Source organism: Bicyclus anynana, chromosome 18, assembly GCF_947172395.1.
Source record: "Bicyclus anynana chromosome 18, ilBicAnyn1.1, whole genome shotgun sequence".
Classification (NCBI taxonomy): domain Eukaryota; kingdom Metazoa; phylum Arthropoda; class Insecta; order Lepidoptera; family Nymphalidae; genus Bicyclus; species Bicyclus anynana.
The window spans coordinates 14407026-14513973 of NC_069100.1; the positions used below are offsets into that span (position 1 = coordinate 14407026).

The 106948-nt window shown below is 36.2% G+C and overlaps 5 protein-coding genes and 1 long non-coding RNA gene across 7 annotated transcripts; 3 read left to right on the forward strand and 3 right to left on the reverse strand.

Moving 5' to 3' along the window:
- The first annotated feature begins 8936 nt into the window (after positions 1 to 8936).
- On the forward strand, positions 8937 to 34317 carry LOC112052329 (uncharacterized). Its single transcript, XM_052887031.1, has 18 exons — positions 8937 to 9092; positions 14558 to 14647; positions 15974 to 16156; positions 16785 to 16901; positions 17750 to 17917; positions 18912 to 19109; positions 20331 to 20557; positions 25626 to 25719; positions 26459 to 26560; positions 27422 to 27492; positions 28469 to 28568; positions 29787 to 29897; positions 30776 to 30949; positions 31842 to 32039; positions 32575 to 32683; positions 32819 to 32982; positions 33276 to 33367; positions 33553 to 34317. The coding sequence occupies exons 1-16, from the start codon at positions 9084 to 9086 to the stop codon at positions 32941 to 32943; spliced, it is 2076 nt and encodes a 691-aa protein (XP_052742991.1). The 5' UTR covers positions 8937 to 9083; the 3' UTR covers positions 32944 to 32982; positions 33276 to 33367; positions 33553 to 34317.
- A 108-nt stretch (positions 34318 to 34425) lies between these two features.
- Positions 34426 to 36775, reverse strand: LOC112052330 (probable chitinase 10). The gene is made up of 4 exons (XM_024091350.2): positions 36379 to 36775; positions 35791 to 35905; positions 35150 to 35291; positions 34426 to 34618 (listed from the first exon to the last, which is right to left on the reverse strand). Exons 1-4 carry the CDS (start codon positions 36445 to 36447, stop codon positions 34441 to 34443), a joined length of 504 nt encoding a protein of 167 aa, XP_023947118.2. The 5' UTR covers positions 36448 to 36775; the 3' UTR covers positions 34426 to 34440.
- A 5205-nt stretch (positions 36776 to 41980) lies between these two features.
- Positions 41981 to 45593, forward strand: LOC112052328 (uncharacterized). Its single transcript, XM_024091346.2, has 2 exons — positions 41981 to 43460; positions 44184 to 45593. Exons 1-2 carry the CDS (start codon positions 42239 to 42241, stop codon positions 44249 to 44251), a joined length of 1290 nt encoding a protein of 429 aa, XP_023947114.2. The 5' UTR covers positions 41981 to 42238; the 3' UTR covers positions 44252 to 45593.
- A 7415-nt stretch (positions 45594 to 53008) lies between these two features.
- On the reverse strand, positions 53009 to 79935 carry LOC112052338 (CTD small phosphatase-like protein 2). Of its 2 annotated transcripts, none has more exons than XM_052886944.1 (13): positions 79330 to 79935; positions 77557 to 78226; positions 76513 to 76689; positions 75394 to 75659; positions 72302 to 72484; positions 68319 to 68387; positions 67191 to 67295; positions 66223 to 66315; positions 64840 to 64938; positions 62800 to 62948; positions 62419 to 62524; positions 61117 to 61224; positions 53009 to 60465 (listed from the first exon to the last, which is right to left on the reverse strand). In XM_052886944.1, exons 2-13 carry the CDS (start codon positions 78200 to 78202, stop codon positions 60400 to 60402), a joined length of 2067 nt encoding a protein of 688 aa, XP_052742904.1. In that variant the 5' UTR covers positions 78203 to 78226; positions 79330 to 79935; the 3' UTR covers positions 53009 to 60399. The 2 variants fall into 2 exon arrangements, with proteins under 2 accessions (XP_052742904.1, XP_052742903.1); XM_052886943.1 differs by having other exon boundaries at positions 67191 to 67298; positions 79330 to 79933.
- Positions 79936 to 80006: 71 nt separating this feature from the next.
- Positions 80007 to 81430, forward strand: LOC128198952 (uncharacterized). Its single transcript, XR_008251655.1, has 2 exons — positions 80007 to 80153; positions 80205 to 81430. It is a non-coding gene; the product is annotated as an uncharacterized LOC128198952 (long non-coding RNA).
- A 2047-nt stretch (positions 81431 to 83477) lies between these two features.
- LOC112052343 (macrophage mannose receptor 1) lies at positions 83478 to 101747 on the reverse strand. Its single transcript, XM_052886945.1, has 13 exons — positions 101642 to 101747; positions 99511 to 99616; positions 98191 to 98276; positions 97603 to 97745; positions 95858 to 95990; positions 95116 to 95242; positions 94344 to 94411; positions 93683 to 93806; positions 93443 to 93558; positions 88127 to 88318; positions 87244 to 87389; positions 84551 to 84680; positions 83478 to 83639 (listed from the first exon to the last, which is right to left on the reverse strand). The coding sequence occupies exons 1-13, from the start codon at positions 101718 to 101720 to the stop codon at positions 83584 to 83586; spliced, it is 1506 nt and encodes a 501-aa protein (XP_052742905.1). The 5' UTR covers positions 101721 to 101747; the 3' UTR covers positions 83478 to 83583.
- Between the last annotated feature and the right edge of the window lie 5201 nt (positions 101748 to 106948).

The window sequence follows — 106948 nt, forward strand, 5'->3', positions numbered from 1 at the left end:
ATGATGTGCGCTTGTCTTAATATGATTTTTTTATGTGATGTGTAATGTTGTCGAGGCTTTTTAGGTCTCAATTTTTTTTAATTGAGTCCCGTAGTAGACGCGTAATATTTTTTTTTTTAAATATTTATTATGCAGAAAAAAATCGACATTTATTTATTTGTTGTTTTATACTGTGTTCAAAGTTTTATTTATTTTCATACTTGTATATTTTTTACCTAATAGCTGCTAACTATTGCTATGGGTCATTTAGTTAAATTTATAGATGTAAGTGTCTACCTATAAGGATATATTACACTAGCAGACGCAACGCGGTTTCACCCGCATAGTTCCCGTTCCCGTAGGAATACGGGTATAAAATATAGCCTATAACACTCGGGTATAGTGTAGCTTCTCAACAGTGAAATAATTATTTAAATCGGTTCAGTAGTTCGAAAGCCTATTTAATGCAAACAAAAAATCAAATCTTTCCTCTTTATAATATTTGTGATTATCTACTTAAACATGTATGATGTATAAATGCCCTAAGAATTAATTATAAATTGTCCCTATCGGAGGAGGAATCTTGCATTTTGTACATTTTTCCGTATAATGCCTACCCTAGTTAACAATCCTGAGCACACCATGCTATTGCCTATATAGGTAGGTAGGTAACTACCTATTATTCGAATCAATACATACAGCTACTGAAATAAAATTGATGTGTTTGTCTGTGATTCCAAAATAAGTGTCTTAAATAGAGTTTTTACAAGACACCAAAACACAATCAAGTTTTTTTTTTAATTTTTTGTCTGTCTGCTTTGTCCGGGCTAATTAATCTTTGGAATGGCTGAACGGATTTAACTTTTACTGGAAAATAGAGGTGGTCATTGACCAACTTATTATAGGCTAAGTACTTTTTATGTAATAAAAGTTGATGAATATACCTACTTACTGCTCAAAAAAATCTATAAATCATCTTCTATCTTCAGTCTTTCCAAAGATTAACTTGACAGACAAATAGACAGACAAGATTATCAGACATCAAGGATTTTCTTCCTTCAGGGGAAAGTTGGCATAGGTATTTTATTTTGTTCCGTACTAGCTGCAAGTTAATATTTAAGGTTTATTGACCTTATACCATAGCCATGATAGCCCAGTGGACATGACCTCTGCCTCCGATTCCGTAGGGCATAGGTTCAAATCAGGTCCGTGGCATGCACCTCCAACTTTTCAGTTGTGTGCATTTTAAGAAATTAAATATCATGTGTCTCAAACGGTGAAGGAAAAACATCATGAGGAAACCTGAGAATTTTCTTGATTTTCTGTATGTGTGAAGTCAATTAGCATTGTACCAACGTGATGGACTATTTTTAGCCTAACCCCTCTCAGAATGAGAGGAGACTCGTGCTCAACAGCAAGCCGAATATGGGTTGATAATGATGATGGCTGAACGTGTTAAAAAAGTTTGTGGAATGGTGTAGTGTACCTATAATCAATGATATTAAATACTGTTAGATGTGTAACTGGCACATGAAAAATGAGACGCTCAAACAAGGAAATTTATAGTCATTTCAATGTTAGTTGTGGTCAACAACGAACGTTATTTAAACAAATAATACCTAAATATCGTCTACAATGTCGAATTGTGTGTTCAGGAAGTGTAAAAACTATATAGGTAGTATACATAAATATATAATGGAATAAAAGACAAAATTGTGCATGTATGCGCTCTGTATTGTAGCCTGTTATCCAAATCACTTTTTGCGGTAATTTTGTAACGACGTAACCGATCTATAGTATAAAATTATCATTGCCTATAGGTAGGTTATCGTCTTCTTTCACAAAATTTTAATACCAAAAAAACATTTACCTAATAGGTAAGTACAAGTCAAAGATATCCAGTGATGGGGTGCCGGTTGTTCATTAAATTCTTGCTCGCAATTATATCGTTGTCACCCCCTGGGGGTGCATGAGGGCGTTTTTTTAATTACTCAGCATTTTAAGGTGTCTTTTCCGCCGTGCTGCGTTTTGATGGGCGAGTCAACTTGCTAAATCATTTTAGACAGGTAAAGTAATAATTATTGAAAAAAGCAAGTGGTCTGGATGGAGTTTAAAGGTAATAGAGATTGAGAGAGATAGAGTTCGGTGAGAAACTATAGCACACTATAGTGAGTGCTGTGACAGAGCTCTACCAACTCTTTGATTCAGACTTTGCTAAATATTTATTTATTTATTTACTAGTGGACTCGGTCAAGCTTCGCTTTGACTTATGTGCACTTCTTCCCTATCCCTACTCTACACTACTCTACCCCTACCATACCCTACCCCTTGACTCTTAAACGTTTGTATGGGAAATAGAAAAGAGTTGTTTCTATGGTTTTCCCAGCAATTATTCTAATTTTTGTCACCTTTTAAACCTTCCCTATACGTCCACGAACATTTGAAAACCAAGATAAGATAAATCCGTTAAGCCGTTTTCGAGTTTTAGCGAGACTAACGAACAGCAATTCATTTATATATATATATTAGTACCTACGAACAAATCCAGTTAAACTAATTAAGTAGGTAGGTACACAAAAAAGAAAATGAAACAAAACCACCACAGTGAAAATTTAAAGAAAAATAAGAAAAATTAAAAAAAAAACGAAACATGCAAATATAATGTCCTAAAATAAGATAGAAATAAGAAAAACCGGCTAAGTGCGTGTCAGTTCACGTACCTACCTATCTTTCAAATATCTATCCAACGAGACCCCACAGTATGAAATAAACGAGTAAGAATAATTCATCCCCACTTTACTCTTATGGGAAGAACGTACCTACCCTAAAAAAAATATTTTTAAGATTTTATTTTGCGACTTTGTTCACATTTTTCTGTAAGTAAGTACATAATCATGCTAATTTACAGCTTTCTAGTAGTAATAGAGTCTGCGATAAATCGCGGACAGACGAACATGGCGAAACTATAAGGGTTACTTGTGGACTACGGAACCCTTAAAACCAGCAATGTGTACCGTAGCACCGTAGCATAAAGCCGTCGGCTCTACACTTGATCGCCGTCCTACAGAGCTGCCTACAGGTAAAAGTTGCACTTGCATATTCGCACACATCAGTATACTATTGAGTCATTGCACTATTACAGGTAGATACTCAAAATGTGTAGTCAGGACCGGACCGTCCATACAGCGAACGGAGCAGTCGCTCCAGGCGCCAAATCCTAGAGAGCGCCAAAATGATAATCCTAGTCAACCGTAGACGATACTGCGCCTGATTTTCAATTGTTCACCTTAGAGTATGGTCGAGATCTACTTTACACTCATAATTTGGTATAGGTATCTGTATAGTATTAGGAGCAAACAGGAGAGGCACCATAATTGGATCTCGCTCCATTTAAAAATTTATTTCGGGCCGACGCTATGTGTAGTTATGCGCATTCCGAGGCTAGACTTCATAAGAACTTCAATTCAACAGAATTTTAATATAATTTTACCTACTTATATCTCCTATAGATACTTACGTAGACAATTCCATCAAAATAAATAGCTAAGGTAGGTTTTGGCTGTTGGGAGGCTTGGGCCGTGGCTAGTTACCACCCTACCGGCAAAGACGTACCGCCAAGCGATTTAGCGTTCCGGCACGATGTCGTGTCGATTTTCATCCTCCTCCTAACAAGTTAGCCCGCTTCCATCTAAGACTACCATCAGGTGAGATTGTAGTCAAGGGCTAACTTGTAAAGAATAAAAAAAAGGTTTAATAACTGTTCACTAATATCGACGAACCTGAAAGATGGCACACCTGATGGTAAGTGTAGGTACATCTATCGCCCATAAACAGAGCAATACTTGGCAGGGCATGCCAGGAAACACATCATGTATAAAACAGGAAACATCGTCCATTAGATGATTAGATTAGATGAGTAGTTATTAAGTATAAAAGAATAATAAAAAATAAGAAATATTTACTGAAAAATACTTAATAGATTTTACAATTGAATGTTTATTGAAAAATCATCATCATCATCATCCTCAACGTCATCATCATATCAGACTGACATTCTCTCCGTGTGTGAAGTCTGCCAATCCACATTGGGACAGCGTGGAGGACTATTGGCCTAACTCCTCTCATTCTGAGAGGTGACTCGAGCTCAACTGTAAGCCAAATATGGGTTGATAAACTGTAAAATGCTCTTCATAAAGTATACCTACTTGCTCTAAATGACCAAGCCAGTATGTAAACGCAGCACAACCCACCTAGGCACGTAAAGAAAGAAAAGTAACATAAAGGAAAGATCAGTCGTAACTCTTAGCGCCGACACTCGGGGCGGGCTTTTTTTAATTAAACTTTTTTACAAGTCACTTCGCAGCTTTTTGAAAGTGACTACAGCAAATGTACCACTTCGTAGACAGCTTTTGCTTTCAATGAATTAGACACCTAAGTACCTACTACTTATAGACACAGTAAAACAGTAGGTAAGAATACCTACTTATTACTTCATCATCATCATCATATCAGCCGATGGACGTCCACTGCAGGACATAGGCCTTTTGTAGGTACTTCCAAACATCACGATACTGAGCCACCTGCATCCAGCGAATCCCTGCGACTCGCTTGATGTCGTCAGTCCACCTGGTGGGGGGTCGCCCAACACTGCGCTTACTAGTGCGGGGTCGCCATTCCAGCACTTTGGGACCCCAACGTCCATCGGCATCGGCAACTTATTACTTACCTACACAGATATTTTGACGGCCTCCGTGGCGCAGTGGTATGCGCGGTGGATTTACAAAACGGAGGTCCTGGGTTCGATCCCCGGCTGGGCAGATTGAGATTTTCTTGATTAGTCCAGGTCTGGCTGGTGGGTGGCTAGTTACCACCCTACCGGCAAAGATGTACCGCCAAGCGATTTAGCGTTCCGGTACGATGCCGTGTAGAAATCAAAGGGGTGTGGATTTCCATCCTCCTCCTAACAAGTTAGCCTGCTTCAATCTAAGACTGCATCATCACTTACCATCAGGTGAGATTGTAGTCAAGGGCTAACTTGTACCTAAAGATTAAAAAAAAGATTAAATAATAATAGGCAGATACAGCAGCAGGATGCAGGCATTCCAAATACAAATTAAAAAACGAATACGTGTGAACGTGTTTTAAAAAAAATTAAAAACATAAGACATTTTTCATAATATTGAAAAATGACGCTACGCTGATGCGACGCTTCGTGTCGTACTGACTCGAGAATGTATTCGTTTTTGAATTTCGTATTTGGAGCGGCTACGACACCGTCGTGTTCCGTGCGCTCTATCTGCTTATTATTCTTTAATCTGTGCTTATAAGATACAGACAAAGATTTATACCCATACAGCCTATTCAGTCCTATTTAAAGGCCAATTTCTTTTTAATCGTAAATGTAGACTGAGGTAGATAGGTATAGATTTAATCTGCAACAATTGCAAATTAGGGGAAGGTGAGGTAATACGATCCCTGGAGGTCAAATGATCCCCCTCCGTATATCAAAGATAACTAGTGCCATGTATCCAAATGTGCATGAAACATGTTTCCCGAGCCTCTGCCAGTTGTCTCCCTAAGTGTCATGGCGGTGCAAGCGCTTGGCGTGATTTTATCAAAAAATTATTAAAAAGTGTGGCTCTGATCTAAGGTAAGCCTGTTTTTGGACTTTCATTACTTTTTACATGTTCGTATTTATTGAAATGTTGTTTTATTTACGCGTATTAATAGCAGTTAGCTAATATTTAAAATATTTGATCGTCGTACGCGGCATTTGAAGGTTAATGTTTTGATCGATATTTTGGAATTCAATGTTTGGGGCTAAATGATCCCTTTCTGCGTGTTTAAAATGATCCCTGGAATCATTTTACCCCATTAGTATTTTTTGTTTTTACAGATCATGCCGAGAATTTATATCCGCAAAACTAATCGCCAAAATTGGCCTGAAGAACAAATGCAAAAGACATTGGATGCCGTCAGAGATGGTATGCCTTACAAAACCGCAAGTAGAGAGTTTAAGGTCCCTGTGATGGCATTAAAAAGATGAGCCAAAGGAAAAAATAAAATAGCTGTAGGCTCCGTTAAAAAGCAGCACACCCTATAAAAAACACCTTGAAGAGGAAGTCAAAAAGAAAACAGCTATAGAACAAAAAAAAAATTAAAAAAACAGTTACCAACAAACAGAACGATAAATTTAAATGTGTGAAAGGTGGGAAAGGAAAAGGAGTCGGGAAAGGAAAAAGAAGCGGAAAGGGAAAAGGCAAAAAAAAGCAAAATAGATCAGATTCTTCAGAAGAGGAGAGTGATACCGAATGCCTCTTCTGTACTGAAAGCTACTCCAAAGACAACAAAGGCGAAGGGTGGATTAGGTGTGTTGTGTGTCTTAAATGGGGACATGAAGCTTGTGCGGGAATAGATAGTGACGATGAAGGCGACTTTACTTGCGATATTTGCCTTTCTAGTAATCAATTTCATAATGTGAAAAAAAAATTAAAGCTATAGGTCTATTTCTAAATTCTTGACAAGAAACTAATTATTTTTTAATAAAGAGTTGATTTTTCTATTGATTTATGACATTGATAAAAAAAAATTTGATAGAAATAAGCCTATTTGTTTTTTTTTATTCAGAAGAAAAGTTTATTTGTTTACTTATTGCTTGACTAGGTTTATTTGTTAACTTATTGCTTGACTTTGTTGATTGTTTGACTAGGTTTATTTGTTAACTTATTGCTTGACTTTGTTGATTGTTTAAACCTTTTTAAAGTTTGTTGCAATGTTTAATGTTTAGTTTTGTTGATTGAGTAGTAGATAATTACAAAAAGAAGATCTCTAATGAAACTAGAAGACTGCAAAAGTCTAGTTTTGTGTAACTTGCTTACATACTGAAATTGTTATGCACAATACATAATTATGACTAAATTAAACAGCTGTTTTATTTCGTTCATATTTATCAACTTGAGGTATAAAATGATCCCTGGGATTATTTTACCCCTACCCCAGGGATCATTTTATACATAGGTGTGTATAAAATGATCCTTTACTTAACTTTTGCAAGAAACTCTAATACAAAAAAATACTAATTAAATAATAAAAAATAAATAAGCAGTTACAAAGTAAAGTAAATTCACTACCTTCAACAATAGAAATCTTGCGATTTTGCCTTACACTTTAGCCACAGTTGAGTTTTTCCCTTAAGGGGATCATTATACCTCACCTTCCCCTACACACGTTAAACAATAATGGTTCTACAAAGCTGTTTCGTGATGAAAAAACCATAATAATGCTCACATTAATGAGTTAATGGCGATGGGTGTATGATTTAATGGCGTAACTTGATTACCGCAAAACATAACTGACATTGTTATCGTTTGGTAATTATCTCTATAATCTAACTTCTTTTGATACTTGCAGCGACATCTATTGCCGAGTAGCAGAAAAAGTATACGATTTGAACTAAAGTAAAAAAATACATTTATTAGCAAATGTTTTTTTTATTTCCTTAATCAATTAATAAACTAAATTCCATTATTAAAAAACTGAAAACAGCAATAATTTTAATAAATAATTTTTGATATTATTAAATAGTGACATCTGTTGTCCAGTAGTATAAATATTTACCTATTCGCCATCGCCATCTATAAAAATATCTATGAACTAAAAGATGTAGTACACTCAGTGCCCTCTGTACCGAATTTAAATAACTAAGTACATTGTAAAGCGACATCTATTTTTGAGTTCTGAATACTGTAAAATTCCTTCCTTTTTCGCGGGAATTGTATTTGAATGGAATTTTAGAAAATACGTTCCGACATAGAGTACATTGAATATAAGGTAGGGTAGAGTTCCTACTTTTAAGTGACGAGATAACTAATTACAATATCTACCTACTAATATTCTTGTAATATAGATAACAATCATACATTCTTTTTAATAAAGTCCAGTCTTTCTAATCAAAATTGATTCCGTAGTTTCGGAGTTTGTAAAGTTATATTATTTTGTAATTATCGCTATTCCATGTAAGTTTCATGAGTAGGCACTGCAGCGGGTACATGGTAATTGATCCTTGCTATAATGATTTAATATGCCCACTTATGTCATGCAGTGCCATTTTCATGTCAGCAAGTTGTTGTGATGATTATGATTATGGGCTTGGTGGGCACGTATTGTGTAGGTTTCTGTATTCTGTAGTGTAGGGTGTAGGTGTACTTAGAGCTACATTTATAGGTATGTACAGCGATCAAAGAATAATATCGAAGAACCTCTCTGTCAACTGTCGTGCCAGTAGGTAGGTACCTACCTACTAACTGATATATTCGAAATTAGGAATCTCGGTTAGATACATTCCTACCCAGAACTGTTACCCAGAACATCAATTTATTTTCGATATTATTATTGAGGTACCTACAACTAATATTACCTGAGATCTATTCTAAGTACTTTGTAAAAACGGTCATGCAATGGTATACAAGTCATATGCAAAGAAGAGGAAGACCGAAACAGAGATGGGCGGACGAAAAAAGACAGGTGGCAGGTGTCAACTGGGTATCTGCAAGGAATCAAGAACTGTGGAAAAGCCAAACTTTTCCTAGGCTTTCCGCTTTTGTCCTAAAGGACAATCAGACAAATTCGGAATGAAGCTTCTTATTATTCTACTTCCTATATGTATAATTTGCGTACTTCCATCAAAATCGACCGAATAACAGCAGAAATTAGTTTAGGTATCTACCTAAAGTCTAAGTCATATTAGGTACCTATCTAGGTACCTAATATGACTTACTATGATATTTTTGGCATTGCTACTCAGACACATCATACGTTTATTGCGGATAATTAAAAAAAAATATTCATTGAACCAATATACAATGAGAGCTTAAAGTTTATTTTAAACATCCATACCTAATGTTACAACTGCGTGCTACTTAATCTTTGATGATACGAATCATGAATTGAAGAAGCAATTTATTTTTATCATTCTGATCACAACAGAGCGCTTGTTTGGTATTGCTAGTAGTGTACTGTTTTACCGGCTTAAATTCGATTTTATTCAAAATACTGCAGTGTCGGTAACAAGTGATACCTGTTGAAGATAAACGAAACACTTGATTATGGCAAAGGTGAGTCTTCGAAATTAGATAACAATGAATAGGTTTCAAATAAAACTAGTATAGATTTGAAGCTTAGATCCGCAACACTCCTCTAAGCCGAGGACCGAGTCTCAGAGGAGACTCCTTATAGAGTCGTTACTAACTATTACAAGGCCAGGCCTCCCTTCCAGGTAGAGGAGACACCTTTATAGAGTCGTTATTAACTATTACAAGGCCATTCCTCCCTCGGAGGAAGAGGAGACACCCTTATAGAGTCGTTACTAACTGTAACAAGACCAGGGGTCTCTCAGAGGAAGAGAAGACATCCTTATAGAGTCGTCACTAACTATTACAAAGCTAGGCCTCCCTCAGAGGAAGAGAAGACATCCTTATAGAGTCGTCACTAACTATTATATAGCGTCTAAAGATATAGGTGTATAGCCAGCTTGCCAACATCGGGCTAACAATTTAAACTGAAAATTGTTTAGAAGAAAGAAAAGCTCAGTATTTCATAGTAGACTCGAACCCAGAACCTCGTAATCCGAAGCCATAGTCTAACTACAGGACCAACGAGGCATAATCTATACTTCTACTCATATTCATCATCATCATTAACAACTCATATTGAGCTCACTGTTGAGCATGAGTCTCCTCTCCGAATGAGAGGGGTTAGGCCTTAGTCTACGCTGGCCCAATGGGGATTGGCAGACTTCACACTCGTACAGAATTAAGAGAATTCTCAGGTATGCAGGTTTCCTCACGATGTTTTCCTTCACCGTTTGAGACACGTGATATTAAATTTCTTAAAATGCACACAACTGAAAAGTAGGATGTGCATCTGCTGCATGCCCTGGACCGGATTCGAACCCACACCCTCTGGTATCGGAGGCAGAGGTCATATCCACTGGACTATCACGGTCTCTCTACTCGTATACAAATAATAAAAAGAGGTAAAGTAGGTATGTGGTATTTATAGGGGGTGGTATAATCTTTGAATCTAACTGAACTTTATAAATTCTTTTACCACTAGAAAGTCACGTTATTTGCGAGTGTCAATTTCATCTCCGTATCCTCACGGGAACGGCATCTATGTGGGCAGTGGCGTGCATAAAGTTGTCGATCAGGGTATGCACTATATAGTAAGATCAACCAAACTGTGCAAATCGACACTTAATAAGTATTAAGAAAAATATTTCTTTAGATGTACAGTACTTTAATGGATGTATGAAGTACCTACACGCCTCTGTATAAAATAGGACAAGTGTTTTCACTAGCTGATGCCGCACAGATTTACCCGCGTGGTTCCCGTTCCCGTAGGAATACGGGGATAATATATAGCCTATAGCCTTCCTCGATAAATAAGCTATCTAACACTGAAAGAATTTTTCAAATCGGACCAGTAGTTCCTGAGATTAGCGCGTTAAAGCAAACAAACAAACTCTTCAGCTTTATAATATTAGTATAGATAAGATTGTACATGTCATGTTGTATGTCTGTTAACGTATGGAGGTACTTTTATATAATGATACACCAGACGGCAGTTTAACGGTAATGGAGTTTCATTTATAACAACCACTAGTTTGTTATATTGTTACATAATGACAGTAAATAATAGGTACAATTGCTTCATCGCAAGGTTTTGTAGGTTAGGGTGCATTTACACAAGCCGCAACTGCTACCGACGACTGCAGTCGACGACGTCTCGGCGGCAACCGAAGGCAGTCGCCGACTGCAGTCCAAGGCAGTCGAGTTGACTGCAGTCAACGGCAGACGCCTGCATCACCGACGTCTCGGCAGTCGACTGCTGCAACCGACGTCAACTGTGACTGCCGTAGACTGCAGTCGTCGGTAGCAGTTGCCAGCTGTCGTTGGCAATATGCTGCTCGTGTAAATGAACCCTTAGACTGAAGTGATTATTAACACTAAAGTCAGCCATTGACGGTCAATTATTCTCACGTTTCTGCAGCGCAATCGGCAGCGAAGACGTTTCATAAGTCACGCAGGTACACGATCAGTTATAGTCGTGGGTGCTGCAGAAATGTGAGAATTAAGTATTGATCGTCAATGGCGTGCATAAGAAGTATAGTAATTTACATATAGTACAAGGAAAAACATCGCAAGGAATAATGCATACCTGAGAATTTTCTTAATTCTCTACGTATGCAGTCTGCCAATTCGTATTCGGCCAGCGTGCTGGAGCTAACCTAGCCTCTCTCATTCAGAGAGGAGACTCGTGCTCAGCAGTAAGCCGGATATGGGTTGTTATTGTTAATGTTGATGATAATGACATTTTAATAGGTTGAAAACTAGTAAGTAGGGCTTCCTTTATCACTCTGCGAAGCAGGTATTAATTATTTAAAATGTATTTGGAATTTCCAAGAGGTATTGTGTTTTTGCCTTGGATAGAGTTTGATAAACATTAGACATGCCCAGCGAACTGTTAGTTATATACGATATGTCACCACTTACCATCAGGTCGACCACCTGCTTATAATAAAACCAGGGATGATGACTAGGTTTGAATATATTGATCTTTATGATACATGTAAATAAGGTCAATGTTAACTAATTTATACATAAAAAGCAAAGATTGTCTGGATATTTGTAAAATAAATAAGATTATAAAATTTCAAAATCTATTAAAAATCTTTTATTGTAATTAAATGAAATTCATACAGTTTTAGCTTCCTTACATTAAATGTGACATTTTTAATATTTGAACTATAAACATAAACGCACAAATAACAAAGATATTAGATTGATAGGTTGACCGCCCCTACAAATCTAACGATCATTATGGACCGACGACGTCATTCAGACGCAAATCTGACCCTTTAAATCCCTGTAGCTCCGAAAGTAATGATCGCAGATACCCTGTTCCTTTTACAAAATTGCTTTACTATTTGCATACTCCTAATTTATATACAATTTAAAAAACAGTTATTATCCCTATTATGTACATTGAAGATATTTTTAACCGATTTCAAAAAAGGAGGAGGTTCTCAATTCTACACGTATGTTTTTTTAATGTTGTTTGTGAGTTATTAACCAATTTAGAATTTTTTTTTTTTTAAAAGTATATTTCCAGATTGGTCCCATTTAATTTTTATGAAAATCGTTTAGGTGTTTTTGTGTTAAAAACAAAAAACTGAAATACGTTTTTGAAATTGGTTCCATTTTGTATGTCAAAAAGATTATGTATATCTATAGAAAACTGTAACAGCTCTAGTCCTTGCATATACATTGAAGATATTTTGAAAACTTTTGTTGGAGGGCATTATAATATAATCGGTCCAATATAGTAGTCAACCATTGTATAATTATCATTGGCTATATATTAAAAATCTTTTATGTACAGTATAGTTTTTCTTTAAAACATGCTATCTACCTCCTACATACCAATGTTATCTAATATTATTTATTATTTTTGACATCACTGATATCACCTAATCCATAAAATACATAATTATATACCTACTTACTACTTACTCGATGATATCATACAATACTTTTAACAAACTCAGAAGTGGATTACAAAAATAAGAAAACCAATGTCAAACAAAGGATGATTCACAATATTCGTCAGGACAACTTAACTAACAAATCAAACTGTAACCAAAATAAGACCCTAGAAAGACAGATAATGACCTGGAGTTAAGTCACGCACTTGTGAACGTTGTGTGTAGGGTTAAAGGTGCCTTTGACAGTTAACAAACACTCCCCTTTTCCACTTAAGTCACTCTCCCCGCCTATCCCAAGTAACACAACAAGAAATGTGGATGGCTCGAACGCCACGAGGAAGCATACTGAAGCAGCCCGTACAACGAGCACCTTATATCGCAAGTCATTCCCGCCAACCGATCGCTACCCCTCTCTAACTCCCTACTCTTTACGGAAACAAGTTGCGCCACCTAGCGTTGTCACGAGCCAACAAGAGATCGTACTATTTCCTACAACACGTACTTACGAATTATATGTATCTACTAATCTAGACGAAATGTTGATGTAATGTATGTTTTAAGTCGCAATAGGCTAGCGGTTAAAAAGTCGGACTAAAAACTAAAAGGTCGTAGGTTCAGGTCCCGTCCATCGGATTATTAACATAATACATTATTTTCGGACTTTTATGTATATATTTTATGTATATTTTGACGGCCTCCGTGGAGCAGTGTTATGCGAGGTGAATTTATAAGACGGAGGTCCTGGGTTCGACAGAAGTGATAACTTCAATCTGCAGCCGTATGCGTGATGGAAAGCGAAGCCACAGTGGCGTCGTAACCCATTACGTTACGAAGTGGTTTACTCTCATAAGAAGTTATCACTTCAAAATAATCTCTGAAATAACACACCTCACGGCCTCTTCATTTGGCTTAGGATAGGGATGATGACAGTTTTTTAAATTGTATATAAATTAAGAGTATGCTAATAGTAAAGCAATTTTGTAAAAGTAACAGTTTTGTAAAAGTATCTGCGATCATTACTTTCGGAGCTACAGGGATTTAAAGGGTCAGATTTGCGGCGCTGCCGCGGATCCCTGAAAAACGCCCTTATACAAAATGGCACGAACTAATGACGTCGTAGGTAATGTAATGAACGTTAGATTTGTATGTGCGTTCAAACATAATTACTAATATCTTTGTTATTTGTACGTTTATTTTTATAGTTCATTTATTAAAAAATGTCACATTTAATATAAGGAAGCTAAAACTGTATGAATTTTCATCTAATTACGATAAAAGATTTTTAATAGATTTTGAAATTTTATAATCTCATTTATTTTGCAAATATCCAGACAATCTTTGCTTTTTATGTATAAATTAATTAACATTGTCCTTATTTACCCGAATGTATCATAAAAATCAATATATTCAAACCTAGTCATCATCCCCATTATGCAGGTTCTTGGCGTTTATTGTAATAGTAGGGGAGCCCGGGATGCTAAATTTGCAGTTACTCGAGCGTCATTGAGACCGATTACATTTGGTAGATTAAATTATAGGAAGAATAAATAGTTATTTACTTTTTCCGCTTTTAGCGGTGGAAAAAAAAAACTACAGATTTTAAAAACAATTTTTATTACTTTGGCTTACTGAAATTGTAAGAAAATTTTAGCGATTAATTAGGAGATTATTTCCTTAAAAATAAGTAAAAAATTAATCGCACTCGTACCTCGAGCACTAAAATATAAGGGTTTAATTTTGTAACTTTGAAACCCTCCCATTCCATTACGTTACGCTCAAATCGTCAGATTTTCGAAATGTGCAGTTTTTAGCTATCAACTCACCTACCTTATCTTAATCTGACGTGCTGGTTGAGTATTTATGAAGTTAGTTTTTTTTTTTGGTTGCCCTAAACCGGTACCCACCAATATTAAGGGCTCATACTCGGTGGAGGTACTCGACAAAGTGTAAGGTATAGTCACTTATGTTTATCTGCCGCGCTCGAGTAACTGCAAAAATCCCCTCTTCGGCTCCTCTACTATAAAATTGTTCCAGGTGAAGATACCAACGTTGAAACTCAACAACGGGCTGGAGTTCCCAGCGCTGGGGTACGGCACGTGGCTGGGGGACCTGAAGAGCGATAGTGTAAGAAATACGTAAACATGTTTGTGTAATAGTAGTTTTCACTACTCTTGCTCAAAAACACTGTCATATTACCACTCCACAGCGGGATTAAACAAGCATTTCAGCCTCTAGGGGCTAAAGTAATTTTATTTTTATATTTTTTGTCTGTTACGAGTATTAAACAAAAAAGGTTTAATTCGTAAATTGAATCATCATAAGGTGGGTACGAGTACATTTTGTTATAAGGCCCTGATTGTTTAATAAAAATTTGTAATTGGAACGAAATGCAGCGTTCTTGTCTGTGGAATGCATAATTTTTTTTTATTGAGTTGCAAAAATAAATTTAACATTGAATACTGTACTGAATCATTTTATTATCTCGCATTTGTAGTGAAAATTATAGTGTAACACGCGGGGAAAAATCCATAACAACTCGGTTTCTATTTAGCTTCCCTCGCCTTACGGCTCGTGCCCTAAAAATACGTCGTATATAATGGATCTTTTAGTCCCTTGTATAACAATCTACTACTTTATTACAAAGAGCTAAAAAGACCAATTAGGTATTTTTGGACACGAGCCGTAGGGTGAGGACGCTAAGTAGAAACCGAGTCATTATGGATTTTACATCTACCTAGCGTTCTTCGTGTTGCCAGTGATGATCCGAGACCTGGTTGCTAACTATGGGCCTGATTAGAAGGCTCAAAGACACTTTGCGGGCAATGGAACGAGTTATGCTTGGAGTTTCTCTGCATGATCGAATCAAAAATGAGGAGATCCGCAGAAGAACCAAAGTCACTGACATAGCTCAGCAAGTCGCGAAGCCCATATATTTCGAAGAGCCGATGGTTGGTGTGCCAAGGTGCTGGAATGGCGAGCCCGCACCGGAAAGCGCAGTTTATTCAACCCCCTACTAGGTGGACCGAGGACATCAAGCGGGTTGCAGGGAGCCGCTGGATGCTGGCGGCTCTAGACCGTTGTGTTTGGAGGTCCATGCAAGAGGCTTATGTCCAGCTGTGGACAGTCCATCGGCTGATAATGATATTGATCTACCTAGCTATTCATATTATGCATTTCGTTTCCAAACTTTTTTTTTTATTCTATACAAGTTAGCCCTTGACTTCAGTCTCACCTGATGGTAAATCTCAGTGATGATGTTATCTGAGATGGAAGCGGACTAACTTGTAAGGAGTAGGATGAAAATCCACATCCCTTTTGGTCTCTACACGATATTCTACCGGAGCACTAAATCACTTGGCGGTACCCTCTTTGCCGGTGGTAACTAGCCACGTTCGAAGCTTTTTATTTGCCATCTATTGGCTGATAAGGATCATATTTTCCGTTGAACAGTTCGATATACCAGCAGAAGACAGAGCGAAGCTGATGGATGCGCTGTGCTACGCGCTGGACGTGGGCTACCGACACGTCGACACCGCGCACGTGTATCGCGTCGAGGGGGACGTGGGGGAGGCGCTGAGGAGGAAGATACAGGAGGGGGTCGTGACGAGGGAGGAGGTCTTTGTTACTACCAAGGTAACCTATTTTACTGACTCACATAATACTAGCAGGCAAAAAGGGAAAAAGTTCGATTTTTTTTTCGAAAACTACTTACTTTTGGAGGTACCTAGTAGATAATAATCAAGAGGAACCCTTACATAATATAGAAGCTTAAGCCATTGAATGCTTAAAGCTAAAGATGGTGAAAACAACGGTAGGCTATTCATGTTGTTCGAACTGAATTGTTCTGTATCATCTCTCAGTTAGAGTCGCTATTTATTTAAATAGTAATTTGCGGAGTGAATCCTCTGTACGTTTACTATTAGTAATCTTTGTTTTTTTTTTATTTATTTATTATTTGATTTTACTGTCATCTATTTATTTGTCTTTATTTTTATTTATTAACATTGTTAATAAAATATATTACAAAAACACTATCGAAAAATTATAAAAAAAATCAACCCTCCCGCTGCGGGACATTTGAGTGCCCAAGCAACCGGTGGTCAGAGCTCCAGAGTGAGGAACCTCCTCACAATACGCGCCGTCTCAAGAATCACTGCCTTCTGTATCCGACTCTTGATCCAACAGTTAAGCGAAAGGTGTTGGTGGAAGCTCTTTGCTATAAGACTGAAATTAAAAATATTTATTATATATTTTTTTTCAGGTGTGGAATCATAACCACCGTCCGGCAGATGTGGAGGCGTCAGTGCGCGGCTCCCTGCAGCGCCTGGGCCTGGACTATATAGACTTGGTGCTCATGCACTGGCCCATGTCTATATCTGTAAGTTATCACTGGTTTCGCGCGTTTAGTTCCCGTCTCCGTGGAATACGGTGATAAAATATAGCCTATGACACTGACATTTCGTCTATTATGGTATGTTATATACCTACGTCAAAGGACAATGGGCAAAAGGTATCGGTGAACTGAGTAAATCGAATTTGTGTCACAAGTTTTTCATTCATGATTATAATTCATTTTTTAAATTATAAATGTTACTTTCATTTATAAGATATTACGAAAACACCGTCAATAAAAATGAATAAAAATAAAATACTATTTTGTCTTCAATACGACCGACATAATTTTTCTTGGAATGTTGTCATAGTATTTTTTACTTATTTAATTAATAATTTAATTTTAATTTATATCATTTTGTCGATTTAATACCGCTATTGTCCACGTTTATTCTTATCGTGAGAGAAATAAGATTTCATAACAATATTAGAAGACTCCATAAGAACATTATGGATTAGTGTAGGGTACTTCATATAGTTCAAGTTTTAAATACATCATTGACATCGGTAAGTAAAGTCAACATATTAAAATGCGTAACTCGACACTTGCCGATTACCGCGAAATGCGGTGAATTATCATTAGACGGTAAATTATATTGAAAAGTCTTCAAATCAAACATTCAATTAAGCTTTATTTCATTGTGACACACTAAAGTTGATACCGATACTAATCTTCATAGTCACTTGGTCAATTGCCCTTTATTGAATTGTCCTGCTGATTTCGAATTTTCTTTACAAAAACAAGAACTTGAAAAAAGAATATAATATGACTTAAGTATATTCTTACAACTATTAAGACTTATTAATGTTTTAATTCTAAAACTCAAATTACAGGCAGAAGGTGAGGACGAAAAGATCGACTACTTAGAAGCCTGGTCCGGGTTCGAATCCGTGCTGAGGCAGGGGCTGGTGAAGAGCATCGGCGTGTCTAATTTCAACATCGCGCAGCTCACGCGGTTGCTTGCTCATGCCAAGGTGGTGCCAGTGGTCAACCAGATTGAGGTATGATTGCCAGGTATTTTGCCAAAAGATCTGTTGAATATATTTTTTTTTTATTTATTTAATATCAAGCAATACCACACATTACATTATACAATATAATAATAATTATACAAGTTACATTTTATTACATAATGCAAGTTATGGATACCCAGTTTGGGCGTAGCCTTTTGTCGAGTGAGTGATAGGGAGACCGATTTTATTTTTTGTTTTATTTATCATTCATGTAGTCATTTACCGTGTAATAGCACTTTTCGACTAGAAAGTCCCTTAATTTATTTTTGAAAGCAATATCTTTCTCCTCCTTACGTATACGATCTGGAAGGTTATTGTAAATTTTTGACCCACATAGAAAGCACGACGTTCAAGAAATGTCTCTGTACATTATTTCAGTCAGGATTATTTGTTTGTACAAATTATTTGAAAGATTTCATCGGCCAACCGTATATGCCCAGTGGATATGACCTCTGCCTCCGATTCCGAAGGGTGTGGGTTCGAATCCGGTCCGAGGCATGCTCCTCCAACTTTTCAGCTGTGCATTTTAAGAAATTAAAATTTTACGTGTCTTAAACGGCATACCAAAGAATTTTCTTAATTCTCTACGTGTGTGAAGTCTGCCAATCCGCATTGGGCCAACATTTGACTATTGGCCTAACCCCTCGCATTCTGAGAGGGGACTCGAGCTCAGCAGTGAGCCGAATATGGATTAATGCCGACATCAGCCATTGTGATATGATTTTATTATAATGTCAAAACAGTCATTTTGTATTTAAATAAAATGTGCGCGAGATATATATGTAAGTCTATAGAGTGTGATATATTATAAGGGTTCCGTTTTTGTACTACGTATGTTCGGAACCCTAAAAAGAGGTTCTGTGTTTAGATGTGCATGCATATTTGTATGGTCGCAATATTCACAAAAACTACTAAACTGATGTTTGGGGTTTTAATTGTTAAAAATGTAAATATTAAGGAAACGAATTGGTGTTTTCCACAGATAAACCTGAACCTGGGTCAGAGAGAGCTGGTAGACTTTTGCAAGAAGAACAACATAGTTGTTGTAGCATACACACCGTTTGGCAGCCTCATGAGGGACGGCCCTGACTGTCCCGCCACCAAGGTCGATGACCCCGTGTTGACTGGCATCGCCAAGAAACATGGCAGAACTGTGACTCAGATCAACTTGAGATATCTGGTAAGTTACTATAAAGATGACATGACGTGAGCTGTGATAGCTAGATATAAACACTGCCTCTGGTTCTGGAGGGTGTGGGTTCGAATCCGGTCCACGGCATTCACCTCCAACTCTTCAGTTGTGTGCATTTAAAAAAAATTAATATCACGTGTCTCAAACGGTGAAGGAAAATATCGTAAGGAAACCTGCATATCAGAGAATTTCCCTAATTCTCTGCGTGTGTGAAGTCTTAAAATAAAATCAAATTAAATTAGTTTATTTTAAGTAATAATTAGCCCAGGATTTGTGGAGCATTTTTACAGTTGATTACTATCGAGGTAATTTTCCGTGATTTTCATCTTGATGAGACGCTCAACTTTTATATTTATGAAAGTTCTTGATTCTGGTAGCTAACTGGGTTACCAGGTAAATATTTGTACTGTACCACACAATTTGTAGGACATTGTGTATTTTAAGTTGTTTATCTATCAATTAAGCAACAATAAAAAAACATCTGGTTAGTTACAACTTTTGGTAAGCTCTCCACCTCTCAACTTGTATCTATAACGAAATTATTGTATACTAGCGGACGCCCGCGACTTCGTCCGCGTGGAATTTAGTTTTTCACAAATTCCTTCGGGAACCATGGATATTTCCGGGATAAAAAGAAGTCTATGTGTTAATCCAGGATATAATATATCTTAATACCAAATTTCAGCTAATTCGGTTCAGTAGTCGAGGCGTGAAAGAGTAACAAACATTAATATCATCAAAATCATCAGTTTTCGCAATGTGTTAATCCAGAGTAAAATCTATTTCCAATCCAAATTTCAGCTTCAGTAGTAGCGGCGTTATATAGTAACAAACATCCAAACATCCAAACAAACATACAAACTTTTGCGTTTATAATATTAGTAGGATAGTTATACTTAGTCCACAAGCTCTTTTATTTAAAACGTTAAGTTAAGTTTGTCTGTTGGTAAGGACTATTACTATTATCAAGCATAAATACTTATTATGTATATTTTATATTTATACATGTAGTACATATAAATATACCATTTTTTGTTGCACTATCCCGCATTTAATTACATTAATTCCTTTATCCAAAGGTTGTCTGGTAGATATTGCTATAAGCAATAAGACCGCCTTTGCACATACTTGTTTTCTACGTTTTCTTTGTGGTTTTTGTTTTATGCAATAAATAAATAAATAAATAAAGTAACTTCTTAATTTTTGCAGTACGAACGCGGTCTAGCCAGCATACCAAAATCGATAACCAAGTCGAGAGTGTTGGAAAACGCATCGATTTTCGACTTCAAGTTGGACGACCAAGACATCGCAGCGCTAGAGACACTCGACAACAACTATCGAACAGTGAAATGTCCATTCTGGCGCGATTTTGCGAATTATCCTTTCGAAAAATTTGAGGGAGACGTACCTCCTATACCCCCCACTTTGTTGAAATGGTAACAGATTGTGTACTATTGTATAATATTGTATAATCGTATAATTTGTAATCAATGTTTGTTTGTTTTTTTGTTCCTACTTAGAGACACAGTTATCCTCCTTAATATGACGTGAGTATATTAGAGTGGACGGATAATTTGAGCCTCTGAGTATATAATCTAATTACAGTATTAATAAAATGAAAAATTTTGTATTTTATTAACTGACTTCCAAAAGGAGGTAAAATATCTCAATTTGATTGGTATGTTTTTTTACTAATAGCGGTTGCATCGAAAATATAGCTTCATAGCACTTTCATTCCATTGCATCGAATGAGAAAGAGCGGTAATGACAAAAAGGTGATAGATATTCTATAATTCAGCAACCTGTAGCTATGGCCTTTAAGGCACATCGATTAAATCTTTCTACGATCAAAAACGCTTCGAAAATTAACAAATATATGGGTAAATATGACATTCGTTATCGACAAGACGTGATTAAGACGATCGATCGATCAAATCTGTCATTTCCATACATTTTTTTAGTATTTAAGAATGAGATTCGATGTGTCACATGACCTGCTGGGTGCTCGCCTATTTACTAATTCGGTTCGGTACTTTATTAACAACCTCTCAATTTCGTATAATTGTCAACTAACATTCGTCAAAGTTGGTGAATTAGCTGTCCTGTTAGTCTCTTCATTTTAGTGACGGAATCTTAAAACAAAGAGTTATTTAAAAGATAATTATAAAGGTTTAGCAAAAAACCGTAAAGAATCTAACTACATTAAATTGAATTGTGAAGTTTTTATGTCTTGCTACAATCTAAACAAATATGTATTTATTTATTAGTCTTTGTCCCTTATCCGTGCTACAGACCTGCAGTTTTAACTGAACAATCGAACTGACAGTTAAATCGTACCTGCATGTGTTGTGTTTTTTTTTTATTCTTTACAAGTTAGCCCTCGACTACAATCTCACTTGATGGTAAGTGATGCAATCTAAGAAAGAACTTAGCTAACTTGTTAAGAGGAGAATGAAAATTCTCATCCATTTCGGTTTCTACACGACATCGTACCGGAACGGTAAATCGCTTGGCGGTACGACTTTTGCCGGATAACTAGCCACGGCCAAAGCCTCCCAAAAACCAATTAAGAAAACTTCAATTAGCCCACACAGACCTTCATCTTGCAAATCCACTGCTTATACAATTTTGTCTCATCAAAAAGTTTGACCGTCAGTTTTAACTATAAGTACAGGTTTTTCTTTGTTTTTTCTCCCGATTTAGATTGAAGTTTCCATTAGATAAATCTGTGATTCCAACTGATAGTCGGTGCTGCATGATCTATTTTAAAAGGTCAATTTAATATCATTGCATGCACTAATATTACGAGTACCTATACTTACTAAGCTGCCACCTCAGACCAATTATTGTATAGGACCTGCCTCGTTACACGTTACTTTTCTGTCAAAGTATATGATCAACGATCTAATGCGATTATAAAAACTGTCTCTATAGAATCGATGTTACATAGTTGTAATCATGTTCGTCGGTTAAAGAGCTCCGTAAAAATACCTTTTTGTGTAATTGAATTGTGTAAAAAACCGGCATAAACTTCTAGTTTAGTATAAGACATATACAAAATCTAAGCTCGATTTCCTGAGAAAATGACAGACAATTTTGTTCTGTGACTATGAGTCAGGTCCTTCTATAATTGGTCTGAAACTGCCACACATCGCAGAGTATTGTCCTGGGTGTATTGGAGATATTGTGAAATATGGCATAATGTTGAAATAAAGTCTCGCTGAAGACTTGGTCGCTGACCATGGGCCTTATTAGAAGGCTCAAAGTCACTCGGCGGGCGATGGAGCGAGCTATGCTTGGAGTTTCTCTGCGTGATCGAATCAGGAATCCGCAGACGAGCCAAAGTCACTGACATAGCTCAGCGAGTCGCGAAGCTGAAGTGGCAATGGGCGGGCCACTTAGTTCGAAGAGCCGATAGACGCCCCACTAGGTGGACCGAGGATATCAAGCGGGTTGCAGGGAGCCGCTGGATGCTGGCGGCTCGAGATCTTTGTGCTTGGAGGTCCATGCAAGAGGCCTATGTCCAGCAGTCTATCGTCTGATAAGGTAAGGTAAGGTTGAAATAAATGCATTTTTCTTTACCTATATAGGTATTTCTTTAACTACACGCTACAGTTAAAACTGAACGTCTGTAGCTCAGATTATGGTTAAGTATATGGTGGCCTTGCTTCATAAATAGTTCGCAATTCGCATATCCTTTCAAATATACCAACTACTTATCCATTAACACATTCCTATTGACAATTGAATCTTAAAATAGATGTGATTAAATAAGAAACATTTTAAAATGTACCATAGAAACATTGTAAAACCTACTACACTAACTATTTGTAATACTGTCAATAAAAAATCAATTCCATTAATATTTTTAAAACACAATAATAAAAAGATAGGTTTCTGGTATTATTTGTTTAAATTACGTTCTTTGTGGACCACAACTAACATTGAGATATGGAAATTTCCTCTTTTGAGCGCCTCATTTTTCATGAGCTAGTAAAACATCTTACAGTATTTAACATCATTGATAATAGGCATATAGGCACGGAATACGACGATGTCTTTTAAAAAGAGCCTGAATTGGTTCAATTTATAAACTATATTAGATTTTAAAAAGCCTTCAAGCAACAGTTTCGTAATCTATTCCCTTAGAATACAGAAAAACACAGTGTTTTTCTGTATTCTGAGTCTATTCCTAAGTACACTTTGACAGATTTACCTACTCTTGACACTTGTTGTTAGCTTTGGTATTTGTTTTTTTTTAGTAAAGAAAATCGTAAAATTTTGTCGTCTACTATGTTGAGTTTGGTACTTTCTTATACTTTCTGTAATTTGCTACGGCATTGGAATTTTCGCATTTTGCGATTTTTCGCGGCCTTATAATTTACGCATTTTGCGAGATTTTTATATTATAGATATACAGCCGTCTTGGAGGAGTTAGGTGACACAAACACCTATAGAAAAAGTATATTTATCAAGAACAATGAGACAAAGCTGAAGTTTGTTTGGTTGACCAACTAATCTCAAGAACTATTTATACTTACTGGTTCAAATTGAAAAAAATATTTCAGTGATGAATGGCTCGGCTCATAAGTAAGGAAAACAATTACAGCTTCATTTACTTTGATAAGCAGCTGTGTTCTGGACTGAATAGACGAAGAAGGCTAAACTTCAGAGGCGTTATATATGTCAAAAGGGGCATTATAGTGCGTCGCGGATATAGCTTGCTTTGTCGGATTGAAACAAGGTATTAGTTTACAACTTAGCGCCCTGTTAATACAATCACTTGACCTACTGGATTCAATTATTCAATAATTATGGCTGCCAACCTGCATTGAAGCAGAGTGGTGGATTACACAGAGTGGACTCCACAATCTCTTTCCTATTTAGAAGGGAGGTCTGGCCCTGTAACCGTCAAAATATGCTGAAAGTGTCTAATAAAAAATTAAATTAAAACCTTTTTATTGCGTCGGAAACCCACATACAAGATATTAACTAATTGTACAGAAGTATATAAAAGCAGACCAAAAGTAGAACCAAAATTCAGAGTTAAATGTTAGAATGATTAGAGTTAAAATCAGAACTCAAAATTATTACCTAAGTATAATATGTGAAAACTTTATAATAAAGGTACTAATCATCATCATCATCATCATCAAATCAGCCGATGGACGTCCAGTGGAACATAGGCCTTTTGTAGGGACCTCCAAACATCACGATACTGAGCCACCTGCATCCAGCGAATCCCTGCGACTCGCTTGATGTCGTCAGTCCAACTGGTGGGGGGTCGGCCAACACTGCGCTTACTAGTGCGGGGTCGCCATTCCAGCACTTTGGGACCCCAACGTCCATCGGCTCTTCGAACTATGTGCCCCGCCCATTGCCACTTCAGCTTCGCAACTCGTTGAGCTATGTCGGTGACTTTGGTTCTTCTGCGGATCTCCTCATTTGACTGAAAGGTACTAGGTACTACACTATTCTACGTTCGAAACCAGCAAGCTAATTCACTAACTCTGACATAGATTAGTTGACATTACGAAATTGCCGGTGCCTACTGACAACCTTTAGTGGATATCACACAGTAGGTGGATGACATTTCTCAGTTGATTTGATCCGACACTCTCGGGAGTAGATGACCCCCTGAAGGTTACAAGGTAGATAGGTACGATTGATAAAAGCGAAGTGCGTATACCTACGATTGGAGTTAATCAGTTTTTGGAGCTGCTAAGTTCACAAGGCTATCTATCGTACCTACTTTTTATTTATACAATTTTGTATAAACAAGCAAAACTTGCCAGTAATGATTTATCTGTTTCAATGACAAAAGAAGGAGCTTTGTTTTCTAATTAATTTTTATATAAAATTCAAAATATTTATTTTGATTTTGTCTAAATACCGTTTGGCTACTTTTTATGGGACTTTCTTGCCACCAATCTCGATGACGGGGTCATCTTGACTGGTATCACCAAGAAACATGGAAACTGTGAGTAAAATCAACTTGAGATATCTGGTAACTATCAATTCAAAGTTTACTTTAAGAAAATATATTTAGTTTACAAGCAATTTTTAAACCTGAATCCATGCAATCTAATATCTATACTAATATTACAAAGCTGAAGAGTTTGTTTGCTTGAACGCACTAATCTTAGGAACCACTAGTTTGATTTGCTTGCTTCTCAGGAACTATTGGTCTGATTTGAAAAATTCTTTCAGTGTTAGATAGCCCATTTATCGAGGAAGGCTATAGGCTATATATTATCTCCGTATTCCTACGGGAACAGAAACTACACGGGTAAAACCACACGGCATCGGCGAATGCTAGACCCAGGTCCAAATTGGTCGATCTCTGCTGGCATATCCAGCATTCCATAGATTCAGGTATAAAAGATCGTCTTTCACGAGTGTCACAAATGTCAAAACGGGCATTATAGCGTGTCACGGATATAACTTGTACTTTGGCCTTAACTTCACCGGCTTTAAACAAGTTATTACTTAACAACAACTTATCTACATTAACCATATGAACAACAATCACTTTGTGCAAGTCGAGAGTGTCGCCATGTTGTGTCTATTTGTGCTATCAACTTTAATATTTCATTCTGTAAGTTAAACATCATATTAATTTAATACTTTCTAATTAGGTACCTAGTAGTTCAGTGGTATGATCATGTGACTTCAGAAACAAGGACCTGGGTTCGTGTCCTGCGTCGTTCTATGAAATTTTGAGCTTTTCTTTAATCCAAGAACTCCGCACCCCAAATTTGGTTTTCTCAATTCGTTGGATTTACGATAAAAAAATGTAGACATAGTATATTAAAATCTTCTATTTAATGCTCAGAACAATTATAAAAGGAACTATCGCACCCAAATTCACGAACTAAGTTGTTTGTTATTTTCTGAGGAAAACGAGCTAGGATGGATATATCTAACACTTAACTAAAAGTTTTAGCTCAGTGGTAGATAAGGGCGTTTGGACTCATCACCAAGGGATGGTGGTTCAATCCTAACCCCACAGTCTTACCCGACTAGTTGGAGGGGAATGGGAATATTGGTCATATTATGAAAAATATGGCAAATATTATTAAAAAAAAATATATACAAAAAGGTATTTTTACGGAACTTTAACTTTACGGAATTATAACTATGAAACATCGATTTTATAGAGACAGTTTTTATAATCGCATTAGATCGTTGATCATATATATTTTGACAGAAAAATAGCGAGGCAGGTCCAATACAATAATTGATCTGAGATTTAATATTATAATATTAGTTAATAGATAGAAATTTATTTTATTTAATAAATATTTTTTTATACGTAATGTTTTGTGTGTTGCCAGATGTGTGACGAAGGTGACGGGGGTAAAGCGCCGCGGGTCACCCTGAACGATGGCAACACCATGCCCGTTTTCGGCCTTGGCACTTTCCTGGGATTTGACGAGGTTTTTCACTTATTGATATATAACACTAGCGGATGCCCGCGACTTCGTCCGCGTGTAATTTAGTTTTTCAGAAATCACTCGGGAACCATGGATTTTTTCGATGAAAAATGTGTTAATCCAGGGTAAAATACACCTTGTTTAGTTTTCTAAGGAAATTGACATCATCGCTATAAATATTATTATAATTATTGTTATTTTTCTTAATTAATTGTATTATTGTTTATTTTTTTAACTTGAAGTGACATTTATTTTAAATTATTATAACTCTATCATGTTTATTAATTAATGAGATCCCTTTCTTAAACTCAATTAATGACGTACCTACTTGATTTTGACATTTTTATTAATATTGTAAACTTTCTTGATTTTGACATTTTAATTATTTATTAATTTATTATTTATTAATTTATTAATTATTTTATTATTATTGTAAATTTTGGGTAAATTTTCTTAGATTGAAGTGTAGGTTAATATTTTACTTTAAGTTTTCAACCGGACTCTGCTGTGCTGTGAATGTCTGTAAAAGATGGCTGCAGTAGTCCAAGAATTTTGTAACTGATTTATATGTGAGGTTTTCTGCTGTCATTGTTGGCATTACAAATAAATAAATAAAATATAAAATAAAATCAGCCCAATCGGTTCAATTGTAGCGGCGTTAAAGAATAACAAACATCCATACAAACTTTCGCGTTTATAATATTAATAGCATTGTACTCGTAACTCGTAAGATGTAGTCTTCCGCCGTGTCTGTCTGATCACCTATAAACTCAAAGTCTTAGCCGACAACACACACACACACCGATACTCAGATAATTTATTTTCAACCGCTAAGCTTCAGTAATCTAATATTGGCTATTACAGAAAGGTGTGAAGAAAGTTCAAGAAGGTGAAGTGGAACTGCCCGTGACCTGGGCTTTAAATGCTGGATACAGGTACATAAGATTCTAAGCCTGCGAGTATAAACACACTAGACTACGGCCCGCGGTTTTAACCGTGTAGTTCCCGTTTCAGTGAGAATATACGAGGTTAAAATATAGCCTATGACACTCACAATTTACGTGGCTCTCTAGTGATAGAAGAATTTTCAAAACCAGTTCAGTAAACCCAGAGATCCTCTACAACACCAAAAACCTCTTTAATTTTATTATTTTTTTTTTATTTAAAAAGCCATATTTTTTTAATAATATGACCAAAATTCCCGTTCCCCTCCAACTAGTCGGGAAAGACTGTGCTAGGAGTGGGTACGACAACAGTCCAACTGGGCGGGGATCGAACCTCCACCCCTCAGTGATGAGTCCGACCGCTCTTACCGTTGAGCTATAATTGAGGCTATATTAGCACAGACCACAAATGAAGCTATATTAGTATCGATTTATTACTGCGCCTGCGTTAATCGTGCCGCAAATTTTCACCACAACGTAATTGCCATCTTTGCTATTCCTTATTTTATTTCAATCTCGTAGTCCATCCCCGCGAAAATACAGGAATGAAATATAGCCTAAGACCACATAAGGTGGCTATTTATAGGTAAAAGAATTTTCAAAATTAGTTTAGTACATCCAGAGATTACCCCCTGCAATACCACAAACTTTACCTCTTTAATTGATTGATAATAAGAAATATACCTAGTATAGAAGTATAGATAAGAATCTAAACCTATTTTTGACATAGAAGCATTGATCTCTAAAGGAGATATTTGCATAGAAGGCAGTTCTTCTGTAGGCTTAGAAGTAGCAGGCGTCAGCGCTTCCATCTTTGATTGTGCATCATCACTTACCATCAGGTGAGATTGTAGTCAAGGGCTAACTTGTAAAGAAGAAAAAAAAACTATTCAATGCGTCACTCGGCCATCATGTTATCAATAAGTTATAGGTTTTAGGTTACCAAGATTTTTTTTAAATTTTCTAGAATGCTCGACACCGCTGCCGCGTACCATAACGAGGAGCAGGTCGGGGAGGGGGTGAGGAAGTCGGGAGTTCCCCGGGAAAACGTTTTCATTGTTACCAAGGTTCGAAAGTCTTACTTTTTTAACAGTTCTGTCTCATTAGTCCTTAGTATCTATAATGGGGATGATGACTAGGTTATATTGATTTTATGAGACATTCGAGTAAATAAGGTTAATGTTAACTAATTTATACATTAAAAGCAAAGATTGCCTAGATAAATTAGATAAACATTCATACAGTTTTAGCTTCCTTACATTAAATGTAATATATTTCACATAAACATTTTTAAACATAAACGCACAAATAACATAGATATTAGTAGTTTTGTTTGAACGCCCATACAAACGTAACGATCATTATGACCTACGACGTCATTAAATCGTACCATTTTGTGTGGGGCGTTTTTCAGGGATCCGCGGCAGCGCCGCAAATCTGACCCATTATAGATACTCTGTAGCTCCAAAAGTAATAATCGCAGATACCCTGTTATTTTTACAAAATTGCTTTACTATTAGCATACTTCTAATTTATACATACAATTTAAAAAACTGTCACTCATAAGGCCCTAGGGTCAAATTGATGCTTTATCCGATTTTTATCTCTGAAGTTAATAGTTAAGTTAGTTAAAAGTTAAGAAAAAGAAACTTTAATATCATTACTCATTTATTATCATACTAAAGTATTTAATAACATTGGGCACCATGATACATGATAGGGCCCCCTGGTCAGACCATGCTGTTTGCTAAGTGCTCCTGTTAATGCCAATTTTGATATCCGTAATGATTGATTATTTTCCCCGTTTTGGCCACATTTTTGATAGGTGCTTTTGCTCCTATTGGTCGTGGCTTGATGTTGTGTAGCTTGTGGCCTTCATCAATGAAGGCTTTTCAACACAAAAAGAAAATTTCAATTTTAACCATTAGTTCGTCAGTAGGTAAGTCAGAAGAACGAAATTGCTTATAACAGGTGAGCAAATGTTGTGTGATGACGTCACGTACATTATCACGACCGTTAACGGGAGTCGATATTTATGTGAACTTTGAATGCATGTAAAATCATAAAAAAAACAAAAACTAGTGTATCTGTATAAGTATATATAAAAGCTCTAATGTAACGAAGTTTCAAATGATTTTGCGTATCTAGAAACATTAACCAAATTGTGATTGATTAATTGTAACAATTCATACTACTTTAAGTTGAATTAATTGTGAAGTTTAGTGAAGAAGAGAAAATAAAAGGCTTTTTATTATTATTATTATTACTTATTATAATGATTGCAGCTAGGTATGTACGAGCAAAGAGATGTGCTGGGCGCCCTGCGCAGGTCTCTGGGTCGACTCAACTCCAGCTACGTGGATCTCTACTTGATACACTTCCCTATCGCTACTAAGGTATACTAGATTTTTTGACGGCCTCCGTGGCGCAGTGGTTTGCGCGGTGGATTTACTTGACGGAGGTCCTGAGTTTGATCCCCGGCTGAGCTGATTAAGGTTTTCTTAATTGGTCCAGGTCTGGCTGGTGGGAGACTTCGGCCGTGGCTAGTTACCCTACCGACAAAGACATACCGCCAAGCGATTTGGCGTTCCGGTACGATGTCGTGTAGAAACCGAAAGGGGTGTGGATTTTCATCCTCCTCCTAACAAGTTAGCACGCTTCCATCTTAGATTGCATAATCACTTACCATCAGGTGAGATTGTAGTCAAGGGCTAACTTGTAGAGAATAAAAAAAAAGAAAAACAAAAAAAAATAGTTTACAAGCACTTTTAAAAAAGTTCAACTATTCGTAAAGACTCTACCACCAGTTCGGAAGGCAGGTTCTGCTGAGAAGAGCCGGCAAGAAACTTACAAGATTTTTTTTTAAAACCACCCAACTGTCTCAGTTGACGAAACTAAGTGTTTCCATATAATTATGCTTATTCACTACTTTCGTGGCTCTTTTGGAAGAATAAGATCCATGAATTCACTATTCATACGGCAGCCGTACGAATAAATTAATTTTATTGTTTTATAACTATTAATATAATTGTATATTTTTATTAGTCCGACAAACAGTTAGACAAGTGGTGATATTCATACGGTTACCGGATGAATAGAACACTACCCCTATTATTTATTATTTATTCATCGACAATAATATTATAAAGTGGAAAGACTTGTATTTTTGACTACTGGACCGATTTGAAATATTTTTTTTATTTTACTAATAAAAGCTGCATTATCAAGTAACAAAGGCTATATTTTATCCCCGTACGTACGGTTTCAATTTCAGTCAGAACAGAGTCAAGAATACGACGTAATAGATTACTTGGACACATGGAAAGACATGGAGGAAGCCAAACGGCTGGGCTTGGCCAAGTCCATCGGTATATCTAACTTTAACATCAGCCAAATAGAACGGTTGATGGACAACTGCGAGATAAAGCCGGCTGTACTACAAGTTGAGGTAAGTTGATGTCAGCAAGCCTGGAAAAATGTTAGATAATAGTCGTTGAGATAGAAAAAGTTGAAGTTAGTTGATAAATACACTGTGCCTATACGATCACAGCAACTGTATTTTTAATAAATAACAGTTGCTGTGATCGTATAACATCGTTAACAGTTCTTAAACTAGTGGTAACTAGTTTGTCCGGGAAAGTACTACCACTATCATCGGCTATGAACTAGCCACTTTATAGATGCGAAAATTCACTGCCTACCCTGAAGTCATTGGAGAAACTCCTATTTGTAAAATTTATGCGCTTAGTACCTACTGCATACTCTAGTTAAATATCTTGTGCACGCCACCGCCATGCTAATTTCGAAACAGCTCGACCGATTTTAATATAGTTTATTTCATTTGTATATTTGGTAGGTCGTAAAGTATTTTTCAACCCTACCTCTCACTTTTTAAACGCGATTTTACTATTTTTAGCCGACTTCAAAAAAAGGAGGTTTCTCAATTCGACCGTATATATTTTTTTGTATGTTGATTATAGTATTTTTATAGATGGTAGAACAACATTAGAATTAGATGAAGTTCTATTTAAGCTTTCGAAATCTAATAAGCAGCTGTTAGTATGTGGAGACTTCAATGTGGATATCTTAGAAAGTAGTGTTTTATCCAGTAGGTTACTAAATCAATTTAAAACTTATAACTTATCAAATATGTTCTTGGAACCTATAAGGGTGACAGCTACTAGTAAAAAATGCTTAGATAATATTTTCACTTACGTAATTCCAATTGAGAAATAAATCATAAAAAATTTAGATTCTAATAATTTTGGGCAATATACACAGTTTATATCTAATTACTTTGAAAATACTTTTATTAAGTATCAAAGTGTATCTTCTTACAGGTCAATCTAAATCTAGCTCAAAACAAGCTCTTGGAGTTCACGAAAGCGCACAACATTTCTGTAATGGCGTACTCCCCATTCGGCACAATGTTCCTGAAGAACACAGACGCACCCCCGCCTAGAGTGGACAACCCCATACTGGTGGGGCTGGGGTTCAAATACAAGAAAACTGTGCCTCAAATCGCGTTGAGATATCTGGTAAGTGTGACAAAACTTTAAACTAATTTTATATACATAATAAAGTGTGTCTTTTTACCCGACTGCGTAAGAGGGAGGGTCATTGTAACACTAAACAGTAAAAAATACCATTGTTTTTCCTCTCCACTGATTGATTTGAAGGCTAAATTAGCGTTTGTGAGAGAACTGAATATATATATATATTTTAATAAATAAAAACAAAGAGTTTATTTAAGTAAATGTACACACTATATATTTTTAGCTGTGTATCACCTTCGACGATATTATTTTTCGCTTTTTAAGGCTCTTGCAGTCATTTAACTGTAACTTGGTCGACTCATGTAGCACATTTTTGTATTTTTAAAGCTGGTTGAATTTCGTTATTGTATTATACTGATATTGCTACTTTATTAAAACCTTCAGTTGTTCAAATAAATCTTTCAGATAAAATAAACGTAAGAGCGACTTTAATTATTATTCGTAATTATATGAGAAATATATTACAGATCATCAACCACTCTTCCAAAAACTATTTCTTTAAATAATTCCATTTCAGGTTCAAAGAGGTGTGACACCGATTCCAAAATCAGTTACGAAGGAGAGAATCGAGCAAAATATCGATATTTTCGATTTTGTACTGAGCGACGAAGATATGGATAGATTAAGTAAGTACGAATTGAACACTAACTGTGCCTAGGTAAAAGATTAGTAGAGTAGTCCCTGCTGTTGAAATAAAAAGAATTTAAATGAACAATAAAATAAAATGTATTAATCGGACCGTAATTTATTATGTATTTTAGGCGAGTTTAACCAAAACTACAGAAAAGTGTGGCCAAGCTTCTGGCAAGATCATCCCTATTACCCCTTCGAGAAGAAAGACGTTCCCAGTCCTAACATGTTTACAAAAGGTCTCCAGAAAACATAAGAACAACGTTATTTTACTTTTTACATTTAATTTTTCCACGTAAGTTTTATTTTTCATAAATCTCTAATATATAAATAAGATTTATATCTATTGTCATTGTTGTGTAAAATATTAAAGCACAGTTCCTACAAATGCTTTTTTATTTTCTTAATTATCCACCATCTATAAATATATCAAATATTTATGGATCAAATCATGAACTTTTAGTGTTTAAACTAATAGGTAGGTATACTAACTAACAGTAACTAACTAACTACTAGCTAAGTAACTAACTGAGTAAGTATTTGGATAAAATATAACCGTGCGAGTTATTTGAAGCCGTCTTTTCACAGATGTGTTTTCCAGGGAAGTTCACGATACCACACTTTATTCCTCATCTATTAAAATGTGTCAGCAGTTCAAGATATGACGGCTACATAATCAGGTAAAATATAAAAGAAAAATATTATATAATTTAGTTAAATTTTAAAAATAAATAGGGATAATAAAGGCGAAAGAAATTGCAAAGTATTAAAAATTTATTTTCATAAATAGTATGTACATAATACGGATTGGTAAACAAATTGCCATAATACAATAAATTTAAACTCTTTCTATATGATTTTCCAGCCCCCGATCTAAGAAGAACGTTCTAGGACCTGCGATGAGTGGCACTTTCAGGCAAAATATTAAAAAAAAACAACATTATCATAAAGATATAACGAAATACAATAATAAAGATTTCCACCCACTCTGTCTCCTACCCATTAATTCCACCCAGATTGTGTGAGTTACTAAATATTTAATCTAAAACATTGGAGAGCAGAGAGAACGCTACCATAAAGATTCAATAAATTGGTCATCCAGGACTGGGGTCTTTCATGTAACCTATACAATACATACAATAATAATTATTAAACTACAAGTATTGGAGATTGCTGATTTTATAGCTGGTCTATTTGTATACCCAGCTAATGCCGGCATCCCTTTATCAATAACAAGAACTGGTATAGCCCATCTATTTCGCAAAATCCCATTGCCTTTGGATGTGGTACATCAAGTGCATATTTGTGTTTAAACTCGTATTGTTAGACAACGTTCAGTTTTACATCAACGCGCTGTCTGTCAATTGTCAAACGCTTGTCTGTATCCTTTACCGCTACTACGCATATAAGTATAATTATATTCTGGACCACTATCCAATTCACTTCATTCAATTGACTTTTAAAAGTTTATACTTTTTTCTACAATTGCGTATTTGACGATTGTACATGTGTCATAAGCTTAAGATCTAAATTAGATATCGTTACTCGGTAATAAAAGATCAACTTGTTTTAAATACAATAAATATTTCACTCAAAAATTCCAAATAATCAATAAATATTTTGGTTTTCGCTTGTTTGTTTCTTTTATAAATATTTACATTTTAAACATCAGAAGCATTGTCATCTTCGGATACAAATTTTATAATGTCCTAATATTCAGAAGCATTTGGTCGTCGAATGTTTATATCATGTTCTATTTCTTCTTGGCTAGTAGAAATTCTCCATTCAGCTCGTCCTCTTGCAGCACTGCGCATTTCACGTTAGCTTCGAAGTCACACTGTTGAGTCCGTTCGTTGAAGTAAAGTCCATCTGTGCAATACGCTGACTGTGGGACTCCGCCAACGCAGTGCCAGTAGCGCTGGCAGTCACCTCTGGGAAAGATAAGTGGCTGATTATATACACTGACCTAAATGGCTATAAGTTAACACTTAGGGGATTTTGAATGGGTTATTAGCGGACTCTAGTATGCCTTCTGGGGTTAATGCTGAAGGTTCTATATTTCTCAACTTTGCTTACGCGCTACTTTACCTCTAGACGTATAACGCTAAACGATTTAACGACTCGATATCATCCGTAGAAACCTTCAGAGGTATGGGTATAACAAACTTCTATCTCTTCCAAGTTAGTCCGCTACCATCTTGAACTGCCAATTAACATCATATGAGACCACAAAGTGCAAACCTGTCATTATTTAAAACCTTTAAACAAGAACTACGCACGTTTTCAAATGCAGAGTGAATTGAATGAGAGCAAACTTATTGGCAAAAGTATACAAATATAAGATGCACCATTATCACTATCTGACGTATTATTATTTTTGGAAAACCACTATGCAATCCTAGTCCGATGACGGTGGGTAAAGCGTCACCAGCGTTTGTATAAAGTAGAGAACGATACGTCACTTGTAAGGCACGAGCCGCGCCGCGTCGTCCGCTCTCAGGCAGTTGAGCATGGTGTTGAAGCGCGGCGACTTGCCAGGCTGCTCGATGTTCAGCGGCCTCACTTTGTTCGCTGCAGCATCACCTGTTAAGCTGTTCAGAGAACCTGGAACAATACAAATTGACATTACGACATTTTAATAGGCATTACCTACGATAGTAGTACGATTAGTAGTAGACCAACCAGTAAAGTAGTAGTAGTGTTGGTAGACCAAATAAAGAGAAGAAAAAAAAGACGTAAAGTTTGTGGTGTTATACGGGGTAATCTCTGGTCAGGTCCCGGAGCCTACCAAAATGCCTACAAAAATGAGGGTGGCTACTGGCTACCGAGTGCGTTTTAATGGTAAGTCCCACAGGGTATCTCAGAAAGCATCTTGTTCCCCAGTAAGTCTCGTATTTCAGAAAGAGATTTCCCTTCCGTTACAAACAAAAGAGGGGTAATCTCTGCCTCTGGGTCTACTGAACCGCTATTTGAAAATTCTTCTATCACTAGATACTATTGATGAATATAGGGCAAATTATGTGATATTATTAAACTTTTCTTAATGACAGCCTTATACCTATGCACATGTGAAGCCCTAATGAAGAAAACAAAATGTGATTACCGTCAAAAGCCAAGTCGGCCTTATCGCTGAGGAACCTTTCCCCGGAGCCATCGTCAATCTCGTCGCTGTCGCGCGTGCGCAGGATACACTTGGTGGCTTGCGGCCAGTTGCATACCTGGAGACAGTGACAGAGGCCAACGAGGCCAATCAGTATCAATTAGCGCCGCTATTGGGGAGGGCGATTGTCGTTGGTCATATCGGTATTTAAAAAAGCACCATAAGATCTCAAACTCCATCGTCTCTTCGAATAACATGCCCTGCCCATTGCCAGTTCTGCTTGGTTACTCGTTGAGCTATTAATATTATGCGAATTAAAGGGAGCTGGTGGACACAAGTGGCTCATATCCGTGTTGTTTGGAAGAAGAATGATGAAAATTAGATATTACTAGTAGATGCCGCGCGGTTTCATCCACGTTCCCGCAGGAATACGGGGATAAAATATAGCCTATAGCCTTCCTCGACAAATGCGCTATCTAACACTGAAATAATTTTTCAAATCGGACCAGTAGTTCCTGAGATTAGCGCGTTCAATCAAACAAACAAACTCTTCAGATTTATAATATTAGTATACATTGTGATGAAAATTACCTGTATGACGAAGTCGAAGTAGAGTCCCGGGGGACAGGAGAAGAGGACCTCTTCCCCGTGCGCGCACATGAAGAACTTGGTGCAGTCGGTAAAATGCGGCAACAGGAGGAATATCTGGAGAACAAAATAATATTAGATAAATAACCTAATAAGTTAATAAATATATAAAAGAGGAACTTTACGATCTAATTCCTCCGTCCCCATTTTACCACAGACCAGCGAGACCCCGTGGAAAATGACATCCTTTTATTGTCAACGTCCAGTCAACCCGCACGAAACGTTTTGCGTCAACGTTCCTAATAAGAACTGCCAAAATATGGAATGCCCTTCCGGCGTCTGTGTTTGTTGATACGTACAATTTGTGCACATTCAAGGCAAAAGTAAATAGGCATCTTCTAGGCAAGCGTTCTACATCTTAGACCTCATCATTGCTTTCCATCAGGTTTGATTGTAGTCAGCGTAAGCCATAAAAAAAATATGGATAATTTAAAAAAACTATTTGTCCGGTAACCGGAAAAATAAATTAATTTTACAATTTTATCTAGTTACTGGACGAATAAAACTTATGTATATAAATTTTATTTAAATAAAGCCTCCTAGCGATTTACAAATAACACAAACAAACATTCAATGACTAGCAGAAGATAAAAAATATCTCTATCTAGATATTATCTAGGTAGTTACCTAATAAAGTACTTAATGAATTCCTGTTATTTCGCTAGCTCACTCGGTATTTATTTGACACTCAGATTGTGAACGATCCCCTGGGGGTGCCCCTACAACGTCTATGAATTTCACTGTAACTCTTTCAAAATCCTAATCATTTTTATTTTACTACTCACCTGTCCATTGGGATCACATGACAAAGTGTTGGGGTCAACGCCCTCGAAAGATCCTCTGACGTTGCGGACTACACAACTGATGAAGAAGAGAAGCGGCAGGATTTTTTTACCTGAAAAATAAATAAATGAAAGCAACTTGGTAAAATTAAATTATCTAAATGATAAAATTGTTTGAAACAACGTTACAATGTAAATTACCAACCATTATTGCCATTATCATTGATGTTGCTTCCTTTATTTTAGATATTTTCATAAAATACCTACAAATGTATGTGGATATGACCAGGTTTCAAATCAAATCAAATCAAAAATCATTTATTTCAAGTAGGCTCAGTTTACAAGCACTTTTGACACGTCAGTTGACTATTTGTAAAGATTCTACCACCGGTTCGGAAGGCAGGTTTTTAAAGAAAGGTGGTCAACCACGCTACTTCAGTGCAGTTTGGCGGAGTTAAGATGATAATGTTACGACTCTGAGGAGGTGGGGTGTAATTACTGTAAGTTTCTTGGAAAAAAGAGAGAGAGAGAATCGAACCTAGGGCATCTTGATCCGTAGCCGCTTAAGCTAACAACTGAACTGAGACAGATAAGTAAACAGTTACATAGATACTTTACGAAACTTAATTAAAAAAAAATACTCTTCTTATAACGAACTTATTTATTTATTTTTAAAAGCACGCCAACATTATAAATATTAAACGTTAAAAAATATAATAGAATTCTGTTATGTACAATTTATGCACATGAAGTGAAATCTCTACTGGGAATACGAATGTTGTTTAATTATAATTATTCTCGGAGGAATTTACGACACTAATCCTACGATAGAATCCACTTCCGGTTACTTTACGTAAGGGGCAGAGATAATATAGACTGAGTTTTTATGTCGTAGGTGAATAAACTTTGCACCAGTTTTTTGTATTTTAGTGAATAAGTAAACTTACTGTAGGCAATTTATCTACTTACCTTATCAAATTGTACGTAATATTATCGATTATTATTAGTAACAAATCAAAAATAATCTTTTTTATTGTTCATTTTATTATGCCACTCGAATTAAAAATTCCACATCAAAAAGTTTTTGTTTCCTTTATTGCGTATTAAAATGGATAATCCTAGATAATATTAATAATTATTATTGATTAGGTAGGTAGTTAATTTTTATTACCAAATGTTGCCGCCATACCTTTATGATTGCAGAGCCATAAATTTTCAAATTTTTGTGTCGATCTATTGTGACACGCTTATTATCTGATTGAGAGCTTTTGATAGCCTGCCCTGAGTAAACAATTTTTATGAAACATTGTAACGCAGAAAGGATTTTGTGACCTACACGACACGCAGACTAAATGACCATGTCGTGAAGAAGTGCCTTTCCATGAATGCTAAGAAGAGGGCGGAAAGTGAGACTAATAACAACATGTCTGACAAAGGTCCATTAGGACAGAAGGATGAGAGCCTCACGAAAATAACGCAAAGGAGCATACAAAGTGACGCCGCATTATTGGAAAAGCCGACCCCGAAATAAACGGGGCAAGACTAGGACGAAGAAGATTCAACGGCATGGCGTACGCTTGTAGCCCCCTTTCGTATGCCGCCCGATTCAATTGCCCCCACATTACTACCCACTGCACAGACAACATATGTACAAGTACCCACTGTCCTGTCCCTATGTTTTGATAGATGCTATGAGAGTGTACTGGAAGTAGATAAGTGGTGAACCGAATGCAGTTTTTGCTCACGAACGTCCAGACCTGTGTCATCGAGGCGTTGAGGTTTGTGTTGTTGCACTATAGGTCTTTGTATTCTGCACAATCACCACTCATCGCACTATCACCAATGACTCATAGCTACTTTCTTGTTTTCTGTGTTTTACACAAGGCTGTGGCCCTGCATTTTTAATACTTGGAATCTACAGGAAAATCTACCTATTATCATAAATACTTGCCAATCAATCATTAATAATCATAATATTTTATCATTATACTTATTCTACGAATAAATCGTGTGATTTGGCCAGATTTTATAACAAAATGTGAATGCAACATTTAAAAAATTAGTACTTATCGTCATTTTATCGCTTCGAGCCATGCCAAATCACAGGTTTCTAGTACTATGAGTACCTGAGCTAATTAGTGGACGTGATTAAGATACCTAAACATAGTTTCATGGATGATGCGAAGTAAACCAATAGAAGAACTCATCGGCCCCGGACCGGACGCCCTCTGGATCAAAGTCAGAGGTCATATCCACTGGACTATAACGTATGATCAGTGATCTATAGCAGTATAAAATTTTAAGTAGTAATAGCAAAACTTTTTGTGACTAAGCTTAAACCACTACCAATGCTTATTTCTGACATCAAGCAGCATTGTTGTGGTCTAATAATATAATATAGATCCTATGCCTCAGGTTGATGGATGTTTTTTTTTCCGATTGTGTAAGTGCCGTAGGCTCCTTATAGGGGCCTCCGCGGCGTCACCGGGGGCTTTTGGGCGAGCGCAGAAGCATCGCCTGAAGGGACCCGAACGACACAGGGCAGCACTTTAGGACACGTTTCTTGGATGCCCTGCGAAGTGTTCCTAGTGCACTGTTGTAGGCCTTTTTAACTGATTGTGTATTTGCTTAAAGGATTTATAGAACTACAACCACAGTATACACAACTAGCTGACGCAGCGCGGTTTCACCCGCGTTGTTTCCGTTCTTGTAGGAATACGGGGATAATATATAGCCTATAGCCTTTCTCAGTAAATGGGCTATCTAACACTGAAATATTTTTTTTAATCGGAATTTCAGGAACTACGTGTAGATTCCTGAGATTAGCGCGTTGAAACAAACAAACAAATTCTTCAGCTTTATAATATAGATAATATAAGGGGTTTCAGGAGCGCAGAAGCTTTGTTGAATCGAGTCCGAAGTTGGCCCGAAGAACGTAAAGGGACAAAACTGGGCCATTGATAGATATTGACCATAGACAAAACTGAACCAAATAATTCAGGGTGATTTTAAAGCAACATTTTATATTTCAATAATTAATACTACTGTCATCATGACAAAAAACATAAATTGTGAAGGGAAATGGAAAATTACAAAAGTAATAATGTCTGTTTGTATGTGTGTTTGAGTTACATTTAGTCTCTGAACTACTGAACCGATTTTGATTAAATTTTCTCAACTTCAAAGAAATTTATTAATTAAGGTAGGTATAGGCACATTTTACATTTAGGACATTTAGCGTGAATACATAAATAAATATTTAAATTGAATAACAGTACAAAAATAAACATTCTCTCTCTAAGCTGACTCTCAGTATGTAACATAATATTATTAGCCATCGGTTTATGATCAAGGTTTGAACCTTGCAAAAGTTCAAGATTTTATGGTCAAGATTAACATTTGATAAATTAGCTTTATCAATACGTTATCGCATTATTAATTTGGAAACATGAAAATCCACTTCAAATTTACATTAGCTACACTTGTTTAATTACGGGTTTAGATTTCTATCTCAATTTTTATCAAATCTAGTTGCACGTTGATAATGAAGTCATTGCTGTTACAAGATTATAATCGGCAAAAGATTCAACGTTTTGACGTTTACAAAAACGTGCGCAAATACTCAAAATGCCGAACGTTAACAATAGATTTTTACATTTACGCACCATTTACGTACCTATGTGCGCAACACAGATTGATTATAGACTACAAGCCCTTGAACAAAAATTACCTGTGAAATGACCCAACGTGAATAACGCTTAGAAGGCTGTTACTATATCAGAAAATAACTCTGAACACTATGCCGTCATTTCTGAGCGGTACAGTGGTGAGTACGTTATTCACGTTGGGTCATTTCACATGTAATTTATGTTCAAGGGCTTGTAGTCTGTTAGGAAATATTCGCAAACGTGAATTCTTGGTATTTGCGAAAGACGGTTTAATTAAACGTACCTACCTACGGAATCATGGGCCTATTATTACAGAACACCACTATGTGATGCAGAACGTAGACTTACGACATCAAACTCACAGGTCTGATATGATCAAAAAAACATTTTATCCAGATGTGGGAATCGAACCCTTAGAAGCAAATGACACGGTCAGTATCCACTGCTCCATTTTCACAGTTTATACCCACTAGTGCCGATTATTGCTTTTTTTATGAGTAAGTACATTCATAGTAGGTAATTTTATGGCAAAACCATTGTCAGAAGTGTCGTATACCTTCGATACGACCGTGACGAATACTTGTGTTTATTAATATTTATTATTCTGAATCCACTATAGATAAGATCGGAGATTTTCATATTCAGATAACATCGATTACTATTAGTAACTATTAGAATCTCATTGATAATGATTTTACAGTAGGTAATTTCAAACCTCACCGCTGATCAAATTGGTTAAAATTGCAATTGGAAATTAATAACTGAAATAAGTGAAAAAATAAAGTAAGATATTTAGAAATTAGAATAGTTTTAATAGAATAGTTTTAATAGAATTAAGAATAGTTTTAATTTGTAATTAGAAATCTTATATAACAATTCCTGTTTAATTAAAGCATAATTTACAATTAGATAAAATAATCTTTTATTTAATAACGAATGAAACCGGAAAGCGAAAAAGCCTACGAATTAGGATGTAAAAAACAAACTACTTTGCCTGTACAATGTACATTTAATTTATTATCTGTGGCATTTTATCTTCGAATATGATCTGTGCTTCGAATTGTCTATTACGCCGTCATTTGTCAATGTCACTATTTCTATTTGTGAATGTTTTTAACGTTTGTTATTTGTATTTGTACGATTTCCATTTTCCAATCTAAAATAACTAAAATCAACTAAAAATATTACTTCTAAAAAGTTGTTTTATAAGTATAAATACGTATACAAACTATAAAATTTCGTTAGGCTAATGCATCTGTGGCTAATACAATGAAGCGCTAAGTACACCAATTATTTATGTTTATGTTTCATGAAATATTTATGCAACAATCGTTACATTATTTGTTTTAAATAATGGCATCATCAGACTCGGAAGACGGTTACTACAGCAATGCTGCGAAGAAAATGAGACTGGCACGCGAGCAGCTGAAGAAATTGCAAAGCACTGATGTAGAAGAGATAAAATGTGGCGCCAAAACCAAAGAAGAAAATAGTAAGGTAAACGTTGTAAATAACTCAATAGCAACTCAATCTGTGATCGATCCAATTGATGACGATTTAATTATAGACGAAATAATTGCCAAGAACTCGAAACCCACTCCGAAACTTAGAAGAGGTAGAAAAACAAAAGAAATTTCACCAGAGACTGTAGAACCTGTCACTAAAATACGGGGGAGGGGTCGAGGCAGGGGCAGTAAAAGAGCTAGAGGATCGAAAAACAATGTAACAAATTCGAATCAAAATAGTACATTGTCCGAGTTGTTAAATACAGGACAAATCAATACTTTAAATACAATTCAAACATTAGCAAGCAGAAGAGGTAGGGGTAGGCGTGGAAGAAGGGGTAGGGGTAGATCAAGCTTCTCCCCCGACAGTTCTATTGAAGAGATTATGCAAGAACTGTTGCCTCATTTCATGGGAGGAGGTAGGGGCTGCCAAATACATAATGGAACACGCTCACATACTATTAACAATACACCGAGCCATGTTGTGTCCCAAATTAGTCAAATGTACCCTACATACAGCGTTGGTAACACAGATGAATACCCTGACAAATCTGACGACATACCTTTGTTCAGTAAACCCTCGAAAACCACACCCGATGAGGTTGTTCTGTTAGATGATGATGATGACACTGACAATTTGGACAACGAGCCTTTATCAGTTAAAGTAACATGGCGAAGTCAAGAAATATTCAAATTCACAATACGCAAATACCAAAAACTGACACAAATATTTGAAACATTCTCCAAAAAGGAAAATGTTGAACAGGACAAATTATTGTTCACATATAATAATAAAATATTAACCCAAAACGATACACCAGCGTCAATAGATTATAATATAGCCAAATTCATTGATGGCGGAGTGGTAAGCCATAGCGTTAAACCTATAAACAGAGTCAAGATAGTAAATGGAATTAAGATAAAATTCCAATGTCAGAATGTGAAGAAGCCAATAGAAGTCACAATAGGGAGTAATGACAAACTGTTGTCAGCAATGACTGAATGTGCTGAGCATCTGAAAGTCCCCGTGAATAAGCTGAAGTTTGAATTTGATGGTGATATTGTAGCAGGTAACATTTATTCATTATATTGTTGTTTTTAAACTAATTTCCAAAAGAAAGAGGACTCTGCCTGCATGACAAAACACTATCAAAACATCCATCACTATAATCATCATTAACTCACTGGAACTGCCCTATATTCTATATATTTTAATGGTCTCCGTGTAGCAGTGGTATGTGTGAGGGTCCCAGGCTGGGCCAAATAATGTTTTCTTAATTGCTCCAGGTCTGGCAGGGAGGCTTCGGCCGCAGCTAGTTACTTACTACTGGCAAAGATGGCCAAGCAATTTAGAGTTCCAATACAATGTAGTGTAGAAATCGAAAGGGGGTGTGGATTTTCATCCTCCTTACAAGTTAGCCCGCTTCCATCTTGGATTGCATCATCACTTACGATTATAAATGGTTGATACGCTTAACCTTAGTGAGTTAATTATATTTCTCATATAAGCGAATTTTATGTAATTCTTTTGAGGAAATAAAGATCTTAAACCATAACCCTGTACGAGGCTCTGCTCGGAGTTTTTCTCTACTACACAATGGACCTGACACCCGCACAGTGAATCCATGAAATGCTAATATATTTGTCTCAGTATGGATGGTAGAACAATGTCTGTCTGGTCAGCTACTAATAAGATTGTGCATTTTGTATATTTCCTATGTACTTTTTTAGTATGCAATGAAGTAAATGTATATTTTTCATATAATTTTTTCAAGATTTTCTTTATTTTCCAGGTACTCATACACCACAACAGTTGGATCTAGAAAATGGGGACTGCATTGATGTTAAGATAATAAATTGAAATAAATTATTACCTGGCATGGCAGCATGGCATGTGATATTTATTGTAAACGGACCCGGTCAAGCTTCGTTTTGACATATGGGTACTTTTTCCCTATCCCTACCCTACACTACCCTACTCCTACCCCTACCCTATCCCTACTCTAATTTTTATTCATCGAGTTTTCATTGCTTTTAAGATGTATTCTGCTATTCTTGGCGGAGACAAATACAACGAATCAAAATCCATGAAAATCGGTCCAGCAGATCTCGAGTTATAAGTGTTGTAACAAACCCAACTTTATTTTATATATATAGATAGCAATGTGTATGTAAAATTTTCATCTGTGATTTGGAATGTGTGATTTTAATTTTTACACTCATTAGTAGGTAATTCACAACGACTGTGATTTTTTTTTATTATTCACAAGTTAGCCCTTGACTACAATCTCACCTGATGTTAAGTGATGATGCAATCTAAGATGGATGCGGGCTAACTTGTTAGGAGGAAGATGAAAATCCACACCCCTTTTGGTTTCTACATGACATCGTACCGGAACGCTAAATCGCTTAGCGGTACGTCTTTGTCGGTAGGGTGGTAACTAGCCACGGCCGAAGCCTCCCACCAGCCAGACCTGGACCAATTAACTTGAATAAAATGAAACTTCAATCCGGGGATCAAACCAAGTACCTAGTCTTAGGTCTTGTAAATCCACCGCGCATACCATTGCGCCACAGAGGCCGTCAAAATGAATGAAGTCAAAGTCAAAAATCATCAATTTCAATTAGCTTTAGTTTACAAGGACTTTTGAATGTATTGATATTGTTTAGATGTATTGACATGGCTGAATTACAAAGATACAATTTTAGTTTATACATTTTTTAGTATCGATTTTAAGGTTTTTTTTTTGTGTAATTGTACTTGTTAAAAATAGGTATTTTTTAAATTAAATTTAATTTTATATCATATTATTTTTACCTCACATCAACACTTCTGGCACATACTGATATTTAAAGCAATAAGTATGCAGTTTCCTAATATCTTTGACTTTGATTTTGACTACGAAATTTTCACGAATCCGCGGCAACAATTTCCGATCCCGGAGGATTTTTGAGATAAAAATATCCCATGTATTGTTCAACTTAGTTCTTCAGCGAAAAATTCATTAAAATCGGTTTAGCCGAAATAAGCCCGAACAGATCTTTATGAATAGCTTACTGTACACATTTTACAGAGTCGCGTGCGTCTGTCAGTAGCTTTATATATATGTAAAGATGAGTTAAAAGCGTTGGCCGTATGGAGAAAATAATATGTAAATACATGTCTTATATAGAATTTGTTAATATTAAATAATTTATCTCATCGAGGAGTTTTTATTCATAAAAATATTTATACTTATTTATTTTATACTTACCTCGTAATTAATTAATTAATTAATTAGCTTTATGGTTCAGAGGTCATATCCAACACCTAAAGGTGATGGTTTCTATCCCCGCCCGTTGGGCTATTGTCGTACCCACTCCTTACAGTTAGAAAAAAAAATCTAAATTTCAAATGTGCGCGCCTCATAATGCTAGCCACCCACCGTCCGATAAGCTCGCATGCCTGCAGCGCTACCGGCTTGACAATGACATCCGATAAAAGTGTTCGTGTGTTGCTCGCAATGTGCATGACATGCAAATCGCGACCAACACACGATTAGTTTATTTTCATAGCTAGCGTTAGATTGATTAGACGAGTAACTGCTAAAATATTAGTGACTGATTAAACAGCTGCAAAATCCAGCACAAAATTTTTATTCTTATCAGATGTGTGCTTGTGCCGAAGCAGTGATAGTTAATCATGGTTCCTTCCGCTTTTTCACCCGTGTAGTCCCGTTTTCGTTGGATTACGGGGATGAAATATAGCCTATGTTACTCACTGATAATGTAGCTCTCTATTGGTGAAAGAATTTTTCAAATCGGTCCAGTATTAAAGCATATCATATTCAATGCAATTAAATCTTTCCTGATTCCTATATAAATATTATGTTTGTTTCATTGCGCGTCCCCTTGGGAATTCCGTTCCCTTGGGAATACGGAGATGAAATATAGCCTATGTTCATCAGGGATAATGGATGACAGTAAAAGAATTTTTCGAATCGGTCCAGTACTTTCAGCGCCTGTTCAATGCAAATAAACTAACAAACAATCAAATGTTTTTAGATCGATGATGTTTGTTCTATAAAATATTAGTATCCTCATCATCATTATCAACCCATATTCAGCTCACTGCTGAGCTCGAGTCTCCTCTTAGAATGAGAAGGGTTTGGCCAATAGTCCACCACGCTAGCCCAATGCGGATTGGCAGACTTCACACACGCAGAGAATTAAGAAAATTCTGTGGTTTGGTGGTCACCGTTTGAGAGACGTGATATTCAATTTCTTAAAATGCACACAAGTGAAAACCGGGTTTGAACCCACACCCTCCGAAATCGGAAGCAGAGGTCATATTACTGGGCTATCACAGTATTTTAGTATAGAATATAGATATTATAGATAAGTTTTACGATATTATTAGATTCGTTAATAAAATATTTTAACTATAAAGTTATAAGAAGGTGGCGACGCAAACTCAGGGTACTTATAATCTATTAGTTGCTAGTAAAAAAAAAAATAATTATCTACGTACCGATCATTTTTGTTTTTATATAAAAAATCACAGATTTTTTTTTAATCACTGCACTTCCCTGAATAGCACTTTAATTAGGACTATTGTATTTTCTCTCTTTTCCTAATCTTATATAGATTATCAATGTGGTAGTTCGCGCACCCGGTCTCGCTCGTCTAATAGCTAATTAAAGTTTTCAATTATTTATTAATTTTTTACTTAGGTAGGTATACTGTACTATATCAAAAGGAAAAAGGAGATGTTTTAAAAAACATTTTCATAAACAACATGATGGTGATTTTGAAAATAGCATACTTCGTGCATAAAAATAGGAAACCATAAAAAATAATAATGAGGATATGACCTCTGCCCCCGATTCCGGAGACTGTGGGTTCGAATTCGGGCCGGGGCATGCACCTCCAACTTTTCAGTTGTGTGCATTTTAAGAAATTACGGGTAAAAATCATGTGTCTCAAACGGTGAAGGAAAACATCTTGAGGAAACCTGCATACCTGAGAATTTTCTTAATTCTCTGCGTGTGTGAAGTCTGCCAATCCGCATTGGGCCAACGTGGTGGACTATTGGCCTAACCCCTCTCATTCTGAAAGGAGACTCGAGCTCAGCAGTGAGCCGTATATGGGTTGATAATGATGATAAAAAAAATATTTTTTATTCCTTGACAAATTATTAGGTACTCCTTGACTGCAATTTTACCTAAAATTATGTTACAATGCAGTCCAAGATGGAAGCGTGCTTACTAAAAAGAGGTCGATACAAGTTTATTCTAACGATACATCTGATGGTCTTTAAGCGGTATCGTACCAGAACGCTAAATCGCTTGGTGGTACGGTAGGTCTTTGCGGTAGGGTGGTAACTAACCGCGGCCGACGCCTACCACCAGACCAGAATATATAAATTGGCAAATTCGTTCGTAACACACCCGATGGTCCACGCAGGCCGGGGTGCGTGTAGCGATGAATGAAAAACCCACGACTGATACACCTCACTTCCGCGCACGCACGATTTCACACCCGCGCAGTCTTTCCCCCCGTCGCCCGCATATCATGGGAGTGTCGTCAACAAACTTGCCAAGCTATAACCAGCCAAAGTCAATTTAGAAAACATAAAATCTTAAACTGACAAGTGTTAGAAAAAGAGCACAGGCACCTCTCCGTTGAAAACCACATGAGAACCGCAACTGTACCGAAGAGATTTAAGAGGTCGTCAATAAATTAATTAAGTAGGGTTACAAACAAAAACTCTCATTCCTCTCAGATCTTTATTTTATTTATTTATTCACGTCTCGAATCCCGTACAAAAAAACACTCCCAGCAAATTTTCATATTAATATTCAATACATTAATTTTTAGTTATGATACGTACTTTTTGAACATACAATTTGTTATCACAATATAGTTTTTATCGTGTTGAAATAAAGCACAAAATCGTGCCAGCAAGTACTTGCGATTGGTGATTGTTATTATTAAGCACCGTTTACACGAGGCTAGTACATATTTCAGTCCCGGATCGACGATATTTTGGAATTGTGGCAGACACTTGATATTGCTGTCTCTTTTTTTCAGCAATTAGTTAACTGATTGTGTTCTAAGTCTTGTCCAGGGAAGAACCTACTATCGCTATGCTTATTTCTGCCGCCAAGCAGCATTGCTGTTATCTAGTCTACTGCTCACAGTATGGTAGCCGTAGTAATTACACAAGAAGATCATGAGGTTTTACACTTCGCTTCAGGTTTATGGTCAGGACGTGTTCCTTGCACGCCTTACGTAGTGTTACTCTGTTTATGGTGATGGCTACTTACTATCAGATAAGTCATCTGCTTGGCTCATCCTTCAGTTTTATCTTGGAAAAAATTATTTATTATTTAACAAATGTTTACATATCTCAATGTATACCTACTTAATAAATTGTATACGGCATTTAGGTATAACTGGCGTTGATGCAAAATTGGTGGTATTACACCCGTGCCTCAGGGAGCACGTTAAACAGTCGGCCTCAGTCATTATCCTACTTCCTACTAATATTATAAACGCAAAAGTTTGTATGGATGTTTGGATGATTGTTACTCTTTAACGCCGCAACTATTGAACCGATTTGGCTAACATTTGGAATGGAAATAGATTCTAGTCTGGGTTAACACATAGTCGCGGGCGTCCGCTAGTCATTTACATAAAGATAGTAATTGTTACAAAATCAACCTCTAAACGCGAGGCAAGTAACAAGTACTAAGCCTGTGTAAACGGAACTTTATTAAAACTTACAGGAACCATTTTCTTGTAAAGATAATTTCTTTATCTATATTGTTGTAGATCTATATATCATTTTATTATGATTTAGCAATAGATATAATACTACTAGGTACCAGGTACTACAATGTCAATGGCACTGGATTTTCACTTACGAAATTGATTTCGTAAAGAAATGATTCAGAAGGTACACTACCTTGGTAATTTAATTAAACGATGACAATTTAATCCTTGACTGCGAACACGCATAATGTTAAGTGTCGATTAGGCAATAGGTAATTGTTTTTTTTGCGATTTCCTGCAAAAACTGACTGCTTTATGACGCAGTTGTAGTTGATAATGTCCTGGGTTAAGACGCCTCTATTAGAAGTAAATCACGCACGTCGCGTTCATCTCGTCGCTTTTAAATATAGACGATCGAAAAGAAATAAATTTCTTTTCGATTTTGTCTTTACCATTTCGGCGCCCCCTAGGATTTGGCGCCTGGAGCGACCGCTCCGATCGCCGTATGGACGGTCCAGCCCTGACTGTAGACGGCATTTAGGTATAACTGGGGTTGATGCAAAATTGGTGGTATTACACCCGTGCCTCAGGGAGCATATTAAACAGTCGTCATTTAACATATTTACATAAAGATAGTAATTGTTACAAAGTCAACCGAGGCATGTAACAAGTACTAAGCCTGTGTAAATTTATATTTATTTTATTTATTATTATAGACCAAAATAGTGAATAGGCCAAGCACTATGAAGGGCTAACTCTCTAGTCACTGAGTAGAAATAAACCGAGGAATCCAAGTGACGTCACGCCGATTCGACAGAAAAATTTAAAATCCACTACTTAACCTACTCTACGAGTAAGCTTACATTTCTTTCCGAAACCGGAACATCCTAAAATTTTGACTCTACATTGTTCAAAAAACCGAAGTATACATTAAAAAAAAATTACTGTCTGTTTCTTAAGATCAATTCCGTTCCCCTCCAATTAGTCGGAAAAGTCTGTATTAGGAGTGGATTGAGTACGACAACAGTCCAGCGGGCAGGGATCGAAGCACCACCTCTCAGTAATAAGTCCCTTTATCACTAAGTTATTAAGACTTATCATTAGGTGTTAACCAGAAGTCGGTAGATAGATGTAGGTCGTCCTTATCAACTCATATTCGGCACACTGCTGAGCTCGAGTCAATAGTCCACCACGCTGGCTCGATGCGGATTGGCAGACTTCACACACGCAGAGAATTAAGAAAATTCTTTTGTATGCAAGTTTCCTCACAATGTTTTCCTTCACCGATTGAGACACGTGATATTTAATTTCTTAAAATGCACACAACTGAAAAGTTGGAAGTGCATGCCCCGAAACGGATTTGAATCAACAACCTCCGGAATTGGAGGCAGAGGTCATATCCACTGGGCTATCACGGCTCTCATGATGTAGGTACCTACATCAAAAACCTTATGGTAAAAAAATACCATAATATCTACAAATAAAAAAGGTACTTACCTATCTAATTGGTTACCTAGGCCATTTTTGATACGCACACGCAATTTGCACGTGCAGAAAAATGCCTACATATCTATAGAGAAAACATGAGTAACTTATTAAAAAAATTACATGTTCGACACTTTCCTATTAGTTTTGATTTAATTACTTACTTAATTCTCATATGAGATAAGATAATTAACCTGTCTGTAAAAAAACATGTTAAGGAAAATTTTTATTTGAAAACGTGTATCTACCTATGACGTGATGTCTAAATCTAAATAGTAGGTAGTAAATTGAAAGTGGTGTAAGTAACACCACCAACTTATAACAGTTTTGATTTTTAAAAATGGCATTGGCTACTATAAAGGTTTCAAATTCAGGCTTCTTTATATGAGACGAAATCTAGGCGGTCACGCCGATACAAAATCGAGGAGGCTATGCCCAATGACAATCTATACTTTTAATAAATCTGTAAAGAGGTCCATTATGTACATGAAATATAATATTTCCAAAATAACTATCAGGGGGTGATTAGTGATCGATACTGATGCCAAAAATGCAATCAGTAACATTTTTTGTCTATCTGTCTGTTGGTATGTATGTTCGTTATAGAAACAAACTACTCGACGGATTTTAACGAGACTTGGTACAATTATTCTACATACTCCTGGGCAGGTTATAGTATACGTTTCATCACGCTACGGTCAATAGAAGCAGAGCAGTGAAGGGAAATGTTGGGAAAACGGGAGAAGTTACTCCATTTTTACAGCGATACTACTGTAAGGGCTGGATTAAAGAGTTCGAAGAGCGGACGAAGTCACAGGCGTCCGCTAGTTACATAATATTTTTTGTTAATTCTTTATCATGGTCGTAGAAAAAGTACTGTATGCCACTGCATGTAGTTAGCCATTATCTATTATGCAATTTGGCTTCGTTGCACAAAAATCACTTACAATGGCCCTCCTACATAACAGGGGCATAAATAACTAGGTATTGTTTAATTCGCAAGTGCGAGTTTCGAACTTCCATCTATCTTTCTCATTTTTTAGTATGGCGTTAGACAGAGAGACATATAGGTGAATTTGAATAAAACATCTATCTTTCTCATTTTTTAGTATGGCGTTAGACAGAGAGACATATAGGTGAATTTGAATAAAACATCGTTACAGAATAGTAACTACTAATCTCTCGCAAAGATTCAGGAGTTCTCTTAACTACTTTACGTATGCACTCAAATGCGCTTGCGTTATACTATTTGTACCTACTGTATTATCTACGTATTATCGTAATTAGTAATCGATGTATACTGTCGTCAAACAACACAATATACATATAGATATCTTTTGAGAAATGTAACAAATTAAAAAAACATATATAAATGCATTTATCGATGCTAAACGATCTCAGATTTTATCTGTTCTTTGTCGTTTGCCGGAGTAGGTATATAGGTGAATAACAACAAATAATCTTAATAGTTTTACTAGCGGACACACGATCCTTTGTGTAAAATACAGTTTTTCAAAAATCCTCGGGAACCATATATTTTCCGGGATAAAAGTAGACTAAAGCTATAAAAGTAGATTATAAGTGGTGTTAATATTCATCATTTATATTATTGTAGAGGGAAGGTGTCAGTGTTGGTATAAATAAGAGGGTAGGTATTTGATGACTTGAGCTCAGTTGTTTGTGAGGCAGCGTGTACACCGTCACGCTGCCAGTCGCGATTTTGTGCAATAACGTTTTATGTTGTTAATTATAGATAATGTTTTGTGTTGTAACTATTGTTTATCGTGGGTATGGAGAACATATTGTGTTGATGCATTCTAAAGGGATCTTACTCTCAAGGTCACAAGCCCTGGGACCTCTGTCACAAAATTATGGTACAATCACAATCGCTGCTACCCGTCACAATATGTTGATGTTGATCAACAATCTCCTCTATTTTCCAGTGAAACTCCTAATAAAATCGGTTCAGTAGTTCAACAGATCCTCCAATAAAAGCCACGACATACTTGCGAGTGTCATATGCTATATTTCATCCCTGTATTCCCACAGGAATAAGAGCTACGCGGTTCTGCGTCTACTATTTAAGTGCCTACAAGATCACCGCAAAAAGTGATTTAAAATTTACTCCACTGAGCACACATGCACAGATTTGTGTTCAATTTAATGATATGTATAATTATGAATTTATGTATACAGTTTTTACAGTTCCTGAACACACAACTCGACTGTATTTAGGTATTATTTATATAAGCGACTCAATGAAATTATGACAATTAGCCACTTTTGTTCGCCTCAGTTTTCGCGCTAGTGACATATCCCTAGTAAAATCTTTGAGATAAAGATAATTAAAGTTACGAGGTATAAAATAAAACAGCAGTTAGGTATATCGCTATCCATATTTAATAGGTTACACATTTGATTACGTTCAAAGTAAACTTCACCTCTCTACTTACGGACTACTATAAAAACATTTCAATTCGCTTAACTACATTTATGCTACACGACGGGGAGTTCAATACTATTGCTATAGTTGTAAGATTTCTATCTATTCTGTACCTCAAAGGTATACATTATGCGAAAACACAAGCGATTTTTTTTTGCTTCTCTTTCGTTCACACGTTCTTTTTTTTTGTTTGTCATAGTTATTTAACTTCCTTTTGATTTATTATTCGTGAGTGGTTAAGCTCTTAAATCCGTAGCGATTCCATGATGTTTACACATTTCGTACCATTCTGGTAAGACCCCAGATTGTGTCAAGCCAGTGCAAGGGACGTCCGCTCGCGACGATGGTTGGTACAAAACTGAAGACTCAATCGTCGAACGATATAAGAGTATTAGGTGTGGGTAGTTTAACTTTCACTACTGTTATGTAAAATTGCATGACTTGGTACAATATGAGCGTAAAATCAGCCGCTGACTTAGAATCATTTTCATGAAAGAAGTCCCGTAAACAAATGACATTATGACCGCCATTAGCAAATGACAATCAGCGCCATTATGACATAAGCACCGCGTCTGGGGGACTTCTTTCATGAAAAGGACTTTACATGGGCTGGGTTTTCTCTCGCGATTCTAAGTGTTTAACAGCGAGTAGAGTAATAATTCATTTTTTAACCGACTTCAAAAAGGAGGAGGTTCTCAATTCGGTCGGTATTTTTTTTTTTTTTTATGTATGTACACCGATTATTGTATTTACAAATTTTTGTATGTTTGAAATAACAATAAATCGAAATAATTCACGAAAACTGTAGCCAAGACAGTCTTTCTAAGTGTTCTAGAATATACCAAACGTATACGCGACTAATATATAACTCTGAGGTATTTAGCTTAATTTACGTTATTTCAAACGAGAGGATTTTCCTCGTAAGGAATATAGGGATTCCATAGAGTTACTAGAGTAACACATTTTAGAAAATTCCTTTCGTTAGAAGTTTGAAAACTTTATGCGACCTTTTGATATGAAAATGTAGCGAATCTTATAATTTACCTATGTTTAGTGGAAAATATATTGTGTACATAACAAAACATTTTAAACTGAAAAAAAAGCTTTTTAACAATAAACCATAAATTATTGTAATAAACTTAAAGTCGTTGTAGCATAAACACTCATCACATACGTTCGGCATGCAAAGGAAATCAGCGAATACGACACGACACTTTTGTCGCGTTGTCGCCGCGACTGTCGTACCCTCTAATTCAGCGATTTTATAAAGAAAAATCTAACACTGAGATTGTATGAAATAAAGGTGGCATAGAGTTCCCTTTCTACATCTATCTTAAACTTAACCAATACAAACACAAATAGGCGGTCACAACAAATAAGCTACATATCTTTTATTAACCGAATTAAAAAAATATAATTTCCAAAAAATTTATATTTATATAAATAAAAAAAAAACATTTCGACGAATATGTCTTGCTAACAAAATACAACCACTAAAAATATAATTGTTTTTTTTTTTTTAATTCCGATTAGCAGCTTGGTATTAGGAATTCGTTTTACAAAATAGTCCAGTCATTTTAGGCATTTTAAACTCCCAATCTGGGGAAAATTTCCTACTGAGCTGAATTTTTGTATACACCTTTATAACGGTGTAAAAATCGACATCGATATCGATATAGCCGGCTCGATATCGATGTCGATTTTTCACATCTTTATAATAACACCGTCATAAAGGTATACAAAAATTTAGCTCAGTAGGATTTTTTCCCCAGATAAAACCTAATATTACTGGACTGTAATCCCATTTTAATTTAATTTAAGTGTAAATAATAAACATTATTTTGAAATATTATACATATACGAAATTTTAAAAAAAAGTCAATTATTTACTCGTATAATAAACGAAATTTAAAAAAAAAATGTCAATTATTTACTCGTATATTAAATAAAAAATGGGATAGATTTACACGTATTTTGTAAAACAAAAATAAAGTTTAAGTACTTGGATTTTAATGTCCCTTTAATTTAACTAAATACATAATATTGCTATAAATATTTTAGAGAGATACTTTTTATAATTCTATAGACGTAAGGCTGAACACAGAAAAGTGACAAAAATATAAAAAAATAACTATAATAAGAACGAACCATTATAAGTATTTTAACAAGCAGTATTAATAAAAATAATAATCTGTTATATACTCAGCGGCACAATAATCCGCCCACTTTAATATACTCGCGTCATATTAAAGAGGGTTTTCAATGTTCTCAAGTTATGACTGAATGAGCCTGTGACTGTTAACTTAAGTTTTCGGCGCGCCCACACGGGCAATTTGTGGAACAACTTGGAGCAATCTGGAGCAATTTCAACCAATATAGGAAAAAAAATTCAAGTCAATTAATAAATTATATTTATTTTGCTACTTGTTGTAAATGGCCTTAGGACTTTAATGGGGATGATGACTAGGTTTGAATATATTGATTTTTATGATACATTCGGTTAAATAAGGCCAATATTAACTAATTTATACATAAAAAGCAAAGATTGACTGGATATTTGTAAAATAAATGAGATTATAAAATTTCAAAATATATTAGAAATCTTTTATCGTAATTAGATGAATATTCATACAGTTTTAGCTTCCTTACATTAGATGTGACATTTTTTAATACATGCACTATAAACATAAACGCACAAATAACAAAGATATTAGTAATTTTGTTTGAACGCACATACAAATCTTACGTTCATTACATTACCTACGACGTCATTAGTTCGTGCCATTTTGTATGGAGCGTTTTTCAGGGATCCGCGGCAGCGCCGCAAAAGTGACCCTTTAAATCCTTGTAGCTCCGAAAGTAATGACCGCAGATACCCTGTTACTTTTACAAAATTGCTTTACTATTAGCATACTCTTAATTTATATACAATTTAAAAACTGTCATCATCCCTATTGTGTGTGTGGTGTCTACATTACATTGAGAAAAAAAAATACAGTCCCTTTTTGGAACCCCATAATTCGCTTCTTAGCCCCAAAACCCCCCTGTTGAGCTATATTTTTATGGACCAACAACTAATTTGCCACGATTGTCGGATAACACTCACCAGTGCTCTAGGGGGTAGGGGCTAGCTACCCCACTCCTAGTTTCCAGGTATCGCAGTAAATTGTTTAGCTGGTGGGAGGCTTCGGCCGTGGCTAGTTACCACCCTACCGACAAAGACGTACTGCCAAGCGATTTAGCGTTCCGGTACGATGTCGTATAGAAACCGAAAGGAGTGTGGATTTTCATCCTCCTCCGAAGAATTTAGTCCGCTTCCATCTTAGATTACATAATCACTTACCATCGGGTGAGATTGTAGTCAGGGGCTAACTAGTAAAGAATAGAAAAAAAAATATAGCCGTGACGTCACAAGCTCCATTCTCGGAATGGAGCAATTATAATTGCCCGTATAGACGCACTTCAAACATGAACACGCAAAGTATAAAGCGCATACAGACGGACCAAACAAACTTACAAACAAATAGCACCTGCTACTTAATTATATATACGAATAGTTACTGAACTACGTAAAATGCTACACATAATATCAAAAAATCTGCAATAATATAACATGATTTTAATTTTTCACTTCATCGTTACCACATAATTATTATAAATTATGAAAATAATAATATTCAATTATAGTTCCACTTAACAAAAAGAAGATAAAAAAATATACTGTTATTTATATTGATGAGTATTTTGCGATTTGTCCGTTAAATTCGATGTAAGTCTTTATACAAAGCGATAAAGGTGTTTCAACGACTTCAAAATAGGAGATTTTGTAGTCGAGTTCCGTATATTTATTTACTTGCAACCAATTATTACAAAATTAGATTATTAATGAAATATACTCAGAAGCACAATTATTCGCCCACTTTAATATCACGCTAGTATATAAAGTGGGCGGATGATTGTGCCTCTGAGTATATAAACGGCAAAATCTCACGTGATATAACGGCCTCTCTGGGAGGCTGTTACTTTAGTTACTTTGAGGCCGTTTATTAATACACTGTTAATTCTTATTTGTATTACGAGTATATTTAATTTAATTATTAATATGTATTATGTCCGACGTCCTCCGTGGCGCTGTGGTATGTGCGGTGGATTTACATAACGGAGGTCCTGAGTTCGATCCCCGGCTAGCTAGTTACCACCCTACAAAGACATCGCCAAGCGATTTATCGTTCCGGTACGATGTCGTGTAGAAACCGAAAGGGGTGTGGATTTTCATCCTCCTAACAAGTTAGCCCGCTTCCATTTTAGATTGCATCATCACTTATCATCATGTGAGATTGTAGTCAAAAACTAACTTGTAAAGAATTAAAAAAAAACAAAAAAGTTTTACTTCAATAATAGTACGCAAATATATCGCTTTGTATATAGACTATATAATTATAAAACAATAGCAATAGCTAGACACTGGCTTGGCTAGACTTCGCGCCACGAAAGAAGTCCCGCGGCTAAAATCTGATCTAAAACTGACATTAATTGATTATAAAAAAATATATATATACGGTCGAATTGAGAAACCTCCTCCTTTTTTTGAAGTCGGTTAAAAACACGGCTAAAACTCACGTGATACTAGGTCGGAGTATGCCCAACTAGTTTCGAACCCATACGGGGCCCATAGTCATGAGCTGGTTCTTGCAACGCGGCACCATCCAAACTGCGAAGCGGCGACGCGACGCGTACAAATGACAATAAGACCGCCATTACCGAATGACAATGAGCCATTAAGGCATTAGCGCCGCGTCTACGGGACTTGTTTCGTGGCGCGGAGTATATTGCAGGCATTTAGCGGTTTATAAAGTGGAGATTACATTTGACATAGTACAGACATCATGTAAAAAAAATATATCGATCGCTTAAAAAAACCCATGCCTCGTAAATTCATAACCACGCTTTTACAATCTAACAAATACAAAAAAAAATACTTTTTAACAAATAGCTTAAATTAAACTTACAAGACCAATAAGAACACAAATTATTACGTAAAAAGAAATATAATCACAGATTAAATAAAGGACTATATTATATACAGGATGATGAAACTACTAAAATGGGTGAAGTCTCTATAAAAAAAAAAATATTTTCTTAAAACTAATTATAACTACACCGTGCGGTGTAACATACCCTTTATATTTGCATAAAAGCAATTCCGGGAAGTATATTTTGATTTGTAGATATTGAAAAAGCCGTCACCATTTTAAAAGTGCGAGATTGTAAATGGTGTCAAAAAAAAAGTGAACTGAAACTATCAATACATACCACGATGTTTCAAATAACGAAAAAAAACACGAAAGCTTTCGCTTGTAATAAAAGCTTTTCCTTAAATAATATGTCATATTTTTCTATGTCAAACTAAATGAAAGGTCACATTTGAATCATCCTGTATATTATATTATATATTCACATATGTATGTAGGTATATTTTGAATTTCACTTAACTATGTCACAATTATAATCTTACAGGTTTACTATCTAAGTGATTTTATAGGCTGCGTCAAGTAAAAAGCGCGCTGTCTAACTTTTTGTATTGAACACGTCAAACGATATGATATTTGAGAATTCGTAAGTTCAATCTCTTGCCTTTACAATCATTATTATGTATAAAAAAAATACTTGTGTTTAAAAAGGGTCGAGATAAAATAAACAATTTATTTTCCTTAGAAAAAATTACATTGATAATTATTTATACATATTTTTTCAAAAACTCTGTCTAATACACCCTTGCTACTATCTCGTAATGAAATCTATCGTATCTTGAAAGACAAATGTACAAGATGGCGTTGGATTACCATGCTCAATGACCTCAACAGTTTCTCCACAGATGGGCCTAGGTACATAATTAGTCAAAGTGGTGGGAATTGAACCTGGGACTTTTCAAATTTCATTTCATTATGTTATAAATAAATATCATACTGTTGATTGTAATTTCGTCCTCATTCTCATTTCAATTACCAACATCGCTCTTTACGGAGTTATATTTTTAGTCAGCGCTCTTTTTATGTGACACGACGTATATACATAATTACTTTTGACGTACACCCACTAACTAGAACGTGTTAAAATCATAACCACTGTAAAATCGACCTAAACACCTACTGTTATTGATTTTATAAATAGTAGTAGGAAAACCTTAGAATACAGAAATCAGAAAGAACTGAAACTTTGTGTATAGAGCTTTGTATACCTACTGTCAATAATTTAATGTAGTTTTTCCAAAATTTTGGACAATCAGTAGTTTAAAAAAAATACACAAGCAACAGAAATGTCAATATGACAGATAGTTTTGACAGAAACACGTTCCTACAGTGAGCGCTAATCTATAAACTGCCGAGTTTCAATAAATTAATCTATTACAATAGTAATAATAATAAATTTATCATTAATAATATTCTTTTTCACTCTAAATAATATAATAATAAACATTTTCATTTTTGAAAAAAAAAATCAATACCGATTCTAATTCTTACACAATTATATAATTAATTTATATAATATATACTTAATTAACAACAAAAAAAGGAAGTTTTTTTAAACTACCCACACGTGATTTTGAAAACGAATCTGATATAGGCCTCATTAAGTTATAAATGCAAAAATGCGTATGTGTGATCTATTTTCGTATTAAAACGTAAACATTGGAAACCGCGTATGTGAAATTTAATTACTTTATGTACCAAAAAGAAAATTGAAACTGAACTAATTGAAAAAAATCTAACCTAATTAGATTAAGTACGTTAGATCTTTTCATTTAGTTCATAATTAAAAATATCTAGTTATTTAGTTTCATTTAGAGTACTTTACTTCTTAAATTATTTAAGAATGAAAATGAACCGGTATATTATTATTATTTATACATCTGTGTCTACATCCGAAATTTTCAAATCCATAACATAGGGATGTTATGGATGTGCTTATTATAAAAAAAAAAAAACAAAATAACATACGCGGTTTTGTAATTCAAATGTAGATACGTAGAATTGCATATCACGGCTTATTCGAGAAATCTAAAAGTTTACGTACCGGTTTCACCACATTCATAGAAATGTTGTATTTAACCATAAGTTTAAATAATTTCTTACTTTATGTCAAATGAAAAAGACACAACTTGTAAATAAGCAATCAGACTTTTATAAGAATGTAGCGAAATCCCCAATTCATAGGTAGTTCTGAAAGAATTTGTTAATGGAAAAGCGATGTATCGATTTTGATGAAACTTTGAACACGTGTGGGCAGATTTTATAGGTACGCTCTCAATGCAAGTGTAAGCTCGTTTAGTCCGGCGGCAGGTAGCTGAACAGTTTGTATTTGTCCCGTATGTACGGCCGGACGTCGTCTTTCTGTAAATTAAAAAAAAAAATGTTTTATCTGTTTTAGAAGAGCCGTGATAGCCCAGTGGATATGACCTCTGCCTTCGATTCGGAGGGCGTGGGTTCAGGAATCTGGTCCGGGGCATGCACCTCCAACTTTTTAGTTATGTACATTTTAAGAAATTAAATACCAAATATCTCCAACGGTGAAGAAAAACCTGCAACGTGATAATTTTCTTAATTCTCTGTGTGTGCCAATCCGCATTGGGCCAGCGTGGTGGATCATAAGCCTACCTTTTTTTTTTATTCTTCACAAGTTAGCCCTTGACTACAATCTCACTTGATGGTAAATGATGATGCAGTCCAAGATGGAAGCGGGCTAACTTGTTAGGAGTAGGATGCACACACTCCTTTCGGTTTCTACACGATATGGTACCGGAACGTTTAATCACTTGGCGGTACGTCTTTGTCGGTAGGGTGGTAACCTCCCACAAGCCAGATCTGGACTAATTAAGAAAACCTCAACCGGCCCAGCCGGGGATCGAAGGAACTCCGTCTTGTAAATCCACCGCGTATACTGCGGAGGAGAGGAGAGGAGGACGAAAGTCGTCAAAGAAAAAAATTTAAAGGTAGCCCGGCGGGAATCAGCTCGCATGAACTCTTCGCCGCTGGTATACTCACAGTGGCCAGATGCTCGAGGAAGGGCAGCAGCTTGAGCAGCTCGTTGTCGCTGCGGTCCACGAACCAGCTGTCGATGGGGATGCCGTTCTCCAGCTGGTAGCCGAAGGCCTGCAATGGAACCGGGTCACAACTTAACAAGTTATAGTAATCGCATAATCGAGTTATCCACGCACAGTAAGAAAGAAAAGAAAGAAAAATATCTTTATTTTTAGGCAGTACCACACATTACAATATTAAATCTATACAAATATTATAAAGAGGAAAACTTTGTTTATATGTATGTTTGTTTGTTTGTTTGATTGTAATGAATAGGCTCAAAAATTACTGGACCGATTTTAAAAATTCTTTCACCATTCGAAAGCTACATTATCCACAAGTAACATAGGCTAAATTTTATTTTAGAAAAAATAGGGTTCCGTAAGATATTTAGGTTTTTCGGACACAAGGTGTCAAAAATCAACCAGAAAAGTAGGGTAGGGGTAGGTAGGAGTAGGGTAGGGGTAGGGGTAGGCTAGGGGTAGGGTAGAGGTAGGGGTAGGATAGTTGAAAGTTTACATCGAGTTTCACGCGGACGATGTCGCGGGCGTCGGCTAGTTCTAAATATATAGCTTATAGCAATAAAAAAAAGACCGCCCTGCAATATGTGGCATAACCTAGAAAAAGGCCCTAACTCAGCATTTTGCTACATACTTCCTATCCAAAAAAAAAGTATGCAGCACTGATTTTCAGTTATGACCCAGTACAGGACTTGTTAAATGAAAATTTATCGTTTATCGTTTACATATCTGATCGGGACTTTAATGGGCATATTCTAACGCCGTTCGTAACCTACTAACCGGGGAGAAAGAACCGACAAGTTTATGGAGCTCTTTACTGAATAGAGGGATAATGTACTAAATCCATACTAGATGTTTACCAAGAAACAAATTAAAAATTCGGTCATAAGCCGCTAGTCTAATCAACTAATTTTAAATTTAATGATAATAAATTCGATTCGATTAATAAGCTAAGAACGCTTAGTTAATATAAATAAAATATTTTAAAATAAATAAGTTATGAAATGACACTCCCATGATATGCGGGCGACAGGGGTAAAGACAGTGCGGGGAAGTGAGGTGTATCAGTCGTGTGTTTTTTATTTATCGCTACACACCCCCGGCCCGCGCGGACCATCGGGAGTATTACGAACGAAGTTGCCAAGCTATAGTACATATTCCTTTATTTTTATATCCATGATCGCAGCCATAACAATGTCGTATCGTTATCGTGTCGTCGTCGTGTCATCGTCGTGTCGTCACGTACCTGCGGACTGTTGTCCACGATGACAGTCTTGCGCAGGTCCCGCCCGAGAATGGACAGATCCTTCACATAGTTCCCGTTGACCAGCAGACAGTGCTCGCGGAACAATCTGGAAAACATCACACTGTTATCTATACTAATATTATAAAGAGGAAAACTTTGTTTGTTTGTTTGTAAGTTTGTATGTTTGTTAGTTTGTTTGTTTGTTTGTTTGTAATGAATAGGCTCAAAAACTACTGCATGGGGTAGGTAGGTATAGGGTAGGGGTTTCTACTTAGTACAGGGGCCCTCAACTTGTATGTAATACTTTAGTTATGTAATGAATCGAGTCGAGTGTCCAGTGGACCCTTGGGGTTCACCCGGGCATCTCTGCTGTAGAGTCACCTGTACTTGATCCAGCGGCGCGCGGGGTCCAGCAGGTTGAGCAGGCGGTCGGCGTAGACGCGCTTGCTGGCCGTGAACAGGATCACCTCGTACAGCCGCGACACGCGCGACAGGAACTCCGCGAAGTGCGGCCGCGTGCGCACGAATACCTGGATCACGACCACAAATGGATCAACGGGTGCCCTCGACGAGTTCTTACTGTGTAACGGTGGATCGATTCCGAGACTTCGTTGCTAACTATGGGCCTCATAAGAAGGCTCAGAGTCACACAGCGGGCGATGGAACGAGCTATGTTAGGAGTATCTCTGCGTGATCGAATCAGAAATGAGGAGATCCGCAGAATAAGCAAAGTCACCGACATAGCTCAACGAGTTGCGAAGCTGAAGTGGCAATGGGCGGGGCACATAGTTCGAAGAGCCGATGGACGTTGGGGTCCCAAAGTGTTGGGATGGCGATCCCGCACTAGTAAGCGCAGTGTTGGTCGACCCCCCACCAGGTGGACTGACGACATCAAGCGAGTCACAGGGATTCGCTGGATGCAGGCGGCTCAGTATCGTGATGTTTGGAAGTCCCTACAAAAGGCCTATGTCCTGCAGTGGACGTCCATCGGCTGATATGATGATGATGATGAACGATGGATCATCACACAAAATAGAAAGAACAATGGCGAGGTTGCATGAATTTTGGGACTAGCAGATAGAAGTAGCGTACATATTGGAAACCCATTAATAGTTGTCAATCGTGATTAAACTAAGAAAAAAACAAATGGTAACCAATCTTGAAAAGCAGGAAGGAAAAAGATATACCTTAAATTAGAAGGTACCCTATCTATGCATACAAATAAATGTGAATTTTATACTGAAAAACACCGCAGCTGAACAGAACAGTTTTACTATACTAAGTCTAAAATTAATCTCGATTCCCGTTCAGTAAAATCTCAATATTTCTTTTACAAGCATCTTATAAAAGAATAGTTTTAATTAATACAAATGTATGAGTGTGACTACCACTTTCGCCATCCTCCTTTGCAAAAATGTAGTTGACTCATACCAAATTTAATATAAACAATATTTAATATATTAATTTCGTGTAGTATATGGAATAAGGGTCCGAAATATATCGATATTATATATTTCGGACCCTTATTCCGAAATATATCGATATTATATATTACGGACCCTTATTCCAAAGCTATGGATTTCTTATAAAACTTAATTTAAAAATCAATTAAAATTTTCCAAACGTCATAAACGCTGTCGTCCATTTTGTGACGTCACATTGTTATTTGATTTAGGTACTAAACGTCAAACTAATTTGTTATAGTGACGTCATAAATAAATAAATAAAAAAAAAATAAAAATAAAAGAGTTGAATATAGACCATCATGGCCGACAGGCGTTTTGGCTCGTTATGTTAAAAACATATTTAAGAACAATAATTTTCATGTAATCAAGTCTCAAAAACTATGATTTTTTTTCTAGTAGAACGACAATGTACTAATTAAGACTATTAAAAAAGTATCAACTAGCCTATACTCAACAAAAAATGAGCCATTTTCCTCTAAAGGTGTGGAAAAATCTACAATAGGGGATCATCACAATCCGGAAGGAGGTATAAATAGACATAATGACCGTCAAATTATAGTAAGCGACACTTTTATAATATGTGTAAATTTTAATACAAGTAACATTTTCAAAGGGGAAAAAATTCTTGGCTCATTGGACCAGATAAAGTGTGACCGGATTGTGGTAAAGACGAGAGAGGCAACTTTGCTTACTCAAGACCTCGAGTTTTCACTGTGTAACGTTGGATAATAGAACAATGAATGGATGATAGAACTTTGCAAAAATGTAGGATAATTACACATAAAATAAATCACTCGAAGAGTGACAATTGTGATAAAATAACAATACTTAAAACTTTTCTTACCTTCAAGATTAGTGAGTTTTTCCTTGTGACGTTGGATTCATACAAAAATCTAGGATTTCTTTTTCCTTGGTTTAAATATTAGTATAGATAACAGATATACATAATACATACCGTATATCGGCAATCCTGGAACAACACCGGGAAGTGGAAGCTCGCGTCCGGAAGGTCTTGCAAGGAACAGTGCACAAGTGTCTCGTCGAGATCCAAAACCTGTCAATAAACAATCATAAATATCAGTTTTTTATTAATTATAATTATTAATAATTATCACCTTTGTCTAATAACATTGCCTCATGTTTCAAAAGTGTTCGTAAACTAAGCCTAATTAAAATAAATTAAAAAATAATCGTCGCCGTCGTTATCAACCCATATACGGCTCATTGCTGAACTCGAGTCTCTTCTCAGGGGTTAAGCCAATAGTCCACCACGCTGGCCCAATGCGGATGCAGGTTTTCTCACGATGTTTTCCTTCACCGTTTGAGACACGTGATATTTAATTTCTTAAAATGCACACAACTGAAAAGTTGGAGGTGCATGCCCCGGACCGGATTCGAACCCACACCCTCCGGAATCGGAGGCAGAGGTCATATCCACTGGGTTATCACGGCTCTCACGGATTTGATTTTTAACCATGTGAAATTCGTATACTTTTTCGAACTTTTTGCCTTCATATTGACACAAGAGCTTATATTGCTTCAGATTTAATTTAATTTACTGCGAAAATCATAACCAGCACCGACAGGATATAAATAAATAAAAAATATTCGCCAAAGGTAATTTATGTTAGATCATGATCATATAGTTTTGACAGAGGGGTAACCTTTAGCAAGGTAGGTCTTAATAGAAGGTAATAGGGATGATGGCAGTTTTTTAAATTGTATATAAATTAGGAGTATGTATGTAAAGCAACTTTTTAAAAGTAACAGGGTATCTGCGATCATTACTTTCGGAGCTACAGGGATTTATAGGGTCAGATTTGCGGCGCTGCCGCGGATTTCTGAAAAACGCCCCATACAAAATGGTACGAACTAATGACGTCGTAGGTCATAACGATCGTTATATTTGTATGGGCGTTCAAACAAAATTACTAATATGTTTGTTATTTGTGCGTTTACTTCATTTATCAAGATTTTTAATAGATTTTGAAATTTTATAATGTTATTTATTTTGCAAATATTCAAACAATCTTTGCTTTTTATGTATAAGCTATATTAGTTAACATTGACCTTATTTACCCGAAAGTATCATAAAAATCAATATAAATTTATTGATTTTTTCATGAATGATGACTAGGTTCATCATCATGAAACTAGTCATCATCCCCATTAGTCTTAGCACTGAACAGATGTAGGTGAAATTTGGTATAGAGATAAATTGGACCTTGAAGCGTAAGCAATTTTGCATACCGATTTTTATTTTACGTACGAATTCATGCATCCTGTGGAATTTGTAAAAAAAAACATCAATCGATCGTAGTCTTGCCAAATGACTCACCAGACTGAAGTCGGGACTAGTCCTCGTCTTGAGCGGCAGCGCGGGGTAGCGCGCGCGCAGGGCGCCTGTCGCCACCGTCTCCAGGGGCGGCAGCTGGGGACGTATCAACATTATCAGCCAATGTTAACAGTTATACAACCAGGCTCCTCACGTTGTAGAAGGGGGCGCTGGTTTACTTAATGGGTTAAGATAAAGGAGAATGGCGAGGTTGCATGTATTTTGGGACTAGCAGATAGAAGTAGCGTACATATTGGAAACGCATTAATAGTTGTCAATCGTGATTAAACTAAGAAAAAAGCAAATGGTAACCAATCTTGAAAAGCAGGGAGGAAAAAGATATACCTTAAAATTAGAAGGCACCCTATCTATGCATATGTGAATTTTATACTGAAAAACACCGCCGCTGACATACAACTGCGTGATTGCTTTATAAATACGACAAGGCGTTTCGGTCTCTGGTAACAAGTAGAACAATCTTACTAGTATAGAACTAGTCTTGATTCCCGTTTTGTAATCTTCTCATCTTATAAAATAATAGTTTTAATTAATACAAACGTATGAGTGTACCACACTTCTGAGTGTGACTCCCACTTTCGCCATCCTCCTTTGATAGCTACAATATAGCTCTTTTATTTTAGTAAGAGATCCGGCATAAGAAATACATACCCTCATGAGTTATTTATTTGGGATAAATATTAGTACATTTCTAATGCCGGATCTTAACACTTTCGCTGCGGTACGAGGCCAATTGACCTCGTACATCTAGTGTATTCAAGAGTTACGAGGTCGATAGACCTCGTGCCGCACCAAAGGAAAGTAAAGAAATTCAGTGCCGCAGCGAACGTGTTAAACTATTTGATGTGATGGGACGAGAGAGTGATATTTGATATTAAGTTACTGTTGACAAACATAGACAATTATCTCGAGCTGGTGACGTCATTCCGTGCTGATGAAGAAGTGTCCAGTACCTGCTTGATGAAGAGGTAGGGATCGAAGGCGTCGGCCCAGGAGGACATCTGCTCGCAGTCGGCGCGCGCGCACGACGAGATCACCGCCGCCGCCTCCTCCTCCTCCTCCTGAACACACAGAACAAGATGAGAAATAAATAACATCAAAAATATCTAATGTTGGCTCCTATGTGTCTAAAAAGCCAAGTTCTAGTACACGAGTTCGTTATCTACCCATTTTTGGTTCACTGCTGAGCTCGAGTCTCCTCTCAGAATGAGAGGGGTTAGGCCAATAGTCCACCACGCTGGCGAAATGCGGATTGTCAGACTTCACACACGCAGATAATTAAGGAAATTCTCTGGTATGCAGGTTTCCTCGCGATGTTTTCCTTCACCGTTTGAGACACGTGGTATTTAATTTCTTAAAATGCACACAACTGAAAAGTTGGAGGTGAATGCCGCGGACCGGATTCGAACGCATACCCTTCGGAATCGGAGGCAGAGGTCATATCCACTGGGCTATCACGGCTCTCTAACGACTAATTCTTACTTACGAGTATAAAGGCTGAACACAATAACACCATTCAAAAAATGTGTATTTTTTTAAATAGTTCAATAAGGTTTTACTAAATTGAAAAAAAATTATCATATTATTTTTTCGAGACGTAAATACCTAAAAATTTCAATTTTTAAATATTTTTTTGACAATACGAGTCAAAACACTGTCAGCCCTGATGGTCTATATTTTATCAGTTTCATGACGACGCATAAACAGTAAACCATATCCAAAGGGGTTTAGTGTTTGTCAAAATTAATAGTTATTTAGTGACATCAAGTAATATTAAGATGTCACAAAATGAACGAAAGCGTTTTTGACGTTTAGAAAAATTTATAAAATACATAATTTTTAAAATTAAATTTAATGTGAAATGCTTGATTTTTTATTAATGAAACTTCGTTCTCGTGAATAACGCTACCCCTAGCCTAAGTATCCTATAGCCTAAGTTACCTCTCCACACAAGTTTCAGCCAAATCGTTATCATTAATTTATATGTCCTTTTTTAATTTTTAAATACAAAACACTATTAAAAATTTAAAAAGAGAAAAAAATGTATTATTGAATATTTAAAATGACATAATATAATTTACCTCTATATCCTGAGTAGGCTCGTCGTGGCAAGTCAAAGAATTTTCATCCACAACTACATCGGATGCATTCTGTAAGAAAAGGTTATTTCAATATTTGACTAATGAAAATGAACTAGAATTTGTAAATAAATATTAAGATTTAAAAAATAGTGGTGTTGTTGTAACCATAATTTTTCAGAATATGTGATTAATTATGTGTTGTGTCATAATTCAGTTTACTACCAGTGGCGAAGAATCCATACAGGCTGATTCCAATCGCGTTACCTTTGGCACGAGTCAAAGGACCTCACCTTATTTGAATTCATTCAGTAGTTTTAGCGTGATGCCCGAATAACAAAAAAACACGGACAGACAAAAAATCGAAAATAAATATTTTTACTTTCAGTATCGATTGTATAACGCCCCCCTCCCCCCCAACAAAAAATTTCAAAATATCTTCAATGTACAGAATTTACAAAATGTACAGAAGGCGTATTATAAGTATAGATTGTAGATGGCGCTGGCTTCCTTTATGCCACGCTAACGTTTGTTGTTGTTGTTACAAATGGTATAAGTAAAATCTCAAATTGCAAAGAAACGTATAGAAATCGACCAGTTTTATTATATTTATAGATAATATAAATATAATATATTTATAGATAATATAAATATAATATATTTATAGATAATATAAATATAATATATTTATAGATAATATAAATATATATGACTGCAGTACCAATCCTAGTACTGTTACAATTAAAAATTCTTTAAACTAGAAAATATGACAACGGAGGTGCACTGTAACTTTAACATTGTACACCAAAATATACAGAGCATCAACGGCAAGGAATTAGAAGTTGAACTATTTGTAGAGAAATTCAATATACACATATTATGTATTACGGAACACTGGCTCACAAAGTCACAACTATCAGTACTTGATATTAAAAATTTTTCATTGTCAAGTGTATTCTCCAGACGGGCTGGACATGGTGGCTCTTTAATACTTTTACTTAATAACCTAAAATACAAGGATAGAAAAGACATAGTTAGTCTTTCTGTGGAATGCATTGTTGAACTATCTTGTGTGGAGTTGGAACGAATTGTTATAGTATGCGTGTACCGACCCCCTCCTGCTGACTTTGATCAATTTGAAGAGGTAATGGAGGATGTAATGAGACGTTTGTGCACATCTTCCAAACAAATACTGATTTGTGGCGATTTTAATGTTGATATTCTAACAGAAAACTCAAAGTCTGTTAGATTTCTTAACTTATTCAAATGTTTTGATTTGACTCATGCTTTTAATGAACCTACTAGGATAACGGCTACTTCAGGGACATGTCTGGATAATATATTTTACAATTGTGTGATTGAAAAAAAGATGATAATAAATAAATTAGACTCTGATCACAGTGGTCAAATAATAACTATTTTAAACAATAAATCCAATAGCAACCAATGGTTCAAGTATAGGCCGATAACTGAAGGTAAATTAGAGCGATTTAAAAGCATAATTTCTTCAAAAATTCCAAGTCTTTCATTTGAAAATAGTCACCCAGACAGGCTATTTGGTACGCTGTTCAAGACAATAGACAAAGAGTTTTGTAAAATTTTTAACTTTAAACGTATTAATGTTACTCAAAAATTAAAGTTTAGCGAATGGGCTACTGTAGGCATTTACAAAAGTAGAGACAGATTGTACGAGTTGTACGAGGAGAAACAGTATAATCAAACGCGAACATATTTAGAACATGTAAAAAACTATTCAAAAATTTTCAAACGTGTTTGTATTCTTGCAAAATCATTACACATCAAAGATAGAATAATAAAATCTGAAAACAAGGTACAAACAACCTGGAACATAATTAATAAAGAATCAGGCAAAATTAGACCACGTGATATGAGTTTTGAATTAATTGTCAATGATAAAAAGATAAACACCGATAACGAGGTTGTTAATGCCTTTGAAGACTTTTTCCAGAATGTTCCTATCTTGTTAACAGATTCACTGGACTCTTCTGCTACGGAAGCCCAGAGGATATTAAGAGGCCATGTTAAAGAGTGCAACGTTCTTTTTGAATTTCATCATATAACTGTATCAGACATTAAAAAAACTTTTAAACTGTTAAAATTAAAAAGAACTGGAGACATGTGGGGCATGTCAGTGAAAGTAATATCTAACATCATTGATGTCATTGCTCCCCACTTAGCTATTATTTTTAATGAATGCGTGGATTTGGGTATCTTTCCGAACCTAATGAAACATGGCAAACTGTTACCACTTTTTAAATCAGGTGACAAAACTGATGTTAATAATTATAGACCAATTACAATACTGCCAACACTTAGTAAGGTTTTTGAAAAAATCATTTTAAATCAACTTTTAAGTCATTTTAATTTAAATAATTTATTTCACCCTGAACAGTATGGTTTTACTAAAGGTCGCAGTACAACTGATGCAGGTGCTAAACTTTTAAAACATATATATGATGCATGGGAAAATGCTAAGAATGCTATTGGTGTATTTTGTGATTTGTCCAAAGCATTCGATTGTGTTGACCATAACATTCTTTTACTTAAGTTAAGCCACTATGGCATAAAAAGTGTTGCACTCGATCTCATCGCCTCTTATCTTAGTGATAGAACACAAAAGGTATGCATAAATGATTCAAAGTCTCGCGGTTTTTCTAACACAATGGGCGTCCCACAGGGTTCAATTCTGGGTCCTTTTCTATTCCTAGTGTACATAAACGATTTACCACACCATGTTAGCGGCATCTGTGAGATAGTACTGTTTGCTGACGACACATCCCTAATTTTTAAGAGTGACAGAAGTAAAGATAATTCCGACGATGTAAACCGTGCCATATCGCATGTGTCGCATTGGTTCACTGTTAACAACTTACTTTTAAATGCAAAGAAAACTAAATGTATTGAGTTTTCATTACCAAATGTTATAAAATTAGATAAGTCTATAATGATTAATGGTGAAACACTAGAAATAGAGAATTCCACAGTTTTCCTGGGAGTGACCTTGGATTCTAAACTTCAGTGGGGTGCTCATATAGAAAAACTGTCAGGTAAACTCAGCTCAGCTGCTTTTGCAGTGAGAAAAATAAGACAGTTTACTGATGTTGATACAGCTAGACTTGTTTATTTTGCGTACTTTCACAGCGTAATGTCTTACGGTATTTTGTTGTGGGGCAAGGCTGCTGATATACATTCTATATTTGTACTTCAAAAAATCACGCGAGTCCCTTCGTCAAAAGTTTAAAGAAATAGGCATTTTAACAGTAGCCTGTCAGTATATATATAACAGTATAGTTTATGTGAGACAAAATATTAATTTGTACAAACGAAAAGGAGATCTAAACCCACGTCTTACTAGACACGGGCATAAGTTAGTTATTTCTGCATATCGTCTCCAAAGAGTTAAAAAATCTTTTGTGGGTTTGGGTGTACTCTTCTATAACAAGATCCCCAAGACTGTGATGGACTTGCCAATGCACAACTTTAAGCAATGTGTTAAAAAACATTTACTTAGTCAAGGTTACTACACTATTGATGAGTTCCTTAACGACAAAGGTGCTTGGAGGCCATTGGATCAGCTTCCACCTTCACACAGGAAATAAAACTATAAGAAATTGTAATTTAATTGTTATCAAATGTAAATTGTAATACTGTATGACTTTTTCAAAAGAGCAACTGTTGAGTTTCTTGCCGGTATCTTCTCAGCAGAACCTGCCTTCCGAACCGGTGGTAGAATCTTTACAAATAGTCAACTGACGTGTCAAAAGTGCTTGTAAACTGAGCCTACTTGAAATAAATGAATTTTGAATTTGAATTTATAGATATAATATAGATTGTAATAAATATGTATGGATGTATGAGAAACCAGAGTTTGTATCAAGCGGTATGAATTTTGTCAAAATTCCACCCTTCGCCACTGGTTACTACAGATGTCTTTAGATTACGTTTATCGTAACACATTAACTTACCCAGCCCGCCCCCTCCGCCGCCAGGCTCTGGCTGATCTCGGCCAGGAAGCCGGTGCTGGGGCTCCGCGCGGACAGCGCCTCGAGGCTCTCTATGGCCGTGCCCTGCGTGTCGCACGTCGACGATATCTCGCACTCCGCGTCGCGCACGTAGTTGTCCTGCTCGAGCATGGACACGAAGTCCGGCTGGGAGGACATAATATAGCTTTATTTTTTTTTTTGAAGTGAAACTTCTTTAGGCGCATGAGGGTGAAATTTTTACAGATGTAACGTCACGCCGGTATGCAACGGAAGTTTCGAAAAAGAGAGAAAGAGCGATCGAGACCGATTGAGAGAGAGTAAGACAGGGCGAACGTGGCATGAAGCAACTAGCCGTGGAGTGAGAGTAGGGAGCGAGCAAGTGAGAAAGATTGAGAGAAAAAGTGAGACAGAGCGAACGTCGTATCACGCACAGTGCTATGGAGTGAGAGGTGGGAGAGAGTTATAGTGAGAAAGATTGAACGAGAGAGAGAAATCGCGCAAAAAAAATAATTATAATTTACATTAATTTTCAACACGCACGTTTTTTTACGCACGCATTTTTTTTTGACGTGACAACGTCTTATAATTTGACTAGCGGACGCCCGCGACTTCGTCCGCGTAAATTTCGATGTCAACTTTACTACTACCCCTACCCTACCCTACCCTACCCCTACCCTACCCTACCCCTACCGTACCACTACCCTAACCCTACCCTACCCAACCCCTACATCTACCCTACCATTACCCTACCCTATCCTACCCCTACCCCCACCCTACCCTTACCCTACCCTGAACTTACCCCTACCCTACCCCTACCTTACCTACACCCTACCCTCCCCGTACCCTATCCCTTTCCTACCCCTATCGCACCCGTACCCCTATCTCACGCCTATCCTACCCGTACCTCTACCCTACCATTACCCTACCTCTACCCCTACCCTACCACTACCCTAAACTCGGCCCTAAACCTACCCTACCCCTACACTACCCCTACGCTTCCCTACCCGTACCCTACCCTACCCTGTAACTTCTCTATCTTACTCCTACCCTTAGCAAAATCGGTCCAGTCCTTCGAGAGTAGTGGTATGACCAAGAGAAATAGAGACTTCTATGCTAATAATATAAAGAGGTAAAGTTCGTGTGGTTGTAGGAGGTAATCTCTGGATCTACTGGACCGATTTGGAAAATTGTTTTACCAATAGAAAGCTACGTTATTTGCGAGTGTCATAGGCTATGTTTGATCCCCATATTCACACGGGAACGGGAACTACGTAAATGAAAGAGCCGGGCGTCATATAGCGGAATTTCTGCGTCTTTTAGAAATTTTGTATTATCTCCGAAACTATTTAAGTAATTAACATACTGTAAAGGGCAAATCTTATCTCCATAATATCCTTGGGATTATTAAATAATTTATTTTAATAAGGATTAAAGTTTAGTTGTATAAATAATGACGTAAACCTAAGTATATAAAATTAATAATTTTTAAAACACAAAAGGTACTATATCTGCTAATATATAGAAGATAGATATATGGTGTCGCAGACTTTTTTGTAGAACTTTTAAAGATACATAAAGCCTCCATACATTAATTTCAATTTTACACAATGGTAAGGCAGCGCATGCGAATAAGTCTGTTTAAGAGGATTTTCGGTCCGACCTGTATGACAAAAACTGTGATAACTCGGCTAATATATATGATACCAATATAAAATATAGCCTATAGCACTCCCCGATAATGTAGCATTCTACTGGTGAAAGAATTTTTAAAATCGGACCAGTAGTTCCGAAGATTACCCCATTTAAAAAATGTGACAAACTTACAAACTTACAAACTTTACCTCTTTATAATATTAGTATAGAGTATAGATGGAGCTGCAAAGTCGAAAAAAGATGACATCATGCGATGTATACTCGTATGTTCTCTCGCTCTAGGGTTGCCAACATTTTTTACAAGAAATAAAGTATATTCTGATCTATGAAGATTATTAAACAGTATTTTAGAAAAACGAACACTTTCTTTTGAAAAATGCAACCATTCCATCAGTATTTTCTTATGACGTTGTCACGTTCAACTATCGTCAGTAAACCGACTTTATAGACAACCGTTTTTTTGTTGGTTTATTTTGTCAATGTTTTTATTTATTTTTTTTTTATTGTTTTTCTGGTTTATTAACTTACAATATGAACTATTTTTTTATGTTATCATGGCGATCTGTTTGTAAGCAACAAGCCACTTTTCTGTCTGATTGTATTATCTTGGATCATAGTTTTCTTTGGGAACTGTAGTTTAAATCAGTGATAAGATTCACATAAATTTGTTTCCTAAGTCAGGGATGCCGTCAACCCTCGCAAGTAGGATGATCAATATTTGAAAAATATTGATGTTAATATTGTTGTCATAATTGATATATAATCATCACAAACCAAATATCGATTTTGGGTAAAATTGATAATTTTAGCAGTGACAATTAATAACACAATAAAATACAGTGAAATCATTTGAAATTTGTTATATATATAGACTGTGAACTGTAAACGCGTTTTTTGTACCAGCACTTTAATGCATTCATAAAATACGTAACTTGTTTTGTACATTGCATTGGACGTGAGGTCGTATGTAACGTCGATGATCGATTACATTAACATTGCTGTTACGATTTTCCTTTGATGTTGATGTTAAAACATCTGTTTTTTCTTCTTTTATCAAATATCGATGAAGCAACCCTACTTGCAAGTCAAAGCCAGCGCAAGCCCATATTTGTAGACTGGTAATCTTTCCTATTGCCACCTCATGCTGCACTGGGTTATCTGTTGTCGATAAACAGTTTTTGAGTTTTTTGAGTTACTGCCAACTGCCACTGTTTGAGTGGACAGTTAAGCCATAATATGTTATAATTTAGATTTAATGTGATATGTGGCATTACTTAAAAATAAAGATCTTTTCTTTCTTTCCTTTTTCTTTCTTTTTATGCCAATATTAATGAAATGATATAATAATATACAGCATCAATACTCAACAATGACTAATTAATTAACATTTCTAGTATTTACGAAAACAATGATTTAAATACCTGCACATATTTTTCTGTAGAGTTAAGGAACTCGCCACAGGAATCCAAATCGTCAGTCGTAGAAGTCGGTTGATACATCTCAAGGTCGTTGCTGGACTTCCTTCTCTTCTGTAATTTCTTGTCACCCTTGGACTTCCTCTCCTCTCTGTCTGTGGTCATTACTTTGGCAGCTTTGTCAGCTAGGAAGTTGATGTCATCGTCTTCTGTTGTCAAACCATTGGTCAAATTGTTGGACAAGTCGTTGGTGATTAACCTTGCACATTCAGCTGTAACCAAAAAAAATCACTGACCTCTACTGAATAATAAAAGGACGCACAAAAATGTAGAAGATTTCATTTAAAAAGTGGCCAATATTTCTTAAACTGTCAAAGCAACAGTTTTAGAAATATTGGTAAAGAAAAATATACCTAAAGGCCTTTAAATATAGTCCAATATTCAATAAAATCCCAAATTCAGAGCAAATTCAACCTTGAGAATTGAGTTTAAGGTTGAATTTGCAAATGAGACTTGAATTTACTTAAATTGAGTGCCAAAAAGTTGTGTCTGGCACTCATTGAGTGGGGACGCTTTTTGGTTGCTGATTGTGTATCCATTGATATCCATTGATAGATTGATGAATAAAATATATAAAATAGATGCAAGTATTATATTTTGAGCATTATTTTTTATCAACACTCTGTGTTGTTCCCAGTGTCTTTGAGCAGTTTATAAAGAGATAATTTACCTGAAATTAAGACTTATGTCAGGAATTATTTTTCAACTCAACCAATTCACTCTTTACTACATTGTATCACCTGAGTGGTTCTAGTTCCCGTAGGAATACGGGGATAAAATATGGACTATCTTTCCTCTTTATAGTAATAGTAGGATGGACATGACATCGCTCAATCTTGTGTTACTCTAGGTGGCTTAGTAAAAGTCGGAGTTAGAGAGCGGAAGCGATCGGGCGGGAGCGACTGGCGATAAAGGGCGCTTTTATTTGTTAATTAAGTTGTCCTGACAAAAATAATGTGAATCATAACCTTTATTCAACATTGGTTTTCTTATTTTTAAAATCCACTTCTTGAGTTTTTTGCTAAAAATAGATTTCGTCAGTGATAAAAAAAATCAATGAAATACCTATAGCCATCAAGTCGTTCAAGCAGTCATTGGGCAGGCACAGATCAGACGACTCCACCTCAGAATCTGACTCAGTCTTGGGCAGTGGGAAGTCAACGTACGTAGTGGTGTGGGGCTCGTACATTGTCACGTCGTTGTCTTCTGTGAAGCCATTCATAGGCTCCGGCACTGCTGGAGCTGTGGAACAAATATCAAGTTTATTGTTGTCCTAAATAAATGAAATAAATAAACTAAAAATTATTGGATAGAAGCAGGCGGTACTTTGCGGAATTTCATCATGATTATATAATGATTTATATATTTGCCCGGGCGGACAAAATAAGACAGGTGGCCGGAGGCAATTGGGCAAAATCTGCAAGGGATAGGGAGTTGTGGAAAAGTTTGGAGGAGGCCTTTGTCCTAGGGGACAAACAGAATGTATATACAAACTCTGAATAAAGGTTTTTATTATTATTATTATTTATTTGCCATCCTCCGCAAAAAGCATACATAGAAAGTATTTTGTCGGACCTGGGTGACGTTGTCGCATGGGTTTGTCGACTTTTTGCAGAGGATAGCAAAATAAATAAATCATTATATAAACTAAAAAATGGCCGTACATATAGATTTTTTATTGCTTTTAACTGTCTTTTTATTGAACTTCGAGTAAGGTTTACAATTTTCTCAAATACAACTAATCTGCAGTATAAATTTATACAGATGGTCTATATTTCTTTGAAAGAAGGTGTATTTATTATATAACTAACAACACTTTAGAGGAAAAATATTCAAATAAAATTATGAGTGCTACAAATTCAGTCGTTTACTTTTTACATTATATGATGGTATTACATATAAGTAAAGCCTGATAGACATTATCTTGGGTTCTATTTTTTATATATTTCTATTTTGCAATCATACCCCAGTGATATCAGATGGGTATAACCTATAATAATAAAAATAAATGAAAATTTTAGTTGATAGGTTATACCCTTTTTTGGCAAAAGGCAAAAAAGGGTATAACCTATCAACTAAAATTTTCAAAGACATGATATAACAAGTTACCTTTAGCCTTCAATTTCTTCTTAGGACTCTCATTGGTAGAGCTGACTGCTATTTTGCTTAACTTCAAGGAAGGTACACCCATCTGCCTAACTTTACGTATGGGTGAACTGTTCAACGAAGCAGATTTGTCCGGTTTATCCATCCGTCTGGTCTTCCTGGGTGAACTTAGAGCTGACGAGACAGATTCAGTCTTCCTGAGCTCCCTATTCAGAGAACTTTGCCTTAGCTGCACACTTTTAGTTGTCCTCACATCTTTGAGTTTGGTTTTTGACGTCGTTGACACTTTATCATTCTGTGTCTTTGGTTTTATCGACGTCATATCCTTGTTGGAACTTCTTACGACAGTTTGAAAAATAGGCTTCTTGGGTTCCTCTTTCAGTTTGGTTTTCTTGATATCAACCGGCTTCTCCATGCTTTTAACTGTTTTAATTCTTACCGGTCTTGTTTTAAGGTCTAAATTCTTTTGAGATCTTGTAATGCAGTGGAAGTTTGGCCCGGAGACCAGACCATTGTCCACTTTCAGTATCTTTTTCCAAGATGACTTGGTTTTTAGAACAGTTTTTAGTGGTTTCTGTTTTGATTTTGTCACCCTCTGAGTGTTTCTGGTTGAGAGCGGTCGCTCCCTCTTCCTACTTCTTAACCGCATCGCAAGTTTAAGGTAATGCTTAATCTGAAAAGATCAACAAGTATTTATATCACACTAAGAGTGCTGTAACCAGTGGCGTGCATAATGTTGTTGACCAAGGTATGGTATGGTAAGGTAAGACAATTTAACTAAACTGAGCAAAAGTGCATTGGATAAGCATTAACATGACATTTGTTAGGGTATGCAGTACTTTAATGCATGTATGAAGTGCACGCCACTGGCTGTAACTACTACTGGCTTTGACGGCCTCCGTGGTGCAGTAGTAAGAGCAGTGGATTTACAAGAGTGAAGAAGAAGAGGCCCTGGGTTTGATCCCCGTTGGGCCAATTGAGGTTTTCTTAATTGGTTAAAATCTTGTACTTCTAACTCCAAACATTGTGAGTTAGAAGTACAAAATTTTAAGTCTCCCCAGTTACATAGATGCGTGGTCCGACCCCCACCTAAGGGCACTTTACGCATCTCTATTTTGGCATGGCCATAGGATCACCCGCACTTTGATTCAGAGACTTCATAAAGATTCCATCTGAATTTAAGTAATAATGAAGTAAGTCATTCAACAGAAATGAGAATATTTTCAAATTCAAATTTCTTTTAATTTTATTGTAGTTAGTACTAGCAGACACCTACCACTTCATGCATGTGAAATTTAGTTTTTCAATGTATGTTACTTTATAACTTAACCTATCTTCCAGTGAAAGTCCCATTAAAATCTGTTCAGCATTCCAAAGATAAGCCCAAACAAACTACAGACAAATGAACAGACAGACAGACGAATTTTAAAAAAGCTTAATTATGTTTTAGTATCCTGTAAATAACTGTATGAACTATGAAAAAATGAATCTTGAATTCATACACATACAATTGTATTTAAATGTATGTAGTATTGATTATGTATTTCAACTAATATTTAAAAAAAAATCTATTTATATACTAAAAAAATCTATTTATATACCTAATTATCTTCTTTTCCTACTCATTTCTTTTAGAATTTATTAATTGTTTTATGTGATATTTCTAGGCTCTAGCTTCGAAGCCTGGTTTGCAGCCTTTTTCTTAATACGCGCGGTCTGTGCCGATAGCTATAATACTATACTACAGTACTATAATTATATAGGTAATATACTTACATGAACTCTATAGCATTAGAAAGTTAAGTCTTACTCCACACATTTAACTGATGTAACACTTTATATTTGTGCATTGCGATTATTGTTTTCTATTCACTAGCTTGAAATTGGTAGCGTACTATATATCTTTCAATTAAACACGAAAATTTGTTCGCAAAAAAATATATTCTCAGGCCAGCAGTGGCTTCGCGCCTTTTTACTGCGGCAATAATTTACAGAGTATTTCTCTGCCAAATTTAGTTAAATAGCAACGGAAACAACTAAATCGGTAACTATACTCAAATTTATCGCTGGAAAACTAAAATAATCACTGAATAACTATCCGGAAAATAAAAAAAGCGGCGGTGCTAAATTATTGATTTGTGCGCCGCTAATAGTTTGACACTCTCACTCATGCGTACAGTTTATTTATCGCACAATCCAGCAAAACAATCTCACGGGGAAAAAGTAAAGGCGCTTCGCGATTATCACGTAATTTATTACATTATTTTATGCATTGAAAACACAAAGCCAAACAAATGTCAAAATGGCGGCGATTCTTTTCGTAGTGAAGATTTTTTTCTTCAGATGGCGTTGCGGTACTGCGCATGCGTTTTAATTTTGCTCTGAAAAGTCGATAATGCACTGCAGTGATGCAAGGTGAAATCTCAGCAGCAGACAACTTGCATTGGATGCAGTGTTACCAGTTGGATCTTATGAGAAGTTACCCGAAATATTAAAAAAGTAACCTTTTTGTGTAAAAAGTAACCTTTTGACTACTACTACTCTTGCTTTTTGCGTTCCACAGCATGGCTAAACCACCATTTCAGCCTCTGGGGGCTAAAGTAATTTTGATTTTTTTTTTAAATATCTGTCTGTTACGAATACTAGCCAAGTACTAAATTACTACAAACCGAAGGAGATTTTACTCGTAAATAGAATCATCTTAAGTAAGGCCCTGATTGTTTGCCTTTTACTTATGGGATAAGAAAAATACAATTAAAGAGCAAGGATTTAAAAAACAGTAGACGTTAATTTCTTAAATTCATACTTGATTTTTTTAAGAAATTCAATGTGACTGCAACTTGCTTATTTCGCAACGTCGATTGTAACGTCTTCATTTATAGTGAGATTGACACAGAAACATCGATGAGTTCTTGAGCATTTGTCCGCATTTCTTGATTTAACGACCGTTCTGTTTTAGATATACGAAATTGTAAGTTAATTCTAAAAATTCCGAAATATCACGTAAAAGTAACCTTTTTATTAATGTAACCTAAAAGTTACCACTGCAGTCAAAAAATCACCTAAAAGGTTACAAAAGTAACCTTCTGGCAACACTGATTGGATGTACCCACGATGTACCCCAAGAGTAAAATAATAAATAGTTAATAAATTGTTCTTGTTTCTTTCACTTGTTTCAGATGCGTTTCTCATAATATTGACATTTCTTGTAAAGGTATGTAGTTCAGAATAACAAGTTAAGTGCTCAATTATTAAATGGTGCAGAACTCAGACGAATAAAGGAAAAAAGAAGTATTTCAAAATCTTAATAGTAAAAAATTCCTTTTAAGTTTTTTATTCCTATGGCATTACAATATTGATGAGTTTCCTTTGCCATGTTAGCGTCCAATAAAGGTCCAATATGATACAGTAGGACTTGGAAAATTTTTGGTTCATACTTTAAAGCAAAAAAAAAACCTAAAGCCTTGGTCTTAAAACTTGGTAGGTTAAATACATGCATCTCTAGCTATCATTCCTCTGTGTCTATAGTCTCTAGTGATCTGTGATTTAGTCTATGGCACTTAATATTTCACATTTTTCATGTATCTAATCTGTGTTTGTCTTTGACGTCTATTCTGTCATCTGTGGTTTAAATTTAAACTTCATTCAAATCACAAAAAATAACGAATTTTTATGATGTTATTTTTAAAACAAAATACCTATTTGATATTGTGATTGTACTGCATCCCCGTAACGATATTTAATTGCAAAAATCGAGGTATTGTTGTAATCAATGCTAGATTGAAATAACAGTTGATTTCATTACTATTTGTGAAAGTTTATTTATGTAGTTAAGATGTCCAGTGCTTCCGTTACTTCGTCGAAACTTGAACTTGAGGTAAATATTTGTTAATAATAATAATGTAAGTTTATAAGGCAAGCAGTCTTAAGTTATTTTAACAGTTAAAGCTGATCCTAAGCTTTTGGCAAGTTTAAGTTAAAGAGTTGCGCGCACGACTTTAAATCTGTTCCTCAAATAACCGGGCAAAGGGTAGGTATTTTTTTTTTTGTTTTTCTTTTTTTTCATAATAGATAGGTCTACCCAGAGATATATTGTATTCAGTGCTCAAGGCAACTTCTCAGAGTCTGACGATGGAGCATTTTAGTTATTATGGTTATATCTAACTAACTTAAAATAAATGCCATATCCGAGACGATATAAAGCCATACCTGATGTGCACTGTTTACCAACAAACAAATTAGAAATGAAGGTAGAAATTGCGTGCATTTTAAAACTTTTAAATTTTGTATAGTTTTTTTTTTAATGTTATTTAAAATGTATTGTTTTAAACTTATTAATCAAATTAATTGTCATTCATTTACGAGCAAGTTAATTATAATTATTATTAAGTGTGAAATGACTAGCGATTTATACCCTCATTTTTAGTTTGTTTGTTAGTAAACACACATTACACATTGATTATAGCTTTAGTATAGTCATATTGGAGTTTGGATATTATAGAGCTGAGACTCATCATGCTGCACCAATTTAGGTTGTTAATGTTAGATTAGATTATATAGCAATCAGATATTAAATGATGATGAGGATTGACAGCTTAACACACTCTCAGAGACAGAGATGTAACACCATTAACTTCCCAACTCTCGGCTGAGTATTTTGAATAAAAATTTAAAAGAAGAAAAATTTATTCACTCCAACCCAGGACCTACTGATCTGAAGTCACTAATGCTAACCATTGGTCTATCCACCTCAGTAGCTATAGCTTGGCAAATTTGTTTGTAACACTGCCGATAGTCAGTGCCGGGCCGGGACGGGGGTAGCAAAGCCCTGCTCGCATAAATTCATACCCGCGCAGTGCATTTCCCCCGTCGCCTGCTTGTCATGGGAGTGTCAGCAGCGAAGCTATACCAATCTATACTAATATCATAGAGAGGAAAGATTTGATTGTTTGTTTGTATGTTTTGAATATGACTCTGGAACTTCTGAACCAATTTGATAAATTCTTTCACTGGTAGTTCCCCTACTAGGTGATCTGACAACATCAAACAAGTAGCAGGGGTTCGCTAGGTGCAGGCGGCTCAGGATTATAATTTTTGGAAGTTCCTAAAAAAGTCCTGAGTCCTGCAGTGGATGCCCATCGTCTGATATGATGTTTATTATAATAGCTTATTTTTACTCTATTCCAGAAAAAAACATCAGATTTAAAACAAGAACTAGAAGCTTTTCGTGCCCTGAACAAAAGCCTCGAAACATACCTGGTGCAGCTTCGCACTGTGAACAGAGATATACGAATCTGCAAGAAGAAATGTCAAAAACTTGAGACAGTCAACAGGCAATGGGTTGAAATATTAAATTGTATGGAATGATGTCATTCTAAAATGTATATAATGATATGCTTTTCAAAACGCTGAACCAAAGGATTCTATGATATAAAATTAAAATATTAAAAATTATTTACTGTTTTCATTTAGTATTTTACTATTTTATATTTATACTTTAGTCAACGTTTCTTTGCCTCTTTAATCTTAGTATAGATATAATGAAAAATATCACATTGAATGTAAGGAAGGTAAAAATGTCTGATTTTTCATCTAATCATGCTAAAACATTTTTGATTTATTTTGAAACTTTATAATCTTATTTACTTCACAAATATTCTAACAATCTTTTTTTATAAGTATTAATTTAGTGAATAAATCTTACACTTAATCACGCTACAATCAATAGGAGCAGAGCAGTGAAGGGAAATGTTGGGAAAACGGGAGAAGTTACTCCATTTTTACAGCGATACTACTGTAAGGGCTGGATTAAAGAGGTCTGAGGGTGGACGAAGTCGCGGGCGTCCGCTAGTAAATGAACAAACATGGCAGCAATAAATCCCCAAATAACACAGTTGTACTTAAATAAAAATAACAAATCAATGATTATTTAATAATTTTTATTTAAAATATGTTAAAATTTCTCTATTAGGACCTTTAAAGAGTCGGTACAAGTAACATGAGGACAATAGCAGAGATTAGATTAGGTCACTAAGATTCAACTTCCACTGTGCTGTTGTCAACCACTGGTTTTGGTGAGAATTTTTCTGAAACAAAATATTACCTTTAATACAAAACAGAAAAATGTACTTATAACCTACCCATTAAACTAAAAAAAAAACATCATGATGTTCTACCTACTGATCAGTTTGTAGGCGGTGCCAAGTCAGTGACGTGTTTATTAATAAGTTAAGTACCTATTATAATACCCTTTCAAACAAGAAAGTAATTGTCCACAAACCAATTTTCGATTATAGGTACCTATCGTATATTATCTTATTATACATATAAAAAAATAACATGCAGTCGAATTAAGAATCTTTTTAATTTTATTGAAGTCTGCTGTAAAAATAGATATATTGTATGAAGATATTAATTATTATCATTTTTGTATAATTTCTTGAAGCTAAACTATGAATGGATATTACTATATATACCTACTATATGATAAAATTCAGATGAATTTCGTGAGAGAGAGATTGTATTTTTCCACACTAATATAATAAGGAAAATATTTGTACTATTGTATGTAACAAATAAACTAATGGACCGATTTGAAAAATTCTTTTAACAATACATTCTACATTATCAGCGAATAACATAAGCTATATTTTATCTGCGTATTCTCACATGGGAACTACGCGGATGAAACCGAGAGATTCTGCTAGACTGCTAGTCGCCTATAAAGAAACATTATTACGAGTACTTTATAAAGTTCAAAGAGCTGATGGATGTTGGGATCCCAAGGTGATGGAATGGCGACCCAGCACCGCAAAACGCAGTGTTGGTACCGGACCCCCAATAGGTGGTCCGAGGAATCCGAGGATATTAAGAGGGTTGCAGGGAGCCGCTGGATGTTGGCGGCTCGAGACCGTTGTGCTTGGAAGTCCATGCAAGAGGCCTATGTCCAGTAGTGGACGTGTATCGGCTGATAATGATGATGATGTACTATACTTACCTATCATACATATAGAATACTGCGGAGTATCGCACGGCAGTCCGTAGACCAAACCCTTCAAATGGTCCTGTCTATCCAGGTTGAGGCAAGGACTGTCCATTGTGAAATCTTCATCCAGCCATGGCGGCATCTAGTGGTGAGAAGCGGAATTAATATACTAAAAGTAAACATTAATTTCATTACATTTTTTTGGTTCAAATACTACACGTATAATTTAATAATGACATCTATATATATATATAAAAGAAAGTCCTGTTAGTTACTCCACTTATAACTCAAGAACGGCTGAACTGATTTAGCTGAAAATTGGCAGGAAGGTAGTTTAGAGCCAGGAGAAGGACATAGGATATACTTTTTATTATAAAAAAGTCGGGTTTTCCTTCCTGACGCTATAACTCCAGAACGCACGAACCGATTTCCACGGTTTTGCATTCGTTGGAAAGGTCTCGGGCTCCGTGAGGTTTATAGCAAAGAAAATTCATGAAAAATTTCAACGTAAAGTAGGGGTACGGTAAGGGTATGGTAGGGGTAGGGTAGAGGTAGTTGAAAATTTACATCGAGTTTCACGCGGACGAAGTCGCGGGCGTCCGCTAGTTAATAATAATAGGTATCTGTAGCACCACCTCTTGAGTACCATAGCATATTATACGAATACTTGATAATAATATGCTCCCGACCTATGACTATGAGATATTATAGTGCACAAGTGTGTACGCAAGCACAGGTTCACTCTCTTTCCCTCGCTCTCATAGTCTCATGCTCCGAGGCACGGGGGTGTTTCTCAGGTTGCTATTAATCTTTCAAAAGATCTTGATAACGTATTTTTTTGTTTGTATGACCCGGGGTTCGAACCCTGGACCTCATTGTCCGAAGCTGATCCATATATCTAATACTTATTCAAACAATTTTTATTATCAATCTTTTTACACGCCTTTTGCTGAACAAAACTTTTTTTGACGGCCTCCGTGGCGCAGTGGTATGCGCGGTGGATTTACAAGACGGAGGTCCTGGGTTCGATCCCCGGCTGGGCAGATTGAGATTTTCTTAATTGGTCCAGGTCTGGCTGGTGGGAGGCTTTGGCCGTGGCTAGTTACCACCCTACCGGCAAAGACGTACCGCCAAGCGATTTAGCGTTCCGGTACGATGCCGTGTAGAAACCGAAAGGGGTGTGGATTTTCATCCTCCTCCTTACAAGTTAGCCCACTTCCATCTAAGACTACATCATCACTTATCATCAGGTGAGATTGTAGTCAAGGGCTAACTTGTAAACAATAAAAAAAAAAAAAAAAAAAACTAAATTTTATGCTGAGACTTTTTGCTCAGTTGGTAAGGAAAGAATATTTTCATTTCTCATACTCGGAAAGTAGTGTTGTTTTGATCTGAGTATTGGGTGGAAAATGCTGCTTCCCTACACAGGGAGGGAATAACTCATACAAATTACTTCCCACCTAAGGGCCGGAATGAACTTTAAAAATAGAACTGCTGTCATTAGCTGTGAAGAGTTTTATGTTTTTTTTTTAATTTGTCCCCGACTAAATTCGGGGACAGGCAAAGATCGTTGACCATACAGCCTGTTCAGACGTCAATGAAGTTCTAGAGGAAAACTTTTATGTAAAAGTAAAGTAATTATAAAAAAAATGCTACGGCCATCCATGTGTGTTTCTAAACAGCCAGTGTAAAAGCGCAAACTTCTTAATCGGAATAAGTCGCAACAATAACGTGTTGAGTTCCCTTTATATAAAATTTGAAAAGTCGACATAAATAATTGGTGGTATACTAATCTGTTACATAACAGTGGCTGAGTTTAAACAAAATGATTGTTTAAAGATAATGATTATAAAAAAATAGACAATGAATGAAAAAATATAATGACAATTAATTTTAAATATTATATATTATATAATATTTAAAATTAATTGTTATAATGACAATTAATTAATTAATATAATGACAATTAATTTTAAATATTATATATTATATAATTTCATTCATTGTCTATTTTTTTATAATCATTATCTTTAAACAATCATTTTTTTTAAACTCAGCCACTGTTATGTATATATAATATATATTATATATATAGTATCTAATATTAAAAAAAAATCTAAACTGAATTTTGTCTAAAGTTATATTTATTTCCGAACGACTATTTGCCGTCTCATTTCTTCTCGCGCTTTCTCTCTTTCTCTCTCCCCAAGACGATTTTAAGGTTAATTAAACAAGACGTTTTTAAGGTTATAGTGCTATCTGAATTTTTATTTTAAAAACCATATAAATGTGAACCAGTAATTTTATCTTGCAATAAGCAATATAGGTATTCCACCAAAGGAAAAGTGAATTCTATAACGTTAGTGGTTCTTCGAGTAGGATGTAACGAGATTTTTACGTAAGTCATTCTCTTTATAGAGAGCCGCCTAGCGCGGAGTAGTCACAACGTCGGTAAAGCAGTCGTCAGTTTCCTCGTAATCAAAATGAAATTTCCTCATATTTGAAATAATAAAAAGTAGAGTGTTTAACACGGGTAAAAGAATCAATTCCTTCTCGGACTATAGCCGCACTCGCTACGCTCGTGCGTCTAAATACCTCGGGAATTGATTCTTTCCACCCTCGGTTAACAATCTACTATTTCCTTGTGGAAAAAAAAATCCTTATTAGCCAATAATTAATTACTTAGGTAGGTACATAATACTTACATAAATCCCTTTAGAAGCTTCACCGAAACTCTTAGGATCTGGAATTATTCTGCCAGTATCTGGACTTTGCCAGTAGTATGTTACTTTATCACTCACGACTTCTTTTGTCATGTTCAGGCGGCCTGAGATCCAAATGTGTTCGATTGCTGCAATACAATTTAATATTCAATTTATAATAATCAGATCAGACGATGGACGTCCATTGCAGGATCATTATCACTATCCACCCTTTTTCGGCTCACTGCTGAGCACGAGTCTCCTCTTAGAATGAGACGGGTTAGGCCAATAGTTCACCACGCTGGCCCAATGCGGTTTGGCAGACTTCACACACGTAGTGAATTTAAGAAAATTCTCAGGCATGCTGGTTTCCATACGATGTTTTTCCTTCACCGTTTGAGACACGTGATATTTAATTTCTTAAACCGCACACAACTGAAAAGTTGGGGGTGCATGCCTCGGATAGGATTCGAACCTACGCCAAATAAGAGCAGAGGTCATATCCACTGTGCTATTACGGCTTTTGCAAGAAATAGGCCATTTATAGGGGTTTCCACATTCTCTGAGTCGCCTGCATACGGTGCCTGTGAATGTTCTGTTGTAACGCCATCTAGTGGCGTTTGATTGCGTTTTTGGTATTCGCCTTTCATCTTCTACTGAACAATAGATGTCGCAGCTTAAAAAAATATACTTTAAACTATTATTCACTTTAGTATAGAAAAGTACGAATAAATTAATAAAAATAACATATTAAAATTTATAAATATATTATTTTCAATATCTTCATGAGAACACAATAAAATCGTAAATGTTCTTCTCATTAATAGATGACGTTTGTTAGTATGCTATTTGACAATAGACACCGATCTAAGCATAAAGTACTTACGTTGGTCATTATTTTCGCCCATAACCAACAGCAGTTGTACAAGTTTATCATTACTGTCTATGGTAGCGAGGGAACCGTTTAATTTTAAACAGTTTTCAAAAGCGTGCTGCCAATAGAAAAGTTGTCTAACAAGCACGTAGTAATAATTGTCATCGCTAGGTGTCGCTGTCAATTTTGGTTGAGTTGGCGCTCCTGTTGGGAGAAAATTGAAAATTATTAGTTTGTCGTGAAAGAGTTCCTTCAGAAAATATGACTGCGTTGGATTTATTAAGATCACTAATTTATGTGCTATTTAATATCTTCACAATAATCCTATTACTTTTTCGTAGCAATTATAAATACCGAGGTGCTTAAGTTTTCCTTTAATTCTTATATTCGTAGCCAAAGAGTATAATAAGTATTCGTAGCTTAGTTTCCTATCCGACTACGGTGAAATCAAAAGGAAGGGTTTTGATTATAGCTATGTAGGTATGTAATGTACGTTTATAAGTATTGTGTTAGGACTTTTCAATTAAAGAACAATTATTATGCGTACGCCCACTGTTTATTTGAAGATAATTAGATTAGTGAAAAATACAATGTCACACATTACACAGCTAACAAGGAAGAGGTAAGACGCCACAACATGGCGGACCAACAGAGTTGCCAACCTTAAAATTATATTATTGGTACGTTCACACCACCCCCCAATAAAATATTTTAAGCAAAATAAAATAGCTTCACTTTAACTCAAATAACATAACTTCCCCTTAACACAAATACCATAACTTCCCCTTAACACAAATAAAATAACTTCCCCTTAACACAAATAACATAACTTCCCCTTAACAACTAAATAATCTCAAAAATTAAACAATCTTTCTCTGAACCTTTTAAATACAGTTCCCCCTAAAGCCTTAGTGAATATATCTGCTAATTGGTCTCCAGTGTTAATATAATTTAATTTTATAATCCCCTTTTCCAGCTTTTCGTAAACAAAAGATTGTTTTATCCCTAAATGTTTAACTCTAGTAATACCAGTTGCCATTTGTGCCATTTTAATAGTAGACTGATTATCTTCAAATATATCAATAACTTGCACAACCCCAAATGTTGAAAGAATATCTCTTAGCCAACAAGCTTCACTTGTCGCTGCACACAAAGCTATAAACTCTGCCTCTGTAGAAGACAATGAGACAGTACACTGTTTTTTAGAAAACCAAATAACCGAACATCCAAACACTTTGAATACACACCCTGTTGTAGACTTATAGTCACTTAACCCTCCCCAGTCACTATCAACATAGCACATTACATTATTTTCCCTATTTCTGTAATACAACAAACTTAAGTCACATGTCCCTTTTAAATATCTTAGAATATTCATTAAAAGCTTATACAATAACTCAGATGCACAACTTTGATACCTACTTAAAATAGTTACAACTGCACAAATATCTGGTCTTGTACCCATGGCCAAATACATTAAACTACCTATTAATTTTCTACACTTTTTCTCTACATAAACACTCTCTGAACTATCTCTTTTAAGTATACGAAAATTATAATTTTTATCAATAGGTAACAATAACAACTTGCAATCTACCATATTATATGTATGTAACAGCTTGTTTATATATTCTCTCTGTGAAATAGTAGTACACCCATTAATCAAATCCTGCTTAGTTTCTATACCCAGAAATTTATTTAAAGCCCCCATTTCTTTCATTTTAAACTCTTTACACAAAACATCTCTTAATTGTAAACTTTGTGCTTCACAATTTCCAAAGTACAATATGTCATCAACATACAATAACAAGAATGTTTTCTTGTCACCTATACATTTAGAAAACAAGCAATTATCTTTATTAGATTGTACATAACCCAGTGACAACATGACATTTGTAAAAGTTTCATTCCAGTACTTAGGTGCCCTTTTTAAACCATATAAAGATTTATTCAATTTTACAATTTTAACATCTGACTCTTCAGGCGTACTCATATATAACTCTTCATCCAATTTTGAATTTAAAAATGCTCCACATACATCCATCTGATACACCTGTAAATTAAACTTAGTTGCTATACTCATAAAGATCCTAAATGTGTTTAATCTTGCTACTGGTGCATATAGATCACATTCATCAATATCATACTGTTCAAATCCTCTCGCAACTAACCTAGCTTTATAAATATTATTATCCTTCCTTTTCAAGACCCATTTTGAACTTATTAACTCTTTTCCTTCTGGTACACTATTTACTTCTGTCCATGTACCATTATCCTTTAATTGCTGTAACTCTGACCTTATAGCTTCTTTCCATTTGTCAGAGTCAGTACTTTGCATGGCCTCTTTATAACTCTTAGGCTCCTCACCCCATACCGCAAAACCTAAATCATAATTCTTTTGCCATCCTGGTCTTACAACTCTTCTACCTCTGCTTGTCACTATTTCCTCTTCACTACTAGAGTCTTCTCCTGTTGTCAATGTTGGATTTGACACATTCTCTAGCTCAAGGTACTCATCTTCTGTTTCCTGACTTTCACTCGATGTAGAATCTCCTTCTCTCTGTGTCATCTCTGATATTTCTATCATAATATCTTGTGTATTATTTGTATTATTTTTTAATTTTTCATCCCTTAAAAATATAATATCCCTTTTCACTTGGACTTCACTCTGACTTGGAAAATAAATTCTATATCCCTTGGTATCCTCATAACCTACAAAGATCCCTTGCTCACCTTTCACATCCCATTTTAATCTTTTTACTTTTGGTATATGCACAAACACTATATTACCAAAAACATACTTCAAACTTTCAATACTGAACTTTTTACCTAACAAGCTTTTGTAAGGACTCTCACCATCTACCTTACTTTTGCCTGTCCTATTGATGATATACACTGCATTATTAATGGCTTCAGCCCACAACTCTTTAGGTAAATTCTTACTACTTATCATAGACCTCGCTGATTCTACCAATGTCCTAATCTCCCTCTCAGCTTTACCGTTCTGTTGAGGAGTATATTCTATACTTGTCTGATGAACAATACCCTTTTGAAGTAATAAGTCTTTTATTTCAGTATTAATAAATTCTTTCCCATTATCTGTGCGAATAGCTTTCAACTTAAAGTCTATCTGTCTTTCACACCAACTAACAAACTGTTTGAACTTTAATGGTACTTCACTTTTATATTTTAGAAAGTAAATAAATCTGAAATTTGTGTAATCATCCTTTAGAAGTAAGAAGTATCTACTACCCCCGACACTTTCCACTTCCATAGGTCCACACACATCACCATGAACTAATTCAAGAGGTTGAGAAGTACACCTAGTACTCTCTGTAAATGGTAATCTATGTATTTTACCCTGCAAGCATGCTATACACTGTTCCTTATCAATTTTAAATTTAATATTGTTATCTGTTAACACCTTTTTAACATAATCCAAACTTTGATGACCTAACCTTTCATGCCACTCAGACAACAATGATACAGTAGCTACATCCACCATATTGTTGCATTCATCATATAGAACATCCAACATGTAGGACTTACCCTTTAAATTCCCTACTGCACATAATAAACTGTCTTTATAAATACAACATTTGTCATTAAGCATTTTTACAACATAACCTTTTCTTATTGCAACCATTACAGAAAATAAGTTTATTTTAATATCAGGCACATGTAAAACATCAAATAAAGTTGCATTTGCATACCTATTACCATCAAACAATTTTAATTTAATATCACCTACCCCAGATACAGGTAAGCATCGCCCATCGCCTACAGTGACATAGCGATTTGAGACTACCTTATAGTTTTTAAATAATGACAAATCTTTACTAATATGTTCACTTGCACCACTGTCAATTAACCATTTATCACTTGACATGTCTATATTACTACAAAATACATGACTTATAAACGCATGACCCCCACTCTGATCATTATCGATGGCTTTTCTCTTAGGACAGTCCCGTTTCAAATGTCCTATCGCATGACATAAGAAGCACTTTCTTTTATCAACATTACTTTTACACTGCTGCACAAAGTGATTCGTTTTGCCGCACTTAAAACATTTCTTTGTCTGAAACTTACTATGCTGTTGAACATGAAGCGCTACATTTTCACCATCCTTGTCCAAACCTCTGGCCTTCACTCTCTCTTCCTCAACTAAAAGTCGAGCCACCAAGTCATCATATACTTGTTTATCACTATCCACAGACTCCCATGCAGATATGAAATGACCATAACACTCAGGTAATGACATCAAGATTTTTGTAATTAAAAACTTATCTGAAATTTCCTCACCGGCATGCTTTAACTGACAAGACATTTCTTGTAACTTTGACAAAAATGTTGCTAAATCCCCGCCTTCATACTTAAACTGGAAAAACTTCTGTTGTAACATCAGTGTGTTAGTAGCTGACTTCGCCTCGTAAACACTATGAAGTTTCTTCCACATTTCCTCAGAAGACTTACATGTTAAGACATGAACCATCACCGCCTCAGTTAACCTTGACACTATAATCACCTGTGCCTTTGCGTCCCTGGCATCATAATTATCAGTTTCCTTATCCTTACCGGTCACAATGGAAAACAAATCCGCTCCTTTTAGTGTGACTGACAGTTGAAATTTCCATACGCTCCAATTTTTCTGCCCCTCCAGCTTAATTGCTGAACCTTGTTGAAGAGTGTGGAAATCCATATTTTCACTCGCCCCGCAGAACCTCGCCGTACTTTGAAACTCCGCACGACCACCCCGGTCACTGCTTGTACCACGCCGCGTACTCGCTCCCGGCTCCAACCCAAGCGCCGACAAAAGACAATCGCTCGCACGTGTTTAAACCTATATCTTCACCTAAACAGTAGGTCACTGGGACCATAACCTGTTAGGACTTTTCAATTAAAGAACAATTATTATGCGTACGCCCACTGTTTATTTGAAGATAATTAGATTAGTGAAAAATACAATGTCACACATTACACAGCTAACAAGGAAGAGGTAAGACGCCACAACATGGCGGACCAACAGAGTTGCCAACCTTAAAATTATATTATTGGTACGTTCACATATTGGAATCGTAGCGTCGAAATTACTTCTCGATTTTGATAAATTACCATGTTTATCGATTCGTTAATAAGGGTAACCTATAGTCAGTTTTAACATTACTATATTACTATCACAATATGTTTAGCTCTATGGTTCTGAAATTTGACTCAAATTAAAGAGATCCTAGGTTCAATTCACATTGGTTTTTTGCGACTTAATCGTGAAGAACGGTTATTAGTCATGTTTATAAGATTGAATATAAAAACTATAAATCTCACCTTGATAACATATGAACTGCATTTTCCTTTCACAGCGCGCTTCCATAAATACTGGATCGCGGGTTTCGTGTCTGTCTATTTGTAGGCAGCCATTTTGTTTTATTGCAGATCTGTCCCTACAAAGATTCTTTCTCTGTATACATTTATTACATACATTTGTTTGTAGGTAAAAGTTAATAAACTTGTACCTACCTCCTAGATGTATAATAAAGGTATATAGGTAACCAATAAATAACTTACCTCATGGGCGGCCATTCCAGTGCATCATCAGCAGCTGCCGAAGGGCTGAAGATGCTCAGTCCGCTGTCGACCCACGTCCACTGGCCCAGGGTTCCTCGACCGCCCACCCATGCGCCCTCTATACCTAAAACCGACCACCTCTTTTTTACCATTCGTTCGTCCGTTCGTTATCAACCCATATTCGGCTCACTGCTAAGCTCGAGTCTCCTCTCAGAATGAGAGGTTAGGCTAATGGTCCCAATGCGTATTGGCAGACTTCACACACGCAGAGAATTGAGAAAATTCTCTGGTATGCAGGTTTCCTCACGATGTTTTCCTTCACCGTTTGAAACACGTGATATTTCATTTTTTATATCACGTGTCTCAAACAATATTTAATTTCTTAAAATGCACATAACTAAAAAATCGTTGGTTTAAGAGGTCATATCCACTAGGCTATCACGGCTCTTAAAGTCAAAGTCAAAGTCAAAATTCATTTATTTCAAATAGACTTAGTTTACAAGCTCTTTCGAAACGTCAGGTAATAATATTAAACTTAAGATAATGGTGATAATAATTATTCGAAAACTTAGGTTCCAAACGCGCCTTGGTCCGAGAAGAGCCTACAACAATAACTTAATAACTTAATAAATATATATATCTCGTTATAATTGTCACTTACTCGGTCTAGACTTCAACATAGTAAGTCCTATCTTCTTCAGACATTTCATTGACGCTATGTTGGCTAACCTGAAAATTTATAGTTTTATAGACCCGGTCATTTAATAGGAAAAAGCTTGACAGCAATTTTAAGGAATAACTTGGGAATAGTAAAAAGAGGTAATTTGGGAATAATGCGTAGAGGTAACTTTGTTATCGATTTTTTTTTACTTTATATAATCGATCGCTTGGCTGCAATTATGCTTGACAGTAAGCGATGATGCAGCCTATGGTGGAACGCGCTTGCCTAGAAGATGCATATTCACTCTTGACTTGAATATACCATTAAAACCCACATATAAATGGTTGACATTGACAATGTTAAAGGATACCTTGGGTACTTGTTTAAAGCTTTAAATTATTTTCGATGAAGTAAATTGAATATATATTTAAAGCTTCTTTTTTTTATTCTTTACAAGTTAGCCCTTGACTACAATCTCACCTAATGGTAAGTGATGACGTAAACTAAGATGGAAGCGGGCTAACTTGTTAGGAGGAGGATGAAAATCCACACCCCTTTCGGTTTCCACACGACATCGTACCGGGACGCTAAATCGTTTGGCCCCGACCGAAGCCTCCTACCAGCCAGAACTGGACCAAAACCAAAAGGAAACCTCAACGGCCCAGCCAGGGGATCGGTCCCAGAACCTGCATCTTGTAAATCCACTGCGCACACCATAGCACCACGGAGGCCGTCCAATTGGGCGTGGCTATGGGAATTTCCAAGGTCTTACGCCATACTCCTGAGCACGCAGTAGGCGGCGGCCTGGTGCCAGTCCAGCCTGCCGTCGTACACGCGGTACAGGCCCCTGCGGCAGCGGACTGACTTCAGTTCTTGGACTCTGGTCTGCGCCAAAGCCTCTAACAAATAAAGAAAGCAATCATGAGCTTATAGATGGGACGTGATTTCTGTCACAGAAACAAAACTATAGAGGTCCTGCTGGCCTATTCACTAATTTCTGGTCTTCAACCTATTAGAATAAACATAAAATAAAATCAACTGAGAAGTATCTAGGCACCGCATGACAGTTGTTACATACAATCTCAATTTCGTATCCTAAACTAACTTAGGTCAAAGTTAGTGAAAGCGTGCAGGATGGGACGCGATCGTCTAAAAAATGTCTATTCGCTCTTGTCTTGAAGGTGATAAGAGGTGTCAGGAAACGTAGACAATGGTATTTAAGGTCTGAATGTCGTCCACGCATGTCCACCTTTTACACATCTTGCTGTTTTGTGCCAGGAATCCCTGAGCACACTCTCCAAAGTATTTATGTTAAAATTTACTATAAATGCAGCTTTACAAGGGTGCTGCGATGTTAGTAGCAGCCTGTGGAGCCTCAAAGTGGCAGGGCAAGACGAAGAACGTTCTTCAGTGCCACTTAGTCCACAGATACGTTTGCATACTCACCTCGCTCGCACACGAAGGACCTGTAAAGGTGGCAGGGCAGGTCGAGGAGCACACATTCACATACTCACCACGCTCGCACACGAAGGGCCTCTGGAGGTGACAAGGCAAGTCGAGGAACACTGGTGCGTCGTGCCGAACTCGCTCCAGCGCCACGCAGTCCGCCCCGCCCACTGGCACGGGCACGCGTGTTCTATTCAACCACTGAGCACACAGAGGAATTGTTTAAAGAAGGTGGGAATATCTTCTGTCATTTCAAGCGCTTATCCTCAAAAGTTAATGTTTATTTTGTCTACATTCTCGATGTTAAATGTGTCAGGAACCTCTTCAGGTAGTGCCATAAAGGACATACATAGTCTTGGCGCTTCTACTACTTGGATACCTAATCTAAGAGTGCTCGTGTTATTGAGAAACATCAATAGTGCTAAATTAAGATGATGATTATGATAGTACCGTGTTTTATTTAATATTTCCTATTTTTCTTTCAATTGTTTCGCCAGTAAAGATAGCAGAATACAATCTTTATACTATGTACGTAGTGAAGTAGGAATCCCATGGGAGGTATTTATAAGGCATTTAAACACCTTTCCATTTTTGCTGCAGTAGGTGATCAACTCCTTATTTTTAATAATTATTGACAGACCAAATTGATGACTCACCTGATGGTAAGTGAAATACCATCCACCTTTAAACAGAGCAATGTTTCACAGGGCATGCAAAAAACACGTCCTACAAAGTGTGTACATCAAGTATCAACCTAAGGTGTAGCCTCATAAAAACCTGCAGACTCCTGATGATGAGATCTACGTAAGAGTTTGGTAACATGGTCTAGCAACAACAAATATTTAAAAGACCTTTCCGTTTCTCTACAATGGGCTAAATCTGCAGCTTAATGATGGTAATTATGTAAGGGTTTGGTGCCATGGTGTAGCAAAGAGGCACTTAAGCCTTTCTTTTTCCCTAAGGCTTCCCTGTTTGACAACATGGGGCGGCAAGAAGGCTTTAAAGCATTTAATGCCCTTCTTGCCGCCTCATGTTGTCTTTAAAGTCTGTCAATATATATATAACAGTATAGTATATGTAAGACAAAATATTAATTTGTACAAACGAAAAGGAGATCTAAACCCACGTCTTACTAGACACGGGCATAAGTTAGTTATTTCTGCACATCGTCTCCAAAGAGTAAAAAAATCTTTTGTAGGTTTGGGTGTACTCTTCTATAATAAGATCGCCAAGACTGTGATGGACCTGCCAATGCATAGCTTTTAACAATGTGTTAAAAAACATTTACTTAGTCGAGGGTACTACAACATTGATGAGTTCCTTAATGATAAAGATGCTTGGAGGCCGTTGGATCAGCTTCCACCTTCACACAGGAAGTAAAACTATAAGAAATGTAAACAGTAATTGTTATCAATTGTAAATTATAATACTGTATGACTTTTTCAAAAGAGCAACTGTTGAATTTCTTGCCGGTATCTTCTCAGCAGGACCTGCCTTCCGAACCGGTGGTAGAATCTTTACAAATAGTCAACTGACGTGTCAAAAGTGCTTGTAAACTGAGCCTACTTGAAATAAATGATTTTTTGATTTTTTTGATTTTTGAAGTATTAAATCCTGCAGACTGATGGTGATGATCACAGTGTCTTGGTACGTGGTATCAGGGTAAAAGGTACTTGAGCTTTTGTTTCTCTACAGTATGCCATTAAATTCTGTAGACTGATGATGGTGTAGTAAGCTGAAAAGCGTCTTATCTTTTTCGTTCAGTAGGCCAACCCTGCAACTAATGATGATGGTATTTGTAAGGGTTCAGTACCAAGGGGTAGTGTCCGCTATCGTCCATCTCGTCGGCCAGCACGTCGGCAGCCGTCCTGCTCAGCTCCAGGCCCTCGCCCCAGCGATACCCCTCGGGGTCCTCCGCCGAGCGCCGCCGCGCGCCCACCCACACCGACTCTATCGCTGAAATCATCAACATCAGCTTACTTACCCACAGGACCAGACCCTTATAGGGGTCTAACCCACCACGCTGCTCCGATGCGGGTTGGAGGTGATAATGTTAAATTAATTGACGACCACTATCAGATGTTAATGATAATGATCGAGACCGACGGCTTAGCGAGCTCTCCTAAGCACGGAGTTTTGACACCACCAATTTCCCAACTCTATGATGTTTTGTTGCTCAATTTCATAGTTCAAATAGGTTAACGGGAGTTTCGATCTCCTGTAGAGTGTCGAAATATGCTTTAACGCGTTTATTGCTTAATGGTAATATATACGTTGGTATCTCTTTTTACGTAAACTTAAACCGACAGACGAACGGACAATTAAGTGATCTTATATAAGGGTTCCGAATTTCTTTTTGTGGTACGGAATCCTAAAGAATACTCCAACATTGTGTACTCACAAAACTGCAGTTCTGACAGTGCTTCAGCCAAAAAGTCCGCCTTCTCTCTGGTATCCAACACAGCAAGCGTACCGTTGTGGTGTCCTCTGCAATCAACAACAACAACAAAAAATATCTAAAAACCCAACTGTACAGACGAAAATACGACATTCAAGAAAGAATATAAGAATAACAAATTCCAGATATCTTACGTCAACCAGCTATGTTCTACACACCATATATTTGGCTGGTGAGAGGCTTCGGCCGTGGCTAGTTACCACCCTACTGACAAAGATCTCGTGTAGAAACCAAGAGGGGAAGAAACCAAGAAGAACACTCCCTTCTAGATGATTGCGTCACTTACCAACAGGTGAGATTGTAGTCGTAAAGAATAAAAAAATATATACCATTCACCCAGCCCAAATACCCCTTCGGTCCCAAAGTCCTCTGTAAGCCAAGGTCATTGGCGTATCTAGGATTACTTCCTGGGGTTGGCACATATTACTGAACAGAGTCGACACTTAATATAAAAATTTTGTTAACAATATTTGTGAACGCAGAACTCTGATATGACTCGACTTATTTTATTCTTTTTCTTTGTATCTAGGGTTTCGAAAAGGTCTTAATATATTTTTCAAAATATTCATCAGCGAATCCCTGCAACTCGCTTGATATGTCAGTCCACCTGGTGAGGGGTCGACCAACATTACGTTTTTTTACTGATGGTCGTTGGGGTCCCAAGATGCTGGAATGGCAAATTCATATATAAAATAACGTTTGTATTAATACAAATTTAAAGAAATATATAAATAGGTAGGTATCTATTTTCAATTTTAAAGTGAAAATCGCTTGGAAGGATTAGTTAGGTACTTCCGGATCAAGGAAGATAGAAGTTGCCTCGTTCATTTCTAAACTAATAATTTATTAAAATGTTTTGAATCGAAATGAAAATATTGGGCGAAGCGAAGTTGTTTTTCCCATATTTCTGGATTCTTTTAATCTCTTTTTATCATCTCCTCTCAATTATTTTCAACGGTTTTTGTGTTTGCGTTATTTGTACTTACGATATAGCTATGAAGTTACAATCGGCGAGGTACCATAGTTCGAAGAACTCGAAGACGACGTTGGAGTTCCAGGGTGCTGGAATGGCGACTCCCCACTAGGTGGACCTAGGACAAACGGATTGCAGGGAGCCGCTGGATACTCGCGGCTCGAGACCGTTTTGTTTGGAAGTCCATGCAAGAGGTCTATGTCCAGCAGTGGAAAGTCCATCGGCTGTTAATGATAATGATAGACTATCGCTCCGTGACTTCGCTCGCATCTAAAAGCTATACCACGTACCGACACAGTATCCTGGCGTCCTCCCAACTGACCGGCAGGTCCTGGATCACGTACTCCCGACCCTGGAACACAAAGGCTTCCCAGAGGTCCGATGTTGCGCGGGGAACTGGAGAAGAAGTTTACCAGTAATAGCGTTTTGTGAGTTGTGACCAAGTTCGTACGAACATGAACTTATCGTCATGATCATTAACAACCCATACTCGGCTCACTGTTGAGCACGAGTCACCTCTCAGAATGAAAGGGGTTAGGCTAATCCACCACGCTGGCCCAATACGGATTGGCAGTCTTCACATTCGTAGAGAATTAAAAAATTGCCTATTTATGCAGGTTCTCTCACAATGTTTTTGAACCTACCCTACTTCCACCCTTTAAAAACCCTACCCCTACCCAAGCTACCTCTTCCCAGCCGTACCTCTACCCTACCCCTATCCAACCTGTACTCTACCACTACCCTACACCTACCCTATCTCCTTACATACCCCAACTCAACCCCTGCCCTACTCCCACCTTACACCTACCCTACCCCTGCCTAAGCTACCCCTTCCCAACCCTACCCCTACCCTACCCTACCTCTACCCTACCCTTGATAAACACACTTGATAAAAGTACTCTTCCACAACCGTACTCTTACCCTACCCTATCCCTACCTTACCCCCTACCTTACCCTACTCAACCCCAACTCCCACCATACCCCTACCATAAGTACCTATCCTATGTCCGTCTCCAGGTTCTACTACCACCTCACCAATTTTCAGCCAATCGGTACCGCTGTTCTTGAGTTGAGCGGCACAGTTTTTTTCACAGCTTTTTTGTTGAATAATTCAAAAAGTTTAATAAAGGTATTGAAAAAGAATACAATAAGGAACTTAAGCTAACTTATCCTAATAACTATACAAATCATGACCACGTGGAATGGTGGCAAGAATACTGGCTGCATTTCCGCGCTGGACAGCCAGGCTGATCCTTTGCGCAAAAAATGAGCCAGCCCTTCTGTCACCAGTCGAGGCAACTAGCCGTGGTGAAATTATTCGATAAAATTTTTTGGCACTGCGACTTCATGGCCCAAGGGTCTCCACGGCAAAAGGTACAAATACGTAACTCTCTGTCAGAGAGGCATACTTGTGCCACTTACCGGTTTCAGCTTTTTCTGCTGCAGGTATTGAAGCAGTCTTAAATCTGAAGTAAACTATTTTGATAAGAAATCATAAATAAATAAATAAAAAATAAAAAAAATAAAAATAAAAAAGCCTTTATTTTAGTATCCATTTACAATTTTAACTTACAATCTAACATTAATAAAAAAGAAATCATACCAAGATACAAATAAAAAGCCTTTTCTAACGGCAGCATTTCCAATTTTTTTTTTTTTAAATAAAGAAACAGTTAATTGTGTCATGACTATAATGTTATGTTAGGTATATGCTGTCGCGACATTTTTTGTAGAAAATGATGTGTTCTGCAAAGTTGTAGTACATTATTTCATTCTAACAGCAATAGTTTTTGCAACGCACGCGATGTAAAGAAGATTAATTTGTCCAGGTCTGGCTGGTGGGAGGCTTCGGCCGTGGCTAGGTACCACCCTACCGGCAAAGACTTACCACCAAGCGATTTAGCGTTCCGGTACGATGCCGTGTAGAAACCGAAAGGGGTGTGGATATTCATCCTCCCCCTAACAAGTTAGCCCGCTTCCATCTTAGACTGCATCATCACTTATCATCAGGTGAGATTGTAGTCAAGGGCTAACTTGTAAAGAATAAAAAAAAAAGGTAAAATTTTTACAGCTTGGGTTACATTGTTGGAGTTTTAGGAAGGATCCCTATTTTTTTTGAAAATATTATATAGCCTATAGCCACAGTCTTACTCTGCTATAGCACTCAGGGATAGTGTAGTGATTTTTCAAATCGGTTCAGTATTTTCGGAGCCTATTCATTACATACAAACACACAATGAAATCTTTCCTCTTTATAATGTTAATATTTTTATTAATATTTTCAACTTAATTTAGTAATTTAAATTAAGTTGAAAATTTTCTAAATTGACCCGAGTTCTATCGAATTAATTCTCTGGATATAAAGCGAAACATTACGATACTTGGAAACAGAAATAATGAGCATGTAAGAATAATATTTACCTCTATACTGTTCATTAAAACTACCGCTACAGTACTGCAATGTCAAAATCAACACAAACTTTATCAAAATGGGACACATCGCGACTTAGCTTCGCGAGGATTATCCTACAACTGTCCACGATAGAGTAAAGACGATAGTTGTTAGCATTATCAGTGATGTTCATGAAAGAATATCGATACTCGATAATTTGTTCTGTGGTTTATTCAAATACATCAATAATCGATTTTTATTTTATGTACTACAGAGCTGTAGCTTAAACTGCACAGTTGTAACTACGAGATGATTTTGGAGCCCCCTCCAGTGAATTTGCCACGGACCTGAGATGGTATATTTACACCACTGCTTACTTGTAACCATATCATTCAGGCAGGAATGCTGTAATGCTATTTGGCAGCAGTAATAAGCACGCCCGTCCCCAACGAAATAAAGCGAGTGTTATCTGATTCACGTCTCTGTGGCATATCTTCTAAACAAATGGAGCGATTATGATGCGATTTTATGGTTTGAACGCTAACTTAAGTCTTAATTGACATTCGAAGACTATAAACCGATTTGAATAGGTCGTCGTATTAACTATATTCATATTATAAAGAGGAAATATTTGATTATTTGTTTGTTTGCATTGAATAGGCTCTGAAACTATTGAACCGATTAAGATAATTCTTTCACTGTTGGGAAGCTACACTATCCCCGAGTGCTATATTTATTTATTTATTTATTTATTTAATAATCAAGCAATACCACACATTACATTATACAATATAATAATAATTATATAATATATGTATATGCTATAGGCTACATTTATCTCCGTATTTCTACGGGAACGGGAAGCACGAGGGTGAAACCGCGCGGCGTCTGCAGTCTATTATAAAGTAACAATTATCTGACATAAAATTGTTATTGTAACATATTTTTCAACTGTCAATGATTATCATAATTTTGAATTTCGAGTTGTTTCAACATTTTCTTTTATCGATATAGATAATGGAATTCAATTCGTGCAGCACTAAACTGCTGGCAAAACAAAATAGCAAAAGTTATAACAACAAAATGATGTCAAGTCATACATGTATGTATACCTACTCTTAATACAACACCTTTATCTATTATTCAGTCTCAGTGCATTTGATATATTATTATCATAACATTTATTATAAGGAATCTGAACAAAGGAAAAATATTGAAAAGTACGTACTACTCATCTACTTATAGTTAATCGACTTCAAAAGAAGGAGGAAATTCTTAATTCGATGCTAAATTTTTAACTTCCCTCTAGTACTAAAAAATAGCACAAAGTAGGGAGGTTACTAATTTCACTCCATCGTTGCTACCTTAAAAATTAAAATTAAAGGTGTGCAATATGTAATTTGGTGGTTACAAATGGTTCTGGATCTCAGATTCTAGAAAAATTCCTGATATTTGGGTAAATGATATTTCAAAGTGTTAGCTTCGTTATGACTATACAAAATACACAATTTGTAAAACTTTTCTCGATAGTTTATTTTTTTGAAAAATACGTGTTTTGCTCACATTTTGCTTTCAATCTCAGGAAAAGCAAACTTATTTTCTTAAATCTTTGTTTTGTATAGAAATTAGGTATATATCTTGAACATGGCCATTTTGTTTTTCGTTATGTTGTTTAATTTACTTGCAATTAGGTTAAAATGGTTTTGGCGCCACGTCATAAAATTTACGTCGCGCGTCAATCACTCCGTGCTTTTCACTCACGTGAAAGTCATAAATCGGCGTCTCGTTCGCGCTTCGATTTTTGTACCGACGCGTTGCGCGCTCTTAACTAGTAGGTATAAATTAAAAAATTTCAAATTTTTGATTGTATTGTCAGCTGTAATACATAATCTTTTAGCAAAATGTTGTAAGCTCATTAAAGAATTTAGAATTTCGAAAATCGAATTTTTATCGAATCTCGACGGTTTGAGATTCTAGAAAGCTATCCTATTTTTATAAATGTGTATGTCACACACATTTACTGACTGATGTGTGTTTGCGTGTGAGTGCATGTTCGTATGTGTGTGGTAGCCCTCTCGTAACCATAGATAACATAGATTATTGTCAAAGCTCGTAACCATAGATACCATAGATAAAAGTTCGTAAAATTTAAACGGCGTGACCGATTTTGACTAAATATGCAACATTTCCATCAGTAGGTAAATATTGAGAAACCTCAAAAAAAATGTTTAAATATGGCGATAATTTCAGAAATCAGAAGTCGTTATTTTAGCTAAATTCATGACTGACGGAGATTATTGTACCTAATTATTAAATTCTAACTTGTACAGTCCTTCTTTATATTATTAAAGTCGGTGATAAAAAAAAATGCAATGTACTGGAATAGGCATCTTCCAGTCGAGGCAAGTATTCAATACAATGCAGCAATGCTGAGAGTTTATAGATTGATTGTGTTGGCCTTGCGTGGCAGAAATGTGGGTTGTAAAGAGTTGAATTCTTCTCGACTAATGGCCTGTGAGAGCTAGACATTATTTTATAAAGGCTAAATGTGATAGCATAGTGGTGGATTGGATTCATATAGTTATGGTGTAAAATAAAGTTTTTTATTTGTTTTTTCATTATTTAGTTTCACTTCATTTTTCATTTTATATTTATTTTTTATTAACAAGGTAGCCCTTGACTACAATCTCACCTGCTGGTAAGTGATGATGCAATCTAAGATGGTAGCGGGCTAACTTGTTAGGAGTAAGAAGCCAATCCACACCCCTTTCGGTTTCTACACGACATGGTATCGCAACGCTAAATCGCGTGGCGGTACATCTTTGCCTGTAGGGCGGTAACTAGCCACGGCCGAAGCCTCCCACCTGCCAGACCTGGATCAATTAGGAGACCTCAATCAATCAATGGGGATCGAACCCAGAACCTCCGTCTAGTAAATCAACTGCGCATAACCGAATCAATTAAAAAATAATCCCGAATTGTATGATTATTTTGAATCGTAAAAATTCAAAATATTCAAAAGTACTTAGTCAAACCCAATTGGTTATTGGAGTAGATATCTGAGATAGAATGTGTAGACAAACATTCAGCTTTTACAAAATGTGGTAAGTGTGACTACCACAGTCTCTCGTTCTATGATGTTAGTTCTTGTATACAAATAATTGCACTATTTTTAGATTGTTTATGTTATGTTTTTAACGCCTCAATAGCTCCACGGTTTTACACACTTACAATGAGGTATTGGGTTCGATTCCACGCTGTGCAATAAATTAAAATGATTTGAATATTAACTGATTATGAAACACGGCTAAAACTCACGTGGTATAAGGTCGGAGTATGCCCGACTAGTTTCGAACCCATACGGGGCTCATAGTCATGACTACTAGCCTAAACCGTTAGAGACTAGTGCTCAACAGTAAGCCGAATATGGGTTGTTAATAACTGAGTGATGACTGTTAACGCTTTAAGCTTTTGCGTTACGATATGCCAATTTTCTCTAATGCAAGCCGCATGTAAGAACTTCGTGCCAAAAGCACAAAAGTGAGCAGTTAAGTGGATATTTAATAGAATCCAGAGTAAAATCCACACGCTCATTAAAGCGGGTCCCGCGAGGTACGCGTGGCTTAATTACAAAAATCCACCTCTCAAAGACGACGATACGGTAAGACGCCGTAAGCGCCCGAACAGGGACACCCGTGGAGCCGCCATACGTGAGTTGCTTTTTTTATTCAATAAAAAGTTAATCATTGTTTACTTTCTCATCCGATGTGAAGTGACGATGCTGCCTCAGATAGGAGCGGGCTTACTTAGAAGGGGATTAGAAGTTTATTCTAACCTCTGTCGATTTCTAAATCGCTTGGTGGCACGTCTTTATTGGTAGCGTAGAGGGCTAATAGCGGGATTAATAATAATTTAAATTATTAATAATATTTTATATTATATTTATATTATAATTTTAATAATATTTTATATTATATAATTTAAATCTATACTTATAATAAATCTGTAGAGAGGTCAATTCTGTACATGAAATATATTTCTAAAATAACAATCAGGGGGTGATTAGTGATCGATACTGATGCCAAAAATGCAATCAGTAAAATTTTTGTCTGTCTGTCTGTCTGTCTGTCTGTCTGTCTGTCTGTCTGTCTGTCTGTCTGTATGTTCTTTATAGAAACTAAAACTACTGGACGGATTTTAACGAAACTTGGTACAATTATTCTACATACTCCTGGGCAGGTTATAGTATACTTTTCATTACGCTACGATCAATAGGAGCAGAGCAGTGAAGAGAAATGTTGAGAAAACGGGAGAAGTTACTCAATTTTGTAAGCTTCCGTCGCGTGTACAGCCTTAATGGTTAAAGCTACATAGAAATCATGTATGACGGAAATGTTCTCCTTAAAATTATCTATAAAAACACAACAGGATATATATGTCTATAATTTATGGTTGGCTCACAATAGCACGTGTAACTCCCGATAGCTTAGCAGTTCGGAGCTTTCTAATTAAATTTGTCTACTCTTATGTTTATAACACTCATCACTCATCCCTAACTAAAAAAGTTAATATTATTACCTATTCAATAAAAAAAGAATCATAAAATTTGGTAAAGAAACACCAAAGTTATATAAGAAATACGCTAAGCCATCGCGCGTGCATATGCTATATGGATTATTTTTGTGTAACGGTTGCCGCGCTCGACGCGACTCGCGGGGGGGGGGGGGGGGGGAATAAATAAAGAACTGCAGCCTTAATGAGTAGGGTAGGGGTAGGGTAGGGTAGGGGTAGTAGAAAGTTTACAGCGACTTTCACGTGGACGGAGTCGCGGGCGTCCGCTAGTTATTAATAAATTTATAATCAATCTATTCCGGGAATTGTTCCGGTCCGTATCTATGTTTATAGACGTATTAGTAAGACAATATATACATATAAGAGCCGTGATAGCCCATTGGATATGACCTCTGCCTCCGATTCTGGAGGGTGTGGCTTTGAATCCGATCCGGGGCATGCACCACCATCTTTTCAGTTGTGTGCATTTTAAGAAATTAAATATCACGTGTCTCAAACGGTGAAGGAAAAACATCGTGAGCAAACCTGCCTTTCAGAGAATTTTCTTAATTCTCTGCGTGTGTGAAGTCCGTCAATCCGCATTGGGTCAGCAATTTTCCTAACCCCTCTCATTCTGAGAGAAGAGCTCAGCAGTGAGCCGAATATGGGTTGACAATGAAGACGACATACTAGCAAAGAAGTAGTATAAAATCCGCTAGTGATCCTTAAATACATTAGCACCCTAAGCTAATGGTGGGTGTAATCTCCACGACTCTTCTATAATG

Excerpts from the sequence above, each read along its gene's own strand:
- LOC112052329 (XM_052887031.1), top strand. Across the intron at positions 25,720-26,458 it reads CAACTTTAATATTTCATTCT|ATGTGTGACGAAGGTGACGG; the intron begins GTAAGTTAAACA and ends GTGTGTTGCCAG. Across the intron at positions 32,684-32,818 it reads CGAAGATATGGATAGATTAA|GCGAGTTTAACCAAAACTAC; the intron begins GTAAGTACGAAT and ends TATGTATTTTAG.
- LOC112052330 (XM_024091350.2), bottom strand. The coding sequence starts at position 36,447 with ATGTGCGCGCACGGGGAAGAGGTCCTCTTCTCCTGTCCCCCGGGACTC. Across the intron at positions 35,906-36,378 it reads ACTTCGACTTCGTCATACAG|GTATGCAACTGGCCGCAAGC; the intron begins GTAATTTTCATC and ends CACTGTCTCCAG. Across the intron at positions 35,292-35,790 it reads GGCCGACTTGGCTTTTGACG|GTTCTCTGAACAGCTTAACA; the intron begins GTAATCACATTT and ends GTATTGTTCCAG.
- LOC112052328 (XM_024091346.2), top strand. The coding sequence starts at position 42,239 with ATGGCATCATCAGACTCGGAAGACGGTTACTACAGCAATGCTGCGAAG. Across the intron at positions 43,461-44,183 it reads TGATGGTGATATTGTAGCAG|GTACTCATACACCACAACAG; the intron begins GTAACATTTATT and ends TTTATTTTCCAG.
- LOC112052338 (XM_052886943.1), bottom strand. The coding sequence starts at position 78,202 with ATGCGGTTAAGAAGTAGGAAGAGGGAGCGACCGCTCTCAACCAGAAAC. Across the intron at positions 66,316-67,190 it reads CCTACCTCTTCATCAAGCAG|CTGCCGCCCCTGGAGACGGT; the intron begins GTACTGGACACT and ends ATACGTCCCCAG. Across the intron at positions 62,525-62,799 it reads CGCCGCTGGATCAAGTACAG|ATTGTTCCGCGAGCACTGTC; the intron begins GTGACTCTACAG and ends GATGTTTTCCAG.
- LOC112052343 (XM_052886945.1), bottom strand. The coding sequence starts at position 101,720 with ATGTGTCCCATTTTGATAAAGTTTGTGTTGATTTTGACATTGCAGTAC. Across the intron at positions 95,991-97,602 it reads ATAGCGGACACTACCCCTTG|TGGTTGAATAGAACACGCGT; the intron begins GTACTGAACCCT and ends CTGTGTGCTCAG. Across the intron at positions 93,559-93,682 it reads CTGGAATGGCCGCCCATGAG|GGACAGATCTGCAATAAAAC; the intron begins GTAAGTTATTTA and ends GAATCTTTGTAG.